This window comes from Thalassophryne amazonica, chromosome 20 (assembly GCF_902500255.1).
Source record: "Thalassophryne amazonica chromosome 20, fThaAma1.1, whole genome shotgun sequence".
Classification (NCBI taxonomy): Eukaryota; Metazoa; Chordata; class Actinopteri; order Batrachoidiformes; family Batrachoididae; genus Thalassophryne; species Thalassophryne amazonica.
In genome coordinates, this window is record NC_047122.1 from 59,767,871 (window position 1) to 59,912,049 (window position 144,179).

Below are 144,179 nucleotides of genomic sequence, written 5' to 3' on the forward strand. Positions count from 1 at the left end.
CCCCAATATGACTTGTGGCCCCTGACCTCAAGCCGGGGAAAACCCAAGTATTAATCCGCCTATGTCTGAGGCATGGTGAGCGCAAATGAGATTTTGGTGAAATCTGTATGATTTTCAAAACAAAACAGTCTTCACCACTAGAGGGCCACACTGTCCTGCTTCATGTGTTTGTTCCTATTCACCTCATTTTGTCTAAAAACAGCCTCTGCCTTTGGCCTTTTTAGTGAATTCCCCAACTTGTATCAACAAAATGAATACATTTAGTATTAATACCGCCGTAGTAACACTGAAGTTGGTGTTTTTTCTTTAAACTGGACATATGGAAAGGACACAGGACAAGGTTTGAACCGTTTTCTGTGCTCATATCCTCAAGTATGACACAATTATTTACTTGAAGAACCACTTCAGTGTTAGTATGACCCTTTTAATAAATTTATGTGCAGTACAGGCGATAAATAAAATGGTAACATCCCGAAGAGACTGTGATTCACAGTTTCCATGTAGAGGCCGTGTCCCCAGTGTCCACAAGATGTAATGTTTGTTGAATTCGCTCTTGTTGACGGCTGCGACTGTGTTTTAGTAAGTCTGGGCTTCGGAACAGAGACAGTAATTTACATGACGTTATGTCCAGGGATTAGCTGTTTCAACACGCTGCTGTGAGATGTTGTCCTGGTTTCCACCCATATGTCTACTGGGATCTGGAGACAAACTTGGACAGTCTTGTTCATTTTTGTGTGTATGTGTGTGTGGTTTTCTTCATAGGGGATGTGGACATGCTGAGTGTGTGGGGGTAGAGGACAAGAGAACAAAATATTTAAGGGGGTGTTGTGGTTGGAGAGGAAATGTCCAACTGAGACAGGCCATATGGTGGACATTCAATTGGACGAGTGTGTTCCTGGCTGTTCCAAAGTACATCACGGTCCAATTTAACACATGCATTCTGTCGGTGTGTCCTCGTTTTCCTCCTGCTGCTTCTCTTTGACTCAGTAATGAGTCTCGACCCAAAGAAAAGTTCCATTCACGTTTGAAGGCTTTTCTTTGTAGTTACTACTGAGAATGGGGGACATGTGAGGTACTACTTGTCAACTATGTGTTAAAAATAACTTCAACGTACATGTTTTTAGTTCAACTTTCACCTTTGAGTTGAAAACTAATGGGTCATGCTAGTTTTTTTTTTTTTAATAAGAGTTATTATATACTCCTTGTGATTGAAGTAATTAATTAAATAGATTCTAATTATTTAGCAAAATATTTTATTTTGTTGAATGTTTTGCTAAATATTTGTTCACTAAGTATTTAGTGAACATTTAGCTAAATATTTCACTAAATGTTTAGCTAATCATTTCACTAAGTATTTAGCGAACATTTAGCTAAATATTTCAATGAATAATTAGCTAAGTATTTCACTAAATATTTAGCAAACATTTAGCTAAATAGTTCACAGAATAATTTATTAGTTCACTAAGTATTTAGCTCAATAAGCTAAACATTTAGTCTGTACCTACTGAAATATTTAGCTTATTTTTAATTTAAGAAAAGTCATTGCATGCTGCTTTAGTTGACAAGAATTAAGTAAATGCTAATTAAATATTTAGCTGATTGTCAAATATTTCAGTAAGTGCTACATATTTGGTGAAATATTGTAATACATAAAGTCACATCTGGGAGTCAAGTCTATTCCCATGTTTTAAAATAACCATCTATCTGCTGCAGCCAGGTAAAATGTGGGAAATACATCAAGTTAAATATTTAAGAAAATGTGTAATTACTTATTTTGCAAAGCATCTTCAGCTGATTTTTATTTTAAGCAAAGTCACTGCATAATACTTGGGTTTACAAGAAATAAGCAGGTATTGTGCTCGATGAAATATTTAGCTAAATGTTTTCTAAATACTTAGTGAAATGATTAGCTACACATTTACTGAAATATTTAGCTAAATGTTTGCTAAATACTTAGTGAACTAATTAATTATTTTGTGAACTATTTAGCTAAATGTTTACTAAATAGTTAGTGAAATGATTAGCTACACATTTACTGAAATATTTAGCTAAATGTTCGCTAAATACTTAGTGAACTAATTAATTATTCCGTGAACTATTTAGCTAAATGTTTGCTAAATACTTGGTGAAATGATTAGCTACACATTTACTGAAATATTTAGCTAAATGTTCACTAAATACTTAGTGAATTTGTCAATCAGTCTATTAGTCTATTACAGCTGTGGTGACTCTTACTGAACTAATTAACTAATTATTTAGTGAAATATTTAGCTAAATGTTTGCTAAATCCTTTGTGAAATAATTAGATAAATATTTAGCTAAATGTTCAGGTGGTGGCCTTGTGGTTACTGTGCTGGTTTCCAGGATGGAAAGTACCCAGTTTAAACCCTACTCCTGCCCATTCTTCGTGTAATGTGGAGCTGTATCACGAAAAGAATCCAGCGTAAAACTTGTGCCAAATCAACATGTACATCTACCATGGATTTGCTGTGGTGACCCAGATGAAAACAAAGGTATTTCCGTTTTTTTATTGAGCTAAATGTTCAGCCAACTATGTAACAATGTTAAATACTTCCATACGTGAACGTTAAAGTAAAAATTTAGAGGACTATGCAACTAAGTAGGGCAGCACGGTGGTTTAGTGCTTAGTACTGTCGCTTCACATCGAGAAGGTCCCGGGTTCGCTTCCAACCTGATATGCAGGTCTGGTGAATTGATGACTCTAAATTGACTGTAAGCGCGAGTGAGTTTGTCTGTCTATATTTGTCAGCCTGTCCAGGATGGACACCACCTCTCGCCCAGTGACAGCCGGGATGGGGTCCAGCCCCTGTGACCCTGGAATACGCCGTGTTAAAAAAAAATGAGTGGCTGTAACTATTTAGTGAGTTGCTACCTAAATATTTAGCAAATTTTTAATATAAGAAAAGTCTTTGTATACTAGTCATGTGTAGGTTTTCCAGTTGACCCACTGCTATATTTTGCTGTTGTTCCTCGTCATGCTGTGGAAAAATACATGCATCATCCTCTCAGAGCAGTGAAGTGGATTTTAACAACGATTATCTCGTGGTGTTTGTTTTAAAGCAAGTGCCTCGGCTGCACAGTTGTCAGCCGCCGTCTTTTTACCGTCATCAGACACCCGGTGTTTGTATCCTTTGGCTTTTTGTGTTATTAAAAGTTCACTTAATTTAACCATTAAGATGCATCAAGTCCTCCTGCAGTGTTTTTCCACCGTCCTGGATTAACTGTGCTTCCACCTTTTGAAGATTACCGAACTACTTACACTGAAAAGACAAAGACATGCAACTTTTTGTCTCAGCAAATATGCTTCACATTCAAAAATATTTTATTTTTGTATGGGTTTTCGACTGAAATTGGAGCAACTTTAACTTTTGACCCCTGTACAAACTGAAACTGACAGTCACTATTTGTGTTGTTTTTACCCCATAACTCCAGAACATTCAGTCACAGATAGTCCAAACTATACCTTTTTGGAATTTTTATGATCAGACAAATAATGTGTAGTTTTCAATGTGATTGGAGCATTTTTACATTTTGACCTCTGTGTAATTCTTCATTGACCCCTACCTGCTATAACTACCACACTGGGACGGTTATCATATGTTTTTATGTAGGCCATAGTACACTGAGGCTGGATTCTAAGTGTCGTTTTGTCACCTTAAGTGGAACCAAAAACCTGCTTGGCCCATGGACTATTACCATAAATATTGTGATGTCCACTCTCCATAATGTACTTTTTTTTTTTTTTTTTCAAAAGTTAACAAATATGTTCTTGCATGGTCACTGATGGTTAGAGGTGGGCGATACTGAGAATTTTGGTATTGATCTGATACCAAGTAAATACAGGCCCAGTATCGCCGATATCAATACTGATACCGATACTTTTTCATATTTAAGCTTCATAGATCCAAAGGATCCAAAAAACCTAGGATAGAATTTCGCCAAACATTGTACGTGACAATAAAATACTTTATCACAATCAACATTTTTGTTTAAAAAAATCACTCAACACAACTTAAAACAAAATCTCCTGAGGTAGAGGGCTGACAAACCACGCATACAAGGGTGCGCTGCTCCGTGTTGTGTGAAACAGCGCAGTGCTGCTCTTACAGACAGAGAGTAGACTTTGATGAATCTGCGTGCACAGCAGTCAGTGCGGGCGGGAGAGGAAAAAAAGCTTGAGTATCGATCTTTTTACACGAGGATCGTTCAATATCAATACCAGCGTTGGTATTGATATTACACTCTTAGAAATGAAACATACACTCAGGCATAAAATGTTGAATTTAATTGATAAAGTTAAGATAACTTTTCCACATAACATTGTTAATTAAGTGCAAAACAACATTGTCATTGACATTAATTAAATCAAATTAAACATTATTACTTAAATCCCAATATTGTGTTGAACATAACTAACAAAGTTATGTGGAAAAAGTTACCTTAACTTTATCTATTAAATTCTACATTTTATTTCTTAGAGTGTAGGATCGATCCGCCCACCTCTACTGATGGCGTTAATCTGCTCTTAATCCTGGGAGATTTCAGACATTAATTAGTTGTCTTTCCACACCGCAATCGTTTCATTATTCAGCAGAGGTCACGTCAGGCTCCTGAATGTGATGTCAGCGCCTGATTTAAGTGACCCCTGAGAGAGTGGAAACTACCAGAGTTCATCTGCAAATGGAGAGAGTGAGAGACAAAAACAAAAAGAAAGAAAGAAAGAAAGAGAGGGATGGATGGAAAGCTGTGGCCTGTTTTTGTCCAGTCCCAAACTCCCCGGCAGCAACCGCACCCTCTCAGGAATTCCTGCTGCAAAAAAATATACTTATGTCATGTTGCTAAAGGAGGATTTAAGTAAAACTGTCATGACTTTTTCTTCACCTAAAACGTCTCCGCGTTGTATAACGAGAGATGCATCTTTATATTCTGCAGCGTCATTATCTGTACAGTTGTGTGTGTGTGTGTGTGTGTGTGTGTGTGTGTGTGTGTGTGTGTGTGTGTGTGTGTGTGTGTGTGTGTGTGTGTGTGTGTGTGTGTGTGTGTGTGTGTGTGTGTGTGTGTGTGTGTCGGGGGGGGGGGGTGTATATGCAAATTATGTCAGAATGAAATAATGATATTTATTGTGTTATTAATCTCATATAGAGCGCTGACATACAGCTATGCTACCGCTATGTTTATAACGGCCAAGCTAATGACGCTAATAACAAAAGATCACATATGCAACTTTACTACAAGTATAAAGGCAGTAATACCCCCAAAGAAAAGAACGTAGTCGAAGAAAAAGCTGCTCTTAAAGTTTTCTCAGCTCAAACCATCTGTTTTTATTTGAGCATGTTCTGTGTGTGTAATGATTGTGAGCCAAACGTTTCTGCACAGAACCGCTGTGTATTTGGGCTCAGACTGCATTCTGGGAAGTGCTTTATTGTCCACCGTGAACACAGATACACAGAAGGCTTTGTATGTTTCCTTCAGCCAGTGTAACTGATTATTGACTGTTCCTATTGTTTTTGTGACTTCCTTTAGCACATGGTTCGAATTATAGGGGGTACTGTTGGGGTCTGACCCCCCCCCACACCCACCCACCAAATAAGACTTGTACATGCCCCCCGCCGCCTCGAAAAGGAGGTAAAAACAACAGTTATACATAGAGTGTCTGAAATTTCCAGATACAAGCATTATTAAGTCAATAGCACTGAGGTCAAATACGCCACAACTAAACATCTGAACAACCTATGAAGGATCATGACTGACTGCAGGTGGTAGCATCTCTGTACCAAAAACAAAGGTGTGTTTGACTACACTCATTGGATCATCCAGCAATTAGCACAATGGAAAAGTCCAAGGAGCTCAGTACAGATCTGAGAAAGAGGATTGTAGTCCAGAATGTCTTTTGGAGCCATATTGGGTGGTTTATTTGAAGGCTCTCAGTTGTCCAGGTGGTTTCCATAGTAGAGAAGCTTGAATATTCAACTGGACTGGGTTGCTTGACGCGAGGACGTTTCACTTCAACTCACAGAAGCTTCTTGCTCTGGTCAGAGCAAAAATTTTAGCTGAGGAAGCGAAACGTCCTTGCGTCAAGCAACCCAGTCCAGTCGAGCATTCAGTCTTCTCTACCATATTGGGTGGTGTAGTCATTTGGCCAAATTCTGGAGGAAGACCCAGACCGTCAAGTTTGGGTCAAGAAAGAAAAACCCTGCTCTAAAACAGCACCTTCCACCTTGACTAACGTTTGGCCAAAATAACCCCAGGTATGTTAGGAGGTGTAACGATGGCGCATTCAATCCCAAGAACTCTGTTGAGCATGGTGGTGGTGGTGGCCTCATGCTTTAGAGTTGCTTTACTGTCAGTAGAACGAATGTATTGGTGGGGAAAAAAGGGGGAATGGGATAATGAAGATGGCCAACATCATATTTCTTCAATAAAACATCATAAACACAGACGCAGTAAGATATTCCAACAGGGTCAATGACCCCAAACATATGTACAACAAAGCTGGTTGTGGATTGGATCAAGCGGGCCATACTAAAATATGAAATGAAGGGAAATGGGGACTGATAATCACAAAATGGGGGTAAAATGTAATGAAATGGAGCAGAGTGAACCAGACTGACTCCAAATAATTACTTTTATTTAATTCTTTGGCTTTTGTTTTTTGTGAGACGTGCTCAGTGCATGTAGTAGGGGCAGGTGCGCCTTCTGGTGATCAAGAGATGAAACTTCAGTCAATGGGTCAGTCTGCTCCATTTCGTTACATTTTACCCTAATTTTGTTATTATCAGTCCCCAATTCATCCCATTTCGCTAAAAAAATTTAATGAAAGTACTTAATTGAATCATATTTGGAGACAGTCTGCTCCATTTCACTACATTTAACCCCCATTTCGTTATCAGTCCCAATTTCGCTCCATTTCACTTAAAAATAATTAAAAGTAATTAATTGAATCATTTTTAATCATATTTGGAGTCAGTCTGCTCCATTTCTTTATTTTTTACTCCCATTTTGTGATTGTTAGGCTTCATTTCGCTCCATTTCATATTTTAGTATAGCAAGGATCAAGCAGTGTAATAGTACATTTTGGGAATGAGCTTCCAAAACTTGTAATCTCAACCCTATCAAAGGAATGAACAGCAACGTCAAAGACTTACTCTATTCTAAAGCTAGACTGACCTTAAAAGTCAGGTCTGGACCACAAAACACATTTATTTTACTGAACTTGGCCAGTTCTGCCAAGATGAGTAATCAAATATCCAATTGGAATTCTGATGATTGATGGTGACCACAAGTTTCTTGTCAAGGTGACACTAAAATTCGTTGAACCACATATTCGTTGTGCTTTATGTACAATTTTGCCACCATGGTCATTTCCGAAAAACCGAAACACATTGTTTTTGCTCCCATTTTTCATGACTTGCAATTAAAAAAATCTGAGACTTCTTCTATGTGCAAAGAAAAAAAAGTTTATTTTCCTCTAATTTTTGTTGACAAGTTTGATAAGATCCACATCATCTAAGACACGCCTGTGCAGTAATAATGCTGCTGGTGCCAAGTGGATTATTTGATATCTTGATGCACATATTTCAACATATCTGCAAACAAATTTTGAGAATAATGTCTTTTGTGTGTAGGCAGAATCTTAGATCATCATGAAAAATAGGAACAGAAACAAAACTCTTGCATAGATATTTTTGTGTTTTATAAGTTAAAACGTGCGTGGTCTTGTGATATATGTTGGGAAGAAAGAAAGAAAGAAATGATTGAACGTGTGATACGGTCATCACGTTCACGCCGCGATGAGTGTATGTAAACCTCTGATCAGTGGCAGTCCTAGAGTGATTTACTCCCCGGGCGAAACCCCCTGCGTGCCCCCCCGCGCACACTAACGTGGCCACCACCTCCACCCCACCACACTCACAACAGCTATTTTCAAGAACAAATTTCCGGTTTTAATGTCTACTGCAATAACAAACACAAAGATAAACAATAATTACTTCAATAAAGTTTTTGAACATAAAAAAAACAAAAGACTCAGTGACTTCACATTACAACTATGTACAGTACAGGTATTTAAGAAAGCACAACTGCACTACAGCACCACCCGATGGTCAAAATATTGCACAAGTCATTCAGTTTTACCAACAGAGTGCACTTTGCATTATCATAGAGTACCATTCACCATAATGAACAAGACTTAAACCGCCATTAAAGTCGCACCATATAAATAACAAAAGAAGTTAAACAATCTGTATATTACAGAATACCATGAAGTGACAAAAAAATGTACAAAAAAGCCCCTATTCATTAAAGTGTCAAAAATGGTAAAGTGCAATCATGTATCATAAATAAATGAACTAACGACAGAGGTAAATTCTATACCCATTACTTTACACATAAGAAGAAATAACAAACACTATTGTGTATCATAAGTAACAGGAAGCAACAAGTGAAGAAGTTAACACTCTTTAAAGGCAAAAATGGCAAACCACAATAATTTGTCATAAATAACAAGAAGTGCAAAAGAAGTAAGAGGAAAACAGTCTATATACAAAAGTTTGCAGGAGGGCATCATAATTGTTTGCCACAGTGCTCACTATCCGTGATGTGAAATTCCATCCAGTGGGAGCATTTCTGGGCAACCTTGAGCAGCCTGCAGACTCAAGAAAAGACATCCTCTTTGTGGATTTAGAGAAAAAAATGTGGCAAATCCAGAGAGTGATGCAAAAAAAATATTCTGCACTCAGATAAGCATTTAGCCCCCTGAGACAGAACCAGATTCAGTCTGTGTGCAGAGCAATGCACAAACATTGACCTGGGGGCTGTTGCTTTAACTTTGGCCTGCAAACCATTGAGAGCTGAAGCCATGACAGCAGCCACGGCTTCTTCGTAAGGAAGAATATCAAATGGCTTCGTCAAAATCCGGTCCACAACATTTAAATTGTCTGCCATTATGTGCAGCTTGCTACCTAGCTAGCTCGCTAGCTGGGACTGGCGCGAGGCTCGTGTGAAGTGTGTCCGCCTGTGAGTGCTTTGTGACGGTGGAGGAGCTCAGCAGCACCCGCTGCTCGGTAGGAACAGAAACTGCGATAGAAGTCAGAAAGAGTGATAGAAGTCAGTCTCCAAACACAAGCAACTACAAAAAAACACACCAGAAATAGAAGCTCAATTTGTCGTTTTTAACAAAGAAAATGCCGCTAAGAGGATTAGGAAAGTCTCCGGTTCAACTCGGAACAGAATGAAAATTAAAAAATGCTCCCACGGATGTTTACACCAAAAGATCGCTGATTCGCTCATTTCGCTGTCAATCAAAAAGGGATTCAGCCTCAGACAGATCATCCAATCATCATGCAGAAGCTGAGCGTCCGGGCCGGCCGAGGCCAGCCCACTGCCCCATAGACCCCCAGAGACGCTGAGCGTCCGATGGGCGGGACAAAGCCCAGTATTTATCCAATGACTCGTCTCGTTTCGCTGCAGTCTTTGCTTCGCTATGCACACTGTTTAAAGCACTGTGAAGCTGCGGGAATACGTAAATCAATACATACCTTTTTCCTTTGCTCGTTTCTCCTTTTCTTCTTTCTTTTTCTTTCGAAATTGGGCACCCGATGGCTTTGATCGTTTCCTATCCATGATTATGTCTTACTCCGTTTCAACCACCTCCTCGTCCAAACATTGAATGATTCCCCCCTCCCCCTGCACAAACTGCACTGTGCAGCGTTGCTCACCTAACGCGAGAGGTGAGATGGGGGGAGGCGCTCTGCCGTAACGTAACCACGAACTCCCCCGTCAGGACAACTCCCCCCCCCCCACCCCGTTTTTTTTTTTTTTTTTTTTTACCCCATGCTCGTGCCCCCCCCCACCCCGTTTTTTTTTTTTTTTTTTTTTTACCCCATGCTCGTGCCCCCCCCACCCCGTTTTTTTTTTTGTTTTTTTTTACCCCATGCTCGTGCCCCCCCACCCCGTTTTTTTTTTTGTTTTTTTTTACCCCATGCTCGTCCCCCCCACCCCGTTTTTTTTTTGTTTTTTGTTTTTTTTTACCCCATGCTCGTCCCCCCCCACCCCGTTTTTTTTTTTTTTTTTTACCCCATGCTCGTGCCCCCCCACCCCGTTTTTTTTTTTTTTTTTACCCCATGCTCGTGCCCCCCCACCCCGTTTTTTTTTTTTTTTTTTTTTTTTACCCCATGCTCGTGCCCCCCCCACCCCGTTTTTTTTTTTTTTTTTTTTTTTTTTTAACCCCATGCTCGTCCCCCCCCCCCCGTTTTTTTTTTTTTTTTTTTTTTTAACCCCATGCTCGTCCCCCCCACCCCGTTTTTTTTTTTTTTTTTTTTTTTTTAACCCCATGCTCGTCCCCCCCCACCCCGTTTTTTTTTTTTTTTTTTTTTTTTAACCCCATGCTCGTCCCCCCCCCCCCCCGTTTTTTTTTTTTTTTTTTTTACCCCATGCTCGTGCCCCCCCACCCCCGTTTTTTTTTTTTTTTTTTTTTTTTTTTACCCCATGCTCGTGCCCCCCCCCCCCGTTTTTTTTTTTTTTTTTTTTTTTTTTAACCCCATGCTCGTCCCCCCCACCCCGTTTTTTTTTTTTTTTTTTTTTTTTAACCCCATGCTCGTCCCCCCCACCCCGTTTTTTTTTTTTTTTTTTTTTTTTTTTTTTTTTTACCCCATGCTCGTGCCCCCCCCCCCGCGATGCCGCCCCGGGCGCCCAGTCGGCCCGCCTCCAGGACCGACCTGCCTCTGATCGTAACTATACATGTTGTGAATTCACTCAGTAAAACACAGACAGAACTTAAGACAAGCTGTTTGTTTAAACACACATTTTCCTGTTCTGCTTCTCTTTCTTGGAACGTTTGCCTGCTGTCTTCACGGTTCTCAGTTTCACTAGGTTCTGGTTCATGGATGAAGTTGATATGTGAAGGAAATGACCCATTTTTAATTATGCTTGTATGCCAGAGCAAACGGAATAATGAAAACTATGTGTTATATAAGTGACTTAAACCCGAATCACGTGATCTTCGTGCACAAGCTTCATCTCATCAGTGCTGTGGAAAAGTGGGGGTTAATGTAGGATAAATGCAGGATTTACATCAAAGTCCTGGCCAACCCATGAATGGGTAAAGAGGTGAAGACCTGGGCAGGACGAATGAATCCCGAACACGTCCCCATCTCAGAGTTACCAAACAAGCAAAAGCTAACATGCTAACCTTGGTTCAGGACTTTTATTAACGCATGTTGTCGTAAACTGGGGGCTGTTTTCATAACGAGTGGATTTGGTGTGGGCATTAAAAATTATGATCGGCTTATTGTCTCAGTAATCATGGAGTAACAGTGGAATGGACATCACAAAACTGCTGATAGCTGCTAAAAATGCTATAGGTGCTAACATACTGTAGCAAGATGAAGTCCGATTGAAAAGATGTTCCTGCTTGCTTGGTTAGCGGGGAATTCCCCTTTGGTTGACCTGGTAGAGTTTTGGTCTTCAGTTCGAGCAGTCCGGTGTTCGAATCCCATCGCCGTCCCGGCCACAAAGATAGGTCCTCCGGTCACAATACAAATTAAATAGCACAAAAAAACTGAAATACTGGTGCACCGACTTTTCAGGTGGTACGTTTGTGCATTTAACCACATAACAAGCCATATTAACGCAGATATTTGCAGTGAAATACTCAGGACAGAAAATGTTGGTCCACAACAGCTAGCAGCCACTGTTAGCGGCAACCACTTTTTCATAACTTTTGGCTTAAAATATTTTTAACTGATGGGTTATTTAAAAAAAAAATCACCCAGCATGCAGTTGTCATGAAGGAGGAAACTACCTATAGAGACCAAAAACTATTTTTCATTCCAGGCTGTAAACATTTATTTCAGCTAGAACATTGTACATTTTAACATGGGCATCTATGAGCAGGGACTCCCATTTGGAGCCAGTCAAGAAATGGCAAGTTTTGCCATTTCCACATTTACTTTGGTTTTTTTGTACCTGCGGGTGGGACCAACCCCCCCCCCCCCCCCTTCCCGAGCTGTTTATAACGAGCACGTAACTTTGTTAACTCCTTTTCCTTTGCTCCTGATTTTCAGCCAAACCTCACTGTCAGCAGAGATTCAAACATCTGTTCTCGGTGATGATGCAGATCTGTCTCTGCGGTTTGGAGGAATCCCCCGTGTGTTTCACAGCTGAATGTTAAACCGGATTCTCTCTTGTGATGACTGTGCGTGCATCACTCTTTCTCTCTCATCACAATTTCCATTCATCCCATCCTCTCGGTTGTCCTGTCTTACACACAGTGACCTATGGAGCTTTTTGCTGCACGTGTCACTTTGAAGGAAACATGCTTGTAGAAGACTGCAGAAGATGCAACATGGCAGAAAAAAGCATGAATCAGATTCAGATGCAGATTCGGTTTGACTGATGTGTTCGCTTGTTGGGGAAGAAGTCAGAGCAGAAAGAATGTGTCTGTGGCAGGACAAAGGCAGGCCAGGAATGATAATGCTGGTCCTAGAGAGTTGGGCTTATCCGAGCCGGCAGAGTGGATTTCCTGCTTGCAGCCTTGTTTCGGTCACACAAACACATACACACACACACACACATACACACACACCATACTGTTGTTGGGATCGGAAGATGGCACTGTGCAAGTCAGGTCAAGGCCTTCAAGCCAAACTGCTCCAGTGAAAGTTTTTTTTTTTTTTTTTCTGGAATAATCAGTTGTATTCCTATAATTTGGCAAAAGCCTCAGTATGTATCCTGTAAAATACAGTGAGTGGCACGAGTCCATCCCCTGTTGTCTATTACTGTAAAATAATAACTCAATAACAGTCATATCTGGTAAATTTCTACATTATTAATCATGAGTATAAACTGATTAAAAATTACTTAACTTTGATGCACAAATTGAATTTTTAAAAAAGCAGGTTTGTGTTGCTTATATTATATATGGTCCCTTCAATTTGTCATCAGAGTTTGAAATTTCCCAGTTACGCTCCCTCGGAACGTCACCTCAAGTCAGAATTCCAACTCGCCAACTTATAAAAACCCCAAGTACCCCACACTCTATATGTGTGTGTTTATATATATATATATATATATATATATATATATATATACTCCAAAATCTTGGAGGTGTCCAGCGTATTTTGCGAATTGTGGTTGTGACATCATTCCCAGTTCCGAATTCTGACTTGTGAGGTAAAACACAATACACCATATGTCTTCCTGCCTGCCCCCTGCTGGACACATCTGGACTTGCTGCAGGGAATAATCTCATCATCACATACATGATGTAAATTAGGAGCAGGTGTAGTTGAATTTGCACACATCTTGAAACAAACTTGTTTGTCAGTTTATTACATTTTTAGACGCCGAGCTCTGGTGGCCACCAAGGCTGCCGCTGCTTGACGATGTTTTTCTGCACTTTTTGACCGCTTATCATATTCTCCAGAAGACTTACACACACACACACACACACACAAAGGTTCCTTAATAAACAGAGATTCTGTTTTTGTTCATTCTAATCTTCTGTTGTGGGTTTGAATGACCTTGCTGCACAGTTCGGTTAGAAATGAAGAGCTGGAGAGAGAAGAAAGCGGTGTAGGGGGGCGCTGGTGATACATTCCCCAGCAAGCTCACACAGTTCTGGTGGTTAATGAATTTTTGCGCCTTTTACGGCATGTGCACACAAACTCACACAGACTCTATGCAGCAACTTCACCGACGCCCCGCTGTTTTCTGCTGTGATGTCATGGAAACGTTCAAACACTACAGTCTGTTGAGCACGAGTGAACTAAACGATGACTCATTTGAAGGAACCCCTCCCAACACACACATCAGGATCAGACCTAAGAGGATGTGCACACTGTCCACGTGCACACACGCCAGTCTACATGAAACATTGTCCACACTCACGCAGAAGGGAAAGTGAATGGAGTCAAAAGATTGCACTCACATTTTTGGGGGGGGGATTACAGCATGAATTCTTACACTTTTTTTGCCAAATTTTTCTTCTATCAAATTAGGCCACTTGCATGTGGACCTTGGTGTAATTTGAGTCTGATTTCTGGCAGTTATCAAGTCAGATTCAGGTCTCATGCAAACATAAATTAAAAAAAATTAAGGTCAATTCAGCCCAAAGTGTGAACAGAATCAGTGCAGTGGCTGATCTGTGTTCAATTCATATTTTTAACAAAATCACTTTAAATCACTCAAAAGTAAAGCACAATTTTTTAGCCTCCCCAGCATTTTCATAAATGTAATCATTTGATTTTTATCAGAAGTGTCCATAAATTCTTTTCAAAAATTGAAAGAAATTAAATTTTTGTTTTGGATTTTTTTTTATCCATGGCCGCTGTGGCAGATTTTTTTTTTAAGAAAAAAAATCCCAACAGAGTTGTTGTTGCTTCATCTTTTGAGACCCACAGCGACCTGACAGACCTGACAGTGTAGATGGGTGATTCTTAGACTACAGGCACTTATTATGTCCTTTGATCATATTGTATGAAAAACAGAAAAATGGGGAAATTTCACACTTTTATAGTTATCTTTACAATGAAAGTGTGTTAAGAAATTTGTTCTAGTAGTCTATGATGACTTTTTCACCTTTTTTCAGCATCATTATATGCAAATATTGCCGTTTTGTGCTTGTCCCACACCCAGACTTTTGATCTTCAATGATAAAAATGAATGGTAAAAAAACGTTTTTTCTAATGTTTTAAAATATCTCTGAATAAAATATCAGTAAAATAATCAAAACATAATTGGGGTATTCAATGTCATACAACTGTTGTGATTTTTTTAAACAAAATGTAGTTGTCCCACACTATAGCTGTAATTTCCACCACGACACTGTAATGTCCCTTTAAACAGTTTGTATGAAAGATTGTTTGGGTAGTTTCTATGGAGATAAACACTGACATCAGAGCACATGTATATAGCGCCAAATCACAACAAACAGTTGCCCCAAGGCGCTTTATATTATAAGGCAATGGTGTGGTGGAAATTACATTTACAAGACCAATAGTGCCCGTAGTTAAAGAATCACCCACATACACAGAAAGACACTTATGCAAACGTCTGGAGTTACAAGGAGCAAACATTGAGAAACGAACATCAGATGGCACCTTTAGGTGTCGCGTACGAGTAGTCACTACCTAAATTCTACAAACACTGAATCTAGAACATTCTCTCAATTTTAATTTATTACATGTATATAGCGCCAAATCACAACAAAGTTCCCTCAAGGCGCTTCACACAAGTGAGGTCTAACCTAAACCTAACCAACCCCCAGGGCAAACACACAGGCTTTTTTATTTAACAACTAGGTCATACTGTCCGTGACCATCAAGGCCTCTAGCGGATCTCGCCAGGATAATTAAATTCTGGACGTCAATCTTCATCCACACACCAAGTTGTGTGGAAATTGGTCATTGGACCTGGGAGGAGTTAAAGAATTAGACAATCCGGTTTACAAGACTTACACCAGTTAAAGTCACAAGGCTCCTCGTGTTCCAGCCGGAATCAGCACGAAGGAAGAATATGTACGTCACTGCGTTCATCCAACATGTCAGGGTGACTGAATGTGAAGACGAGCTCGAATGCACCAGAGCTGCTTCACTTTTCACAATATCAAATGAAAATTGTGTTGTTGTTGTTGTAATAGTTGCAGGTGTGTGTTATTCTGTTTCCTTCAAATCTGTGACTCCTCCTTCACCTCCCGTCCTTCTGCTTCTACTTACTCGCTACATCACAGGACCTTCACATTCAAACCAGATGAGTCAGTCGTGCACACACACACACACACACACACACACACACTGATGTCAGCTTGTCTCCACCCGACCACAGTGTAATATGAAACATACTTCATACTTCACTGATTTGTAGACTTAAGGGTCGCTCATCTTTTGTGTCTGATTGTGCAGATGTTTTTGTGTCATCTTTAACTAAAGTGCAATCAGAGAGTGACTCCAGTTAAAGATGGCAGCACTGAGCTTTGTCCTTCCCTGATTACAGGTCTTTGATCTTCATCATTCATCTTTGATCTTGCTCTGTGGGCCTTGTTCAGATTTCATGTGGGCTCTAGACTTAGACAAAAATATGGCTTGAAACAGAACCATAACCTGTTGATCATATGTAACAACGTGCTTTAACACACAAAACCATTATTAACACAAATCACTAACTCCAACCTTAACACAATGCAAAACCTCGCTTCATCCACACTAGGCTGCAAAAACTCTAGCAAGAACACATACCAGCAAAAGCCCAGCTCAAGACAAACTAAACAGTTTGTAACTTACCAAAAATAACTACTGCATGCAATGGGACACCTGCAGCAACACACTTTAATTCATTCAGGAGGATGTGTGTGAAGTCTATATCAAAATCTGAAAAAGCAACATACATGCACAGCCATGCACGGTGGTCTGTGACCCTCTTTACACACAGTGGATGTACTGTAACAGGTTCTAAAGCATGCAATAGCCACATACCTGTTAACCCAGTTGTCATAGCAACTTTTAGATCCTATCACACCGCACACTTATGTTTGCTTAATACTGCATCACTGTGCCCCTGGTGCACTTTGGTTTACATGGAATTACAGCTGACACTCTGATTGGTTGAATTTGCCCACAACACACCCATGACTAATAAAGGCAATAAATACGATGCCTTTGCACTCAGTTTATGCCCCCTGTAGACAGCAGTGTGGACTTTGACATGCCCCCAGAATTACCTGTTCTGCACGTTATGCACCAAGCGTGACTGCAGGAGGAGAATCCAGCAGTCACATGAAGGTCTCCATCCTGAGGTCAAAGTGCTCAAATCTCTAATGTTTGGAAGGTGAAGAGTGGAGCTGGAAGAATGGAGTGACACCGAGTGCTCACATCGGTGTGTGAGGAGGGAGGAGAGGCTGGGCTCTGACAGAGGGAGGGACTGACGGTTCAGAGAGCATGGAGCTCCATTCACACATGCTGTTCTCAGACAGAAAACAGGAGAGCTGAGGAGAGGACGGCGTGCTGCCCGAGTAAGTTCTCCACAGTTTTTGTCTGAAACTTTTTACCTGCATGCAGAGGCTTTTCCCCAACTATTCTGTTTTCTACAACTTATTTCTTCCTGCTGATGGTGAAGCACACGTCTCACACACACATATTTTGGCCATCGTCGCTGCAGACATCCAGCCCACGTCCCTGGGGGCTTCTTCTCTGCATACACAAAAAGGAGAGAATAGAAGAAGGGAGAGCAAGGCGGGGGCAGACAACAGGAGGGAAAACTTTTTTTCTGTGGGAGTGCTCTCGAAGCTTTGAGCCACTTTTCTGCTGTAATCCTCTAAGAGTTTCTTTATTGAGTTTGTCTTCTGTCTGTCCTCCTCTTTCATACTCATCCTATTCTGTTTTCTTTCCATCACATGATACTGATTTCATCGTTGTCCCAGCTGGTGACAGAGCAGGAAAAATAAAGGCTCTGAGTCGGACGCAGCGATTCATTGTCCCTGAAGGGGCGCGGACACTTTGGACACACTCTTCTCGGTGGAAACTCAAGGTTTGAGATTCCAGGATGTCCCGGAGGAGGTCCACAGGTGACCTGGTACCCAGGGACATCACTGAGATCTTGGCACGGGAAGCTAGGGCTCACCGAGGGCAAAGGAAGATGAGCGGATCCCTGGGTCAGGCCTTCAGCTGGTTAAAGGGCAGCCGGAGGAAAAAAACAGCCAGCAATGGACTCAATCGTGCTGGTGTGGGTACGACAGACACCAAACTGGGGTTCCAGAACATTGACTCCGCCAAAGGTGAGTTTGCGCCACCCGTTAACACGTTTAAATTTGAGGGCTTTTGCTGAAGATGCTGTCCAGGCTTCCTAGATACCAACTGTCACATTCATGTTTACTAGCGGTGTGCAGATCTCCCGTATGAAGCAATCCAGTTCCAATCTAGATTCACGGGTTACAACAGAATTCAGGATCAGTACTGTGACCACTGACAGATGGTTATCTCATTACAATGGCACCTCAATGTTGATGTGTTGGAAACAGGAAAAATGGTGACACACAAAGATTTGAGTGGCCTTGACAAGCGCCAAAGTGTGCAGCTGGACAACTGGGCCAGAGCATCTCTAAATTTGCAGTTCCCATGTGATGTTCCCAGGCTGTAGTGGACAGTACCTACAAACAGTGGGCCAAGGAACTAAAAGTGATGAAGTGTTGACAGGGTCATGGGTGGCCAAGGCTCTTTGATGTGCGTGGGAAGTGCAGGGTGGCTAGTGTGGTCCGAGCCATTAGAATGATCTGCTGCTTACGTCTTGGTGCCAGATACCACAGCACACCTTCAGAGGTCTCATGGAGTTTAAGCCTTGATGCGTCAGGGCTGTTTTGGCAGGTGGTCAGAAAGTTACGGCTGATCAGTGCACATATTTAGTGAAAAACCAGGGACATTCTTTGGGTTTTTGCTACTGTGATGCAGCACATTGGCAATGCATCTGCTCACCTTATGTTCACCACCAAGTAACTTTGAAAAGTTACTTTATACAGTTACATTTTACAGCATCTGCAGACAACCTGCCGGCAGCTGCTGAATGTAATTTATAAAGTAACTCATAATCTAACTTGGTTATTTTTAATATTTAGTACCCAGAAAAGTTACTTTACTGATTAGTTACTTTGCTGATCGGTCAATCTTAGAATCAAGTTAGATTACTAGTTACCTTATTAGTTACATTACTTATTAGTTGCAAGTTTTTGGCAGATTCTAATAAATTAATTGCATAAAGCTGATAATGAAGTAACTGCATAAAATAACTGTACGAGGTCTGTTAGAAAAGTATCTGACCTTTTTATTTTTTGCAAAAACCATATGGATTTGAATCACGTGTGATTGCATCGGCCAAGCTTGAACCTTCGTGCGCATGCGTGAGTTTTTTCACGCCTGTCGGTTGCATCATTCGCCTGTGAGCAGACTTTGTGTGAGCAGTGGTCCACCCCTCTCGTCGGATTTTTATTGCAAATAAATGTCTGAACGATTTGGAGCTTTGCTGCATCAATTTTTTCCAGAAACTGTGAGAGACCTCCAGGTGGACACCATTCGGAAAATTCAGATGGCTTTCAGGGACGATTTTATGGGGATTACACAGATTAAGGAGTGCTCCAGCCGGTTTAAAGACCGCCCACAGCTGCTGAGAGCGCGGCGCGCTCCGAGCGCCGATCGACAGGCTGAATCAACCAGATCATTTCCAACGTGAAGGCTTTTTTGATCCGGAACGTCGTCTGACTTCCACAAAAACGGCAGGAGACGTGGCCATCAGTACTTTTCGGCACATTCCACTGTTACAGGAGTTTTTTTCATGGAAAGAAAAGCGGAGGGACGCGCCATGGAGCCGTTCATGGCGCGGCACAAAACCACCTCCGTGTTGGTCTCACAGGACGGCCTTGAGATGGCTTTCAGACGGCTTTCGGTGACGACGCGCGGAATTCCTCCGGTCCTCTTTCCATGACAAAAACTCCTGTAACAGTGGAATGTGCTGTTCATTTCCACACTGGACGCTGTGTTTTATCCAGGACGTCGTCTGACTAGCACAGGAATGCAGAAGACGTGGACGTCAGCGCTTTTTCGGCACATTGAGACAGACGTGCGGTGCCGCATGGCGCAAAGCAACGCCGTGATGAAGCCTCACAGGACATGTTCTGGCATGTCCAGCTCATCCACAATTTCTCGGATAGTCACACGACTGAAAAACCACCGAAAGCCGTCTGAAAGCCATCTGAAAGCCATCCTGTGAGACCAACACGGAGGTGGTTTTGTGCCGCGCCATGAGCGGCACGGTGGCGCATCCCTCCACTTCTCTTTCCATGAAAAAACCTCCTGTAACAGTGGAATGTGCCGAAAAAGTACTGATGTCCACGCCTTCTGCCTTTTTTTGTGGAAGTCAGATGACGCCCAGGATCAACAGAGCCTTCACGTTGGAAATGATCTGGTTGATTCAGCCTGTCGATCGGCGCTCTGAGCGCGCCGCGCTCTCAGCAGATGTGGGCGGTCTTTAAACCGGCTGGAGCACTCCTTAATCTGTGTGATCCCCATAAAATCGTCCCTGAAGCCATCTGAATTTTCCGAATGGTGTCCACCTGGAGGTCTCTCACAGTTTCTGGAAAAAATTGATGCAGCAAAGCTCCAAATCGTTCAGACATTTATTCGCAGTAAAAATCCGACGAGAGGGGTGGACCACTGCTCACACAAAGCCTGCTCACAGGCGAATGACGCAACTGACAGGCGTGAAAAAACTCATGCATGCGCACGAAGGTTCAAGTTTGGCCGATGCAATCACACGTGATTCAAATCCATATGGTTTTTGAAAAAAATAAAAAGGTTGGATACTTTTCTAACAGAACTCGTACAAAGCAGCTAAAAAAGTAACTTGTCAAAGTTACTTTCACAACACTGTTCACCACTGGGGGCAGCACCACATACAGTAGCAGAAACCATAATATCGAAGAAGCCCCGAAGAAGAAGCAAGCTGTTGTTAGCATAGCATAATTAGCATAGCATAAATTTCCCGTTCTAAACCCGTATGACAGGATTAACAAATTGTGAACCGAATGTAAAGTTCAAATGAGTAAAATTATCCACTGTACCACCTACCAGTATCAGACATCTTGATTTTGTTTTTAAGCCTCCATTGGGCGCATAAACAGAATCAAGTTGTTATATGATCTTGAAGTGGGCAAGTGCTGCTTTATGTCATATCCAAAATAGAACTGTAATCTGTGACATAATTAAGACAACCACTAAAGATATGTCGGAAACATAAAATACATAATTACATTGTAATCCTTGCTATTTATAAACCAGGATATTCATTTGAAGGCTGTTAAAACTGCCAGCGCTTCACTGTCGAATACATTTCAGAAGGACCACCCGATAGGAATCCGGATGTAATCACTGAGTTTTACGTCTTCACAGCCGCTACATCTGGAAGTTGTTTCAGGAGGGGTTTTACTTTTGTAGGTTAGTTGTTGCACATCTTTTCATGCTTTGGAGCGCACAAACAGATTCTGTTAATGTACGTTTATAATCAGGCAGCAGTGGCGTGCCCATACACAAACTGGACCGCACACAGGGGTCTAATCCCCTTTGTTCTGCTGACTGCTGTATTTGTGTTTGGCAGTGTAGAGATTAGTTCCTGTTTTTTGTTCCACCTCTAAAGCCACCTCTTTCTCTTCTCTCTGTGCTGCTATAACGACTGTCCAGCAGTTCTTGGGAATCCAGATCCACAATCTGGTTAGACCTATTGGGTTTGGATTTATGAAGGTTTTTGTACTTGATCCACATGGTTAAGGACTTTCATAATCCCTTATTATGTCTTGGATTGTGGCTTTTTCGATGCTCTATAGAGAAATGTGAATACTGAAAGTTTAACAGACAGTGACTCCATTTGAAACCAAAGATTAACCCGTAGCAGGGCTAATAATTCCCCAACAGAGGATGTGGTCAAGCGTGATAGCAAGGATGTGTGGGAACTAGCCTTTCTAAATAAGTCCAATATTTTGATTTCAAGACTGCAGAAACCTTATTAAACCATAGGGTGCATGCATCCCTTTATGACTTCATACCCAAGATGTTAACCAATGATTGTGTCCTAGTTGTGTCGCTTCCACAGCTGTTATCCACTAATAGCTACCATTATGTTGACCTGGGTGTTTTCCCAGTTACCCTCCCTGTTTACAGCCTTAAACAAGACTGTTCATCAGTATTGTCCCAGTCCATCCAGCTGTTAAGTGGGTACTGCCATTGGCTAGGGAAGTAACCTGTGATGGACTGGCGTTCCATCTATTGGGAGTCATAGATCTCAATCCACTTCAAGCTACAGAATCCAAGGATAATCACCAGCACCAATGAGCCTCTGGGCCTATACTTAGTTACTTACTTACTTTTGTGGATACTCATCAAACACAACAGTGGATATTAACAAGGATTCTTTGGCGCCAATACTGATTTTCCAAAAGTGTTCGACTCTGTTAATTCATCTGTTTTGTCGGTCATCCTCAGACTTTGTGGGATTCACACTAAGTGCTGTACATGATTGTGACCCTGAGTAGATGGAGAGTCTCTCACATCTTCCTAATGAATTCTGGGGTTAATCAGGGTTGTGTTTGGACCCTAATCTCTCCAGGGCTTCCATGGACTTAGTGTTGGGAGAGATTGCAAAGTCTTTATCATGAAGTAAACATTCTCTGACCTTGACTTTGAATAGTTGAAAAGAAAAGTGGTCCTTGGAATAAATGGTGTGTCCTAATATCAGCACTTGAAAATCTGAGTGAGGAGTCAGAGTGTCTGGTTTTGTGACTAGAAATCCAGGCTTTCCGTGACTTCCTGGATTTAGCTGCTGAAAGTGTGTCTGTACGTAGTGAAAGTGTGGAACTTGAGAGATTTACTGACCACTGCAATGACAGTCTTGGTTCAGGGAACTTGCCTTTTGTAGGAAGGGCTTGTAGAGATGTGAGATCATTGGATAGAGCTGTAAGACAATGTTGATGTCTTTCCAGGATGATGAAAGTCCAAATCTTCAGGGTCCTAGAGTTTTCCGTGTACTGCAATGAACCAAATGAACTAATTCCACTTTACACCAGACTCAGACCTCTCACAACTCTCACACGTCTTGGCTGGTATCCGTTGTGATCTGTCATTTGCATTTACACCAAGTTGGCATTCAATTCAATTTATTTTCATTTATATAGCGCCAAATCACAACAAAGCTGCCTTAAAGTGCTTCACACAAATAAGGTCTAACCTTACTGACCCCTAGAGCAAGCACACAGGCAACAGTGGTGAGAAAAAACTCCCTTTGATGATTTGAGGAAGAAACCTCGAGCAGACCAGACTCAAAGGGGTGACCCTCTGCTTGGGCCATGCTACAGACACAACTGACAATACAAATATACAGGAAATTTTTGGGAGTCCATGCTGGTGCACAGGATGGGAGGCCTGCAGAAGAAGACATCCACTCCCATCTCTGGATGGAGCCGCACCTCAAACGGAGAAAAAAAAACAGAATCAGGCGGCAGAAAGACAACAAATACAGTATAATTTGTCAGCATTAAGCAAAAAGAAAAACAGAAGAAATACTAAGGTAGTACTAATATACTAATGGCATTGCGACTGAATTGTGCAAGTGAAGAATGTATTAACATCCGCGATGCAACCCCATGCAGAGTCAATTGAGAGTCTATTACAACCCATAGGATCAAGTTGAGAGTGAGTTGAGACATCTGAGAGTTTGTCAAGACTGATTATGAGATGCATGTGTCTTTTAACGGGCCGCACAACTTGTATACACTTGCACACCTGTTGGAGATTGATTGGAAGTGATGCGACCAAGAGGGATCAAGAGCCTGCAACCCAAGTGGGAGTCAAAGAGAGTGACGACGAGCAGAGGCCATTTTTTGATCGCAACTCAGTCGTGGACTTGGTGTAAACGGGGGTGTAAGACTACAACTAGTGGTCATTGTTATCTCTGGAGAATCCTTGGCAACCAAAGGAATGGCTTTGTGTCAAACAGTTAGGTAGAGAGACTCAGTTACGGCACTTTTTTTTGGGGGGGGGGGGGGGGGGTGTCCACTATTGTTTGCTTTGGCTCGTTGCCTCTTGCAGAGAACATGATCGGTCTGTTGTTGCCTTATTGGTGAAAACTGTGACTTTAACCTGAAACACTAACCTGCGTTTCATACAATACAAATAATATTGATATGAATAACAACAGATCTCCATCATAAAACATCAAAGCACAACAGTAAAATGATAAAAGTTTAAACATGGATGAGATCAAATTAAAACACAAACACGGTGGCAGCAGAGAGGAGAACACTGGACAAACTGTTGGACATTATGGACGATGCCAGTCCTCCTCCGTACACCGTCATCAGCAACCAGAGGAGCCTCTTCAGCCACAGACTGCTCCTTCCCAAGTACAGGACCAACAGACTGAGAAACTCCTTTGTCCCTCAGATCATCAGACTGTACAACTCCTCACTCAGGGGGAGGAGGAGTAACAGGAAGACAGGGGACGGGAATGAGAGGAACAGTAGTAGCCAGTAAACCAGTAGTGAGCAGTATTTCTGGTATTTATATTTGCTTTTTTTTTTTTTACTTGTACTTTTGATACTCTGTGTGCTTCTTACCCTGTGTGCTGTTATACAATACTGGTAGAACCTCAGTTTGCATGAGGGAGTTTTTTCCCAAGGGATCAATAAAGTTCTGTCTAATCTTATGTAATCTAGTCTGATCTAATCAAACATATTATATTATTGCTATTATCATTACTAGCAACATGTGCTAGCGCACATGCGCGCTCTGTAGCCTTTAAATAAGACGTTTCTCAACAGTGACGTCCTAGTTCGGTCACTTTTATTCTGTTTCAACACCGATACCAGAATTGTCACTCCGTTTTTAACCTGAGGACAAAATACATGTATGGCCATCGGGTATTGCGAAGACTTTGCATACGTCCATCTGCCTGTCTGCCTGTCTGTCTGTCTGTCTGTCTTGTGCTCAGCATAATTCCATTTCTATTATTGCCAGGGTCTTCAAATTCACAGGGAACATTCTTGGGACACAGACCTTGGACAAGTTCAAAGATGGCTAACCTTGACCTATTTTAAGCGGTCAAGAGGTCACATTCTGTTTCCTATATTTATGCTCAAGTGTACTTTAGCATTGCTTTATTTTTTAACTGTCTCCACAAGACAATTTTTTTTAAAAAAACACATAGACTGTTTATGTCAATGAAGTCCAAAACATATTCTGTGACTCATATAAGTCTTTCCCAGGAATCAAAGCATAAAATATAATAAACTCCAATAACAAAAGTACACTACAACACTGCACAAAAATCCCAATTTAAAGAGCTGATGATACAGAAAAAAAGGTGCACCTCATATGTCTTTCTTGGTGTATTTACACCAACTTTGGCTCGTACGTTTGTGGCTTCTGAATCCAGAATTTGCTAACTGTCAGGTTTTATTTTATCCAGACTCCTCTATTGTTTTTTTTTGTTTGTTTTTTTTGAAGAACTCCCTCTGAGTGTTGAATTCCTCGGAGCGGTTTTTTGTGTGCACTGCAGTCTGGTTTGCCAGATTGGACCAACACCTATGTGATGGAAAGGAGAGATTACAATGAATCACAACGCTCCATTCAGCCTTGAGAGGACTCTAACCGTGCACTCTCCCGTGCACTCCCTCAGTGCTTTTCTTTGTTTTTTTATTACAACTTTTCAACACACACAAATCTGTGTGTGTGTGTGTGTCTGTGTTTTTTGCTCACTCATTACTGCACATTATTCTGTTTTAGAATTGCTTCTCACCCTGCACCGTGCCGTCGACTCAGCAACGCTGTGTGTTTGTGTGTATGTGTGTGTGTGTTGTTTTTGCTTATTATTGTGCAATCAGTGTAATATTGCAGTTTGCGGCCCTGTTTCAGACACTGTGTGTGTGTTTGTGTGTGTTAGCAGCATATTGCTGAGCTTTGGGTGGCGCCAACCCAGTGCCAGCACTCATGACATCACCTCCCGCCATCACACACAAACACAGAAGTGCACAAATCCCTGCAACTACCTGCTTTGTCCACTATAACCCACCGTCATGCTTCATGTTTGGGCAGTGAAGTCATTTTTGCACAATCCCTGGGATTTTCACGTGTGGGCCGTTCCAGCCGTTACCCGTTTTATTAACGTGGGTCATGTGACTGTAATGCACGGCTGAAAATGCAATGTTTACTTCAGGATTTTAGCTTTTGTTTTATGCTTTTATGGAAAGCAACTTGCAACAATTTTAATGCGAGGAGCCTCCAAACCAAACGTCAACCTGCACACCTGGAAGCAATCTGGGATTCTTTGAAGTACAAACTGGATTAACAGGGATTTAATCCAATGACTCTTTTGGTGAAGGGACAATCCTGCTCAGATAGTCTCTTTGTTTTGTTTTTTTACATGTGTCCCTACATTCACAAAAGGTCAGTGTGTGGATGTCCAAACCTGAGCACTTATCAGGGATCACTGCCCAAAAGACACTTGGAACCACATTTGGCACTATATAAATAAATCAATTAGAAAATAATGAAATTTAAATTCAAAATAATTTAGATTTTAAAGCCTACATTTTGGCATTCAAAGTCATAATTACAAAATACTAAATTAAAATTTCTATGTCATAATTATGGTGTTAAATTGAAGTTCTAAGATATTTATGACATTAAAAAGTCAAAATTTTGACTTATGTCTCAAATTTTCAATGCTCCCCCCCCCCCCCCCATATCATTACATAAGTGTCGTCGCCCCAATGCAGATTTTATAAAACATGTTTTTTCCTGTTTGTGCATGTGCATTTGCATGCATGCATGCATGCGTGTGTGTGTGCCACATCAAAACCAGATTCATGTTTTGTAGATCAGAAGCTGTTATGAAAATTACAGATCTGGTGCCATAATAAGCATCAGTACCAACAAAGTAAACTCTCTCCACACAGGACGCCGGCTGCAGCCTTGTGCTTTATTACAAGCTACAAATCAGCTTCTTTAATACAGTTTGACAGGATGAAGGGAGTGAGGTCAATTTAAAAGAAAAGTGTGTGTGTTTGTGTGTGTATGTGGTGAAGAAGAAGGAAGAGTGTGAAAGTTTAATGCCACCACGTACAGTAATGTTCCCAGCTGGCACGGCTTGCATGCTTTAATAAGCCGTGTAATTATACCTGGGTAAGCAGATCCACCACTCATCTGTCACTAGTGACCCAAAGCCACGCTGGTGAGGTGAACGTCTCCCGGCGACAGCATTGTGAGGTGCACGTTGCTGTGGCAATGTGTCGTGAGGTAACAAAAGGGTCCAACTGTAAGGCCAGAGAAGTCTGAAACTTTAATAATCTTTTAGGTCATGAGGATATACTGTTGTGTCATCCAGAAAGAGTGCAAGAGAACGATTTGTGTGGTGTTCACGTTCTTATTTTATGTTAAGGCAAGTATATGTATTTTTTGCAAATAGGATTATGTGTCGTCTAAATCACTGCATACCTCTGAGATTCCAAGAAAAAGTCACTCATTCAATGTCTATGCCAAGCATTTTTGGTTTGGGTTGGAGTGAACAGTTTTTACCTTACTTTTAAAAGTGCTGCATGTGACTTGTTCTTCATGTGGAATCTCCTTCTATTCATCCAGGAAATTACATGTGATATCCCTCTCTTCCATGCATGGAATGGAGAGTGAAGACATTCCTCACAGTGGTGGGCACAGCTATCCAAAAAGTTAGCTTCAATAAACATTAATCCAGTAACTGAAAAGTTATCTTTTATGACGCTAAACCGTTAAACTGCTAAAAAAAAAAATTATCTTTATTCCAGATAACCAATAACTTTTAGTACTGATTCAGATGCGGCCACATCAGATTACACTGTCGGATAAACACTTCTGATAAACCAGTTTCACTTTCACTTTGCGCTGCTGGGTAAATTCAAGGCTCACAAACACATAAGAACGCACGAAAAATTAATGAATAAAAAAATAAAACCCCAAACACAGTCATCATCTTTCAAAAGCAGTAAAACATTAGAAATCACAGTTTATCTTGGTATTATATACACCATCATTTACAAACTAAAAAGCTGCTGCTTAATGCTGCACGCTTTGAGCTCTGCAGCTTAAACAACCGAAATACGTCCGTTAATGCACTGATTTGCAGAGTAAAATACACGTAGTAAATATAAATTCTTACCTGTTAGTTTCAGTGGGATTCATCTGAATTAATAATCCACATAAAGTGTCCTTTTTTTAAAATCCAAAACAGTGTCTAAAGGTGAAGAAAAGTCCCTCTATCCACACGGCTGTGCCATGAGAGCTCCTCACCCCCACCGAGTCCTGGCGATTAAATTACAGCCACAAAGAAATAAAATAAAATAATGTTAAAATTAGTCAGTTTTGCTTTTGTGTCAAGCGGACTCACTCACTGTAACTTCCAAAGTGAACCTGAACTACAGTACCCACAATGCTCCCTGCGTCCACCGGCCAATCACATTTTGCGCCTAATGATGACATCATCAGCAAGCGACAGGCAGCCAGTCTGCTACAAACACACGACAGACAGATTAAAATGTTTGATTTTAAGGTTTACAAACGTTTTGGACCATAAAACTTTGCTCACTTTACCAGCAAAAAAAAATGTTATCAGACTGAAAGTTATCAGAACTAAATTTATTGGAAGATAAATGGTCTGATGATGGTTTTAAAACTTATCTGAAAAGCTACCAAAAACATTAGCGTCGATAATTATCTATTATTGGATTAGCTAAACTGTGCCCACCACTGATTCCTCATGATTTAATTTTCACACATACAATAGCAGCGGTAATCCGATCTTGGGCTCTAGCATTTTATGGTGCTTCTGACAGTTTTGTGTTGTCTGTGTCTCCTTTACCTGCTGTGTTTTTCCTCTCTGGAAAACCTCTCACTTCTGAGTTCAAGCTGTGACTAACAATTGTCCAGTGCTTGGCGCACTTCGCTTCTTAAAGGCAACACCAGATGACGCTCTGACTGGTTGATTTTATGCTACAAGGTCTATTCGAAAAGTATCCGACCTTTGGCTGGGGGAAAAAAACTGGCTTACCTGGAGGGTTGGAAACCTAATCAGCCTCGAAGTACACTCCTTGGGACTCCACACACTTCTCCCAGTGGTGTCGCCATTGTTGGAAGCATTCCAAAAACGCCTCTTTCGGGATGGCACGCAGCTCCGCCGTTGTTGCAGCCATGATGTCCTCCCTTGTCTCAAAATGCGTTCCTTTTAATGGTCTTTTAATTTTTGGGAACAGCCAGAAGTCGCAAGGGGCCATGTCAGGAGAGTATGGAGCCTGTGGAACCACAGGAGTTTGGTTTTTAGACAAATAAGTCCGAATCAAGTTGGAGGAATGAGCTGGAGCATTGTCGTGGTGGAGGCGCCAATTTCCTGTGGCCCACAACTCCGATCTCTTGCGCCGTACAGCTTCACGGAGGCGACGGAGGACATCCCTGTAATACTCCTTCGTTACTGTGACCCTGTGGTGCGTACTCATGGTGTAACACACCGCAGGAGTCAAAGAAAACAGTCAGCATTACCTTCACATTGCTGCGCACTTGGCGCGCCTTCTTCGGTCGTGGCAACGTGGAATGCTTCCACTGTGACGACTGGAATTTCGTTTCCGGGTCGTACCCGTACACCCAGGACTCATCGCCGGTGATAATAGTGTCCATAAAGCTGGGATCACTTTGTGTGAAGTCCAGCATGTCCTGTGAGACTTCCACACGGAGGTGCTTTTGCTCCGCCGTCAGCAACCTCGGCACGAACTTTGCAGCCACTCGCTTCATGCCCAAATCTTCTGTAACAATGGAATGTGCCGAAAAAGTACTGATGTCCACTTCGTCCGCAATTTCTTGGATGGTCACTTGACGGTCCCGCATCACCACAGCGTTCACTTTGGAAATGATCTCATCATTTCGGCACGTCGATGGTCAGCCGGAGCGCGGCACACTCTCCACCGTTACGCGTCTGTCTTTAAACCGGTTGTACCACTCCTTAATCTGTGTGGTGCTCATAGCTTCATCCCCGAAAGCCGTCTTTATTTTTCGAATGGTTTCCACTTGGCTGTCGCCACGTTTCTGGCAAAATTTGATGCAATAGCACTGCTCCAATCGTTCCGCCATTTTCCTTGCAAGAAAAATCCGCCGAGCGCACAGGACCACTCTCCACACAAAGGCTGCTCACAGGTGAATGACGCAGCCGACAGGCGGGACAAAACTCACGCATCCGCACTAAGGTTCAAGGTAGGCTGATCTCACGTGACTCAGATCCATAAAGTTTTTTAAAAAAATAAAAAGGTCATTTTTCTTTCTAATAGACCTCGTATACGCGAAACACGCACATGATGAATTAGATGCATGAATCCAACCCCTTTGCATCTTGCGCCCTAGTTTACACTCAGTTTTTTTCACTGTGTAAATAATAAAAATGAGTTGGCCACACCTCTGATCAAACCCATGCCTCAGATAATCAAAATAGGGCCCTCCGTGTTTGTGAAAATCAAGCCTACACAGTAATGTCTTAACAATACAGTCTGAAGTGCATCATGCAAGTGCCTTTTGAAGTACACTCAACAAAAATATAAACGCAACACTTTTGGTTTTGCTCCCATTTTGTATGAGATGAACTCAAAGATCTAAAACTTTTTCCACATACACAATATCACCATTTCCCTCAAATATTGTTCACAAACCAGTTTAAATCTGTGATAGTGAGCACTTCTCCTTTGCTGAGATAATCCATCCCACCTCACAGGTGTGCCATATCAAGATGCTGATTAGACACCATGATTAGTGCACAGGTGTGCCTTAGACTGCCCACAATAAAAGGCCACTCTGAAAGGTGCAGTTTTATCACATAGCACAATGCCACAGATGTCGCAAGATTTCAGAGAGCGTGCAATTGGCATGCTGACAGCAGGAATGTCAACCAGAGCTGTTGCTCATGTATTGAATGTTCATTTCTCTACCATAAGCTGTCTCCAAAGGCGTTTCAGAGAATTTGGCAGTACATCCAACCAGCCTCACAACCGCAGACCACGTGTAACCACACCAGCCCAGGACCTCCACATCCAGCATGTTCACCTCCAAGATCATCTGAGACCAGCCACTCGGACAGCTGCTGAAACAATCGGTTTGCATAACCAAAGAATTTCTGCACAAACTGTCAGAAACCGTCGTCCTCATCGGGGTCTCGACCTGACTCCAGTTCGTCGTCGTCACCGACTTGAGTGGGCAAATGCTCACATTCGCTGGCGTTTGGCACATTGGAGAGGTGTTCTCTTCATGGATGAATCCCAGTTCACACTGTTCAGGGCAGATGGCAGACAGCGTGTGTGGCGTCGTGTGGGTGAGCGGTTTTCTGATGTCAGTGTTGTGGATCGAGTGGCCCATGGTGGCGGTGGGGTTATGGTATGGGCAGGCGTCTGTTATGGGCGAAGAACACAGGTGCATTTTATTGATGGCATTTTGAATGCACAGAGATACCATGATGAGATCATGAGGCCCATTGTTGTGCCATACATCCAAGAACATCACCTCATGTTGCAGCAGGATAATGCACGGCCCCATGTTGCAAGGATCTGTACACAATTCTTGGAAGCTGAAAATGTCCCAGTTCTTGCATGGCCGGCATACTCACCGGACATGTCACCCATTGAGCATGTTTGGGATGCTCTGGACCGGCGTATACGACAGCGTGTACCAGTTCCTGCCAATATCCAGCAACTTCGCACAGCCATTGAAGAGGAGTGGACCAACATTCCACAGGCCACAACTGACAACCTGATCAACTCTATGTGAAGGAGATGTGTTGCACTGCATGAGGCAAATGGTGGTCACACCAGATACTGACTGGTATCCCCCCCCAATAAAACAAAACTGCACCTTTCAGAGTGGCCTTTTATTGTGGACAGTCTAAGGCACACCAGTGCACTAATCATGGTGTCTAATCAGCATCTTGGTATGGCACACCTGTGAGGTGGGATGGATTATCTCAGCAAAGGAGAAGTGCTCACTATCACAGATTTAGACTGGTTTGTGAACAATATTTGAGGGAAATGGTGATATTGTGTATGTGGAAAAAGTTTCAGATCTTTGAGTTCATCTCATACAAAATGGGAGCAAAACCAAAAGTGTTGCGTTTATATTTTTGTTGAGTATATATCCAACTTCACTATTTACATGCCATTTAATCTGAGCACAAAATAAGTCTCAGGGCACAAAGCAGTTGTAGTGAATCTTTTAATTAACCATGGGTGTGTTTTGGGCGGAATATGAATATATGTACCATGCAATGATCTAGCCATTTATTATTGAACATTCATTGTTTGTGTATGTGCGTGCATGAGTGCATGTGCAATTTTTCACATATTTGCAATGAATCAATACCAATGTTAGCTTTCAGAAGAAAGAAGGGTTTTCACAATACAACACATGACATTCTATGAGGTCATCATCTTCAGAAGTATCGCAAAAAGTGTGTGTGTGTGATGTTGCACATTATTATATATGTTGTACATGCACAATGTATATGTTGTACATTCTACACTACATAGTCCACTGTATTGTATTGTATTGTATCCCTAAAATCACTCATAATTAGTATTAAAGATTTTTTTTTTCTGCTGGGGTGTTGTTTATAGAGTTGGAGCTAATGGGCTGTTTTATGGAACTTGGAATTCACTTGATGTGGCTCAGAACCAGCTGGAAGACATCAGTGTGGGACTGTGCGAGTGGGCGTCTGTATACAAAGAAATATACAACTGACTTAACCTCAAGACTCTACGTGTGCGTCGCCTGTTGCGTAATGTGTCTTAATGACACACCTGTTGAACACTGTTTATCTGCTGCGGCTTCACAGTCTCTTTTCCCCACGTAGAGCGGACCGGACCACACAAACGACAAAGTGACTGAGCTTAGCTGTGACATTTCCAACCTTATATGTCTTGATGACTAGTAAGTCCCTTCGGCTGCTCCCTTGTTTGCACTCGGGGTCGCCACAGCAAATTTGGCACAGGTTTTACGCCGGATGCCCTTCCTGACGCAACTCCACATTACATGGAGAAATGTGGCAGGGGTGGGATTTGAACCCAGAACCCAGAACCTTCCGAACTGAAACCAAGCGCATTAACCACTTGGCCACCACCCCTGCATATGTCTTGATGACTGATTGTGGTTATTTCTGAGCATTTTTGTCAGTGTTGCTGTTGTTTAAATGCAAAGCCCATCATGGAAGAGTGTATTAACTCACTCACAATGTCATGCACATTTAAAGGGGAACTGCCAGATATGGCAATCTAGGCTCTTTTTTTATGTTTTGGTGGTCATCTTGAAATTAATTGGCATAGTATTGCTTTAGAATGCAAACAGCATCACAAGCTAGCCAGCTAATTAATGTAATCGTATGGGGAAAGTGAAAAACATGCACAGTCAACCGCTTCTTGTCACTACTAAGCAAGCAAAAATGTCATTAAAAATGCTTGGTAGCATCGAGAGGACGCTTGTGGAGTTATGCATGCACATCTACCTCCTTACGTGGAAAGAAATGTATTAAAATGGGCAATTATATAGTTAGCCACTTACCTTAACCTAGCCATCCTCCCCTAGTGTTGCTTTCCTCTGAGTGATTACAAGCTGACTGCTGATGAGTAGCTTCTTATGTAAGACTCAGCAATTTTATTTTTTAAGTTTTACAGAAGATATATATGAAGACTCTGGTTTTTGCTTCAATTTCATTTGTTTGCATGTTACATTAATGGTTGTGAACAAGACGTTGCAAAGAATTTCCAACCAGTTTCAACAGGGTGGCTACTGAGGTTTGGAGAGGCCCCAGTAAAAAAAAGAAAAACCTGAATCCCTACACTTGATATTTTTTCCTTGCTCTTATTTGTGTGCACATGTGTCTGTGTGTACGGGTGTCCATGTGGTCAACGTGCATGAGATATCTTCACAAAGTCTTTGTGTATCAATGTGAAACTTGATGTGCATGATCACCTCACCAAGACCTCCGACAAGTTCAACAGTGGGTGCATTTCGAGTCTAATTGTGGCCACCAGGGGTCCGAGTCTCAGAAAACTTGCGTATGCTATATTTTGACAAAAACTTTAATTTATCAAGGTGAAAGCTGGTATGCAAGTTCACGTCATAAAGAATCCAGACAATCCCTATGTTGAGCGCATTTCAGTTCTAACAATAACCATCAGGGGCAGAAGTGTCTGAAGCTTTGCATTGCTCAGATCGAGGCTGAGCTTGGCGAAGCAGAGCAGTAATTGTTTCTTTGCATATCTGCATCTGCAGGTCCAACCTGCTGCCAGATTCTATTATAATAATTTTATTGCCGATGCCATCAAATATGGCTATCGGGTATTGCAAAGGCTTTGCGTCTGTCTGTCCGTCTGTCCATCTGTCTGTGCTCAGTATAAATCCAGTCCTATTACTGTCAGTCTTTTTTGAGTGGCAGGAGTGACAGCCAATCAGAGTAGAGCGGCACTGTGACGTCAGTGGCTTGTCTCTCCAAAACCTCTTCATTTTATGTTTATATGCATGTTTCTCATATATTATGTGAAAGCTAGCGAGAAATAAGCACTTCTAAAACTGAAAATACTGTCTTTGAAACCCACGGACACCTCTGAACTTATTTACAAGACATTTCATGGATATTAGCATGGTGACGTCACAGGCTGGTAGCTAGCTGCAAAACTCTGTTTCGTTTGTGGGTAAATATAACCTCTTTGTCATATATTATGTAAAAGCTAGTGAGAAATAAACACTTCCAAAACTAAAAACACTGTCTTTGAAACCCACTGACACCTCTGAACTTATTTAAAAGACATTTCATGGATATTAGCATGGTGACGTCACAGGCTGGTAGCTAGCTGCATAACTCTGTTTCGTTTGTGGGTAAATATAACCTCTTTGTCATATATTATGTAAAAACTAGTGAGAAATAAACACTTCCAAAACTAAAAACACTGTTTTTGGAACCTGATAACACCTCTGCAGTCATTTACAAGACATTTTGCTGATGTTAGCATGCATGCTAACTTCAGCTAATTCAAAGCTAACTTCCTATGGAGTTAAATTTGTCTCATTAATACCTGCAAACGCACAGGGGGTGCTCTACAAATATTCCTTGATTTTGCACAACATGAACAAATGATGATTTGAACATGTAGAAATTGTACGTAAGACAATAGAATCTTAAAGTAGACCTGCATTGAAATAAATGTGGTCAAATTTCAGAAAGAAATAGCTGATATGTATTTATAAGACCCTTGTGAATGCAGTAAAGTAAATCTGTAAGCCCAAATTTGTAATTCAGCAGAGAAATCTTTGTTTAAAAATGACAAATTTGCAGCTAAAATTTAGCCTTCCGTGAAAACAGTTTGTACATCCGTATCATTTCCATGACGTCAGGGACAAGACGACGCGTTCCCGCCTTCAGTCTGATCCCGCATTGAAATTGATTTTATCTGTTAGTAATGTTACTGTTATACACATCCTGGTTTCAACATCCAAAAGTAAGTTGCAATGAATGTGAGATACAGCTCTGCATGTCCGGTCTGCATGCTCAGATCAACAGCGAGCAACATCGACAGCGGGCGCCGTTCTTCCCCGACGCCTCGCTTTCACTGCCCCTGATGCGCTTACCGAGTGCATGCGCTCGTTAAATTCCGCCGCAGGCCACTCACACCCCCATGTCTGCTGTGCAGCTGCAGACACATCCCTGTCTACTGAATGGAGGTACAGCCAACTTGGCACAAGTCCAGAGACTACGCTCACCGTTTTAATACGAAGCGGCCGGTGACACCTGTTGCCCGCAAGGACAGACTTCTTGCGGCAAAATCCGCAGCGCTGCACGTCTCGGTAATCGGAGCTGCATTTTTTTGTTCAAAAAATCTGACTGCATTTTTTTCAATGCAGGTCTCCTTTAATAATTAATTAAATTAAATTAAACAACTGCTAATTATAAAGAACACAATGCTCATACAGCCGAGGGTATTTTAGCATTGCGTTATATTTTTATTTTGTCGTTATTGTTAGGAGCTTGGCACTGACTGAATCTGCTTTTAGTTGGTAATGTGTGTGTGTGTGTGTGTGTGTGTGTGTGTGTGTGTGTGTGTGTGTGTGTGTGTGTGTGTGTGTGTGTGTGTGTGTGTGTGTGTGTGTGTGTGTGTGTGTGTGTGTGTGTGTCATGTCTAGCCACAAGATGGGGGTGTAGGGCTGATGTTGACAATTAATTAAATGTGAGTGGAAATGTGTCTAAAACAAAATGTGTTCACCCTCAAGTAGGTCAACCAGGAATGATAATAATTCCTTCTTTGTGTCTTTTTTTTCTAAATCTCAGGCTCACACACACAAAGTCACACAACATGAACACACACATAAAGGTACGTATATTCCCCGATTGATGCCCCGGTGATGGTCGTCACCCTGACAACCGCTTCCCCTAACGACTGCATTCCTCTGCTCTACTTTTTATGTTGCACGTGCACGTTTAACGCGTGCCCTTACACCGATTGATCCTCCTCGCGTTCCTTTGAACTCCACACTTCTGTCGAATCCTCTTCGCCACAATGCACACTTTGATGGGTGTCATCTTTAGGTGTACCTGGGAGGGACATGTTGTGCACGTTGTTTTGCGGCACAGCAGAGGTGAAGCCAGCAGAGCTCACTGAGTGCACTCTGGCAGATGCACGACAGATGAGATAGCGACTGCTCCTGCAGCACAAATGTACTGGGTGTGGTTCTGGTGAAGCTGCATTAAGAGGAAACATCTTCCGATTCATTGCAGATCATTTTACACTCTGCAATGGGAAGCTTGGATGATGTCATGCTTGCAGCTTCCTCTCGAACGGATACATTTCTGCATGTGTACTGTTCTTCTTTTCGAGAGAGACGAGAGGTTGTTCTCCTCATCTTTCCCCTGTAAATCTGAAGCCTTTTTAATCTTCACACATCAGAGGGGTAGGGGACGGGGAGGGCGGGGCTATTGGTCGGAAATGTGATCATTGCAACCACCATGAGTTTTTCCTGTTGCTCCTCTTCTCAGTTTCATGTCACTATGCTCCAAGTCTTTGTGTCGCTTCTTGTCCTCCAGGTCTCCGACCTCATCCTGGGATGACGGGCATCGATGCGCTGGAAGCTGCATCCGCAGCATTGAGTGTCAGAAACAGTATCGGACTCATTGTGGAAGCACATTCCGATTAGTCAGGGTGACTGAGCCAAAATATTAGATACGCCTAGTGGTTGTAGTATGAGGAGGTGGAGAAGCGAACACAACATGGGGAAGGAGGAGGAGTAGGATAAGAGGCAACAAATATTTGGGTGGGATGGGGGGGCGCGGGAAGGAGGCGTTAGAGAAATTGGGTCATTAGATACTTTGCATATTCTTTTACATAACTGAATAATGTGGTGCACATATTCTCTGTCTTCTTCTCGTGAAACTGATACATCTGGATCTGCATTCTCTCCGAGTGCACCCGGAATGTTCTCGAGTGGAAACGGGCTTTGATCTGTTTGACTGCCGTGCCTGGCGTATATATCCTGCTCTTTTTCTCTGTGCGATCAGACAGTATGTGGCTCCAAGAATTTTAAAAAGTCACCAGACAGAAGAATCGCACCTGTGAAGACGAGTTAAATTACTGATTTTTTTCCTCTTCCAAGTAGGGATGTGACGATACACTCAACTCACGATTCGATACGATTCCCGATAGGATTTTCTTACAATTTTTATAACAGAATGAGCTGCAAATTATGACCGGAAAATATTGCTTTATTTCTATAAACTGTCCAAAACAACACATCATCTTCTTTAATGTGCAACTAAAATTATACTTTATTTTAATTAACAAAAATTTTGATTGGATTTTTTTTTTTTTTTGTAAGCAAACAAAAAAAAAAATCCCACATTTACATAACTAAATAAGTATATCCTGCCATGATGCTGACTTAAGAAATAAAAATGAACAAATGTCCATCATAATTACTCATTCTACATAATTTTTAAATTTCTGATGTTTCAACCTTTATTCTTAATCTTTACAAAGAGTCATCAAAGACCTATAATATCCACCACAGATTACGCCTCCCCAAGTGTAGGACCAACAGACTGAAAAACTCCTTTGTCCCTCAGTCCATCAGACTGTACAACTCCTCATTCAGGAGGAAGAGGAGTAATAGGAAGACAGGGGATGGGAATGAGAGGAACAGTAGTAGCTAGTAAGCAGTGTTTATATTTGTATTTACATTTTGCAAATTGTTTTTTACTTCTACTTTTGATACTCTGTGTGCTTCTTACCCTGTGTGCTGCTATACATTGCTGCTGGAACCTCAATTTCTCGATCCGGAAACCCTATTGTTATTTTTTTTTTTCCCAGTTTTTATCTAATTTGCAATGTATCATTACATCCTTAATTCCAAAGTTTTGGAAAACAGGCACACACCCTGTAGGATGCAGTGAGTGAGTTCGCACAAGAACTCAAAAACAATAAATGCAAACATCTCGTCGTAGCTCACCATAGTAAAACGGGTAGATAATAAGGACAAATGGATTAGTTTGTTAGTTAACTTTGCTGCACTGGGTCAATCTAAAAAGCAACTTTTTTGTTTTTGTAATATCCTACAGACTTGTCTTCCGCCTGCTACATGCTGCCATCTGCTGGACATGTCTGGGATTGTTGCAGCGAATAATCTTATCACATGCACGATGGAATTTCGGAGCAGGTGCTGTTGAAGTTAAATGTCGCTTTAAATGAGCTTGTTTGCCCGTTTGACTCGGAGCCACCGAGGTCACCGCTGCTTCTGAAATTTTCCGTGAAGAAAACTTATTTCTGCATCCTTCAGGATGAGTTAGTGAATCACTGAAAGCGTTGTGGAGGTTTTGAAGGAAACAGTGTGTTTTTGCTGTGTAGATTGTGTGAGCTTGAGGAGCTCAGTGATCACTGAAAGTGGGAGGGGCACTCAGTGATCTCACACACACTCCCTCTGTAGGGAGCTCTTAGTGTTGGATGCTGCCGTTGCTTCAGCAGCTGGATGTGCAGCAGTGACATGTGTGTGTGTGTGTGTGTGTGTGTGTGTGTGTGTGTGTGTGTGTGTGTGTGTGTGTGTGTGTGTGTGTGTGTGTGTGTGTGTGTGTGTGTGTGTGTGTGTGTGTGTGTGTGTGTGTGTGTGTGTGTGTGCATGCTGACGTTTTACACACTGGATCGTATTAGAGCATGTTTTGCGGCTGGGATGTGTGTGTCGCTGTCAACGGGACTGAATCTGTAAAGGTAATTTGACTACAGGGATTCAGAGAGGCGCGGTTGACTTTCAGTCAGAGTGTGTGTGTGTGTGGGTGTGTGGGTGTGTGTGTTCATCCTACAGCGTGAAGGATTGTAGGAAGATGTTATAAGAAGGAAAAGGCTTTCGGATGTTGCGTTGCAGGACTATGGGATGGTAAACCCCCTCCTGGGGCTTCAGGATTATCCATAATGGGGAACAACATCCACAAGAAGAAGGCCCAAATAGAGAAGAACTTCTCCTCACTGCCATCAGTGAGTCCAAAACCAAAAGCCTTCTGGCTGTTTGGACAATCAAATAAGGTGAAAACAGGTAAGAACAGGATATAAAGCCATTATTAAATTTATTATTATGTTTATTTTTGAATGCATTTATTTTGATACCTAATTTATCAAGCTGCAAAGATTATTTTTATAATTGATTATTCTGATAATCATTTTTTGCTATTAATTGATTAAAATGTCAGAAAACAAGTTTGTGTGTGTGTGTGTGTGTGTGTGTGTGTGTGTGTGTGTGTGTGTGTGTGTGTGTGTGTGTGTGTGTGTGTGTGTGTGTGTGTGTGTGTGTGTGTGTGTGTGTGTGTGTAATGTACAGTTTTTCAAAATGTGAGGAGTCATCCTCAGGTCACTTGTTGTGACTCAGTTGCTGACTTGGCTTTTTGAAAACCAGTCCAAACCAGTTTCTCACATGTGTCTATTTTAAATCCAGTTTAACTCCAGAAGATGATTTAAAACACTTGAGTCAAGTCTGTGCTTTGTGTAAAACAGTCTGTAACCAGTGTGAAATATCAAGCTACTTTACACCCTTTAAATATTATTCCCAATAAGTTAGCAGCTAACCAGTTTACATCCAGTTCAAGACATTAAAAAAAATGAATTAAAAAGCACTTCAGTCAAGTTGGTGCTTTGTGGAGAACAATAACTGTCTCTAATTTTAACAGATTTTATGGTCTTAACTCCAAATACGTTTATAACTAGATTCAAAGAGTTTAAAACCAACTTTGAGAACATTTTAAAATGGCTTAAAAACATTTTAGTCAAATTGATGTTTATTTTAGAACCACTTTCACAGAGATTATCTGTGATTCCAACAGATTATGAATAATGCAAAAATTCCAAATATGTTAACTAGATTAACCAGTTTAAAAGTTATTTAAACTGTCATAAACTAGGTTTTCATGAGTGAATAACCATTAAAAAAGGTGTTTCTGTCAATTTATTAACTTTACACCCTTCAAAATGATTCCCAGTAAGTTAGTAACCATCTTGCATCCAGTTCAAGACATTTTTTAAGCAAAAAATGGCTTTAAAAGCATTTCAGGCAAGTTGGTGCTTTGTGGAGAACAATAACTGTCTGTAATTTTAACAGATTTTATGATATTTAAAACAACTCCAAATAAGTTTAGAACTAGATTCAAAGCATTTAAAACAAACTTTAAGAACACTTTAAAAATAATGCAAGAATTCCAATTATGTTAACTAGATATAACCCATTTAAAAGTAGTTTAAACTGTTGTAAATTAGCTTTTCACAAGTGAATAACCATTTAAAAAGGTGTTTCTGTCCATTTATTAACTTTACACCCTTTAAAATGATTGCTATTAAGTTAGCAACTAACCAGTTTACATCCAGTTCAAGACATTTAAAAAATTTGTTTAAAAAGCACTTCAGTCAAGTTGGTGCTTTGTGGAGAAATTTTAACAGATTTTATGGTCTTTAAACTCCAAATAAGTTTAGAACTAGATTCAAAGAGTTTAAAACCAAGTTTAAGAACATTTTAAAATGTCTTAATAAGCACTTTAGTCAAATTGGTGCTTTAACATTTTAAAACACAAGAATTCAAAATATGTTAACTAGATATAACCAATTTAAAAATAGTTTAAACTGTAGTAAACTAGCTTTTCATGAGTGAATAAACATTTAAAAAGGTGTTTCTGTCAATTTATTAACATTACACCCTTTAAAATGATTGCTAATAAGATAGTAACTATCTTACATCCAGTTCAAGACATTAAAAATTGTCTTAAAGGCACTTCAGTCAATTTGGTGCTTTGTGGAGAAATTTTAACAAATTTTATGGTCTTTTAAACAGTTCCAAATAATCTTAGAACTAGATTCAAAGAGTTTAAAACCAAGTTTAAGAACATTTTAAATTGTCTTAAAAAGCACTTTAGTCAAATTGCTGTAACATTTGAAAACGCAACAATTCCAAATATGTTAACTAGATATAACCCATTTAAAAGTAGTTTAAACTGTGAATAACTATTTTAAAAGGTATGTCTGTCGAAAATTTGAATTTATTTTCTAGATCTTTATGATGTGATTGGTTGTAAAAGTAGTTGATTCTTTTGGTGTCAGTGGACTAATTGCTTCAGCTCAACTGATTCCTGTTGTGTCTGTGTTGACTGGTTGATGATTTATTTACTGTAAGCCTTTTTCGTGCACAGTGACAATATTCCCCATGCTGACTACAACTGAGTCAGCTTTAAGGTTTCCTGTGTATTGCACAAGTCTGCAGAAGAGTGTGTGCATGTGCATGTGCATGCGCATACGTGCATGCATGTGTGAGCCTGGGCGCTGCTCTAGCTGCAGCGTGCTCCGCAGAGGGAAACAGGACCACGTGTGACCTCCACCGCTTATTGTCTGTGTTAACAATCCCTGAAGCAACAAAAACAGGTTGAACAGCCCGTCAGTCAGATCGCCTGATGATAACGTGGCCGCATCTCAGATTGGTCTGTTTGTTCACATTTTTACATGTTCACAAAATTGTCTCATTGTTGACAAACAGTTACGCTTGTGTGCACAGCGGTGGCGCATACAGCTGTATCGTTTTCAGGTCCCTGTCCTGGTAATCTGAAGCACATGGTCTTTATCTGAGTGACCATGCATGAAGGAGACTAGTGAGTGAAGCCACCCATGACAACTCTGAAGGAGTTACAGGCTCGTGTGGCCGTAACTGCACAAACTGTGCACAGGGGCGCCACCAGGGATTTTAGGCCCCATGAAAACAAGTCTTACTGGGCCACCCCCCATATTATTTTGTCAGTATTATAATTGTATTAGGGCCTCTCTCAGCGCCTGTCAATCATGGGCCCCTAGAATCCTTATTCTCCCCTTTTTGGCACCCTGACGGTGCATAGTGCAACATTTATCTGTTGCACAGCTTCATGGTGGAATGGAACCCAGAACAGATCCAACAAGCCATCGTTGGATCTGTTCCTAAATCGGAGTCCGTCCCGCGTCCACCACAGAAATCATCCAGTCTAGCACGTGTATCCAGCCGCATCTTAGACAGAGAGAAAACGAAAACCGAATCAGTTGGCCACAAAAACTACACATAAGATATAATTCATTAGCATTAAGCAACAGGAAAGCAGAAAAAATACTAAGGTGATCACCAAGCCCCAAGCTTCACTAACAGACCCAGACTTTAGATAAAGTTAGATATCCAGTGTGTCAGATCATGCTACACAATTCTCAAGTAGGAGTTCACATAATTGTGATCAGTCCTACAAATTCTGTCCTGCCGCCACGAAATCATCATGCCCTCCACTCATCCCCCACCAAAAAAAAAAAAAAAAAGCTCTCGAGCCGCCGCTGTAGCTGACTTGTTTTTGTTGTACTACTTCACTTCAGCCTTCAGAGAAAATCTGGTTTTACCACCATGGTTGAAATAATTTGTTCCTGATGCAGCTGGTTTTGCTAAATCCTGTTTGTTAATGGTATGGAGCAATGCGTCGGCTGTCAGACTGGACCAACCAGTGGAAAGAATCTTTCTTGTCAAAGCATCGGCGCAGTAAAGTGAAGGAGATGGACTGTGGTCGTGCAAAAACATATTTCATTTAATGCATTTTCTGCCCCGGTGGTCGACGTCTGTGCAGGCGGGATTATAGTCTTCTGTGCACTTACCACCTTATTTATGGTGAGTTTATTCAAATCACAGCCAGTTCCCGCCGAGCAGATGCTGGAACCCAAACACAAATGTTTTCAGAACTTATGTTGAAATGAGCTTCACTTCCTGTTATTTGTGGCGATTGTATCTGCTTATTGTTACGCAGCAATTCAAAATAACAGCCGACTGAGCAGCATGAGAGTTAAAGAGGTCATATTTTTTGTGGAAAGAACTACACAGTCTATGGGAAAGAGCAACACTGTGCACACATGTTTAGGTGGATTGCAGCCGTGTCTGTGCATTACTTATCCACGTTATCTCCTCCATGACTTTATTTATATACGAGCTAATGGACTGAAGACACAGTAAAGTCCACCAATGGGGAGTCAGTGGTGCAGAACTACAGCCTTTAGGAAGACCAGAGCAAATATTTATTAAATAAAATGTAATAAAATGTACATTTCCTTTTTTTTTTTTCTTCAAAATTTACAAAATTGTCTTATTTCTGATATATGTCATTAAATTTGTGGTATTTATTTGGGTGGGGGTCACGGCAAATATCATGACTTCACTCCGTGACATCTTGAAGGCGACACGAAGGAGAAGCAAGCCCCAACTTCCGGTTGTGCTAAATGAAGCAAATGTGGAAGTGGCAAACCATGCAGTTCCTTGAATGGCCAATTGAAGCTGATGCCAAAGTGATTCATTCTCCGTAGATATCCATGTTAAAATGTCCAAATTTAGAGCAGAGGTAAACGTGTTTACAGCTCGTTTAAAGCTTATTTATAGCTCATTCCTCCTTCCATAGCAATCATACGGGAGCTGATTTTTACCCGACGCCATCTAATATGTCCATCGGGTATCGCAAAGGCTTTTCATCCTTCTGTCTGTCTGTGCTTATCATAAACTCAGTCCTAGAGTCTTCAAATTGACAGGGAACATTCTTTGGACACAGACCTTGGACAAGTTCAAAGGTGGCTAACCTTGACATATTTTAAGAGGCATTTTAAGAGGTTAAAAAGTCACATTCTGTTCCTATTTTTATGGTATGATCTTGCTGACCTTAACGTGGTGATGTCACTTCCTGGTGTCGCTAGCCGCTACCTTCGCTTCATTTCCTTTCTTATATGTTATGTAAAAGCTAGTGAGAAATAAACACTTCTAAAATGAAAACGTCAAACACTCTGAGGCTTGATTGCTGAGAGTGTTTGCATATAATGTCATTTAAGAGACAGCAAGCCATAAGAGGACAGTCAAAGCTGAAAGAAGAAGGTGACATTGTGTTACAGGACGATGTGTAACTGGAGAACTTCAGATATTCTATTATCCTGCTGGCGAAGCCTTTTGATTTCTGCACGCAAAGCTAAGACACACACGCTCGTCATCCTTTGAAGATCTGCTTTTCTGCAGTGCGTCTCTCAAACTGCTGGACCCCCTGCAGAGAGCAGAGGCTGCTGGGATGAAGGATGAAGTGACCATCATTTTCATTCCTACGCCTCAACCCTTCATCTGATCTTTTTCCCGCTCTTGCTGTTTCTGCCCCTCCCTGTTTTTCCACCAGCAGATTTTCACTCCTGTTCCCCGTCTTTAGCGCCACCCAAACTCAAATCTGTGCTTTTAACACAAAGTACACAGCTCCGTCGCACCTGTTTCCTGTGACGTTCGGTTCTCACGGCCTCCGCAGCAGCACCGCCTCTTTGGGTTTTGCCTGTTTTCACTGTCGCCGCAAATTTTCCTCCCGGAACTGTTCCAGCAAAGTAACGCTGAAGAGACGCATTGACCTTCTTCTATCCTGTAGTTTCTTGTTGCCTTTTTGAATCTTCTGGCCTTAAATGTTTCTAAATCAGGACCATTCCATTCAGTTGACCAACAAACCATAAACAAATGTCAAAAATAACTTTTCATAAAAGTGCTATAATGTGCTGGATGTGTACGCTGGATACGCCGTGACTCATATCTAAATGAATATGTTCCTGGGAAAGAATTCCGGTCCTGGTTCTGACTAGTGTGGGACTCAATTTTTCTTTGAAACAGAGTGGTTTGAGATTTTAGTTCTGATGACAACATAAAATGTTTGTCGCATCTGAAAACACGTATTTCTACCACCAACACCACCGTAAATCCTTCAGAAAGATTAATCCAGATTATTTCATCTAAATTTATTGACATTTTTTTTAATTTTCTCATAGCTCTGGTGGTAAACTGGGTTGTCTGTTAACCTGAACAGTTGATAGGTTTGACCCCTTATTGGAGCACCAAAATGTCCAATACACAACCTAAACTACATAACCTTGTGGCACATCGACTTTACGTTAAGGTGAGGAAAAAAAATACAAAATAATGTCGAAAATTACTGCATCTCTAATGGTTAACAAGTCATTATCCGAGGCCAAAATATGGCCATCGGGTATTGCGTAGGCCTTGCGTCCGTCTGTCCGTCTGTCTGTGCTCAGCATAACTCCAGTTCTATCACTGCCACAGTCTTTAAATTCACAGGGAACATTCTTGGGACACAAACCTTGATCAAGTTCAAAGATATCTAACCTTGACCTATTTTAAGAGGTATTTTAAGAGGTTAAAAAGTCATATTCTGCTTCAGTCTGTTCTGTTTAGCTTTTGAGTGGCGAGGGTGGCAGCCAATCAGAGTAGAGCTGCACTGTGACATCAGTGGCTGTTCTCTCTAAAACTGCTTTGTTTTGTGTGTTTGTATGCATGTCTCTCATATATTATGTAAAAGCTGGCGAGAAATAAATACTTCTAAAAACACCATTTTTGGAACCTAATAACACCTCTGAACTTATTTACAAGACATTTCACAGACGTTAGCATGGTGACATCACAGGCTGGCAGCTAGCTGCAAAACTCTGTTTTGTTTGTGTGTAAATATAACATTTTTGTCATATATTATGTAAAAGCTAACAAGAAATAAACACTTCTAAAACTGAAAATGCAGTTTTTGGAACCTAATAACACCTCTGAACTTATTTAGAGGCAACGTCACAGGCTGGTAGCTGGATGCAAACTTTGTTTTGTTTGTGTGTAAATGTAACCTCTTTGTCATATAAAAGCTGGCGAGAAATAAACACTTCTAAAACTGAAAACGCCATTTTTTGGAACCTAATAACAACTTATTTACAAGACATTTCGCAGATGTTAGCATGGTGACATCACAGACTGGTAGCTGGCTGCAAAACTCTGTTTTGTTTGTGTGTAAATATAACATTTTTGTCATATATTATGTAAAAGCTAACAAGAAATAAACACTTCTAAAACTGAAAATGCCGTTTTTGTAACCTGATAACACCTCTGGAGTCATTTACAAGACACTGTGCGGTGTTAGCGTGCACGCTAACTTCTCTGGAGTAACTTCCAAATTTAAAAGCTAACTTCCAAATTTAACTTCCTATGGAGTTAAATTTGTCAGCAAATGCCAGAGGGTGATCTACAAATATTCCTTGATTTGCACAATGTCTGGTCTTGTCAAAAGCTCATGTACACGCACATGCAAGGCCTCCTGCAGACGCCATTAAGCCGTAAATATTGTTTTTGACTGACTGATTGATTGATTGATTGATTGATAGAGGGGCTTTATTAAACATGCACAAATTGTAAGACAGTAGGATGTTAATAATTAATTAAACAACTGGAAATTATAAAGAACAGTGCTCATAAGGCCAAGGGTATTAGCATTGTGTTATAGTTTTATGCTACAGCACTGTTGTAGTCAAATATACTCGAGCCATGAGGGAATGACCGCAATTTATGTATTTCTTTCTCTTTATGGCCACTCTGGAGTGCCATACATCAGAATTATTGCTTTCATCAAAGAAGCAGTATTTTGACCGGCATTTGTCTATTAGCAAGATAACTCAAGTAATAAACAGATTTCAATTAAATTTATTGAGTAGATAGATAAATGATGCTCAACAAATGTGATTCTGTTTTTGGAGATAATAACATATTCTGGAACTGGGATCCAGAAGAAGGTTTGGCACATAGCAACATTTAACTCAAAAAGCTGTGAGAGGATGTTGATGAGATTTGCTGAGCAGATGGATGATTTTATTTTATTTGGGGGGGGGGGGGGGGGGATCCAGGATCCAGAAGACATTGGCAGAGTTATGCGCTTGCTCTGTGCCTTATAGTTGTTTATCAGACAAAGCAACTTCTCATATTTCTAATGCCTATTTCGTCCATCGTTTTTCCTTGTCCACGTTTAGTTATCTCAGTTTCTCTTGCATGTTCAGAGCACTGTATGCATGTGCGCTCTTATTTTTCTGCTTCTGTTATCTTCCATATTAATAAGCTGTAGCTATTAAATAATCTGCTCATTTGCTAATGAGCCTTCACGTTAATTACATAGAGAAGATGCTGGTAAACATCCACTTTCCTTCACGTCTGCTTTTGTCAGAGTGTAAGCGGCGCTGCTGAGGGATTCCTCTGTGTCCTGCCTCAAAGGACACAATGTTTGACTCGCTCTGTGTCGGGACTCGGCGCACTGACATCCTTACAAACCAAACTGAATTAACTCGTCAGTCCAACAGTGTGAACATGGACAGATGGACCTGTGTGTAACCTTCCTGTGCAAAGGTCAATATCTGAACTTTTGACTCAGGTGGTCTTTGTCTGGACTTGCTTACTATATAGGCACACGCCTAATGTAACTGAACCATAGAAATGCTTCAAAAAGCAAGTTTTGTTGAAGTTTGATCAAGTTGTTTGGCTGCATGCTGCTAACCACACGCTTCTTATTTTGAATTCAGCCTGTGAGACAAACTTCAATTCAAAGCTTTGATTCAAAGCTTCAAACACACCAGAGTGCTTTGGCTGCAATCTTTGCTTCAAATTATGTGTTGTCGTGTGACGTTACCTTGACATCCAATATTAGCAATCCATGACTCGATATTGTAACAGAGTTAGTCCACAGTTGGCTCGGCTTTTTGTTTTGAATTTATTTTGCAAAAACCTTTGATTCAAAGCTTCGGCACCCACTTTAAGATTCCAAAGAGTGCTTCAGTTTTATCTTTGCTTCTAATTATGTGACCTCATGTATCGGTCACAAAAGCACACAGCAGAAATAAGACAAAAGTAGCTGAGTGTGAGTGATTTATCCACTGACCAATAAAATTACATTATAAAAACATGAGGGACAGTAAAATTAGACTATTATTAGCAGCGATCAGAGAAGAACCTCCTCCAGACATCAAAGTCTCCTTCTTCAGCCTTTCAACAAGTTCATCGCTTTGCAGATTCTTTAACGCAGACAGCAGTTATCACTAACCACGATAGTTATGTCTCATCATACTCGTGCGGGAGAACTTTTTTACCGGCGTTTCAAAACCATTTCAGTCGTGCACATGCACAATTGGAGTTTTCGCTCTCTCCATGTCTGCTGCCCACAAACAGCTACTTATTGCCATTATATCGCCAGTGACCAAATTAACATGCGCATTTATGGGCATGCGAGCATGTGTTTGTATGACAGGCTGCGTCTGTTCCAGTCTGATGTGTTCCATGTGCTTCTGATGACATGGTCACATGAACGAAACACTGCAGATCTGCTCCCTCGTAGCTCAGCACATAGGACATCAGGAATGTTTCGGTGCAGATCGAAGACACACAAGCTGCGCTTCATCTTGAACGCACAGTGTTGTACATCCTGTTGTGTGACGACGTCTATACGCACTCTCACATGACATTAATCTGCTGCAAGAGAGACACAAACCATGTGCGGGAATAGACAAAGGATGATTGTCTGGGAATGACGTTTTTAGTGAAATGGAAAGTCAAAAGCAGAAACAAACAAGTGCGACGAACAGGCAGCAAAATGTTAAATTTTTTTTACAAACTGAGAAAGTTAAGAAAATTTAGAGGTTATTTCTCTTTTATGCCAAAAGAATGCCCTCATGGTCTCATGACCTAAAGGGTAAGGTCGTGTAATATGAAGTGGATGCCTCAGAGTCAGCTGTGGGTGGTGTAACTCAAGTCACATGCACTGTATGACACAAAATACCATTCTGTGACCAAATTAATGTGCCAATCAGGTTACTGTTGCTATGGTGATCATTCTCACAACTTGGACTATTGTTGGCCCGAGGGCTTTGGAGATATGGTGGGAAATGTTCGGATGGACAGTTTTCTCAACTGTATGCTTCAATTTAATTTCTTTCATTTATATATCACCAAATCACAACAAAGTAAGACAAAAGTAAGATCTAACCTTACCAACCCCTAGAGCAAGCACACAGGTGACAGTGGTACGGAAAAACTCCTGATGATTTCAGGAAGAAACCTCCAACAGACCAGACTCAAAGGGGTAACCCTCTGCTTGGGCCATGCTAACAACACAGGTGACAATACAGATATACAGGAAATTTTGGGAGTCCATGCTGGTGTCCAGGACGGGAGGCTTGCAGGAGAAGATATCCACTCCCACTTCCAGATGGAGCCACACCTTAAACAGAGAGAAAAAACAGAATCAGGCGGCCGAAAGACAACAAATAAGATAGAATTTGTCAGCATTAAGCAACAAGAAAAACAGAAGAAATACTAAGGTGATTGCCGGCCACTAAAATATCGGCTGATATTTTGTTCGGGGATGTGGAGGATAATAACACGATGAATAAAATATTGCAAATTTTTGGTGGAAGATACGAGAAGTATTATAAGAATATGACTGTTTGGTGTCAAACACAGGGACAGCCACAGTCCTGGGTTGTATTCGTAAGGCATAATGCAGTTGGGTATAAGTTGTTCTTATGCCATGAGGTTTTGGACCTGACGTTCAACAGCTTACAGAAGGGAGCAGGTCCAGGATGGAAGGTCAGATTTGGTCAGATGCACCGTCACATACATCCCACCACAAAACCACTCTGGGTTCAGGAGGTGGGAATGGAGTGGAGGAGCGTCAGATTTAATGCTTCTTGCCCGCCTTTTAGTCCTGTAGGGATGGCAGATTGTAGATATTTTTACCCTTTCAGCAAAGTGAATGACACTCTTTAATCTGCAGTTATCTTTAACAGAAGGAGCTGTGCAGCAGTGATGAAGGAGGTGAAGATGGACTCAATGATAGCAGAGTAGAAGTGCACCATTATTAGCAGTAGGAGGCTAAACTTCTTTAGGTGCCTCAAGAAGGACATCTTCTGTAGTTCCTTCTTGAGCTGGTGTTCAGCTCCCACTTTAGGTATTGGATGATGATGGAAGGACTCCATAGTGTCAACTGGAGAGTCAGGCGAGGTGGTGTGGCAGGTGGTGTTGCGCTCTTTCTATGGTCCACAACCATCTTCACTGTCTTTAGAATGTTGATCTCGAAGATATTTCAGCCACACCAGGACACCAGACGGTCAGTCTCCAGCCTAAGTGACATTAGTTCAGTATAGCAGAAAATAGCCAAAACCTCAGACTTTATCGAATGTGGACTTTAGGTTGGACAGAGTGCGTCGGGTTTGTCTTGTCTTGTTCCAAGATGGTGCACGCTCCTGACTTGTGTGGAAAGCGGAATTCTCCCATTAAATCATCAATCATAGTCAGTGAGTCCATTAAGGAGACACGGACCGGCCTCAAATAACCTCTCTGTCTCTACAACAAAGCCTTTTATTAAATAATAGATTATATTTTCTATACTGAGTTTCAAACTGGATAATAAGTGGTGGTCAGTACTCAGAAGGTTCATGATTCCAAACCACCCCTGCCAGTTCACCCAGAGGGTGGTGAAAAAAAGAAGCTTAAGGGAATTGCCTACAATTATCTAATAATTGTCAGGACGGGTGGGAGGCCATCACCAGGAGCGGCTGGACCCGCAATGCAAACCCCCAGAGAAGGCTTTGGTGTGGGAGAAATCATGGTCTTTATTCCAGGCTTGGTTTCGGTACACATGTAATCAGTCAGTGTGGCAGAGGTACAAGCCGGATCAGGCTGAGACGCAGTCACAAACGAGCAGGGTTCAGAGGCACGAGCAAACTCAGACATCCGGGATGAAGCGAAAGGCATGGTCGAGGTACAGAGCAAAGTTCAGAACACGGCAAGACAAAAACAGGACTGTGAAGGGCGCTGGAAAGAGTACAAAGACTACAATCTGGCGAAGAAGTGAAGGACTGTGGAGTTTAAATACTTGTGGACTAATTAGGGAGAAGTGAGGGACAGATGGTGTAAACGAGGTGCACGTGAGGAACAATCTAGAAGGGGTGTGGCTTCTGGCTAAAGAGTAAGACAGGGCAAAAGTGTGAGGAAGGGAGTGAGCATAGTGGCGTGACGTAATAGACAAAGACACGGGAGCAGGTGCAAGAGTGTGAGTGAACAGAAACAAAACAGACTGCATCAAAGTGAGCGAAAAAACATAATGTCAGGTGCAGGGCGTGGAAACAAACAGCAAAAGCAGAACAGAGTAAAACAGAAATCAGGGTCAGAATGTAAAACAACAACAGGAACCAAAATCAAACCTGAGCATAAATACAAGAGCAACTAGAACTGATCAGAAAATCAATACAAAAGCAGAATTAAACAGGAACAGACTAATCAACAGAAATCAAAACCCGATATAAAAGTATAACAGAAAACATATACAGATGAAAGCTAAATGAAAAACAATGAAAACACAAACTGGCTGAACAAAACTAGAACAGAACTTGACAATGGCTAAAGTATGGAAAGTAACAAAGTGACAGTGTTGGGAAGGTGTCGTAACACGGACCCACAACAGGGGGCGCTAATGAACGGACAATGGATAAGGGAAGGAGTAACAATTTAATGTTGCACAAGAACACAACGTAAAATAAACAAAGGTACTGCCAATCACACACAAGAGGATTGCGGGCAGGCTCGAAGATAGGAGACCTCAGATGAACGAAGAGCCGGGACCCACACCGCTTCTACCACCAACGGCCTGAAGAACACTGAAGCCGCCAAGCCCCGAGTCCCCAGGTGGTCTCTGTCCTCCGTTGTCGGCCCTAGTACTGCTGGCAGAAAAAACAGAAGGTAGTGAGTGTGAATCCTCACACCCAGCAACCTTGATTATTGATTCTTGTGGAGGGAGAGCCTCCACCTCCAATCATACACACGTGCAGCTCCGAAAATCCAGTCAAGGAAATACCACCAGGAAAAAACAGCTGCAAAACAGATCAGATTATTATTTGACGTATAAGTCAGCAGAGAGATTACCTTGTATCGTAGGAGATTTCTCGGCGAGGAGGTGGAGTCGCCACCCGGCCTTTATGGTGATGGTGATGATGAGATGATGAGTGACAGCTGGTGTTGAGGATGATTGACGGCTGTCACTCCCAGTGGTTCTGGCGCCCTCTTGTGCTTGAAGCCCGCACTCCAAGCAGGGCGCCATCCGGTGGTGGTGAGCCAGCAGTACCTCCTCTTCAGCGGCCCACACAACAGGACCCCCCCTCAACGGGCGCCTCCTGGCGCCCGAGCAGGCTTGTCTGGGTGTCGGTGGTAGAAATCGACCAAAAGGGCCGGGTCCAGGATGAAGCTCCTCTTCACCCAGGAGCGTTCCTCGGGTCCGTAACCCTCCCAGTCCACCAGGTACTGAAAGCCCCGACCCATCCGACGGACGTCCAGGAGCCGACGAACGGTCCATGCCGGCTCCCCGTCGATGATCCGGGCAGGAGGTGGGTCGGGTCCGGGGGAGCAGAGCGGTGAGGTGTGGTATGGCTTGAGTTTGGAAACGTGAAAAACCGGATGGATCCGCAGTGAAGCCGGGAGAGTTAGCTTCACTGCGGCCGGACTGAGGATCTTGGCGATGGGGAACGGCCCGATGAAGCGGTCCTTGAGTTTGTGGGAGGTCACCTGGAGCGGGATATCTTTGGTGGATAGCCACACCTCCTGCCCTGGTTGGTATGTAGGGGCCGGGGAACGCCGGCGGTCTGCATGGGCCTTGGCCCTCGTCCGGGCCTGCAACAGGGCAGAGCGGGCGGCCCGCCACACCCGGCGGCACCTCCGCAGGTGGGCCTGGACCGAGGGTACCCCGACCTCTCCCTCCACCAGTGGGAACAACGGGGGCTGGTAGCCCAGACACGCTTCAAAGGGGGAGAGGCCGGTGGCAGAGGATACTTGGCTGTTGTGAGCGTACTCGATCCAGGCCAGATGGTTACTCCAGGCCGCCGGGTGAGCGGAGGTGACACAACGAAGAGCCTGTTCAAGTTCCTGGTTCGCCCGCTCTGCCTGGCCGTTCGTCTGTGGGTGGTACCCGGACGAGAGACGCACGGTGGCCCCCAGTTCCTTACAAAAACTCCTCCAGACCTGCGAGGAAAACTGGGGACCACGATCCGAGACGATGTCCGACGGTATCCCATGCAGACGCACGACGTGGTGAACCAGGAGGTCTGCCGTCTCCTGGGCCGTTGGGAGCTTCGGGAGGGCCACGAAGTGGGCCGCCTTGGAGAACCGGTCCACTATCGTCAGTATGGTGGTGTTGCCCTGGGACGGCGGGAGGCCCGTGACGAAGTCCAGACCGATGTGGGACCAGGGGCGATGAGGCACAGGCAGGGGTTGGAGGAGACCCCTGGTCTTGCGATGGTCCGCCTTGCCCCTGGCACAGGTGGTGCAGGCCTGGACGTAGTCCCGGACGTCGGCTTCCAGTGACGCCCACCAGAAGCGCTGCTGGACTACTGCCACGGTCCTACGCACTCCAGGATGACAGGAGAGCTTGGATCCGTGGCAGAAGTCCAAGACGGCAGCCCTAGCCTCTGGTGGAACGTAGAGTCTATTCTTCGGACCGTTTCCCGGGTCCGGGTTCTTAGTCTGGGCCTCCCGGACGATCTCCTCCACGTCCCAGGTGAGGGTAGCCACGACAGTGGACTCGGGAAGGATGGTGTCGATGGGGTCCGACAACCCGACCTTGGCTTCCTCTTCGTGCACCCGGGACAATGCATCAGATCGTTGATTTTTGGTCCCGGGGCGGTAGGTGATCCGGAAGTCAAAGCGTGCGAAGAACAGGGACCAGCGGGCTTGCCTGGGGTTCAGCCGCTTGGCGGTCCGGATGTACTCCAGGTTCCGGTGGTCCGTAAAAACCGTGAAAGGCCCCGTAGCCCCCTCCAACAGGTGTCTCCACTCTTCTAGAGCCTCCTTCACCGCGAGGAGTTCTCGATTGCCCACGTCATAGTTCCGTTCAGCGGGGGTCAACCTGCGGGAAAAGTAGGCACAAGGATGGAGAACCTTATCGGACTCCCCGCTCTGGGACAGCACGGCTCCTATTCCTGAGTCTGAGGCGTCCACCTCTACTACAAACTGGCGAGTAGGATCAGGCTGCACCAGAACTGGAGCAGATGAAAACCGGCGTTTCAACTCCCTAAACGCGGCCTCGCACCGGTCCGACCAGGTGAAGGGGACTTTGGTGGAGGTCAGGGCGGTCAGGGGGCTAACGACCTGACTGTAACCCTTAATGAACCTCCTGTAGAAGTTTGCGAAGCCGAGGAACTGTTGCAGCTTCCTACGGCTCGTTGGTTGGGGCCAATCCCTCACCGCCGCAACCTTGGCCGGATCCGGGGCGATGGAGTTGGAGGAGATGATAAACCCCAAGAAGGACAGAGACGTGCGGTGAAACTCACACTTCTCGCCCTTCACAAACAGCCGGTTTTCTAACAACCGCTGTAGGACCTGACGTACATGCCGGACATGGGTCTCAGGATCCGGGGAAAAGATGAGTATATCATCCAGATACACGAAGACAAACCGGTGCAGGAAGTCCCGCAGGACGTCATTAACCAAGGCTTGGAACGTCGCGGGGGCGTTAGTGAGACCGAACGGCATGACCAGGTACTCAAAATGACCCAACGGGGTGTTAAATGCCGTCTTCCATTCATCTCCCTTCCGGATCCGAACTAGATGGTACGCATTCCTAAGCTCGAGTTTGGTGAATATTTTGGCTCCATGCAGGGGTGTGAACACCGAATCCAATAGGGGCAATGGGTATCGATTGCGAACCGTGATCTCGTTCAATCCCCTGTAATCGATGCATGGACGAAGTCCGCCGTCTTTCTTGCCCACAAAAAAGAAACCAGCACCCATCGGGGAGGTGGAGTTCCGGATCAACCCGGCGGCCAAGGAGTCCCGGATGTAGGTTTCCATTGATTCGCGTTCCGGACGTGAGAGATTGTACAGCCTACTGGACGGGAACTCACTGCCCGGAACCAAATCGATGGCACAATCGTACGGTCGGTGTGGTGGAAGGGCGAGCGCCAGATCTTTGCTGAAGACGTCAGCCAGATCATGGTACTCCCCTGGCACCGCCGTCAGATTGGGAGGGGTTTTAACCTCCTCCTTAGCCGTCATTCCGGGGGGAACCGAGGATCCTAAACACTCCCGGTGGCAGGTTTCGCTCCACTGCACCACGACCCCAGACGGCCAATCGATCCGGGGATTGTGCTTCACCATCCAAGGAAAACCCAAAATCACTCGGGAGGTAGAAGATGTCACGTAAAACACTATCTCCTCCCGGTGATTCCCAGACACAACCAGGGTCACAGGCTGGGTCCGGTGTGTGATTAGCGGGAGTAGAGTGCCATCTAGTGCCCGTACCTTCAAGGGCGAAGGCAGAGCCACTAGGGGGAGCCCCACTTCCTTTGCCCATCTGCTATCCAACAGATTCCCTTCGGACCCCGTGTCCACCAGTGCTGGGGCGTGAAGGGTTAAATCCCCACTCAGGATTACCACTGGGATTCGTGCTGATTTGCGGGAACTTCCCGTGCACATGTTATGGCCCACCCTTAGCCCAGTGTCTAAGGACGGGCGTTGGTGTTTGACCGTTTGGGGCAGTCTTTTAACAGGTGCTCACATGAGCCACAGTAAAAACATTCCCCGCGGGCCAGTCTCCTTTGTTTAATATCTGATCTCACTTTAGCCCTGCTCGTGTCCATAGCTTCGTCAGCAGGGGGAGCTGTTGCCACACGGAGCCCACCGGCAATGGAGCGTGAGGACGACGTCACCCCGTCAGACCCGGAAGAGAGAGGGACGGCTTGTGCCCGGCCACGCCCCCCGGCCTGCTCCCGACGGTGTTCATTCAAACGGTTGTCTAAGCGTATAACCAGAGTGACAAGCCCGTCGAAAGTCTGCGGTTCGTCCTTAGCCAGTAAATGCTCCTTCAGTACTGGAGACAGTCCGCTTATGAAGGCGGCGCGGAGCGCGACGTCATTCCAACCCGACCTCGCAGCCGCGATGCGGAAGTCGACAGCGTAATCGGCCGCGCTCCGACGCCCCTGTCTCAGTGACAGCAGCACGGTCGAGGCGGTCTCGCCTCTGTTGGGATGATCAAACACCTGTTTGAATTCCCGTATAAACCCAGCGTATGACGTCAGAAGCCATGACTGCTGTTCCCAGAGCGCTGTAGCCCAAGCGCGTGCCTCGCCTCGAAGCAGATTAATTACATAAGCCACCCGGGTGGCGTCTGCCGCGTACATGACTGGACGCTGTGCAAAAACGAGCGAACACTGCATCAAGAAGTCTGCGCACGTCTCCACACAGCCTCCGTACGGTTCAGGAGGACTTATGTAAGCTTCAGGGGACGGTGGGGGGGGTAGTTGAACGGCCAGTGGAACATCTACATTAGGCCCCGGACCAGCAGGAGGAGACACTGCAGCGACGCTTGACTCGCGTGCTTCCACTCTGGCGGTGAGAGCCTCCATCCTCTGATTGAGGCTTGCATTTTGCTCAGTTACCAGCTGTAACTGAGCAGTGAAAGCGGTAAGGATTTGCTGCAGATCACTTACCACGCCTCCTGCTGACGCCTGCGCTCCCTGTTCTCCCATTGGCTGTTCAAGCTGTGGTTGACGCCCCTCGGGATCCATGACGAATGGCCGAGAAATCCTGTTGGGAAGGTGTCGTAACACGGACCCACAACAGGGGGCGCTAATGAACGGACAATGGATAAGGGAAGGAGTAACAATTTAATGTTGCACAAGAACACAACGTAAAATAAACAAAGGTACTGCCAATCACACACAAGAGGATTGCGGGCAGGCTCGAAGATAGGAGACCTCAGATGAACGAAGAGCCGGGACCCACACCGCTTCTACCACCAACGGCCTGAAGAACACTGAAGCCGCCAAGCCCCGAGTCCCCAGGTGGTCTCTGTCCTCCGTTGTCGGCCCTGGTACTGCTGGCAGAAAAAACAGAAGGTAGTGAGTGTGAATCCTCACACCCAGCAACCTTGATTATTGATTCTTGTGGAGGGAGAGCCTCCACCTCCAATCATACACACGTGCAGCTCCGAAAATCCAGTCAAGGAAATACCACCAGGAAAAAACAGCTGCAAAACAGATCAGATTATTATTTGACGTATAAGTCAGCAGAGAGATTACCTTGTATCGTAGGAGATTTCTCGGCGAGGAGGTGGAGTCGCCACCTGGCCTTTATGGTGATGGTGATGATGAGATGATGAGTGACAGCTGGTGTTGAGGATGATTGACGGCTGTCACTCCCAGTGGTTCTGGCGCCCTCTTGTGCTTGAAGCCCGCACTCCAAGCAGGGCGCCATCCGGTGGTGGTGAGCCAGCAGTACCTCCTCTTCAGCGGCCCACACAACAGACAGGAAAAACATAACAGAATAACTCATGATGAAAATCATTACTGATAAACAGAAATTGCAATACATAACAAATGGAACATAATCAGATAAAAAACACTGACGATAAATAATAACAAAACCCTGTGACTAAAGCATAATATAATAAATGTGATAAACAATGAAACTAAGACTAAAGTAACTAAGGGACCAAGAGTGAAAGCAAATAATAAACAATAAAGCAAAACAAAATATGTGGCAAAGAAAAGATACACAGAGAATAAATGAAACAAAAGCAAACATAACATGAACATGACAATGATCATAAGACATGGCATAGAGGCTCAGAACATGGAAAAAAGGTCCAAAGTCATAACAGCTGGCCCCAAGAGGGCCAGACCATGACAATAATAAGTATTAACTTCTTTTTATGCTTCTATGGATTTGAGTTATGAATATAATTGTACCAGGATGGTGCATTTTATTAAAAAAAAGAGTAAATATCTTAAAATGTAGAGTTGTTGTTTGTTTGTTTGCATGTTTTGTTTTTAGGCTGTACACTCATATGTCTGTTTTTTCTTATTATCTAGAAATTATCCAGCTTCATGGTGAAGTGGAACAGAGAAGGAATTTCTGAAAAACAAATTCAGTTTCAGCTACAGTTTGCCAGAAGGCACATGGGAGACTCAGACATAGATCTGATCTGTTTTCTTGTGTGACAGTTCTCCTCTGCGACACCATACCTTGAAAGTAATTAATTCATTCATTGTTAAGAATTAATTACATGTTAATAACTTAATGAATTAAATAAATAATTAATGTGCATGAAGTCATATTCAGTGCCTTGGCAATGCTCATGCTCTCACTTGCCTAAGAAAACTGGCTGTAAAAGTGATGATTTCATCCTCATATAGAATTATGCGCTTTTTTCCCTCCACTTACTTGTGGCCTCTGCAAACAGAGTTTCCATGCATAAAAATGTTTGTAATTCCTAAATGGTTAACGCGAGCTTCATGTTTAACTGGTTGCTTTGAAACTGAAAGTCTGCACTACATCTGGACTGTTTCATTTAATGAACAATAACTGTCTCCAGTCAGAGCCACTGAAGCTCTTAATTCTTTCAGAGCGAGTGTGGAGATTCTTCTGGATTCCGGCCTCGTTGGATACCTCATGTGACAACATACAGTTTTCATTTTTTTCCAACTCTAGACCTTTTTTCTAGTTATATACAAAAGAAAGAATCAGGAAATCATGTATACTTGGCTGACAAACAACTCAACCAATGGCCCATTGACCTTTGGTCCAGCAACATGATAGATAGATAGATAGATAGATAGATAGATAGATAGATAGATAGATAGATAGATAGATAGATAGATAGATAGATAGATAGATAGATAGATAGATAGATAGATAGATAGATAGATAGATAGATAGATAGATAGATAGATAGATAGATAGATAGATAGATAGATAGATAGATAGATAGATAGATAAGAACTTTAGGGACTATGTGCAAATAAATAAATAAATGTCTGCACCATGTACACTAGATGTTGTAGTAATTATTATTTTGTTGGCCATAAAGTAACACTTGGGTGACATCTGTTTGCTGAGTCTCTTAGAAAATGTCCAGTCATTGATTTGAAGTGTGGTGCACTCCAGCCTGAAATATGTTCCTACACGCTGTTTTTTGGGGGGTTTCCCATTCCCATAGGTCTCAGAAGCTAAACGTCTGGGCTAGAGTTCAAGTCCAACCAGAAACCACAAAATATTCTCTCACTTACATTTGTCCTTTCTGATAAGTTGCAATTATAAATGAAGGTCCGTAATACCCAAATGCACTTATGTCCAGATCAATATGTAGTCAGGAGATATGCAGAAAAGTGCATTCCTGACTGAAATATGTTCATTCTAGCTTGGCTAGTGCAAATCCCCCTTTGGCTGACCTGGTAGAGTATCGGTCTCATAAACTAAGGATTTGTAGTTCACAAGCCATAAAATATTCTCTTGGTTACAGTCAGAGTTGCTGACAGGAAGTGGCAGTTGGCCATGTAGTCCCAGGTGCAGACGAATGTTCTTACTGTTTTTAGCATCTGTGACCTTGGTTAGCGTGGATTCCCCTTGGCTGACCTGGTGGAGTACATCTCATAACTTAAAGGTCTAGAGTTTGAGTCCCACCAGAAGCCACAATATGTTCTCACAGTTACACATCAGCAGAAAGAGGGCAGTCATTTCCAAATTTACATTAGTGACATATTTCTTTGCAAAAGTGACATTTGTGTAGAAGCATTCAGTGTTCAACAATAACTACCCTTCACAGGGTGGACCTTAAAATGTACTGGTTAATTTAATAAGTAGGGAAAATGTATTATTTTCCTCCGGATGTGGTCGCTAAAATTAGCTATCAAGCTAGCTAGTTATCACACTAGCTATTCATGCGACAAAGGAGCTACCAATCAAGTGTACTAGCTATCTGTTGCACACACTATCTATCTAATGAGCTATTTAAACTCCCTAACGATACGCTGGAAGAGAGAGTGTTTAAAAAGTGACCAGCAGTAAGTTACTACTCATCCTCACACACCGTCACAGCAATGTTTTTATTCAGCAGGTAGTTATTTTCCTGATGTGTATTTTATGACTGTGTGTTGCGCTTTAGCCACGAGCTAACATACAATCAGTGGTGTTATATTAAAGAGTGAGAGCACATGCAAACGTACCTCCGCTCTAATCTTGACTGTTTTGTTTTTGCTTGTACTATTACCATGAATCCTGTGTTCAGACAGCCGACTGTTACTGAAACCTGACGTGAAATGTCGCGTTACTTTATTTCACTTATACTGCAAAGTGGACAACTGAAGGAGAAAGTGGAGCGAAGCAAGGTGGGGGCTGTGAGCGAAACTTTTTAGCTAGCTTGCAAATTGACCAAAAAAAAAATTAACAATTATATTATGTCAACAGGCTAATTTTCCAGAATATATATATTACACTGGAGTATTAGTTGCATTCAAAAATGGATCATGAAGAGGAAAAACAGAAAAGAAAATTAATGTTGTCAGCACATTGTTAATAATGCAAACACTGCTTTAGCAAGCAGAAGCTAATGACTTAACTAATGTCATTGTATGAGACACAAAGAACTCAAAATAAACTGCTTCCTGAGCAGACGAAAATGTCATTAGAGGTGCCCGGAGCTAAACCTGTGTGCATTTACCTCACTAAATGTAATTAAACTTTTTTAAAACTGCCAATTATACATTTAGGTTTACATTAGCCTAGCCATCCTCCACTGCTGTTATGGCTGTCCCACAAAGTGCATTCAGATCATCATCATCTTCTTCTTGTTCCTACTTCTTCTTCCTTATTCTTTATACAAACCATCATTTTTACAGCCAGTTTTCTTTAGGCAAGTTGGGGGATGGATGCATGAATATTTCCAAGTCACAATTGATAATCTTTAAATACACCTTGCAGTTTAGAAGAAAAAGAAATAGAAGAAGACATAAGTCCTACAGTATATCAGCCCTGAGGACCATTCATATTGGTCCTTTTTCCCAGATTCTGTAGTGTAAATCAGATGAGAGTCTGCAACTCCACTTGGATGCAACGCCATTCCAGCACAGGTTACTTCCCCAGCAAAGGCAGATACCCACTTACAACTGGGTAGACCAAGATAATTCAGAACAACATGGTCAGTATAGAAGCTGCTCTCTATTAGGTGGCGCTATTCTACTTCACTCTTTCTGATTGTTGGACTCTTGTCTTCCTCTTTCCTCAGCATGCTCTTCTTCCTTGGCAGAGTTTGATAAAGAAATAATTCATTTATAATTATGCGATTAGACCAAAGCAATCAGATTAATGGGGGGAAAAGATCAGCTTGTGTTATCATTATGTGAGTATTGTGATCAGATCAGTCACTGTGGAACCTGACGGTGTTGCAGGACCGGATCGTTCAGAGAATGTGACAAACCAAGGCTTCAAACACAGGATTTTGAATGACAGGGTGTTGAAAACGTCATAGGATGCCAATAATAATAATAATAATGGATCTGTCTGTTTGAACTATGTTCATTTTTTGACCTCCTTTGAGAAGCTGCCCACTCCCTGTTGGGTTTGTGCACATGTACCATATTTAACCCATTTTACTGGTTTCTTGTGTATATCTTTCCCTGGCGTAATACCACGTCCATGCCATTGTCTCTTCGACTGCCTTTCTTTCTTTTTTTAATGCACCCTTACAGGTCATGTGTGCACGACATCACACAAACACACACAATGGCCATTTTGGTGGCTACCCGGGCATGACATGGAAAAACTGTTACTTCCAACGCTCCAGTGGTTTGCACCTTCACTTGATACACTGCAGGAAACAGCCGTCACTTTGTCTCTCTGCTGTTTTTACCTCCTTTGTATTGCAAATGACAGGGTGATGTAAGGGCGCTATAATGAGCTGATGACCATGGAATCGTTTTCCACGTTGAGCATGAATTTTCTTAGTTACACAAGAATGGGTGTGAGTAGGATCTGTGCGCGAGCTGACAGGAATTGTGTTTTATGCCTTGGTTCCCTTCGTGGCCTCTGGATCTCCAGTAAACATCATCAGATTACCTGATTCTGCAGTCTCACGCTGGCTGTGCAGACAATCAGAGGTCACAGAGCACGAGCTAGTGGAGGAAGATATTACAGTGTCTTGCAAAAGTATTCGGCTTCTTAAGTATTTCACACATTTTAATTTGTTTATGCCAGTTCAAATACAAAAGGTAAACCAGGCTTCTCGGTATAAAAATTTCTAAAAGTATCATCTTCAAGTTCAAACTCAAAGTAAATCTCTACAACTTGATATAAATTAATTAAAAATATAAAAGCCAAGATGATGGGTTGCATAGGTAACCACCCCCTTTGGTATAATACCTGTAAATAATCAGTATTATTGCCAGGATTCTTCAGACAAGTCAGGGGATGGATACATGAACATTCCCAAGTCACTGAATATGTCTTGGGCTTTATTTACATCAGTTATGAAGAAATATAAACAGTATGGCACTCTATGGTAAATCTGTGTGGAGTGGACAGTTCTCAAAAACTGAGTGACTGTGCAAGAAGGAGAAGAGTGAGGAAAGCCACCAAGACAACCCAGAAGAAGTTACAGGCTTCTGTGGCTGTGATTGGAGAAATTGTGCATAGTGCACATTTTGCATTTTGTATGTCCGGTTATACAGCTTCACGATGAGGTGGTACAGAGGGTTTTCTTAAAAAGAAGACCTGAAAGTTCAGCTACAATTTGCCAGAAGGTACATCTGAGATGCAAGCCTAGATCTGATGTTTTGCTGAAAGAAAATGCAAAACTAGTAGGATTACAAAAATGCATTTGAATTTGATTAAATATTAAGATTTCACAGAAATGCAAACTCTGCCACTGTTAATTCATTCCAGCTTTTAGTTTGTGTGTCGTAAAGAAAGAAACACCAATTCTGTCTGTTACAGGAGTTACATAGAGATATCTAGAATCGCATTTGTCAAAACGTTGTGTTCAGAGGAATATTAATCCATCAATGTGTACAGCTGAGCTGACAATAGTTTAATAGTGCATATTTAATAATGAGAATTCTGGCTACAACATTCTGGCAGAGTCAGTGAGTCTGTTGGGGTCTCTGTGGTTGCCATACTGAAAAAGCTGTTTCAGACACGCAGAAAGAGGAGTCAAAACTGATGTTGACTGGATGTTTAAAGGTATAGTGCCACTGGGTTTTTTTTTTAAGCTTTAAGTCATGAAAAGAATTTTCTTTGGTCCCACTATAATTTTATTCATCAGCATTTACATAAGATATTCATAATACAATATTGCTAATATGATCATAATTCATGCTGTCTGGAAACAATTTAGAATTTCAACCCCTGAGGGGGAGAAATTCAAGAGATTAGGTACTATGACCAACATTTGGTAGATTTGGAAGTGACTTACAAGAAATCTTACGGACATTAACGTATACGGATGTTAACATAAGGTGGGTCATGGATAATCTCAAAACATCACACATATGCACACATGCTTCCTCCTGCAGTTAGTCTGCATGATGGCAATGAAGGAAAACACAATATTCATGATGGAATTTCCCCCCCCGATAAATATGTCCTCTTCATTGAAATGAGCTGTAATTTTGCAACATGTTACAAAAATAAGCCTACATTATAATGCTTGCATTTCAATAAGAACTGAATTTTCACAGTTTTGTGAAATTTGAAAGGCCTTATAGCTTTAAGGGAAACCCACATTATTGTTAAATTGATGCTAGTCAGTGTTTCTCTTTTGTATTGTAATACTGTTGCTGTGCTCATGGGTTTTATTTTCAAAGGAGTGCTTTAGTCTCCTACATGCCTGGTGGTTGCACAAATGAATATGATTAGGATTTAATGAGTATTAATTATTCCCAGAGTGATGTCATCCAGAGGACACTGTTAGCAAGAACAGTCAAGTCGGTTTTAAGGGGGATGAAAAATAATATCATAGCATTAATAAGAAATGATGGTGAAATAAGCAAGTATGGAGGAGGTGTTGTAAGAATGGAGTACCAAGTGAGGAGAAGGATGTCTTAATTCACTGGCAGCGTTAATCTTCTGGCAAGGTTCCCGTGTTAAAGCTCCTGTCCTGAAGATCTCGGCTTATCTGGGCTCCTTGAGCTGCCGGCAGCACCTGGGGCCGAGTGGTCGGACCTAGGACGCTAGGCTTTTCACCGTGTCGTGTGGTACGACCATGTTGGCTGCATGGATGAAGGTGACAGGATTGGCACCGCTTCCCTCCAGCTGGTTGTGATGTATGACCCGGCTGCAGCCCACCGACATGTGAATTAACTGAGACTAGACACTCGTTCATTGGGCAAATGGATTAACGTTCTGTGGCAGAATAATCTTTGATAAGTGGTCGACCTATGTGCACATATGAGATGAACTCAGGCTTTTTATTGCATTATTTTCATAGCTGCATTGGGTTTCATCTGTTCTGCAGTTCATCAGGAAACACTAGACATTAGAGCGGAGCCAAGTCAGGCAATGTCACCTATTTATAACTCAAATTAGACCTCTCTGTCTGTAAGGCTAAGGGCGAGAGACGGACACAGAGAGAGAGAGAGATTCCGTTACCCTCTAAATTGTGCATTTGGAAGTAATGAATTGAAACAAAATAGCCAATCGAAACACGTGTATTTTGAAAAAAACAAAAACAAATATTGCACAACAGTTTTTCCACTCACAAGGTGATTTCTCTGCCTTATTTGACCAAACTGTAATGGTAACACTTTTTCCACAATTATAGATCACATTTTGTACAGAAAGAGTCACTTGACATTCTAAAATACATGAATATGAAGAGTTGGAGAGTTCGTTAAACCTTCTAAGCCATAACGTTGCAGCAATATTGTTTATTTTTTTTAAAAACATGGCAATATTGAGCTGGACTGGAATGAACATTCTTAAAATATCACTTAACCTTTGCACCAGTCCCAGCTCGTGAAGTACCCATACAGTGGCACTGGCCTGTAATCAAACGTCTCACTGGTAGGACACAACGTCTGCACTTGAACATCACCTCAGAGAAGAGATGCTTGACACTGAAGATTAAAATATGCCTTTAAAATGCAGTCAGGTCCATATATATTTGGATATTGGCCACATTTTTGGTTAGTGCCCACCTGTAGAACCAATACCTTCTGGTATTTCAGAGCGGAGAGGCTGAAAACATTAAGACAAGGCCATTGGACCACAATTTTGGATCTCCACAAGTCAGGTTCCTTCTGTGAGGTCCATCTCAAAAAGATTTATGATATTGTGAGCAACTGTGCAATTTATTCAAAAAATATATGAAGATTGGGATCATACAGATACTTCTGAACATCTGTTCTATAAGTCCACCAGACTCTGAGGATCATATCTAAGGGAGGATTTGGAAGCATCAGACAGAAATGTGACATCATCCAAGAGAGTACTCTGTCACTTTGACCTAAAAGGCTGTTGACCAAGAAGCAAACTATCTACCCAATATTGACATTTTAAAAAGTGTTGGCCTTTGTCCCTGTCTTGAATTGTAAACTTTTGTCTATATTTTCATGTTCATTTTGAGTCTTATTTGGTTGCATACCTCCACCAATATTCACCACCGCCAAAACAGCCACTTTCACTCAATCATCATTTCGTCAGAATTGATCTATATGCTCAGAAAATACAATCAAGTTCCATTCATAACTTTCTGAGTTCACTGTTTCTATATATCTAACATTCTAACATTCGTCTGAAGCCCAGATCTAGAATATGTTCAGGATCTACTCGAAAATGGCATAAATTGTTTCCTATGGCATCATTCATCTGCTCACAAAATGTTATCAAAGTTGATTATTATTATTATTATTATTATTAAATTAAATATTCCTGAATGCTTAAAACTTCTTCTGGATCCTGGATCCACAACATGTTCTGAATGAAATCTGAAATAAAATCCATCATTTTCTCTGACATTATCCATCTTCTCACCAAATTTCATTAGCATCCTTTCACAACTTTGACTTAAACATTGCTGTGTGCCAAATATCCTTCTGGATCTCAATTCCAGAATATATTACAGATCACCTGACATCCAGTGTGAAATTTGGGCCAAGTCGACATGCAGATCCACCTCAGATCTGATGTGGTGACCCCAAAAATTAGATTAGACAGAACCTTATTGATCCCTTGGGAATACTCCCTCAGAGAAACTGATGTTCCAGCGCCATTGTATAGTGGCACACAGGGTAAGAAGCACACAGAGTGTCAAAAGTGAAAAAAAGAAAAACAGTTTGCAAATATAAATACACAATATAAATACCAGACATACTGATCAGTACTGGTTCACTGGCTACTACTGCTCCTCTCCTTCCCGTCCTCTGTCTTCCTGTTACTCCTCCTCCCCCTGAGTGAGGAGTTGTCCAGTCTGATGGCCTGAGGGACAAAGTAGTTTTTCAGTCTGTTGGTCCTGCACTTGGGAAGGAGCAGTCTGTGGCTGAAGAGGCTCCTCTGGTTGCTGATGACGGTGTGCAGACGGTGACTGGCATCGTCCATAACGTCCAGCAGTTTGCTTTAATCCAGATCACTTCCAGAAGTGGACTAATTTCCCGGAACATTCTCTATCTGCTCACCAAATTTAATTAAAATTCATGCATTGCATTTTGAGTTATGCTGCTAACAAACACCAATGAAAACATTATCTACGACAAATACTGCCCATCTCTTATTACAGAACACAATTTGCACAATTTGTGTGTCTGCATGTTTGTGTGTGTGTGTGTGTGTGTGTGTGTGTGTGTGTGTGTGTGTGTGTGTGTGTGTGTGTGTGTGTGTGTGTGTGTGTGTGTGCGTGCCTGAAAGCCAGAGTTTGACAGCTCTTTTGCAGAGGGGAGGGGGAAAGGTGATGACAAGAGATGGAGGGAGCCACAGAGCAAAAGAGAGAGAGAGAGAGAGATTGGAGTGGAGGAGGAGGGTAACGGAATCTGGGATAATGCAGCTGGAACAAGCTGCTCGACTGGCAGGAGGTCTTATTGTCTCCTTGTCCTTCCTAAGTCTGATAAAAGGCCTGTTGAAAACGTTTTCATTTTTCTGTCCTTGTAGTTCAGTTTGTCCGCATCTTGTTGGTGAAGCAGATTCTTATGGTGTCAAACCGGCCTCATTAGTTATAATTAAGTCTGAATTTTTTTTACGGTGCTGGTGTAGACATGGTGGTCTACTTCAGGAAGAGCATCAGCTCTCTGCTGTCCGCCTTCAAGAAGAAGGGTGAGTCCAGACCCACTTTGTTGGCCTGTTTTTTACTTTTTTTGTATTTCAGAGCTGATTTTAACTCTTAAAGTGTTAACACTCTTGGTGTTAAACTGTGCACAGTACTGGACTGCTGTTTCTGAACTGAAACATATATCAGTGAGTATCCAACTCTCTCCAAGTGTAATAGAAATCTTTGGAGGATAACCAGGAGGTTGTGGGTTCAAATCCAATCTGATCACTTTGTCTGGTGTTAATATAACCAATGCCCAAGCAAATAATTTTAAATCTGAACTGTGTTAAATTATTCTCTGTAGTGTTAAAAATACATTTATCATGCACGTTTTAGAAAGTTAACACCTTTAAAGTTGTAATATTTTAACAATATGAAAATGTTACTTTAACTCAGAATTGTTGCGCAAATGAGGGAATATTGTTAATTTTATGGGTGTGTGAAATGAACTGAGGTTTTGTTGTTGTTGTTTTGTTTTTTTTTTTGCTTTTGTTTTTTTGCTGTGTGGTTGCTTTTATAATTCATGTAAAGTACAAATTTCAAGTCCCAGTATTGATGACATCCAAGTATTAGTATTTAGCAAAATTTGGGGGTTCTGTCTAATGAGATAAACATCTTTGTTTAATCACCCCCAAAGCCCTAAACCTTCTGCAGGAGGTTTGTTGGTAAACTCTGGGTGGGCTGCTTGTCTTGTTAACCACCACTTAATATATGATAATCGTAATAATTTTTATTTCTTGATTCCTTTCAGGCAGCAAAATTTCAAATTGCGCTACATAATAAAGGATCAAAACACAAGAGTTACATAAAAAACATCAGGAACAAGACATTAGAATTAAAACACACAGACACACAAATGGCTAAAATAATTGAAACTGTATCCTTATTGTAAACAATAGAAAAGAAACATGTTGTAAGTTTGGACAGAACTGGACCTTCTAACATCCACCACCACAAAATAGGAGCACTGATGTCTAATTAAACCCTCAGGACACAATGAAAGCCTGCAGAGTGTTTGCACACTGATAGTATGGTGTTAATCACAAAAATAACATTCATGGGCGGCCATAATTGCGACTTTGCCAACATGTGCATTTTTGTAATTTTTGGCCTTGAGAGATATTGGGGGGGAAATCCCATTTTAATCCGCCATTTATTAAAAATTCTATATGGCTGCTGTGGTGGCTTCCACGAAAATTGACTCTGCCATTTTGTTTGTTTGTTTTTTGTTTCTTTTTTGGGGGGGGGGGGGGGGGGTATTGTTTGTACTCTTCAAAAATGTGTAGTTTTGCAATTCTCCACAAAAGTCCAATAAAAAGTAGTCTATAAACACAGTGAATCTGACTACATTACCTATATAAACAGAATACCTGCAAGTCGTCAGCATAGCAGTGAACATCAACCATATGAGTGGATAGGTGTTTGTTCTGGGTTATCTTCTCAGGGACTACAGCCAGTTTGAAGAGAGAGAGAGAGATCATTACAATTCCCATGCAGAAGGTCCAACAGCAGGAGGTCCAGGGACATCTTAATTTACAGAATATCCAGATTATGTAACCCCCCAGGGACTCGCAAACGGCGATACTTCAAGAGATTAGCCGGCAATGTCTGGACATCTGCCCAATGACCTGCTCGGCTGTAGAGAATGAAGCAGTGTTGTGCATCAACAAAACAGGAAATTAACACACTCACGCCTGATAGAAGTGCCCGGGAATCTGTGCAAATTTTGGCAAATTGGTGTGTGTTGATCCTGTGTGCATGTATCTTTATTGTGCTACGCCAACTTTGGGGAGATGGTAAATCTGATGACCTTGGAGTTGCTTCTTGTTCCATCAGCATGACTGTGCAGATGATAACTGACTGACGTTTGGAGGAATTTTATTACGTCCGCCAAGGACATAATAAAATCATCAGCATTTATTTATTTATTTGTCTGTATGTCTGCCTTTTAGCAGGATTACGTCAAAACTACTGCACAGATTTTGATGAAATTTTCACCACACAGACATTTGGCCATGGAAGAACCCATTAAACTTTGGAGGTGATCCGGATCTGGATCCGGATTCTGGATTAAGTTTCACTTTATATAGGCTTTGAAGGATTACTGTTAGCAAGATTACGTCAAAACTACTGCACGGATTTTGACTAAATTTTCAACACAGATACATAGTAGGCCATGGAAGACTCCATTAAATTTTGGAGGTGATCTGGATTCTGATCCAGATTCTGGTTCAAGAATCACTTTATAAAGGCTTTGAAGGATTACGTCAAAACTACTTCAGATTCTCACCAAATTTTCACCACAGACAGATCTTAGGCCATGGAAGACTCCATTAAATTTTGGAGATGATCTGGATCTGAATCCGGATTCTGGATCAAGATTTCATTTAATATACTGTTTGAAGGATTACGTCAAAACTACTTCACAAATTCTCATCAGATTTTCACCACAGATAGATCTTAGGCCATGGAAGACTCCATTAAATTTTGGAAATGATCTGGATCTGAATCCAGATTCTGGATCAAGATTTCACTTTATATACGCTTTGAAGGATTACATCAAAACTACTTCACGGATTCTCATCAAATTCGCACCACAGATAGATATTGGGGCATGGAAGACTCCATTAAATTTTTAAGGTGTTCCAGATCCAGATCTGGATTCTGGATCAACATTTCTCTTTATATAGGCTTCGAAGGATTACTTCAAAACTACTTCACAGATTCTCACCAAATTTGCACCACAGATAGATATTTGGGTATAGAAGACTCCATTGAATTTTGGATCTGAGCCGGATCCGGATTTGCGGAAGTCAGAAATCTCTGATTGCTCTTGTTCAATTCTGCCAACTCAGCAAAAACTGAAAACCTCAGAGTTAAATCTAACCTTTAAGGTCTTTTTTTTATAACATTATCTGTGTTAAATTTTGCACAGCGTTTGAGTTGTTGCCCCGAGTTAATGATGTTGTAAAAATATATCTTGTCTTGGAGTTTATTGACATCAGTTGTGAAGAAATGGAAACAGTCTGCTGCTGTGAGGTAAATCTGTCTAGAATAGGCAGTTCTCGAAATCTGATTGATAACCAAAGAACCACACCTATTTCTCTTCTTCACCCCCCCATTGGGATCTCACTCCTGAATACCAAAAGTTGGTCCCAAGGGTGACGAAGACCAGAAGAAGCTGTCGGTCCACTTCACAACCGTGCAGCACTACCAGGAGAACGTCTTCATTGAGGGCAACAGGCCACAGTACCTGGAGGATCTGCACACTGAGGCTCAGGAAGGACTGAAGATACAGCAACGGGAAGGTGAGACACAGTCACTTAGGAAAATACCTCCACTGACCTTTGTGGGTTTGCGTTTAGTTTTTATCGTTGTGTTTACACAGAACACAAGAACGGAGTGAACGCTCCAGATGATGGAAATATTGCTGTAAGTGAAGCAAATCTTTCAGTGCATCATCTGCTTCCTGCATGCTCACAACGCCAGTGATACTAAATGCATCTCGATATCCGCTGTAGTCCACAGATACGGTGCGTCCGGAGCAGGATGTTGGTTCGAGGGATGGAGGTGACGCTCCAGGATTGAAATCCACTGGTGGAAATGCTGATGCCACGATAACCTGTGCCGTTTCCACTCGGCCTGCGCTCTCCCACCAAAGTAAATACCAACAATCTTTTTAACCTGCCATGTGAGGTCAAGCAAAACATAACCCAATAACACACTGACCATGATGTCTCTGCTGTCATTGTGCATCGTCTACGTTGTGTATCACAAAGAAGTGAAAATACGGGGTCATACAGAGTATAAATAAATAAATACTTTACTCAAGTAAGGTGTGGTCCCGTCAAGTTCACTGTGGGTGTGTCTCAATTCAGGGGCTGCATCCTTCTAAGGCTGCGTTCTACAAAGATCTGGTCTTCTGAGACTATGTAGGCCGAACCAACTGAACCAATTTTGTGATTGCATCACTGACTAAATCCCAGCCCTACCCCTTGTTACCAAGCAACCTTGACAGTAGTACGCTACAAGCTAGTGTAGCGGGTGTAACCCATAGCTTAGTCGTCATTTTTTAATGGTTATTTATACTTTACTTACATTTGAAGCCTGAAAGTGTCATTATTATTATTTTTTTTATTATTTATGAAGCTTTTTTATCTTGTGCAATGACTCTTGGGATTGTGTGGGCCGTGAAGGATACACCTGTTGTAGCCTTCATTTTTGGAGGAAAGAAGGCTGCATTTGTGGACCGCATCCGTCATAGTTGCACGAACTTTGTGACTTTATCATGAAATCACTGATACACAATGAACATAAACAATACACACTGATAGTGTATATGGCCTATCCGTGCAGCTATGACTGATGCGGTCAACGAATGCAGCCTTCTTTCCCCCAAAAATGAAGGCTACAAAGGGCATATCCTTCATGGCCCTAACAATCTCAAGAGTCATTTTGTGTTTCACAGTTGTGAATCTCGGTTCCAGTTCAGGGCACAATGTAAACAAACGTCGTGAAGTATGGACAATAAGACAACCATGAAGCACGGCAGAAGTTCATCACAGGTGCTACACCACCTCGAGAGAACCCTCTCAACTTGGGAGAACTTATCATAATCGCCCATGAATTCGCTAGATCAACTCCATCCATATCCCCGTTAGTCATTGTTTACATGCGCTGTGAGATGTCAGAACTCTGCTGGCACTGCAGTGCATTCTGGGAAGCCCAGGGGGCCGCCAGGGGGATTATGGGAAATGTTAAGGTACCAAATTGTGCAAGTTTTTTTTTTTTTTTTTAAGACAAAATGGTCCGTAAATTTTACAAAAATATTAAGGACAGTGTGGTCGACGAATGCAGCCTTTGAAGGATGCAGCCCCTGCACTGAGACACAGCCTGCATGTATCCAATATTCATGATATAACCTTCGATCTCACTGTGCACAACGTGCAGCCTCCTGATGCGTTTCACTGCATGTGTCCTTTAAATTGGTAATATTTGCGAGTTGTTTGCCTCTGAATGCAGTCTGAGCTTTTTCTTGACGTTACTGCAAGCCACAGACGTGCACATATTTAACATGCTGGTCTCATTCACAGCAGCGCGGCACCTCTGCGGCGACGGTGTCAAATCAAACGTAAAGGAATCTGACACTCACACGTGGAAAAAAACACACACACACATACTAGTTTATTTCTCTTTGTCAAAGTATCTGAAAACAACCCTGTCACTGTGTATCATGTCTGAAAGCCAAAACTTTCTGTGTGTGTGTGTGTGTGTGTGTGTGTGTGTGTGTGTGTGTGTGTGTGTGTGTGTGTGTGTGTGTGTGTGTGTGTGTGTGTGTGTGTGTGTGTGTGTGTGTGTGTGGTTGACAGCCTGATGCATATTTTTGAACTCTCATGAAATGCCACTTTGGCATGAGCGTGAGCTTCAGTCTGCAATGTTCTTGTTATATTTTGGTGTTGCTTCTATTCTTGGAAGAAAGAAAAAAATTCATCGTCCTCAAATTCCGTCTGTTAGGTTCGACATTCAAGCCCCTGAATCCTGTGAAAAGCTTCGATAAGGGCAGGAAGAGATGCAGGAGGACTACCATCATGGGTATCCCCAACCAGGTGCAGAAGGAGCTCGGTATGTTCACAGCAGACCTCGTCCCACCGGGGTGGAGCAGCAGGCATGATTAGTGGTGAACATGTTCTCTGGTTTGATTCCAGCACTGCACAAAAGCTCCACCTTCCAGCAGACTGTGTCATCCCAGGTCCGTAACCATGACGACCAGGTCAATGACAGGCAGTCAGGTTCTGCTATCATTCCTACGCTCGATGGAGGAAGTCCTGAAGCGAATAAGGAGGGGATGAGGGTGCACCTGTCAGAGCTGGAGGTGAAGTTCTTAAGAAAGGATTCATTCAACCTGAATTGTTTTAATCTGCTTCTTTAACCGTGGAGGTGACTTATCCTTAAACAGGCATCCAGAGATGTTCAGACAGCACACCAGGAGAAACACTTCAACCATCAGCGCTCTGGAAACCTTTGCCCTACCTTTGTCCTCAGACCAAAGTCTGTTGCTGTACCTGGCGCCGACACTGTGCCCTCTTCTGCACCTTCAGCAATGTTAAGTTTCCTCCAGGAGCTCCAGGTCAGAACAGTTTGTGAGGTTGCCTTACACTTCACACGTTGGTTCTTCTGGAGTTTTGTTCTCACTAAGATTTTGTTCAGACTGCCAGGAAAAATCCAAATGATGCACGTGTCTGATTTGAATCTGATTCCATGTTGCAAGTCTGAACACAGACTTGCTGTTAAGGAACTAATCAAAAATCAAACCTCAATATGCAGGACAGCAAGGACACAAAAGGTAAATCCAAAAATAGTGTTTTATTAACAAAGCACTCCATCCAGAGGTGAGGAGGTCTGAACAAAAACAGTCAATATTCATTGAAGTGAAGGTTACCTCAAAAAATACAAAAAGGGGAGGACTGGAGTTCAACAAAAATACAAACTCAACCCAGAAAGGGCAAGGGAAATCTGGGACATGAAGAAGTGAGGAAAAACTCTAAGACAACCAACAACAAAGGGGAATGCAAAAATCCAGAACTCAGTCAGTACAAAAAGGGAGTGCAAAAAATCCAAAACTTACTACTCACTGAGACAGGAGCACTGGAAGACACAGAAGACCAAGACTGCTCAACATCCATGACAATAGACCTCCAAAGACCAACCCCAAACTGTGACCTTAAATAACCAGCTGCACTGATTGAGCGCAGTTCCACATGCACTGGTGTGCAAACCAGAGGTGAGACAGACATGACACAAGGACTCACAGAAAGACATAAGTGATGAGGGAACAGGACATCAAATCAGAGACATAAGACATGGACAACTAAAAAAAACCCTAGCCACAGACCAAACCCCAACAATTGCATTTTTGAAATGCAATTCAAATCACATTTTTGCAAGCCGGTTTTGGTCTGAATGCTCAGATCTGATTCCAGGTGTGTTTTGTTACATCGGAGACTTTTGACACCATGTAAAGTTCAGCACGGGGGGGCTGTGCTCTCGCTCCCCATTCTGGTCCATTTTCACCCCATTCCAATAAAATGGGTCACTGTTCGGTGGTCACTGGTCGTTTGAGATGACGTGTGCACATGCAGTCAGATTCAAAAACACACACAAACACAAGAGCCCAAACCAAACAGTGAAATGACGTCCAAGGTAATGCTCCAGGTTTTTTCTTCATTACTAAGATGGAAAAGGAGGATTGCCACTCAGATGCACAGATCGGATCTGGTCACTTTCTATATACAGTCAATCACTGAGCTCACATTTGCATCAGATATGCAATACATCCAGTTTGAACTGGCAGCCTGGACAAAGTACAAGTGGTTTCATATTGATTTTAAAAATGGTCAGAGAAAGATCAAGTCAGCTGGTATCACTGATTAAAAGCACTTTTCATGAAGGGGATGAGATCATCCATAAAATCACCTACTGATTTGATCACAGGAATGAAAACCTGCCTCTCCTGCCATTAAAGGAATGGGTTTTGACATGTATTTATAACTTGAGCAGGAATATATTGACACTTTTTTTAACTGTTCACACAAATACCTGTAAAATTCTGCTTTCTGCTTCTAGGGCCCAGTGATGTCCATCTCTCCTCAGGCCACCTACTTGTCTACAATAATCCCAAATGCTGTCTTGCCAGCCTCTATTGATGTCATTGAGATCGACCGCAGCATTAGTCGACCGTGTGGCAGCAATACTAACCAAGCCGGGAGTGTTCGGACTGTCAGCAAAAGCAGCCTGGGATCCGGAGACTCGGGTAGTCCTGTGTTGTCAAGAAGAGCAGATGGAGATGGTTTCCACATTGACAATTCCTTTAAATCTACAACCATCCCTGCATCAGATTCCAGATTAGACTGGAACCAGTTACAGCCTTCAAGGGACAGTACTCAACACTCCTCACCCATCTTGTCGAAGGAGACCAGAGCCAGTGATAACACTCAGAGCACGACTCTCAGCAGGCAAGAAAGTCAGCAGGAACAGCCTAGTTTAAACCAAAATCTTCTCAGTGTCCATGACTCAGTTACCATGATTAGTAACTCCAGCTGTAAAAGTGAAAATCTTGTTACATACTCCAACTCTGACTCTGCTGTGTCCGGGCCAGCGGCTGCAGGGGAGGAAAAACAGAACAAACAGACCTGCAGTCGTAGTCTGTCTGTTGTCAAGCCAAAGCTACCCCCACCACCTCCACAAAGAACCAACTCTCTGCATAGTAATAAGACCAGGAGCAATATCAGAGTTCTGGTGGACAGCAAAGATCCCAAACTCTCTGCGTATGGTTATGTGGAAGCTGCAACAGAAAGTATTTTATCAAGTGATGAGATTACCTCAGTCACCTCAGGTACTGGTAAGATCCACACTAATGCAACTAGGTGTGCAGCGTCCAGCTCTTCAGATGATTCCAGATCTTCAGCCTCAAGCACATTTATTCCCATAAAGTACTCCTCTGGTGAAGCTGGAGGATCAGCAGAGCCACAAACAGAATCCAGTAGCTCTTCCGCACAGAAAACACTTTTGGAAGGGGCTAAATTTGAAAGAACCATGTCTCCATCCAGTGGCTACTCGAGTCAAAGTGGTACTCCAACACTTTCCCCAAAAGGGATCTCACCGACTTCCCCAGACAAACAAAAGAGGAAGCCTGTTAAACCGGAGAGGTCTGTCTCACGAGCCTCTTCAGCAGCTTCTCCTTCAAGTTCTCTTACCTCTCTATCATGTAGTACATCAGAACCAGTCAGTCAAGATGTTTCAACGTCTAGCCCAAAAGAATCTCCGCCTGATGTTGCTGTGAAAACATTGATCACAAATCACAATTCTTCAAATATGCCACTAGAAATGAGAGAACTCTTGAAGATTCCACCCCCTCCGAAAGTCAGAGCGCCATGTGCTCCTCCTCCAGAGACATGGATCCACAACAAACACACCTTTGACCTGCTGTGTGGGTCTTACCCTAATCTGAGTACACCAAGCCACAAACCAGGACAGACAGAAGACAATACAGTTAAACAGGCAGAAACCCAGACTGAAACCGGGGACTTTCACATTTTACCTAAAAAAAAGACGACTGCAGAGAAACCTCTCGGACAGTTGACGGATAAAACAGGTTCCTTACTTACTGAAAGTGTACACATAGAACTACAGGGTAAAAAAGGCTCAGCTGATCAGAAGATGTCCATCCAGGAGGTGAGAGAAAGTGTCGGCATTCAAAGACAAGACAAGGACATGAAGAGCCAAGAAACAAGTCCAAAGAAATGTCCCCCTCCTGTTATGAAGAAGCCCACAGTGGTATTGCACAAGGAGGAAGTAGGGTTGACAGAGAAGAGTGTAGAGAGACAGCAAAAGGAAGTGTGTGGTAGTATCTTAATAGAACTTCATTTAGCTGATGAGAACCACATAACCTCTTCACAGAACTGTAATGATGTTTTGGGAAAAGGTGAAATACAGATGGACGGACATGAAGTTACATCCATGCAGACACTTTCGGTGGAGATCCCAAAAGTTCCAAAGGTATCGCCACCACCTACCCCTCCGCCTGCCTACCACCCAACACCTCCTCCTTCAAGAAAGTCACCTCCCTCATCAGTATCAACAATACCATCTGAAATTCAGAGGGTACAAGAGGACATCCATGGCACAGAATCCTGCTGGCCACCTCCTCCACCTCCTTTGGAAGGGGACTCTGTTTTTGATGGAGGGGATGAAATTGACTTTCCCCCTCCTCCTCCATTTATATCAGAGAGTCTTCTAGACATAGTGGACAGTTATATCGCAGGTTTCGATGTCACAAACAAGCCCACTGTGGCTGTAGATGTTCAAGAGATAATTCAGGATTCCAGTGAAGCCAATGAAGTTGTTAATGAACAAAATACAGACTCTTGTAGTTCACAAACAGCAGTAAATGACATCAAACCTGATGGTGTCATGAAAGTTTCACAACCTAACTGTGCTGATGACGTTTCTCAAACAGAACTGCAAAATGCTTTGTCTTTTTTAGATGCTGTCCCAAATCCACCAGCAGAGACTACTTCTTCACCATCTCCACCTGCTGTAAGGGCAGAGGAGCCGTCTTCACCTTCTGCCTTAGATACCCCCAGTTGTTTCTTGAAACCATACAGTATAAAAACTGAAGAGTCCTCTCAGCAACCTGGTATTGAACAGTTTCCATCTCCCATTTGTGACCCAGTACCACCTACTCAACTATTACAGAACGCAACCCCTGGGGTTAACTTCAGAAGGCACCCAAGTGTAGCAACTCGTGACTCCAGCAGCAAGGAACTCCATTTTCGTCACAAAAGTATACCAGTTTCTAAAGAGGATGCCAACATACCTCTTGTAACCCCCTCACTGCTTCAAATGGTTCGCCTCAGAACAGTCAACATGACTGAAGATCAAGTGAACACCCCCTCCACGGAGGAGTCCACAAATAAGGAAGCTCCAATTCAAGAGACTTGCCCAGTATCAAGCCCAGCATCTCAAAACATTCCCCAAAAGCCCATTCGCAAGTCTCTGTCTCTAAAATCTTCACCCCAAGCAGGGAAAACATCTTCTGTGATGTTAAACATGCCTTCCATGCGATTACAGGAAGCCATACGCATGAAAACAGCAGCTATGTCTTCAAGAGACTGTGTTCCACCACGACTGGGACTGAGATCATCCAGCTGCATGAGTGAACCAGGAACTCCATTCTTGAAATCATCTGAAGGATATGACTTACCAAAGTCCCCAGCCTCAACTGCCAGCTTTATTTTCTCCAAGAGCATAAAAAAAGTTGTGATAGAGACTGTCGCTGACCCGTCACCTGACGCTCAAGCAAGTCTGAAGCAAAGCTTGGTGGCTGAGCTCATGCAGGTGGCTGGTCAATCAAAGACTAAAGTTTACGCCAATGGTGGGGTGAACTCTGACAAGGTTCCTCCACCAGTAGCCAAGAAACCAACCCACGTCAGTGGTATAAGTAATGTGGCTACTTGTTCATCAAAAACAGACAACAGTACTGAAGGAAATGGAGATCAGCATGTAACACAACTCAAGGAGACAAGTAAGAGAACTAATATTACTTGTAATGTAGAAAGTCCCAAGCAAACTGTATCAGTTCTAACTATCATACAAAACACATGACATGATATAAATCGGGATCTCTGAGCCCAAAAGCTAATAATTGGGACATTACAATTTATAAAAATACTGGGGACTGCCACTGCTACCCCTTAGCCTCCACAGCAGTGAAATCCCTGGGTGGTAAAATTCCTGTGGTGTTGGCAAGTCCTTTTTTCCCATCCATTTTTTAACTTGATCAAGGTCTTGACCTGATTCCTGTAAGTTTGGCAACCCTAGGCGTCTCCATTCCAGAGCAGTTGTGCTAAAAAAAGCCAATTGTTGATGCTGCCCAACGCCCAGTTGCCAAGCCGTTGGGGTGACAATACCTCTTCATCTTATTGTAGGCTGAGGGGTTACAATGACTGTCTTTCTGTGTAGAATTAATTATTTGTTTAAATCATTTTAATCTAGTATTTTACACTTTACATTGAAATCTTTGAAGGATTGCGGTGTAACTCATGCAGTTTCAAAATTCTGATTTACCAAACTTGCAGATTTACTAAAGGCAATCAGTTCTACACCCTTGAACATCCAAGTGTTGCATTGCTGTGTATGTTTCTGGTTTATGTTGTGCTGCCTCAAGAGGAGCTAAGACTCATGGAGAATAACCTTCAAATGATCTTACAATAATAAATATAACATTTAGCATTTATATATCAGAAAAATGAAATCAGCACCCTTTATCATTCCACTTAATTTCAATTTGAGCTTCTACACCTCTGAATTACGGTTCCATCCTGAAAGGCCTATGCCTTCATCTTAAGTTGGTATAAAAATTTGAAGATACAGTAATTCTTTGTTAGCCATTACAATAAAGTTTGCAGTCAACATTTCAGAAGAGAAGAAATTTACATACATATCATCACAACGTAGAAGAATGTTAAATGTTGAGGCAGTACTTTCTTTATATCAATGGAACGACAAAAAACAAAACAAAAAAAAAACAGCAAAAACCAAGATGAAGGACTAACTGATGGACAGTCTGCGGCATTAGCCCTCACGTACTAACCCTATGTCTTGGTTTTCTTTAATACTGACAAAAAGGTTTTGTCAGTAAAACTGCAAATTGATGCTAGCTAACATCAAGCTAGGCTGTCATTGACAAAAGTGGTTACTTAACCTCAAAGCTGATGCATAAAGCATAAAACCTTAACATAAAACCATTTGCTAGAGAAGATGGGCAACATTGTATCTAAAGTTCTGTGGCCATCATTGTATTTATTTTTGAAAGACCTTGAAGGTATCATGAAATATTAGCGTGACTGTGATGAAGTTAGCAAGCTACTTTCATGAGTAGAGCTTGTTTTCCAAAAGATCAACAGCTAACTTGCAACAACAATCTTATCAAGCAAAATCAAAGTGCAGATTGTAGCACGACCATGATCGTGAACCCAAAAGAAATATAATACTCATTATATTTGTGATGCCATGACAGCTAACCTCCGCTTTTCTGTCCCCTCTAGCTACCAGAGTGACAGCGGACACAATTGAAACACTGTTTTGAAACACAATTGCAGTGACTATCTGAGGACCGACGCGTGCCAGACGAACAAGCAAATGCTACAAGCAAGTAAACAGAGTATGCATAGCAAGAACCGGCATTACTGAGAGAGATTCAACTCAACGGTCTGTTGAGTATTAATTCATCTCTAGAAGCCTTAGCCTAAAATGGCCTTCCTTCGTATTTATGCAAAAAAAAAAAAAAAAGAAAAAAAGAAAAGGTATTACCATTTTCCTATGATAGCTTTATTATGGAGTATATTTTCTAAGATTAAACTTTCTTGGTATTTATGCCCTTCAGGATGTGTACAATGGCAACTGTAATAATGTGGTTTGAGTCAGAGTGCCACCCAAAGGTTACACTGAGGAATGGCGACTGATACTCCAAAAAGACTGATTTGTAATACTAAACAAGAAAATAAGGGATGTTGTATCTGGGAGGAAAGCAGGGAAATTTTGAGAAAATAGGCACTTTTCTAAAGCATTGAAGAAACTTAGCGTAAATAACTGCAGAGTGGTTTCCTGAGCTCCCCGTCCCCTTTTAGAAAAACAACATTACATATATTTATGTGATTTTCGACCATGAGCACGGTCACTCTGTTTTCTGACCAAATATTGAGTATTTAAGAGACTATTGCATCTAAAAACCACTTTAAGGGCTGTGAGTATGAAAGTAGCCCTGGATGACAGATACACTGGATGAACCTAGTGTGACATTGTTTGTTTGTTTGTTTAAATAAATGTGAATTTACCTTTGTCTCCTTATCTTTAAAATTTTGGCCCAAGCCACTTTTGCTAAAAAAATAAAAAATAATAATAAAAAAATGCAGCTTGTCTTTGCACAAATCCTTCCCACCAAAAACAGCAATTGGTCAGTGAGTTATACTGACTCCTCCTCCTAGAATGGTATGAAAATTGTACATTTTAAGGATTTAAAGAATTATGTACAGTTAATACTCATATCAATAAAATATAAATGTATGTAAAAAGTCCTGATTGTTGTATTTTTTTTTTATCTATAACTATTTGCTTTAACCAGACACCAGGAGGGCGGAGTTTATGCGATCACTTCCTGTGTGTTTGGGTGTAGATGTTAAAATTTAGAGTGATTTTGCAGATTACATAGACGTTTTGTGGAGAAAAAAAAGACCTTATCTAATTTTGGTGCTGACCTGTTCTTAATCTGTTTCAAATTATTTTATTTTGCCCTTTTTTTCACTTGTTCCTTTATTCATGTCATTCTTAAATATTGTCATCTTATGACGTTTGGAAGTGGTGGCCTACAGGTCAGAGAAGTAACTTCATGGCAACAGTTGTAGGATCAACCAGGTCAAACCTGTCTCACCATTATTACCACTAGGAGCAGCCCTTGAGCGAGCTCCTTCATCCCCATATTACTGGCATGCCATACCTTTGTGACATCATGAGGAGTCATGTACAGTAGTGTTCAGAATAAAAGTAGTGCTATTTGACTAAAAAGATTAATCCAGGTTTTGAGTATATTTCTTATTGTTACATGGGAAACAAGGTACCAGTAGATTCAGTAGATTCTCACAAATCCAACAAGACCAAGCATTCATGATATGCACACTCTTAAGGCTATGAAATTGGGCTATTAGTAAAAAAAAAAGTAGAAAAGGGGGTGTTCACAATAATAGTAGCATCTGCTGTTGACGCTACAAACTCAAAACTATTACCAAGATTCTGCTGGTTTACTAGTGTGCTTGGGGTCATTGTCTTGTTGAAACACCCATTTCAAGGGCATGTCCTCTTCAGCATAAGGCAACATGACCTCTTCAAGTATTTTGACATATCCAAACTGATCCATGATACCTGGTATGTGATATATAGGCCCAACACCATAGTAGGAGAAACATGCCCATATCATGATGCTTGCACCACCATGCTTCAGTGTCTTCACTGTGAACTGTGGCTTGAATTCAGAGTTTGGGGGTCGTCTCACAAACTGTCTGCGGCTCTTGGACCCAAAAAGAACAATTTTACTCTCATCAGTCCATAAAATATTCCTCCATTTCTCTTTAGGCCAGTTGATGTGTTCTTTGGCAAATTGTAACCTCTTCTGCACGTCTTTTATTTAACAGTGGGACTTTGCGGGGGATTCTTGCAAATAAATTAGCTTCACACAGGCGTCTTCTAACTGTCACAGCACTTACAGGTAACTCCAGACTGTCTTTGATCATCCTGGAGCTGATCAGTGGGTGAGCCTTTGCCATTCTGGTTATTCTTCTATCCATTTTGATGGTTGTTTTCCATTTTCTTCCATGCGTCTCTGGTTTTTTGTCCATTTTAAAGCATTGGAGATCATTGTAGATAAACAGCCTGTAATTTTTTGCACCTGCGTATAAGTTTTCCCCTCTCCAATCAACTTTTTAATCAAACTACGCTGTTCTTCTGAACAATGTCTTGAATGTTCCATTTTCCTCAGGCTTTCAAAGAGAAAAACATGTTCAACAGGTGATGGCTTCATCCTTAAATAGGGGACACCTGATTCATACCTGTTTGTTCCACAAAATTGACAAACTCACTGACTGAATGTCACACTACTATTATTATGAACACCCCCTTTTTTTATTTTTTTTGTTTTTACTAATAGCCCAATTTCATAGCCTTAAGAGTGTGCATATCATGAATGCTTGGTCTTGTTGGATTTGTGAGAATCTACTGAATCTACTGGTACCTTGTTTCCCATGTAGCAATAAGAAATATTCTCAAAACCTGGATTAATCTTTTTAGTCACATAGCACTACTATTATTCTGAACAATACTGTACAAACAGTCATCCAAACCTGTTTTCAGTAAGTCATTAGCAACTGCAGTTTAAAAATCCCACATAACTTTAGAGCTGCAACAATTAACTAGTAATTGACTAGTAACCCACTAGTAAATTATCAGCTATTCTGATAATTTATTAAAATATCCAAATACAACTGAAATGTGAATATTTTCTGTATTATTTTACTAGTTTCTTTACACTTCTCTGGCAGTGAACTGGAGGAAATCTTGAGAAATACCCTTTAGGATCACTGCTCCCAGACAAAACACAGAGTACACGAAGAGATCAACAAGGCAGCCAAGTGTATCAGATTGTTTTTTTTTTTATAAGCAGAGGCTTTTCTTACAACTATCAAAACATGATTCATTTAAGATTTGTAACACGAGGTTCAATAGTGGCATCTGCTGGACAAAAGGAAGACACGCATCAGTTACTCCCCCATAATCACTGGTTCATTCAAGTATTTGGAAAACTTGGGTTTTTAATTCAGAATGTACGACTGATTCCTCATCACACCAAAAAATCACTAAGGCGCATAGAGCAAAGTACATGATGCCCAAGTGGTATGAGGTTAAGCGGCTTGCAATGCATCAGTGTGACATTTGAGAATGATAGATTAGATAGAACTTTATTAATCCCTTGGGAAAGACTCCCTCAGGGAAATTGAGGTTCCAGCAGCATTGTATAGCAGCACACAGGGTAAGAAGCACACATAGTATCAAAAGTGAAAAACAATTTGCAAATATAAATACATAAATACCAGAAATACTGCTTGCTACTGGTTTACTGGTTCCTCTCCTTCCCGTTCTCTGTCTTCCTGTCCCCCCCCCCCCCCCCGTGGAACTGGGTCTCAGGACAATGCCACACAATGTTAAAAAGTTGTGTTTGTTAAAAGAAACTGCATGACACAATTGCACTAATCATCATCTATATATATATCTATATATCTATATATAAAATTTACATGTTTCATATGTTCACTTTACCTGCATAGAGAATAAATGTATATTTAAAAATGTTTGCAATGTGCCCTGCAGGTCTAACCCTAATTATGTTGTTTGAGGTAAAGTAATTTCCATATGGGACACTTTAGCGCTCATTTTACATATCAAGGGAATGTTCAATGTGCACAGATCACAAGATACATTTATGTTTTTATTAGACATAATGCATTGTTTGAAATACAGACAGAAAGCAGAGATCTCCACCAGGTACCGTTACCACCGGCAACCACCCAAAAGGACAGTCAGAATTCTTTTATCTCCATCAGATCATTGTAACATCAATAGGCCAGTGTTCAAGAGGAAAAATTCAAAATTATCAAGCAGATTTGGATCAAAACTTAAATGTAACTATCTCCCAACATTTCATTAAAAAACACTTTCTGCTCTTTGAGATATTGTTCATGCAGACAATCTTATCTCCATCCTGTCTCAGAGGTAAATCTAGATTCCTTTAACTATTCTGTTCCAAAAACAAAAGGAATTCTGCAGAAACACATAAAATCATTTTTTGTTCAATTTGGCTGATTGATCAGTGTTCCAACTTTTACCACAAAATATTTTTAAAATAGCATACAAATAATGAACGTTTTGAGTGCAATGGTGAGAATGCTTCCATGAGTCCAGAAATAAAGATATTTCTATTGCACAAATGGAAAACATTCATTATTTGTTTTATATGACACCTAAATATATCTGCATCATTTTATTTATGTTGTCAGCTTTTTACTTATATTTAGAGAGGTGTTTCTTCTTGGAGAAGGAATCAGAGGGCAGCAGGATAGAGCAGAGCACTCCGGGCGGTAGACAGCTCAGCTGACACACTGCTGAACATACAATGAAATTACAAGAATCTATTTAGGCGTCATAATAAATACCCTCTTTCTGGTCACATGAAATATTTCTTTCCAGACACAGTAATCAGTCCTTAATGCAAAAAGCACCCAATTTTTATTATTATTCTTCTTCACGCTAAATCTGTCACATTGTATTTGGGGATTTAAGTGCAGCTCCAACACTGTAAAATTACTGACAAAAGGAAGCAGCATTAGGTGGAGAGCAGCAGTAATGAATCACAGTGGATCACGTGACATTCTAATCAGAGTTTAACGAGTTCCAGACTTTTTGTTATCAGTTCATCTTATAATTAATGAATGTTATACATTTCCATGACAGGCCAAGCAATGTAGGATGATTTGTATAAACCAGTTCAAACCATCAGAGATGTTTGGCACTGATGTCCACTCAGGAAACTGCTTAACTTTGACCTTTCTTCTCATGGCAAGTGATGATGAATATATGGTCTTTGCCGGCAAGCTGTTTGTGATGCGACTGTATTTTGTGTATCTAACTGATGTTGCCGCCTTTTAGTGTTTTACATGTGATCTGTCCAAGTTTGGTCATCAAATGATTGTCTTTCCACTGAGCGACGCACTCGTCTGATATCTTCAGGTCGACCTTTAAGGAGACAGAAGACTCATTAAATCATCATATGCAGTTTATATCGTGCAGGTTTAATAAATACCAGCCTGTTGTCTGTGGGAATCTACAGGGTCGAGAGGTGGTTGGTGTGTCCAATGGGGAAGCTACGACATGCTGTTCTGGTCACACTGGAGCAGAATTCTGGGATCACATGACATGCTAGGAACTGTTTGTCCGTGCGTTAGTGTATGAACGTGATGAAATGTTTTATTTAGCGCAGGCATCACAGACTTTCCCCAAAGAGGCAAAACTCCATTGCTGAAAAGTGAAGTGCCAAAGAGGCCACTTGAGGCAGAAGCAAATCAATTCCCAAAGAAGCCCATGTTAAAATCTCCAATTTCACAGCAGACATAAACATGATTGCAGCCGGGTACAAAAATTGGTTTTGGTCTCTCTTGCGAGTTTCCTCATCCATGACAACTGTACAGGGTGTAAAGTTTCATCTAACTCATTAATTTGAGCCATTTTAAACCATAAATTTATGAATAATTAGGGGTGTGGTCATTTTGAGTGACAGCTAGTGTGCTGTGGACTCGACCGTGTTTGTCCTTTCTGAGCATTTTATTACAAATATCAGCAATAATATGGCTTTCTGCGTGGGTTATTCGTACAAATGGACCATCTAAAAGTCTGTGCTGCAGTATTTTCGCTGAATGAAATTTTAGTATCATTTCATTAAGTTAGCATTGTTAGCACTAATCAGCATTATTAATAGCTTAGTGACGTTAGCTACAGTGACTTAAAAAAAATTCCCAGATTAGGACTGCACTATGAATTACTTTTCAATAAAATCCATTGTGTCTTTCAATAATAATAAATATAATAAATAAACAAAGTGTGCCATGGTAAAATGCTATTTTTTTCTGCATGTTAAACATGTAACATATAAAATATTACTGTTTATGCTTCACAGGTCTCAGGATTTTCTTAAAATATATTGTGCAAAACAAAGCTTGGTAGTTATTACAATTTCTTAACAGCGTCATGATGAGATGCCACGAAAACATACCTGTAGTTTCTCCCACACCTTCTTCTTTGGGTTCAGTTTCTCATCTGGTTTGCCTGTCTCATATCCCGCAACAAAAACCCGGTCCCCAGGTGAGGATCCCTCTGGAGGGTCTAAAGGCTCCACCCTTCTGGGATCTCCTTCACTGTGAATTAGAAAGGCGGCGTTAAGCTGAGATATGTTAACTCGTACTTTATACAAAACAGAAGTCACACTCACATGGATGCACACAGCAGCATGGCTTGAGACTCAATTCCTCGCATCTTCTGGGGTTTGAGATTGCACAGCAACAACACCATTCTGTCCTGCAAGTCCTCCTGGGAAACATAAGCCACTAGCCCGCTAACGACTGTCCGTGGCTCCGCCTCTCCCACATCAATCTTCTCCAGGTACAGTGAATCAGCATCTGGATGCTTATGGATGTGCAGGAAAATAATTACATTAGCATGGAAATAAATCATAAAAAAAGGACAGGACAGATAATAATAATAATAATAATAATAATAATAATAATATGATGTCACCTCTGTAACTGTGGAGTCCAACTGATTGACTCAACTGATGATGGAAACATGCTCATCATTTACCAGCAAATGGACAAAGTGTGAAAATTAAAAACAAGGATTCTAAAATTTTATGCCGACTTTGTGCAAGCAGTGGAAGAATGAGGTTAGTCCTTTACATGTGCAAGGTAGGGAATTCTGTGGTAGAGTGAAAGTATTTTTTTTTCTCCCCAAAACAGAAAAAGCAGTGTTAGATGTGACTGAATGAATAGATGGGATCAGAGAGGATCGGTGACGTTTTGCAAAACTGACATTAAAATAGTGCATTTTGGTGAATTCTGAGATGTAATTACTAACCATTTTGTTTGGTATTAAAAAGTCATTTTCTGGCTATTCAAATCAGTATTCTTTAATGGAAGATCCAAATGTTAACGTGCAATATGACAGGATGATTAAGAAATGTTGCCTCATTCCAGGTAACAGACACAATGAAATATCAAAGTTCACTGCAATTAATTTATTTTCTCTACATACACACTGTACAGCCAGTGTCACTGTTAATGGTACAAGATTATAAATGTAATTTTTTTCTTGCCTGAGGACCACAAATTAAAGATGTTTTAAGGTTCCTTATCGTTTGATCCGTGGCAATTTATGTTTCATCGATATTTCATGTACCTGTTAACTTTTGTCGCCAACTCAAATGCGTCATCCATCCAACACAGATATGGATTGTTCTTTAATGTTATCATTTGTCATCAATTAGAGTCCAGCTGGTCAAAGAACGACATCAGCCTCCTCTGGCTTTCAATGGAAGCTTGTGTTATATTTTTGAAGCATTTTATTGTGAACCAGTGTACACATCTAAAAATAACATATTTGCATATTGGTAGCTCAGAATACTAAGAAAAGGTAAACTTGACAAAACATTCTATAACTCGAAACCTGTGGTCTGAGTTCACAACATTTCCATCATGTGTCTATATCAACACCCCATACAGATGGAAATCATGGGACCAAAGTAGAAGAAACACTGACGCCTACAGTCACGCATTGTGATGGTGGCGCGTTGGTCCACAAATACTTTGCTTCTTCGGAACGCGGGAAACTTTAAAGCTCAAGACTGAAAGTCAAAATCATAACAGGAACTTCTCAAGAGGAACCTGATGATGTGACTGGTCTCTTTTCCGTAATCTGTTGGCACCATGACCCATACCCAGATAAACGTTAGAGAACAGATGGACAGACTGTTTGCCCTGAAGTTCTTTTAGAGTGAAGCGGGGAACAAAAAGAGACAAACAAAGCCCCCAGCTACAGTGGACACGTGCGTACTTTACTGACTTCCTACCTTGTCCACGCTGATGACCTTGCCCACTCTGAGGTCCAGTCTGGAAGGAACCAGCTGATCGTTGTCTCCTCCACCAGTGCCCCCTCCTCCTGCCTTGGCTCCCTTTCCTGCTGCTTCTGATCATTTGTACAAAACAAATAATGTTAACAGTTAACTCACACACCAGATCTCCAGCTTTGTTTCACTGCATTGTATTTGTGTCGAAAACACTCAAGCAGATGTGAGAATCTCAGAACACAGCAAGTACTGACTGGTCTTTGTGGGGTCAGGGTAGGCGGAGTTAGTCAGTTTACGGAGCACAGGAGACTCAAACTTCTTTCTGATTGGCTCCATCAGTTTGTTTAGTGCTGCTTCCACCGACGCTTTCAGGTCTCCTGGGTGGATCATCTAAAACACGAGAGCAACGAGATTAAAGGTCACCTGGATTAAGTTTGGTGACAATCGACCAATCAATCAATCAATTTTATTTATATAGCGCCAAATCACAACAAACAGTTGCCCCAAGGCACTTTATATTGTAAGGCAAGGCCATACAATAATTACGTAAAAACCCCAACGGTCAAAACGACCCCCTGTGAGCAAGCACTTGGCGACAGTGGGAAGGAAAAACTCCCTTTTAACAAGAAGAAACCTCCAGCAGAACCAGGCTCAGGGAGGGGCAGTCTTCTGCTGGGACTGGTTGGGGCTGAGGGGAGAGAATCAGGAAAAAGACATGCTGTGGAGGGGAGCAGAGATCAATCACTAATGATTAAATGCAGAGTGGTGCATACAGAGCAAAAAGAGAAAGAAACACTCAGTGCATCATGGGAACCCCCCAGCAGTCTAAGTCTATAGCAGCATAACTAAGGGATGGTTCAGGGTCACCTGATCCAGCCCTAACTATAAGCTTTAGCAAAAAGGAAAGTTTTAAGCCTAATCTTAAAAGTAGAGAGGGTGTCTGTCTCCCTGATCTGAATTGGGAGCTGGTTCCACAGGAGAGGAACCTGAAAGCTGAAGGCTCTGCCTCCCATTCTACTCTTACAAACCCTAGGAACTACAAGTAAGCCTGCAGTCTGAGAGCGAAGCGCTCTATTGGAGTGATATGGTACTATGAGGGCCCTAAGATAAGATGGGACCTGATTATTCAAAACCTTATAAGTAAGAAGAAGAATTTTAAATTCTATTCTAGAATTAACAGGAAGCCAATGAAGAGAGGCCAACACGGGTGAGATATGCTCTCTCCTTCTAGTCCCCGTTAGTACTCTAGCTGCAGCATTTTGAATTAACTGAAGGCTTTTCAGGGAACTTTTAGGACAACCTGATAATAATGAATTACAATAGTCCAGCCTAGAGGAAATAAATGCATGAATTAGTTTTTCAGCATCACTCTGAGACAAGACCTTTCTAATTTTAGAGATATTGCTTAAATGCAAAAAAGCAGTCCTACATATTTGTTTAATATGCGCTTTGAATGACATATCCTGATCAAAAATGACTCCAAGATTTCTCACAGTATTAGTAGAGGTCAGGGTAATGCCATCCAGAGTAAGGATCTGGTTAGACACCATGTTTCTAATATTTGTGGGGCCAAGTACAATAACTTCAGTTTTATCTGAGTTTAAAAGCAGGAAATTAGAGGTCATCCATGTCTTTATGTCTGTAAGACAATCCTGCAGTTTAGCTAATTGGTGTGTGTCCTCTGGCTTCATGGATAGATAAAGCTGGGTATCATCTGCGTAACAATTAAAATTTAAGCAATGCCGTCTAATAATACTGCCTAAGGGAAGCATGTATAAAGTGAATAAAATTGGTCCTAGCACAGAACCTTGTGGAACTCCATAATTAACCTTAGTCTGTGAAGAAGATTCCCCATTTACATGAACAAATTGTAATCTATTAGATAAATATGATTCAAACCACCACAGCGCAGTGCCTTTAATACCTATGGCATGCTCTAATCTCTGTAATAAAATTTTATGGTCAACAGTATCAAAAGCAGCACTGAGGTCTAACAGAACAAGCACAGAGATGAGTCCACTGTCTGAGGCCATAAGAAGATCATTTGTAACCTTCACTAATGCTGTTTCTGTACTATGATGAATTCTAAACCCTGACTGAAACTCTTCAAATAGACCATTCCTCTGCAGATGATCAGTTAGCTGTTTTACAACTACCCTTTCAAGAATTTTTGAGAGAAAAGGAAGGTTGGAGATTGGCCTATAATTAGCTAAGATAGCTGGGTCAAGTGATGGCTTTTTAAGTAATGGTTTAATTACTGCCACCTTAAAAGCCTGTGGTACATAGCCAACTAATAAAGATAGATTGATCATATTTAAGATCGGGGAAAAACGGTTAGAAATGTGAACGGGTTGGCGGTGTACACAGGGCTTCTGTTTAGAACTACGCTTCCTCCTCACAGTCACCCAGTCGGCCTGCTTTCCCGGCTGCTCGGGATCTGCCAGAGGGAAACTAACGGCGGCTAGCTACCTTGGTCCACACCGACTACAGGGGCCTTGGCTAGCTGTAGAATTTTCCACGGTGCGGAGCCGAGTCTCCAATTCGCCCAGCCTGGCCTCCAAAGCTACGAATAAGCTACACTTATTACAAGTACCATTACTGCTAAAGGAGGCCGAGGAATAACTAAACATTTCAAACCCAGAGCAGAAAAGTGCAGGAGAGACAGGAGAAGCCGCCATGCTAAACCGGCTAAGAGCTAGTAGCTGCGCTAAGCTAGCGGATTCCTAAAGACACACAAAGAGAATAATGTGTAAATAATTTAGAGGTGATTCAGCAGAGGGAGTGCTTTAGTTAAGGCACGTGAAGATAACACTGTGAAACAAATCGTTATCTAGGTAACTAGATCAATCTAACTGCGCAGATTAAACAGCTAACAGATACAGCAAAACACCGCTGTGCTCCGGAACAGGAAGTGATACAATACCGCAGTGAGAGCCAACCACCAGTGGGTTCACAATATTTTTACAAAGTACGCTCCAGTAAACTTGACCTTTTGATCCTATAATCAATAAACAACAAATTAAGCAGTGTGGGTTAAATGTACCTCATCAGAAAAGTCCTTCTCCACCTCTTCATATGTAGTGTAGACCTTATCTCCACCCCAATTGGGGTCTCTTTTGATGCAGAAACCTGAAAACCAATAATTCCAAACATCACCTTGATCAGTCAGCACTTTACAAGGACAGACTGACAGGAATGAAATTTAAGAGACTTTACCTCCATGTAAAGGAAAGAGCACAAATTTGACAAAAGAGAGGACGCCATTGTTCTCCACGTTGCCCGGCTCACAGAAAGCCTTCTTTAGCTTCTTCTTCACATCTTCTCTGGAGTCCAATAAATCAATTTTTGACTCCTGCAGACACAAAAGTGTAATAACTAATACAGTCAACATTTTCACATTTTTTAAAGGCATACTACCACAAAATGTTTCAACAAAATAACACCTGTGTATCCTCACTTCTTCTGAAGAGCTCATCTTGGTCCCTGTCAGTCCTGGTACCATGGGGTTCATGAGGTGGGCTCGCTTGGAATATCCAAGAGTCGGCAAGTACTGATGAAACATGTAAGGCCACAGTTACAGTTTGATATATCATCATTAATCACAACATTATAGGAAATAATTTTTTTTAAGGGGTGGGTGGAACCTGTGCCAGCAGCCACTGGGAAAGAGGCGGAGCACACCCTGGACAGGACACCAGTCTATCACAGAGTCACATACAGAAACTCACTCACTCACACCTACAGTCAATTTAAAGTTTCCAATTCACTTAACCTGCATGTCTAAGTGGGAAGAACACACGCAAACACGGGGAGAGCATGCACAATCCACACAAAAAAGGACTAAGTGAGATGCAATCCAACAACCTTCTTGCTGTGAGGCAACACTGGCAACCATTAAACCACCGTGCTGCCCTGAATCTATGTATATGGTTTGAATGTACAAGAAGTTAACCATTTCAACTCTAGGAAGAGACCCGATCAAACTCTGATAGACCAGAATTCTTCATTAGTTTGAAGATGATGATATTAAAAAAAATAATAATTTAAATTCTCACAAATTAGGTACACATTAATAACATAAAATATTCTCTCAAACAAGCGGGTAGAAAGTCTGAACTTGATGATACCTTCTCTGCCAGAGTGAAAATCTTCCTTTGGTCAACTCCTCCAAACTGGGCATCCACTTTGAGGTACTCCTCATCCAGAGCCTGAACACAGCGTGAAACCACGTTTACTGCTGCCATCACTTAGAATCAAGAAAAATAAAAACCTATGAAGAACTCAAGAAAAGTACACCAGGTCTGGATCACATCCAAATGATGTTCTCATAGTTTTCATTTGGAGTTATTTATTAAAGATCGGTCAGCACTGTTTTGGATGAGGCATACACTTCTTCATTCTCCTTCTCACCATGTGTGTGGATTTGCAGTTACACAAAGGTTGAAATGAGCTTGTTGTTTTCTTTTATTGTTTAAATGAACTTCTGAGGAAAAAAAAAAAAAAATCAGTCTCTGTTCCTGTTTAATTAAGATAATCACTTTCTTGTTCCCTATCATTTTTAATGAGTTAATTGATTTAAAAAAGCAAATGTGTCTCTTTTGTCTATAGGTTTATTATCATGCTATTTCTGAGGCCTATGTCTTAAATGACTGCCTTAAAAAAATTATAAAAACAAAACAAAAAATTAAAATTGCCAGAACTTCCAATAATGAAGACATTAATATTTAGTTTGTTTAAAAACCTATTTTTTTCCTTGGCTTTCAGCCACAGTGAACTTAATTTTAAATTGTTTTTCTTAAACATTTATTTGAATGTATGTTTTTATGTACAGCACTTTGTGTCAGCAGTGGTTGTGTTAAAATGCTTTACAAATAAAGTTGATATGGCATGGTACAGTGTGACTTACTACATAACTGTAGCTGCAGGGGTACACAATGGTACTAACTGACCTTAAAATGCATCTTAGCAGCAGTTTCAGAGGTTCTGGTATATAACTTGCAGTTGTAGTTGATAAAGTCTGTGAACTGGGACATTGTTTCTACCTGTAGTCCCGGGTAGAGCAGACCACTCAGCAGAGGATGCTCCACCTGTTTGACAACCTCAGCTCCAGCCTTCTTAGCATCGTGCTCCGTCATCACAGAGGACATCCGGTACACATCCAGAGTATACTCTCTAATACAGAATTATTAAAACAAAAGGTCTGAAACATTAGCTCAAAAATGTAAACACACATGCTGTTTTTTTTTGTTTTTTTTTGAAGCATATAATATAATTAGCGTATTGTACAAAATGGATATTTGACCTGCTGAGCTGGTAGTCTGTTCCTTTGACAAACTTGAGTTTGTCCAGAGGCACACCAATGCTTTCCAACATGGCTTTAATGATGTTCTCATAGTACTGAACCCTGAGCTCCAGCAGCTCCCAGGGGGCCTTCATGTTGTCTAAGTAGGCATGCAAGTCTGCAAACAGAATAGTGACCTAGAAAAAAACATTGATAAGCTACTGGTGTGCAGAATTACTGTTTAGTAGAACATCCAGATTAAATGATGTGTCAAAGAAATTAAATGAAAAGCGCATGCACACACACACAAGCAGAGGAATAACCTCACCTCACATCCAGCCTTGAGGAAGTCTGCTATCTTGGACATGGGGACAAAGTATGCAACGTGAGGTTTTCCCGTGGTGGCTGTTCCCCAGTACACCCTCAGGGCTCTCTCCTGAAGAACTTGTTTCACCTTTTCTTCTCCCAGAACCTCCTACAAACACATGAAAATATATAAACAACATGAGATTCATAGGCAGGAACCACTGGATCTTTAACTCAGTGCGAGTTTCTGCAACTGACCTGGAGGTTTCTAGTGATGAGGCCAAACTTCTCATCCGGGCTCAGCTGATCTGCCATGGTGAGTCTCCTGACTAGATGAAGTAAAAGCGCAAAACCTCTTATGAATAAATCACAGCAGCTCTGTTGCATTCAGTTTTTCTAAGAAGGAAATCTGAGTGTGAAGCTAAAAAGATCAGTTTAAAAAAAATGGCCGATTTCTCAATCTGAAAAAGAAAAAAAAACTGTTTCAACTCCATCAACTGTTTTGATAACGGTTATATTATATTTTACATTATATATCCTTTATTTGGTAAACTTCATACATTCCATAGATTCATATTATGAACTGTGAGCAGTTGCTGCTTTTCTGTATTTTAATATGGCTAAAAACCTGACAGCAGCGCTGTGGATTAGTGAGAAAGTGCCAGGTCCCAAGAATAAATGTGTACTGGGAGTCCCAGAAACTGTCCGGCTCTGGACCACCGTTTGCACACTTTGGTGGATCCTAAAACCTGAAAACCTTCGAAGACGTCTCCAAAACATTACTTATTATGCAGGTTAATGCATTTTATGATATTTCTGTCTGTAATTTAAAAATAATATCATAGAAGATGTTTGAAATGGGGTAACGTAGTGCAGTGATTTAGTGCTGTTTTAAGAATGATTCAGTCATTTTTCTTGTTTCTAACCACAACCCAGTCGTACACAAAACGATTTCTCTGTAAATCATTCTAAAAACTGCACTAAATTACCCCATTTAACAGATCTTCTGTAATATTACTTTTAATAATAGACAGGCATATCATAAAATGGGGGAGGTGTTGGGCTTGAGTCCAGAAGATCATGGGTTCAAATCCTCGCCTGACTGGAAAATCACTAAGGGCCTTTGGGCAAGGCCTTTAATCCCCTATTGCTCCCGGTGTGTAGCGAGCGCCTTGTATGGCAGCACCCTGACATCAGGGTGAATGTGAGGCATAATTGTAAAGCGCTTTGAGTGTCTGATGCAGATGGAAAAGCGCTATATAAATGCAGTCCATTTACCATTCATCTGCATAATAAGTAATATTTCAGTCTCCCAAGATGCCTCTGAGATGTCTCCAAATATTTTCGGGTCGCCGACCGAGCGGTCCACCCTAAAAATCGGTCCGTGGTGCCCTGAATCTATATTTGAATACTTGAATACTTTCTGCTTTACTTTAGCTACTTCTATCTGGCAATAAACTGTATTCAGCTGTTACCAAAACAAGATTTGTGAAATTCGGCTCTGGATAACAGTGATCAACCTTTTTCACCATTTTATCAACCAAACCACTAATCAATTAATCGATTATGAAAATAACCATTCTTTACACCTCAGTGTGTCTAATGCCGCGTTCACACCGGGCGCGATCAGACGCTACAAATTCGCAGGGGTCGCGTGGTGTGTCCCTCTGCTTTTGCTGCGAAAATTCGACCCGGTGCGTCATCAAATAGGAGGAGCTTCCATTCCGCTCGCCGGCTCTGGTTGTCAGTCAAGTTAACATGATGGACTTTGATCACACGGAGCGAGTTGTGGAAAGCTCCCAATACAGGGAGTATCATCATTTGCTGCAGGAGCTGCGTCTGGATGACGGCCGCGTTCAGCGGTCCTTCCACCTCTGCGGGACCCGGTTTGAGGACCTCCTGTCCCGTTCATGCGCGCACATGTAAAAAAAAAAAAAGAGAAACTCCGCTGCTTGCTGCAGCTCGCTCTTCCCCCAAAAAACTCTGTCATAATTGTGTTTAGAAACCAGTCATTTGTTTTATTATACATCTGTGTAGTTAATAAGTAAAATATTCTCCACAGACGATTCGCTCGCACGTGCACGTAAAATAAAAAGAAAAAGAAGCTCCTCTCCCGCTGCTGCGGGGCTACTGCTCACTCCAAAAACTCTTGTCATAATTGTGAAATAAAGGACAAAAGAGACATAAGTCCTGCTCACAGGCTGCTACCAGATACAGGACATGTTCACATCTTCAGTCACACTCCAGACATCTCCACGTCACTACATATTCAGTCCCTGATTGGTCATCACGGCGCGACAAGACGAAAAAGTTCAGATTTTTCAACTAGTGCAGCGGATAACTGAAAAAAATGCTTCAAGTGGTGATGCAAGCACAAATTTGGCACACATACTCCTTAGACATTACTCTTTTAAAAATGCCAGGTACCCACGTGAACTTTCAATAAGCGGCCAAGAAGGGGTCAATTGAAGTATTACACAGGGGTCAAAATTTAAAAATGCTCCAATCATATTGAAAGGTATTCCATATTATTTGTCTGATCATAAAGATTCCAAAAACATATCGTTTGGACTATCTGTGAATGAATGGTCTGGAGTTATGGGGTAAAAACAGTAAGAACAGTGACAAAGGTCAATTTCAGTTTGTACAGGGGTCAAAGGTTAAAGTTGCGCCAATTTTGGTAAAAAGTGGTGCAAATTACTGGTTGAGCTAATAGGATTAATAAATGAAATAGTTTTGACTGTGTTGTGTGCTTGGTTTGCAAAGTAAAGGTTAAACAATATCAGCATCCATTGGATTCTATATGTGACATATGCTACCCTGTAACATGATAACTAAGCATGATACATGATGCAAACTATTCCTTTTTAAAACCGTATTCACCCAACTAATTATTTGCATCACTTTTTACCAAAATTGGAGCAACTTAAACTTTTGACCCCTGTACAAATTGTAATTGACCTTTGTCACTGTTCTTGCTGTTTTTACCCCACAACTCCGGAACATTCACTCACAGATAGTCCAAACTATACCTTTTTGGAATCTTTAAGATCAGACAAATAATATGAAATACCTTTCAATATGATTGGAGCATTTTTAAGTTTTGACCCCTGTGTAATACTTTAATTGACCCCTTCTTGGCCGCCTATTGAAAGTTCACATGGGTACCCGGCATTTTTAAAAGAGTAGTGTCTAAGGGCATTTTGGGCTACAAACGCATATATATAATTTTTACAGATTTTAGGATTATCACCAAAAGAGTAGGCTAGATCTCATTTAATGTTATCCCAAAATGTTAACATTTCTATCTAGGCTGCTTTTACATTTTATGATAAATAACAGTATTTGACAAATTTCTTGTGGAATTCACCCCAAATAATAAGTATTAAAATCATTTGCACGTCGCTGCTAAGCTAACTGGCTAGCGGCACACTAGCTTTAAACCCATGTGCACCAAACGTTACACAACCTCCACTGACACTGCTATTTATTTTTAGTTCAAAACTTGCTTTATTATTCGCCAACAATTTCATAAAATCTCCAAAGCGCCCTAAAAATCCTAAAACTTCACCTGAAAACTGACTCCTGAAAGAGAAGCAGGTTGGTGAGCGTAAAGCAGAAAGCCGGTAGTGTCAGAATGTTGCGTCAGCTGCTGTCTTCAGGCAAAAGCAATCGAGTGAAGAGATGGGAACTTCCCATCGATGTATATTTAAGCCACTAGATGGCGGATGCAGCCCACTGTGGACAATAGTTTTGAAGCAAACCGGCCGCCATATTACCACTCGCATGTCCTGCTCCTGAATGCTCTTTTCTATTGATCTTTAATGAGGCGCACAGAACTTTATTCTTTGTGATTTTGTTAAAAAAAAAAAAAAAAAACCTTCATGTGCAGCTATAAACTGCGCAAATCGCCAATTCAAAGGCTGTGGACGGACATTTCACATGTGAGTGTGATTGAAATGGAAAGTATTGAACAATAATTTGAAGAGTTCTAGCCCTTATTCCAGCATATACGTAGGCATAGATAATAGGTAGTGGATATTTTGCCGGATACGGCAAACACGCACCTAGCGCTATTTGACCGAATCTCCTCGCTGATTGGCTAGTTCCAATGATGTCATCATAGAGTTTATTTCAACATGGCGGCGCCCTCGGCAAAGTTGAACTGGACGATATTTCGCCCTATGCGGCACCGGCAAAATGGCGGGTTGCACCGTTTTGCCGGCTGTCTAAATTTATTCACGACGGACGGAACCGAAAGGCCGCGGTCGGGTGGGAATTTAAAGGCAATCGGATTTTAAGATCTCCTTATTTCACCTACATGATAGTAGCTCGATATTGGTGATTTTCATTATTGAAAATTGGCATATTTTACCATTCACTATTTTCAGGGGTGGACTGATCGAAGGTTTTGCAGACACGACACTGACAGAGAAAAAACAGGATAAACACACAAGCCGACGTGGACTTCTGTATTTTCGTTTTTATTCTGTCTTGAATTTGCAGGTTTTGTTTATCATCTCCGTCCTACACAGAAAATTACCAAGACTGCAAAAATTATTTCCACTGTGCCCAAAATTATTTCCATCGCATGGCAAAAAGCATCGGTGGACATAATTTTGCATTGGACGAACTATTTTAAAACATTTATTAGGTCTACATGTGCATAGTTTTGGAGTTTTAGGCGTTGTTGCTATGAGCTGTATTACTAATATCAGGCTGAAGCTCATAGAGCTTCTGTGTAAAAAAATATTGTCATTGCAAAGGGAAAACCACCTCTCCTGTAGCTAGTTAAGTGGTGTTTTATTCTTTCAGTGCATCTATTAAAAAATCCACTATTGCTATATTATTTTTCATGACTTTTATTATCCATCCACTTTTGTTCATGATATGGTACCAATACATACATATATAGATAAGCTTGCTGATGATTACACAAAACTTGTATAAACTTTGATTAAAGAATCATAATTTTTAGAATGGACTATTTGCCCCAGTGAGATCTGAGTAATTGAGAATAGAAGGGGAGAATGTGTCAAAGTACTAAAAGAAAGAAAGAAAATAAATCAAATAGTCAATCATGGCAGACATAGATTACGAGGGATGAAGGTCACATTATCTGGAGAACAAAAATAAGAAAATGGGAGAATCAACTCAGTTATTAGTCTAAATTGTTGATGTTCTAATAAGGGCCACATAACTTGTGAGTGGTAAGATGGCCGCCAGTTTGCTTCAACAGTTTGTATGGCGTGTGTGGGCCAATGAGCTATCCAATGTTACATTCAGATCAGATTTGTTACAAAAAGTGTGACAATTTAAGAAAATAAAACATTCAATTATGATGAATTAGCACTATTTGTTGATTTTCAATTCAACAGATTTGTAGACAACAGTACAATTAAAGGTGATTAATGCTGTATGTCAACAGAATCATGTTTTATTTTTGTAAATTTAAAAAAATCTGGTTTGTTAGCTATTTGAAAGTATTATATTTAAAATCAGTTTGGGTTTGTAATATACACCATCAAATAACATAAAGAGGTTAGGATCAGTGGGCCCTAGGACTAGTGAACCTAGATTGAAGTGCTATTTCATAACGTTTAGCTAACTTTGAACAACATTTTTACTTATTCACTGTTTTGCATAATCCTAATAACTGTGTCACTGTATGTGGGCAAATACAGAATAAACTATACAAAAGAATAGGAAAGTAAAACCAAAAGTAAAGAATGGATAGGACATGTGGTGGGGGATATCAGCAAATCTTTTTTTCTGTACTGCAGATTAGTGATAGCAAACTCAAAACACTACTTAGAAATGTTTCAAAATAGTTTACAGTCAACTCATATCACCTAACAACTTGTAGCACCTGTTTTTTTTTTATATATATATATATATATATATATATATATATATATATATATATATATATATATATATATATATATATATATATATATATATATATATATATATATTTGTTTGTTTTAATTTTAGTCTTAGTCTTGTGTCAAATGGCCTTATTTGTTTTAGTTATTCACATGCCATTTTTATTTAGTCAGGTTTTAGTCAAGTAAAACTCTGGTTATTTTAGTCTAGTTTTAGCCAAAAGGGGAACTGAATGTCTTGTTTTAGTCTTGTTTCAGTTGAGACATTTTAAAATAATCAGATTATTTCTGATTACCATTTCAGTCAATATAGTGTTTCACACATATAAAAATACCAAACGTTATCATTACCTGGCTAAATACACTTGCTGAATGATTAAAGGTGTGCAGTGTTTTTCCGTGATATTTTAATTTTACAAGGCTTCCCATCAGATACAATTAGACATTTGGTTTTCTTGTCAGTCTCATGATATTTAAAATGGGACCAGATATCAAGCCTTTTTCTTCCTCTCTGGCCCGTCTGTCAGGGCACTAACCCGCTTGATCAACTCGTAGCACGCTGTGCTAAGAGTTAGCTGGCAGCTCTGCTAAATGTAAATAAAAGTGAATAAACTGCTGTACATGTCTGCGGCAGTCCTTGTTTGCACAGATGTGGAATACGTTGTGTTGATAAGACATTTGTGATTTACTGCTTCTTACTCAATCAGCAAGTGCAACGAAAATAATGTTTGCCGCACAAGATAATGCCACGCTAAACAAGCATTAGCCTGCTATTACACTAGCTGACTTTACAAAGGGACTACAGATGTAAATTAGCTTCACGCTAACTCTGGTACAATGCATCAAATGGAAACTGTTTTTTATTGTACATGTCCCTTTACAAATAAATGAATAAAAGAAAAGCTTACCTGTAAAAATCAAAGTCAATTGAACAAATAAAAGCTAGTCACTGTTACACACTGAGTCAGCTTGCCGATTTGAAAAATGCTACACTTTGACCAAGCATGTAACTGCGAGTTGGTAGGTGATAAAAGTTGATCTGATACTTTCAAAACCTGTTTGGGAGCATTTTTCTTGAGTCCTTATCAAAGGGAAGATGTGGTGAAGCGATGTTTACTGCACAGTTTCCGAATGTGCATTCCGAAAGGCTACAGTCAGTACAGGGTGTGTACGTGGACTAGCATGCATGTTGTTGCTTGTGCACTTATGGGATTAGGGGAAAAAAAAGTTAAAACTATTGTAGAAGTTGTTATTATTATACAAGAATTAAAATGCATATCATAAAAATCTGTTTTTCTCTTGCATCTGGAACTAAGTCCCTTTGGCTTCTCCCTTGAATCTTCTGCATGTTCTACACCAGATGCTCTTCCTGACGCAACTATTACATGGAGAAATGTGACAGTGGTGGGGTTTGAACAGAGAACCTGCACTGAAACCACCACTCCTATTCATAATGTTCATATGTACAGTAAATTTCACTGTTAATCTCAGGAAAAAACACTCTGTAGTAAAATGCCCCCCCCCCCCCCCCCCCCCAACACACACAATTCTGGATACGCCCCTGTGCACATACATTTTTACATAACTTGGTCAATTACGTCTGAACCAGAAAATAAGTTACATTTTGGAGTCATTTTGTGTCCAACTTTCTGACTGGTAGTGTATTTAATCTGAAAAAAAAAAAAAATTAATAATAATTCTCCATGGTTGACAGCTGTCTTGCATCTTTGTTTCTTCTGTTTTTCTTGTTGCTTAATGCTGAGAAATTATACTGTATTTGTTGTCTTTCCTCTCCATTTGAGGTGCGGCTCCATCCAGAGATGGGTGTGGTGTCTCCTTATGCAATCCTCCTGTCCTGTGCACCAGCAAAATTTCCTGTATATTCGTTTTGTAAATTGTCTCACTAGCATGGCCCAAGCAGAGGGTCACCCCTTTGAGTCTGGTCTGCTTGAGGTTTCTTCATCAAATCATCAGAGTGATTTTTTTCCCCATTACTACTGTCATCTGTGTGCTTGTTCTGGGGGTTGTTAAGGTCAGACCTTACTTGTGTGAAGCACCTTGAGGTAACTTTGTTGTGATTTGGCACTATATTCATGAAAAAAGAGATTAAAGTGAAAATTGAAAAAAGTGTAGTAGGTACACTGAACACTAGATGGCAGTAGCGTGTTTGTATATAGAGCCAATGTGTGCTGTAATTTCTCCATGCGCTAATGAATATTTTTATCTCAATTATCCTACATAGAATTAACCATTTTTCTCCTTTTACTTACTCATTAAACATTACATTGTGAAGAAAACTGAAGTGTTTGCAAAAGGTTTTCAGTCATTTTTCCATATATGTCCGAATATTCACACAATGCAGACGTTGCATATTAAAACAGCATTAAAATAGCCTTTTGTATTCAATGTAAATTTTTCCAAATAAATTATGGCAACTCATTCACTGTCCACAAAGGTTTATTAACAATATCTTCTCAACATCTTTCATTTAAATACCTACAGTCCACCATACACAAGCTCATTTCACTTGTTACACAAAGATATTTACAGGATTACATACAGTATGTACATATGCACAGGAGGTGTGTGCAGTAAAGCTCACGCGTTTGGCTACAAGCCTCAAGAGTCATAAGGGAAGTTTACCGATAAGTCCATAAAAGAAAAGCACCAAAAAAAAAAAAAAAAAAAAAAACAGAAACACCAAAAAAAAAAATCTTTTTTTTCTTTAACAGGGCGTATTTGGTGAGAAATGGCACAGTGTTGGTACTGTATGTAGAAAATCCTGTCTTGAAAAGGATGTAACGGACTACTAGAGAAGTGGGTGAAACAAAAATTTCACATTGGCAACCTAGTTGTCAAAATTCATGTTCAAGATGTAATAGTATGTATAACATATGACAACAGTATGTACACATTTCCATATCAATGGATATGAAATATGACAATCCTCATTTTCATGACATGGATTGAAACAATCAAAAACACCCAAGTAGTTCCCTCAAATCAACACCCATACCCACACAGGACATGACAGCAAATTCACTTCCCCATCTTCCAGTTAAAATTTTTCCACTTATGTGCTTCCCTTTATAACAAAATAATTAAAGGTCTCGGTGGGAATTTTGTTCTGGAATAGATCTGCATCCACTCATGAAAGCTTCTGAAACTCCTAAAACCGTTTTGCATTATAATCTTCCGCTTTGTGTTCTTTGTCACAACATAATCTGAGGATCCGTTCAAACTTTGCTGTCACCATTTGTGCAGATTTGCACGTTTCAACTCCAGTCAATCTCTACTGAGTGTTGCAAGGCAAGAGTGGAAACAATGCGCGGACAGTACTAGATATCACTTGTGGAAAGGTTTTGCGAGAGGATGCAAAGGAGAAGAAAAAAAAAAATCCCACTGTGACCTTTCAGAGGCTCTGCATCTCTTTTAATGCAGATAAAGATAATGAGAAAAGTTGGTGGCAACATGTTTTAAAAGGTCTATACGTTTTAAAACTTAACTCTTCAAGTTGGGAGGGCCAGATGTTTTGTTCTACATTTTTTTCCCAAAACTATTCATATGGAACAATGATACAGGCCTTAAACACACTAAATACTGAAAAAAGCATGACTCTCCAGCAAACATGTATTCAAAAAAGCAAATAAAAACTAATAAATATTTAAATAATATCACTAAATTAGTACCAGTTGTCACCAGTAGATAAGAATAAAGAATCATCTTCTGACTTCAGTAGCTATGCTATAAATAATGTTATTGCTGGATTAATTTAGATCAATTCTGCCCAAATTAACCACTTTGCCACTGGCAGGGTTTCAGCACCAAGTTGGAGAGACTAAAACATGCTTTTTAAGAGTACAAATTTTACAATGGGGCCACTGTAGCGCCAATCTCACAGTCCTGCCTTTCAAGAAAAACTAGAATGGGAATGAGGTGGAAATAATCCGCTAAGCTTCAATGCACCATATTTGACCAGCAAGTGATGGAAAAACAAGAGAAACTACAAAAAGTTTGAACATGTTCAAAACTTGCACCAAGTTTGTGACGTGGTGCGAGCGAGAGACCGACAACCGAAACATTAGTCTGGTTTTAGAAAAGTTCTGAAAGCCCCCCCAAAAAGTTGCTGAAGTTAAGGCGTTATGACCATTTGTTCAAGTTGTCCCCGTAGCGCTTCACTGGTCAGTTGTTTTCGAGCAGTGCTCCAGGTCGTGTGTATTCATGTTTGCTTCATGTTGTGTGTTCCAGCAAGTAGCACCAATTAACGTCAACACAGTGGACATTGTTCATCACATTTCAAAAATATTATACATGAAGCAAAAATAAAACCAACTCTTCCCAGGTTATTCTTGTAGTATGCTGTAAAAAACGAGGCAAACGAAACAAAATGAATTCTGTGCTGGAAACAAAGTAAAAAATAAAGAATGTAGGTTATTGGGTTTTCAGCAAAGCTTTGGCGCTACTGAAACTATGACACTTTTTAAGTCAATCAAGTATTCAATAAGACTTTGAGCAGCAGCAGTGTGTTTGGACGAGTCTGTGTGACCCGACAGGCCGAGGTCCGTTGGTCCCACTCAGTGCAAAATACCAGTCGATCACCAGATTGGTCCGTGGGTTTGTAAAACGGCCTACACCATGTTGGCCAGTTCTGCCGAGTCTGTTTCAGAGTCTGCCTCATTCTCCCTGCAAGAAACAAAGAAGTTCTTCATTTGGTTTTAAAGTCCGGCACACAGAAGACAGTAAAGCACTTCACCGAAACAGATCGTACGCTTACCGCTGCTCCTGGAGCAGTTTGCGGTTGCCTTGTCTTCTCTCTTCATTGATTGGATAAGTGTAGAGGATGCTCAGGCCGATTATGATTAGAACAATGGGCGCGCCCGAAACCAGCACTTTCAGGGTTATATCCACCTCCTGTGGCTGAGAGCAGCCTCGAGTGACATAACCTGCAAAACTGAAAAGGAAGAAACACACTCATACGATGCATTTTATAATTAATTAAGTGAAGAAACGTTCGCCACAAAGGATGCATTTGTATTACAGTGAAGCCGAGTTCCCACGGAACACCCAATCAAAAAAGCCCAACATTTTATTTGGACTCATGAAGTCATGTGAAGCAAGTATGCAAAAGTGACACACACACACAGAGCAGTTTTACTGTATTAAAATCGAATGAGTGCCTTGATTTAGCTTTGATGTAGGATTTGGGCGCTGGGAGATCTGGCTCAGCCTCATTCTTGCTTTTTATTTTATGTGTGCAAGCGCACGTTGAGCAAGTTTACAGAAAACACCCAACCTCAAACACATTTCCTACAATAAACTGTTTATACAAATACTTACTCTAAACTAAGAGTAGAGACACCCAGAGAGACCCCAGAGGCAAATTTGGTGAAGAAGACATAGAAAGAATAGAACAGGGCCTCGTGACCGGTGGAGTCGGGGTTCTGAATCTTGAAATCGTCAACAACGTCGGGCAGCATTGACCTGAAAGACAAAACAAAGTATGACCGAGTTAGATCCTTACCACACACTTGGATTAAGGCCAATATGGAGACACTGTCATGGTCTTACCAGGGTAAGAGGAACGCTGCAGCAACTCCGACCCCAGCAGCAAACGAGCAAATGTAGGTGATAACCAGGTTACACTTCACACACACCACCAGGATCATGAAGGGGATCACAGACTGGGAAGAATGAAAAAAGATCTTTTTCAGTGGCACAAAGGACACAGTTTTTCCTACAACAGAACACTGGTGGGGAAGGTGGTGGTGGTGTTGGGAGGTCCTACACCTTGGATAACATTTAGTTTACAATTTAAAAAAAAGTCATACTAAATTAATTTTTTTTCTACATTTTGTATTTAGTTTGTGGTTTGGACTCGTCTGTACCCTGGTATTATTAGCTTGAAAAGTCTCCTGATAAATCATGGAAGTCGATACCTAAAATCCTTTGCCGTCTATGAAACACACCTGCTGAGCTCCCACCAGTCTGCGGGAGACAGACACTGTTCAGCTTTTACTCCCACGAAGGACACTTACTCAGAAACTCACAGCAGTCAGTGTAAATGTAGCTGCCATCAGCGACGGGCACAGCCAAGCTAAACATTAGCTTTGATAACTTTGATTCTCGCACACTGTAATAACACAAAGCCAATAAACCACTAAAACAAACAAAAAAAAATAGCTGAAACCACACTAACTTTTATCATATGAATTTAGCATTGGCTTGGGATTTTTTTAATTTGTTTTTGGCTCCCTCAATCCCTGAAGCTGAAATTTTAATGGTTTAGTGTGCAAAGATCAGATGGTACATCCATAATTACCTCAAGGTGATGCTTGTTGCCTTCACGTGGTGTCAATTTCGCTTATTGGATTCGTGTTTAAGATCCAACAAACATGATTTTAAGGCTTACAGACATTTTTGACTGTTAGCAAAGTTAGCTGACAAAATTTAGTAGAAGCTAACCGGTCAGGTGTTGGTTTTCAGAGTTAGTTGACAAGTTAAAACAGTTAAAAGCTTTGCTAATTAGCCGCTTGTGGGTAAAACAAATTTTTCATAATCCGTGTACCTGCCATCTATTTTAGCATTTAAAACTAATGCTAATAATGATAGCAGTATTAGCCTGGCAGAAACAAAGGATCTTAAATTAACCACATTTCTGTTATGTTATAGCAGATTAATGGGAAGCTTGACTGCAGCAACTTGTTTGCCATTTTGCCATAAATAGCAGAGGCTTTGTGGTTACATTTGCACATGCTCTACACTCAAAGACTTGTTTGTTATAAGACAGTTAAGTTATCCACCACAGCTAAGTGCGGGACACTGACGCAGCATTCAGATAATCTGTGGGAGCCATAGTCTACTTTTGGTGTCCTATTCCAGTTCCTGTCAGAGATGAGGTGTGGCAGGCAGCACAGGTTGTGTTTCAGATCCAAGTCAAGTCTAAAGAGCATGTGAAGGCACTGCACCCACCACACCACAGAGCTGCCCTGGCACTTGGACGGCAGCCATCCATGTTGACAACTGGCCCATCCCCACCTTTACAAAGTAGCCATCTATCTGCCACAGCCAGTTGAACTGTGGGTGTACACTTGGCCTTCTTCAGCCGCTGGAGTTCACAACACTGAAACGCCTACATACTTGATTATGCAGAGAAAATGTGCCACATGGCCTAAACGCTGTAGCTGGTGCACCTTCACAATACAAGTGATATTTCTCATCCGAGTCACTGTTAAGTAACCACTCATTTGACACAAAGTCATTCAGCAGTACCCAAGTACCCTCAAAAGAGACCTAGTACCAAATTCATCCAAGGGCACAGATAAGCATCCAGTTCTCACAGCCACACTGCAAGACAGTGTGCTTCTGGACACAATAACTACAGGGTAACACTGGCTACAGTTGTCAATATCTGCTATATTAGCATGTTAAAAAGGTGTATAATGTAACACTTTTCAATGCTTAACACCTAATGTCATACAGTTCAGGACTTACCAAGGTGCCAACATAAACTGCTGTCTTTTTCCCAAAAGAAGTCAGAAACCACTGCCAGAAGGGGGTGGTCAGTGTAGCAGAGAGCTAGAAGGAAAAACATTGAAAGTTTGCTTAACCAAATACTTCGCCAATAAATGCATGTGCAGAGTTCTGGGAAACACAATTTAAAAGGTTTCTATAATAATAAACATGTTGATGTTGTCTTATCTAGAAAGAATAGAATCTTAGTACTTAGTACTGTACACAGTACTTAGTACTGTGGTGTTTTCGAAGTAGATTTCAGCTCCGATCATAACAACAAGCACGATATATAATACAGCACCTACAGCTGCTCCCAAAACAAACCCGAGCCGAATATGACGCAAACGTCCACTGGACAACAGAGTTCAGGTCACGGCAACGTGCTCAGTGTTTGAACAACAATGCAAACCTGAAGTGCAGCAGTATTTTTCCACAGTGGTGGAACAAATTACCGCTGACCCTTAAAGACCGCACTCCTCTCCACGCATGCAGACCGTAGATTAAAACGCAAAGTTTCCATAATAGTTTAAACTACAGATTTATAATCACGGTGATTTGTTTTTAAAGTAATAACTGTGTGAATCTTGATGCAGAGAAATCAAAATGGGAGCAGAGAAAAAGCAGTTGCTCATTCACGTGCCACCTTGGGGTCCGCGCGACGCAGCCTGGTTGGACCTCGGCGGACTTCGGGGTCGACACACAGAAATAATTACTCTGAAATATCAGCAACTGAGGGAGGAAGGAAGGTATGCTCTGATATGACTGAGGTCATTTGAATCGGTGAGTGTACACCTCACCAGGCTGTCACTCCCCCTCCAGTTTTTGGCCAATCTAGGAAAAAGAATTTAAAAAAACGTTTTGTGATCTGCTGCACCCCTATTTTGTAATAAATAAGGTATAAACAAATAAAAAACACCTACATGTCACCGAGTGTGATCGACCTGTTCTGCCGTGGAAAACAGTTTTCTTTTATTGTTGTTTATACACCAAATTATATTCCTTGTATGTGAGAACTTACTTGGCAGTAACTTTGATTCTGATTCTTATTATGAAGTGTGAAGTCCCCAGCTCCCCCCCCCCCCCCCCCCCCCCCCCCCGCCCTTTGTATTTGCATGTGTAATATTTTTAATACCCCTTGGCACTGACGCCTTCATCAACCTTATCAGCCTCGTCCTCTGTAATCAAACACCATTATCAGGTAATGTTGCTTTATCTACTAAATAGATGTTATAAAACGTGCACAGTATATAACTGAATCCACTGTAAGGAGATGGTTGCCGTTTTTTCATAGAAGCTCTGTCCGTGTGACACCAACATTTAATTTGTTGTGCAGAACGTGATTAAAAAAACAAAAAAAACAAACGTATTTTGCATTGTGTACCTTCTAAACTTCTCACGGCTCTCAGATGATCTTTTGTTTCGTTTCACCTTTTCAACTTAACTGCAAACCCCCTTACATCACTGCACACACCACCTGCTGGTTTCGCTCGGCAACATTAACGGTATTAAAGCAGAATTTGAAGGTCCCATAAAGTGAAATCGCTTTAAAACGATGACAATTAGCGTCAATTTGCACCATTCTGTAACTTTTCATAATGTCAGCATGGCAGACATGCCAGTTTCATGAAATAAGTCAAAAAAAGATCACTGCATTTGAATTCTTAAGCCTTAGCATAAAGTAAGGATCAAAAGAATGTAATCCTTTCAACCTCACTAAGCCGCAGGTTCTCATTCTGTAAAGTTCACTACGTTCTACAGTAGGCACTTCTACAAATGACTTTAAATTCAAGATGGGGGGAGGGATTCTTTTATTTGAAAAGAGACGAAGGAGCGTGTGAATGAAACGTAGCTCAGCATTATGTGGCTCCTTTGCCATCTGTGGGAACAGGATGACTTTCAGTCTGTCTAGTCAAAGTGGTCACATATCAGGAAGCGGGCAGTGAGGGCAGACCACTTTCCAACGGAGCGCAGAATGACCTCATAAATTAAAATGATTTACTCGCTCAGCTTGGGAAAGGCTTCTGTCCGCACTCTGATGCTAATAATTTAGTGTACAGACAAGGGCAGTTTGACGCTCAGTACTATTGGAACAATGCGACTTTCTGTCTGAAAATGCCACCTTAGTCTGTGTGTGTGTGTGTGTGTGTGTGCCGCACTCACCATGATAACCAGTAAGATATTCTGGAAGTCGTTTCTGAAGCCCAGTGTGTAGCTGCAGAATAGAGCAAAGTTTCCCTCCACGAGCTGTAGAGAAAGACAAAAGACACATTTTACAGGTCACATAAGATGCCTCTGTACCGCCTTACCGGCACCAAGTAACCTCAAGCTGAGTACAATCTATTTGAGAAACACCCAACTTGGAACATTCAAAGGCACTTAAAAACGACTGAGAATATCTGACTGTGGCCATAGTAACATTATATGCATTTTATTTGATGACTCACGTCTTGGTGCATCTTCATACTTACCATGAAAGCTAGTGAGGTAAAGAGGAAGACCATAACTAGTTTGGCATAGGGTCCAAACCCCATCACCAGTTTAATCCCCTCCAAGAAGGACATAGGCTCTGACCTTAAGCGACAAGACTCTGGAAAGAGGAACAAAGACACAATGTTACAAACATTTGAATTATATAAGAATATTGCTTTATTTTTTGCAGATGGTGGGCACAGTTCAGCTAACAGCTAATGAAGCCAACTTCTTCGCTTGCAAATTAGCTTTTCATCCAAATTTGAAAATCAATAGCAGATCAGCTAGCGTCCACTAAATTTAATTCTGCTAACTTTTTTAAATAAACTGTAATGGGCAAAAACATTTGTAAACCCGAAAATTAAACGTGTTCATGTTTATACACTAATTCAATAAGCAGAGTAAAAGCATTAATTAGATAATTAACATAGTTTTCCATGTGCATTTTTTGTTAATATTTCTTTAATACTTTCTGCACTGGGAATAAACTGTTGAATGGAAAATACTGTTTAATTTAATTATTTATACATATCTTGCTCTTCAGCTCTTGGCATGCTAAACCTTTTTGTGAATCTCCATGTTTACACTTCAATATATTACAATTTCAGCTCCTGAGGCCTGTTTTTCAGGCTTTTAGACAGGAGAAAAAGAAGAAGAAAAAAAAAAATCAAGCTAAAGCTAAATTCATATAATAAAGGTTAGCGGTTAGCAGTCGCATCAGCTAAATATGTTTGACGTCAGCTTTTCAGTGAGCGGATTAGCAATTATCAAAGCTAACGTTTAGGTTAGCTGTGTTCACCACTGATTTTTTCTAACATGGCCACTTGTTTTACACGAGGAGGTTCCTCTCGTGGTGGATCTGGACACAGACCGATATTCATGAGATTCAAACTCCCAAAATCTCTGCGTTCTCAAACTTTTGTCACTGGGAGCGACTATAACGGTGTCCCACTGGTCAACAGTAGAAGTGTGACTAAAAGCTTTACGTCTCACATGAAAGTCAAATGTATTTTTGCATCCAAAGAGCAGCAGATTTTTAAGGCATTTAATTGAATCCAAATCTAGAAGTTAAGTAGTAGCAGTAGAAGTTTGGGTTAAAGCACATTTAAATGGCCATCCTATTACAAAGATGTTTATTATGTACCTCCCCTTTTGTATAACACATGTGCATTGTAAAAAGCTGGGACTGTTTTAGGAAGTGCTCACCTTTTTGTTCCCTCACGCCAAAGAACAGAACAATAGCACAGAGGATATAGATTAAGCAGATGACGCCAGAGGCAATCATGTAGGCTGATCTCTGTCAAGGCAGAAATGAACACTCGTTAACAAAAAATACACATTTCTTTGTCCAAATGTTGCTTTGGCCTCTGTAATTGGGTGCTCGTTGACTAAACAGCCTTCAGTGTGAAAAATAATGACGTACTGTGTGATCCAGGGAAATGGCAGGCCGGCTGTTATTGATCCAGACAGATTTAGACGAGTTGCTCACATCTTCCATGATGTAGCCGGGTACTGGCAGGCAGGGTGACTTGGCCATGCCCACAATCTGGCCCTGGATTGCCGTACCAAGCACAGTGCCCAGAACCTCCACCGTCATCCCTAAAGAAAAAAGAACAGATTGTAGAATTGTAATCATTTAGCACAAGTTACATTTGTGCAAACATTTACGAGGTCTATTAGAAAAGTATCCAACCTTTTTATTTTTTTCAAAAACTATATGGATTTGATTCATATGTTTTTACGGCCACCAAGCTTGAACATTCATGCGCATGCGTGAGTTTTTCCATGCCTGTCGGTTGCGTCATTCGCCTGTGAGCAGGCTTTGAGTGAGGAATGGTCCAGCCCCTCGGCGGATTTTCATTGTCAGGAAACGACGGAATGATTTGGGCTTTTTTTCCCCCATCAGAATTTTTTTCAGAAACTGTTAGAGACAAGCAGCTGGAAACCATTCGAAAAATTTATCTGGCTTTCGGTGAAAATTTTACGGGCTTCACAGAGAATAAGGAGTGTTACTACAGCTTTAAGAACGCCCCACAATGGCGCACGGTGCACCGCGCTCCGAGCCGCCATCTAGAGGCAGAAAACACCACATCATTTCTAAACAGATTGCTGTGTGGAGCCGGGACCTTCGTGAGCAATTTCTCTGGTTATCACAAGAGCTGGACATCAGCCATTTTCCGGCAGATTTCACTTTTAACAAGAGATTTTGTCATGGAAAGCCGCGCGGAGGCTTCGCGCATCAGGACCGATTCGCTGATCGAGCGAGACAAAGGAACACCTCCGTTTCGGAGTGCCAGGGGACAAGTTGGGACATGTCTATCTCGGCTTTCAATGCTTACCAGCCCAGTGAGTATAAGAGAAATTGTGGAGAGCTGGGCATGTCCCAACTTGTCCTCTAACACTCCGAAACGGAGGTGTTCCTTTGTCTCGCTCGATCAGCGAATCGGTCCTGACGCGCGAAGCCTCCGCGCGGCTTTCCATGACAAAATCTCGTTAAAAGTGAAATCTGCCGGAAAATGGCTGATGTCCAGCTCTTGTGATAACCAGAGAAATTGCTCATGACGGTCCCAGCTCCACACAGCCATCCGTTTAGAAATGATGTGGTGTTTTCTGCCTTTCGATGGCGGCTCGGAGTGCGGCACGCCGTGCGCCATTGTGGGGTGTCCTTAAAGCTGTAGTAACAGTCCTTATTCTCTGTGAAGCCCGTAAAATTTTCACCGAAAGCCAGATAAATTTTTCGAATGGTTTCCAGCTGCTTGTCTCTAACAGTTTCTGAAAAAATTCTGATGGAAAAAAAAGCCCAAATCATTCCGGCATTTCCTTGCAATGAAACAACGACGAGAGGGGTGGACCACTCCTCCCACAAGGCGTGCTCACAGGTGAATGACACAACCGACAGGCGTGGAAAAACTCACGCATGTGCATGAAGGTTCAAGCCTGGCTGACGTAAAAACATATGAATCAAATCCATATGGCTTTTGAAAAAATATGGTCGGATACTTTTCTAATAGACCTCGTACTTTCTCTGTGATTAAAAGAGCAGAACATGATACTGACTGTATGCAGTGGCCGAGTCTCTCTCTTTCTGCTCCGAGCTGATAAACATTGTGAGGGCAGAGTATGGCACGTGGAAACACTGGCGGCAAAGAAAGACGGCAATTGAGTAATGGGGAAGAAAGAAAAAAAAAAAAAGTCAAGCAATGCAGCTTGTCGTTAAAGAGGGAACATTTGTTAGTACATATTACTGTAGGAATAAATTCTGCAAAAAACATAACCATTTGCTAAGCTAGCGCTGCCAATTAGCCATGTAGCCAAATGCTATGTGGCTGTTTTTAGCCACACTGAGTAAGAACCTTTTTCACAGTCCTACATAATTGGTACCGATTAACTACTACTACTAACTACTAGTGCAGTGCCTGTAGGAAATTTGTATTGCTATAGAAAATTGGGAGCTTAAGTAGATTTCCCATAGATGGTCGTATGAGGAGGCTGTATTTAAAGGTGGGATGTAGAAAGAGGTGTACTTATGTTATATTATCATTATTATTTGAAGATACTATTTCATATTGCTTTTTTTTTTAAATCAGTTTTATTATCAATTATATTAAAATACTCGTAAAAGGATTCCTAATAAATAGCTTAATAGAAGAGTCAGACAAAATTAAACAGAACATTTAGAATATTTGAAACAGCAAATCAGTACCCCACCTCCTGAATACAGTTTATTTAAACTTGAACTCACAGCAAATATAAGATTTAATTCAGCTTACATACTTAATGAAACATACAAATAGTGGGAAATTTGTTGGTGTTACAAAAAAAAAAAAAAAAGATTTTAGCCAACACATCCTCAGTGTTGTCAAGTTAAACTCAGTCGCAAGAAACACTGATAGCATGAATTTCACAGTAAAGGTATTTGCTGGGATGCTTTATTGTGAAACGGTGCGAGCAGTAGGAGCTATCTAATATTGTTTAACTTTACTACCAGTAACATCAGCGAGCCATGCCATCTTGGAAGTACGAATGTTACAACGTTAACCAAAATAAAGGTTTTGAAAATTAATTCCCAAAATTTTCATAATAAAGGATGCATATCATCGTGCCATGCACAAGCCATATCTGAAAGCCGAGGTCAATCTGACAAACAGAACTATGAGAGCCACATACCACCACCACATACAATCATCACTAATTGAAGAAAATAAGAACAACCCCAGGTTTCTTTTCAGCACTGTAGCCAGGCTGACAAAGAGTCAGAGCTCTATTGAGCTGAGTATTCCATTAACTTTAACTAGTAATGACTTCATGACTTTCTTTGCTAACAAAATTTTAACTATTAGAGAAAAAATTACTCATAACCATCCCAAAGACGTATCGTTATCTTTGGCTGCTTTCAGTGATGCCGGTATTTGGTTAGACTCTTTCTCTCCGATTGTTCTGAGTTATTCTCATTAGTTACTTCATCCAAACCATCAACATGTTTATTAGACCCCATTCCTACCAGGCTGCTCAAGGAAGCCCTACCATTATTTAATGCTTCGATCTTAAATATGATCAATCTATCTTTGTTAGTTGGCTATGTACCACAGGCTTTTAAGGTGGCAGTAATTAAACCATTACTTAAAAAGCCATCACTTGACCCAGCTATCTTAGCTAATTATAGGCCAATCTCCAACCTTCCTTTTCTCTCAAAAATTCTTGAAAGGGTAGTTGTAAAACAGCTAACTGATCATCTGCAGAGGAATGGTCTATTTGAAGAGTTTCAGTCAGGTTTTAGAATTCATCATAGTACAGAAACAGCATTAGTGAAGGTTACAAATGATCTTCTTATGGCCTCGGACAGTGGACTCATCTCTGTGCTTGTTCTGTTAGACCTCAGTGCTGCTTTTGATACTGTTGACCATAAAATTTTATTACAGAGATTAGAGCATGCCATAGGTATTAAAGGCACTGCGCTGCGGTGGTTTGAATCATATTTGTCTAATAGATTACAATTTGTTCATGTAAATGGGGAATCTTCTTCACAGACTAAAGTTAATTATGGAGTTCCACAAGGTTCTGTGCTAGGACCAATTTTATTTACTTTATACATGCTTCCCTTAGGCAGTATTATTAGACGGTATTGCTTAAATTTTCATTGTTACGCAGATGATACCCAGCTTTATCTATCCATGAAGCCAGAGGACACACACCAATTAGCTAAACTGCAGGATTGTCTTACAGACATAAAGACATGGATGACCTCTAATTTCCTGCTTTTAAACTCAGATAAAACTGAAGTTATTGTACTTGGCCCCACAAATCTTAGAAACATGGTGTCTAACCAGATCCTTACTCTGGAAGGCATTACCCTGACCTCTAGTAATACTGTGAGAAATCTTGGAGTCATTTTTGATCAGGATATGTCATTCAAAGCGCATATTAAACAAATATGTAGGACTGCTTTTTTGCATTTACGCAATATCTCTAAAATCAGAAAGGTCTTGTCTCAGAGTGATGCTGAAAAACTAATTCATGCATTTATTTCCTCTAGGCTGGACTATTGTAATTCATTATTATCAGGTTGTCCTAAAAGTTCCCTAAAAAGCCTTCAGTTAATTCAAAATGCTGCAGCTAGAGTACTGACGGGGACTAGAAGGAGAGAGCATATCTCACCCATATTGGCCTCTCTTCATTGGCTTCCTGTTAATTCTAGAATAGAATTTAAAATTCTTCTTCTTACTTATAAGGTTTTGAATAATCAGGTCCCATCTTATCTTAGGGACCTCGTAGTACCATATCACCCCAAAAGAGCGCTTCGCTCTCAGACTGCAGGCTTACTTGTAGTTCCTAGGGTTTGTAAGAGTAGAATGGGAGGCAGAGCCTTCAGCTTTCAGGCTCCTCTCCTGTGGAACCAGCTCCCAATTCAGATCAGGGAGACAGACACCCTCTCTACTTTTAAGATTAGGCTTAAAACTTTCCTTTTTGCTAAAGCTTATAGTTAGGGCTGGATCAGGTGACCCTGAACCATCCCTTAGTTATGCTGCTATAGACGTAGACTGCTGGGGGGTTCCCATGATGCACTGTTTCTTTCTCTTTTTGCTCTGTATGCACCACTCTGCATTTAATCATTAGTGATCGATCTCTGCTCCCCTCCACAGCATGTCTTTTTCTTGGTTCTCTCCCTCAGCCCCAACCAGTCCCAGCAGAAGACTGCCCCTCCCTGAGCTTGGTTCTGCTGGAGGTTTCTTCCTGTTAAAAGGGAGTTTTTCCTTCCCACTGTAGCCAAGTGCTTGCTCACAGGGGGTCGTTTTGACCGTTGGGGTTTTACATAATTATTGTATGGCCTTGCCTTACAATATAAAGCGCCTTGGGGCAACTGTTTGTTGTGATTTGGCGCTATATAAAAAAAAATTGATTGATTGATTGATTGATTGACATACCCACACACAGACGTTTCTTGCTTTATGTGCAATTAAATTACTGGAGTAACTATAGCTAGTCAGATATCTTTGATGAAGCCTTCATTATATAAATCTGGCTGCTAATGCAGTTGATATCTTTCATGGATATACTGTGTGGCTCAATGACACTCATTTTGGCTCAAGAGAAAACATACCATTTAGCCACACTGGCTAAGCATTAAAATATAGCTCTAGCTCAGATGTGTAAAGTTTTCTACACAATGATCACATCATTTTTATTTTATTTTTTTTTTTTTAAGTTTGCACATATGGATGTGCAAACTTTTGTTCGCTTTTTGCCAAACATTAACCCAAAAGTCAGGTCAGATCACGTCCAACTCGTTCTGTTGGTTCAGCTCTTTACATCTGCGTGTCAATATGTTGAACCGACTCCAACAACTCAATATTAACTTTGGTCATGTGCTCTGTAATAAAAGTCACATGATAAAACATTTGGAAATGTTGGACTCATCTGGATCAGATGCATTACTCCACCGTAACACGCTTCTTATTGGGCGCTGTAAGCCCCACGCTCACTTTGTGACCTACCTGCCTACCTGGTTTCCGACAAGTGCAACAGCATTTCTCCGGCTTGCCAGCGAGTCACACGTGGGATGGGTCAAATTATGGACACATGAATACCTCTACTTCATAGTAACCTGATAGCATTCTTTACTCATTAAGGAGCACTCACTGATTACGTGATGGAGTGTTACTTTTTATCCGGTGAATGTAGGAAGAATCTAAATCAGACTTTGACAACACCTGCAATGCATATGTGGGAAAAGTGAATATTCATCAGGAGTGTGTGTGTCATACTCACAGTTTGAAGGGTCTGGAAGAGGCAGTAGAAGAAGAGGTACCACACCACTTTGCCATTCTCAAAGGGAGGAACGTACCAAATGAGGAAGTAGGAGAGCACAGCCAGAGGTGTAGAAAACAGGATCCTGTACACAGACAGGACAAATGGACAGAGGAGAGAGAGAAGACGCAACAGAGGATGAACATGTGATTCATCCATGAAATATAACAGTCATCACTCTGGTGTCGATTTTGAAATGCAAAATATTTGCTTACCCACTATGCGCCAACGGTTTTAACAACAATGTTCGGGCATTTTACGCAAATACCTTACAAGTTTTTAAATCAGCATTTTCATACACAAATGGCTGCTGGATAAAAGTGTTTAATGATGTGACTGCAAAGGCTGGCTGAATGTTTGCACAAGAGCAGGTTTATCCTGCGTTAGAGCCATTCACACAGTGAATATCCTGTACTCCTGCTGACGTCTCGCAAAATGAGATCATAAGAGTAGAGAGCCGGCAGGAACACTCAGCAATGGAGGATGAACATAATCCATTAGCTCCGCCCTCTTCCCCCCGCATCGTAAGATCAGCATCCTCCAATAACATGGAGAGTGAAACTATTTGAACCACGCCTCTGCTTCCTCAGCAGCAAAAGGAAGCAGAGTGAGACGGACTTATCAATCGGACCTATACTGGAAAAACTGGTCACCTAACAGGATATTTACTTATGAGTCACAACATACCACAAATAAAAGTGTACCATAATCATCAACAGCTGCGTGACATGTTCTTGTGCAGAACTGCTGAACAGATTCATTCCAGTAAAACAAGTAGCTTCCTTAATGGAGGACTACACCAATCAATCAAGCATTCTGCCAAATATCAACATTCTAACATCTCTCGTCAGTATTCCTCCTCCTGATTTCTCACCAGTATTATTTAGTTTACACATTATTAAAGAAGGTATGTGCAGAAGTATGATGAAAGCTTTGGTGATCTGAATTTGCTCTCCTGGATACCAATTTCCTCTGTGCCATAATGTATGTCAAGAGGAAATTAAAAAAAAAAAAAAAAAAAAAGAGGGCAGGGATGGGTATCATGAATGGTTCCAATTGAGGATCTGTTCCAAATTTTTGTCAATCCATCAGAATCCTGTGTGTCAGACATGATCAATTCCCCTTTCAAACACTGGAAAGTTTTACCTGACAAATCTACATTGCAAGCTCAGGTGTCATGATGTCAGATGTAACATCATGACATCAAACTGTGCCTAGCAACCATGCAAATAGCTGCACTGATAAAGGAAACCGCTGCAGGCCACCAGTTATGCTGTGGATACACATCGACACGATGTGTTGCAAATGTCATATTTCCGTCATTCCTGGCACATTCATGACACATCTGAATAAGGTTCTTAACAGTGTGTGTCGGTTCATAACATTCATGAAGCATGTTTTTGGCTGCCAAAAAAAAACAAACCAAAAAAAACTTACACAATTCACCCTTGTTTCGTGGTCATGGATTTCGAAACTGAGCGTTTCGATACGTGGTGATTCGTAGTGTATTCTTGATGGATCTTTCAAATCAATTTTATTTATATAGCGCCAAATCAAACAGTTGCCCCAAGGCGCTTTATATTGTAACGCAAAAGCCATACAATAATTACAGAAAAACCCCAACGGTCAAAACGACCCCCTGTGAGCAAGCACTTGGCGACAGTGGGAAGGAAAAACTCCCTTTTAACAGGAAGAAACCTCCAGCAGAACCAGGCTCACGGAGGGCCAGTCTTCTGCTGGGACTGGTTGGGGCTGAGGGGAGAGAATCAGGAAAAAGACATGCTGTGGAAGAGAGCAGAGATCAATCACTAATGATTAAATGCAGAGTGGTGCATACAGAGCAAAAAGAGAAAGAAACACTCAGTGCATCATGGGAACCTCCCAGCAGTCTAAGTCTATAGCAGCATAACTAAGGAATGGTTCAGGGTCACCTGATCCACCCCTAACTATAAGCTTTAGCAAAAAGGAAAGTTTTAAGCCTAATCCAGGGCTGTGAAATGAAAATTATGAAATCTGAGGAAAATTTGCAGGGGGTAGATTGTAGAATATATATATATATATATATATATATATATATATATATATATATATATATATATAAAAATCAGGGTAAAATATCAATAACATACCTAATAATAAAAAGCCACACATTCTTGTGTAAATTCCTGTAAATCCACTCAAAGCCACAATGTCTTTTTTCCCATGAAAAAAGTCTACATTAATAAAAACTAATTTACATTGTTGTGTAAATTCATGTAGCCTATATTCATTCAAAGCCACAATGTCTTTTATTCAATCAAAGAAAGTCTAGATTAATGAAAGAAAAAAGGCACATAATCTTTTCTGAAATCCTGTTTGAACAGCACAATGTTTATTTGCCAGAGAGTGAAAAGAATTCTTACCAGTTCGCTTTTCCCGTTTATCTTTCAGGTGTGTTGATGAAGCCAGCAACAATTCCACGGATTCTTGTCCTTATCACACGTTTTCAAACGTCTTTCTCGCCATCTTCGCTCTGTCTGATGTCGCTCCGTGACACAGACATGCTGCAAAATTCTTCTTTTAAAAACTTGAAAGTTCTAAAAGTTTGCGATGTCCACATGCTACGTTCAGCTAGCTTCGCACAGGAGCCATACAGCGTCACCGCAGCAACCAACCAGTCCCGCTTTACGACAACTGACGTAACAGCCAGGCTTTGAGTGGCATTTATTTTCCTCGAAACTCGGCGGATCCGAGGAAAATGATTTGTATCTGTAACATACAGATCAGTGTCCACGGACTTATAAAACTTGCATGATGTCATAAAAAAAGAGAATGCTTTGCGATAAACATTTTAAAAACTCAGTAACGATCACAATTAAAGAGTACAACACTGACACTCCCGCACCCTTCCCATGATGAAATCCGCGGAATTCCACGGATCCGTGGAGTTTTCACAGCCCTGGCCTAATCTTAAAAGTAGAGAGGGTGTCTGTCTCCCTGATCCAAATTGGGAGCTGGTTCCACAGGAGAGGAGCCTGAAAGCTGAAGGCTCTGCCTCCCATTCTACTCTTACAAACCCTAGGAACTACAAGTAAGCCTGCAGTCTGAGAGCGAAGCGCTCTATTGGGGTGATATGGTACTATGAGGTCCCTAAGATAAGATGGGACCTGATTATTCAAAACCTTATAAGTAAGAAGAAGAATTTTAAATTCTATTCTAGAATTAACAGGAAGCCAATGAAGAGAGGCCAATATGGGTGACATATGCTCTCTCCTAGTCCCCGTCAGTACTCTAGCTGCAGCATTTTGAATTAACTGAAGGTTTTTCAGGGAACTTTTAGGACAACCTGATAATGAATTACAATAGTCCAGCCTAGAGGAAATAAAGGTCTTTGAGCACAAACTGTCACGAAAGCTGTCCAGAACTGACATGAATTGTCACGCACTTTCACATGATGAATCACAATGGCATGCAACAATATTCGTGATTTTCTGACAGCGTTTCATGCCATTAATCATAACGTGTGGTAACAGGTCGTGGTGTTGCGTGAAGCCTCTGCCCCGAATCATGATCCTCAGTCCCGAATTTAGATTCGTGGCATTCATGACTTGCCGTCGTTATGTGTAAATGCAGAATTACCGCCGAACACACACAGAAAACATGATGAATGAATTACAAAGAAAATCAAAAAAAGAATCAGGTCGATTGGCAGAACTGAAAAGATTTCACATACAAGTTTCCTTCACCAGGCAGCACGGTGTCTAGGTGGTTAGCACTGTTGTCTCACAGCAAGGTGGTCATGGGATCGATTCCCACATGTGGCCTTTCTGTGTGGAGTTTGCATGTTCTCCCCATGTCTGCGTGGGTTCCCTCCAGGTGCTCTGACCTCCTCCCAACATCCAAAGTCATGCAGGTTAAATGGATTGAAAACATTAGATTGTCCGTATAGGAGTGCACGCGGGTGTGTTTGTCTGTCCATATGTGGCCCTGCGACAGACTAGTGCCCTGTCCAGGGTGTACCCAGCCTCACGCCCTATGACTGCTGGGGTGTGCAGACAAAAGCTCACAAGACAAAAACTCACACCGTTGCTGAAAAAAAAAAAAAGAGAAAAAAAAGAATGTGTACATTGAGGAGAAAAACTGTTAAAATATTTGGTTGTGATCTTTTGTATAATAACTTTTTTTTAAAATGTGCGCTTTTGCCTTTTTTGTCATTAAGGGTGTGAGCTTGTCTTGTGAACTGACTGCTGAGGCAGGTTCCAGCCCACCGTCACCTTTGATTGGAGAAAGCGGTTGAAAATGAGCGAGTTTCCTTCGCCTTTTAAAATGAACGTCTGAGTAAATTGATTCCAGTGTATTCTATTCCGAGTGTTTGCCAGCCTGAGCTAAGCCAAAATGTGCGTGGATACAGTAGACCTTATAAGTACGAGGAAAGAGCTTGAAGCTTACTTCCTGGACTCTAAATTAAACACGCTCCAAAATAGCCATGTGGCGTTAGTAAGTTAATGAAGTGAACGCATGCAGTTGGAATTGAGAGAACAATCACACACAAAGAAACGACTGCCAGTTCACAAGGTATACACATGGGCTAGTATCAGGGCGTAAATAGTTTCTTTTGTCACTCATCTTTTGGGTGTGGACAAGTCAAATAAAAGATCAAGACCGGGTTTATTGGTTTTAGAGCTCTAGCGGGTTTATTGGTTTTAGAGCTCTAGCTTCAACAATAAATTTAAGAAAACGCAACCTTCAGGAATCAGACCAAGATTAGGATAAACTTTATATTCATATTAGGAAAACCAAGAAGAATATTTCATAAATTATAAATGTGTGAATATCAAAGTGTTTAGGTTTTAAGTATTTATATTGGTCTGGATATTGCTAGAAACCTGCACGTTGTCACTTGTGTGTGCAGCAACAGTAGAACTCTTTCTGCAGTTGCTCTTTGAACGATAATAACCCCCTGAATTCCTCAGCCATGCTTAAAAGTCACGGTGGCTGACAGCTGGCTCGCCATTGGCTCAGGCGGGTGGTGTGTTGTAGGTTGGACCAATGAGACTGTCGTCTGATAGCATTCACCCCTCCCCCTCCTCTTCCTGAACACTACACGCAGCATCAGCTGCGTCCACGTAACTCCCTGGTCACAGACAAGAGCAGACACGCACAAAAAAGTAATTGTTGCATCTTTAGGACAGAACATACCGTGATGCGATTGATTCTTTGAATGACTCATGTATTGCTCAGCTTCAAGAACACCGTGACGTGTTCCTGCAGGGATCATCCAATGTGACGGAGACCCAGCCACACCTCTCTAAAGGTGGACTTTTAAATTAAACTTGTGCATGATTTACTGGAACAAAAAACATTTATACATTTACACTGGGACAAATCTGTTCAGAAACTAGACTAGATTAAGGGGATGCCAGATGTCACCTGGGTGCAGCAGATAGATGGCGATCTCCAGAGGCAGATGGACAGCAGGTCTGTCTGAGCTGCCCCATAGAGTGTTGAAAGCAGCAAGCACGTGCACATGGTTCTAGACCTGGCATTCATGACACTAGCGCAGTGCTCGTAGGAAGTATGTATTCCAACAGAAAAGTGGGAGCTTTGTTGATGATCTTTGTCGAAGCTGGCGTGAGAGAACGTTCCACCTTGTGATAATAAAGCAAGAAGCGTCTGTGGCTCGCATATCTCTCAGAGTATTTGTGTATTATTTATATCTTCTGTGTGTCCCCCATGAATGTGTTAAGAGATAGGCATCAGTTTAAAGCAGATAGGGACACCTTTTTGGCAACAATCTGTCAGAGCTGGCGCGTGAGAACGTTCCGCCTTGTGCCAATAATGTTTATGGACTTCAAAATAAAGTTTTTGTAAATTAATACCCAAAAGTTTCATAATAAACGATGCACATTATGCCATGCGCAAGCCATATCCGACAGCTGAGGCCGATCTGATAAACAGAGAGATATGTGAGCTACACCCACATCTTGCTTTATAGATAGATGTGGAGTTGCGTCAGGAAGGGCATCTGGCATAAAACTGCCAATTCAACATGCACATCCACCTTGGATTTGCTATGGCGAGTGCAAACAAGGGAGCAGCCGAAGGGACTTAGGAGATAGATGTTCTCGGGAGCTGCCCCAAACCACAAAGCCGAACAGTGATTTCCTTTAAGTTCTAAATTAATTAGGCAGGTGTTTTCATTACAAGCGCACCAGGGAAAGCACTAAGAGGTACCTGAGAAGGCATCCAGCTGAGACCTTCCTCGCAGAATTCCCCACCAGGCACATATTTCAACATCTTTAATTAGGCACAGGGGCCCAAATAAACTGTCCAGTGTAACTGTTAATTATACTTGCCCAGAAGCTTTGGGATGTCAAAAAGAAGGTGAAGCGCCACATTTCTCCGTCACCTCACCCTCACTCGATACTTCATGTGGCCATCTACTGAAGCATGCAGTAGAGCGCTGATAAATCTGTGTCAAAAGGTAACTGGCAGCTACTTCCATCAAGAGTCGCCAATACAGACACCCAATACTATATTCTGACTGCTCAGTGTGACTGTATCCCACAGGCACGGGCCAGACTTTCAAAGAGCGCCATACGTATGAGGGCCAAGGGTCATGCAGTATTTCTGGTAGACCTATAACGGACATGAACCCAGTCACCACCAAGACAAAGATCTAAGACGGAGATGGATACATGCAGCATAGAGGATAACCCATAAGCAGGCTTTTACTCAAATAATTTCATCTGCTGGCTTTTATTAATTAGCACTCCTTCAAATCAAGGGTTAAAAAATGTTCAGTAATATTACAATGTAGTAATGTTCGAAAGGTTCCTCTGTGGCAATCAGATCCTGTGTACATGACCCCAATGCTGCAAGTACAACGCAATCGAAGCCTTTGTGGCTTTTAATTCAAAATGCTACAGAAATGTGAATAATACAGCAACACTGTTAGCATACAGTTGTGTGTCAAGTATTGTATTTTTAACCTAATGCTATGTTAGAGATATTTAATTGTGAGTTTTCTAATACTACTCACAATGCTAAGGCAGTTACACAACTTGAATGAGAAACAGTAGGCTGTAAAAATAAAAATTAGGTGTGAATGCACGCAACCATTTAAGTGGCTGGAATACGAGTATAACATCTAATGACGAGATGTTCCCCAGTGTGTGCCAGCAGTTTCCTCAACTAGCTGAGAAGTCGAGCACCACCCCAAATCGGAAACAATGCCTCTAGGAAACACAATGTCACAATTCACTGGAAAAGTGGACAACTTAAGTTTATGGCTGCACCGCTCGCAAACATCGCCGGGCTTCAATTAATTGCATATTTTTATTCAGGACTTTTCATTTATTGTAGTATCACAGTTACAGAAAGAACTTGCGTAAAACTGTCCTTTACGTGTTGGTCACCAAATTTAGGGGTTTGATGGCCATGGGGCCAATGCAAAAAAAACAAACAAACGCAATAATCCATCTTTGATCCAAGGTTAAAAAAAAGAAAAAAAAAAGACCATTTTAATCAAAGTTTCATTCAAATCAACATCTGAGGCTCATTTTGCTAAAATGCCAGTATAATCATGTATAAACTCTATTCACAATAGAGACTCCACTCTCTCAGTCCTTTACAGAAACAATTTTGGATAAACATACAGAGGACTCTTAGCGCTGTGTGTTCGCAATAAAAAAAAAGAAACCAGACTTTGCATTACAGCCTGAAATGATCACACGTGTAACAACAGCGAGGGGTTCATGGTACGCTGTGTGAGCGTGGGAGAGTAAGTGGGAGGGGGAAATCAGCTGGAATGCACTTCTACATGTGTAGCGAGTGAGAAAGCAGCACAGCAGAAATTACATCAACAGGAACATCAGTGACCCCCCCTTGTAGATGACGCTGGCACTTCTAACACTGTCACGCCATCAGGTTCCACCCCCAAACAATGATGTATCAACATAACAGAAACTTTCTCCTGCTCTGACTCATCAAGCACAAGACCCCCGTTTCCATCAGGCATTTCCAAAATAAGCATGTCATCTCCCCACCATCGACATACTTCCTTAACTGACAAGATAATGAACTGAACAGTCAAACAGAAAACATGACAACTAGAGGAATGACCACACAACTGACAGATTTTATGTATATGTGATTGTTTTTCTAAATGCAAACCAAACACAGAGAAGAGCACAGTATCATCTCATCAAAATCATGCTCATGTCAGGGCACCTTACAGGAGCATGCCTTTGCTTCACTACACATCACGACCTGTCGTGATGTGTCCTGCTGGAGAGTAAACTTGTCTAACAGGTGCAGACTGGACGCCACAGGGGCACCAGTGCGTACTACTGCGCACAGAGAATTTTGAAATGTTCAAAAAAATCTTTCACGCACAAATGTCGTGTTATGTGGCGCGATCTAATCTTCAGCATGACGTGCAGCTCGTCGTGGAGTAAACAAGCAGTGAACAGGGCAAGTGGTGACGTCAGCAGATCGCGTCAGAGCGCAGCTCGTCTGAACGATTATAACAAGAAGTTAAATCTGTTAGAAACATACTTTAACAGCTGCACACAAGAAGCAAAGAACACGCAACTGTTTTATCAAGCCATGACAATGTAAACAAGGCAAATAATTACCATTTTAGACAGCTCAAAATGCTTTGTGAAGCTTGCTAGGCGGGCACGTGCGCACGAACGGCTCCGGCTGCAGCCTCCTGTGCGATTCGAGCCGCTTTCAATGGCCAATTTGCAAAAAAAAAAAAAAAAGATTAACCCACCACAAAATAATGATTTTATATACTTAGCGTCCAACGCAGAGCGAACAAAGAACAGCATCTAGCTGTGAACACAGCGGGTGGGATCGTCACGACACAGTTCGTGCTATTGCGCGAAACAAAGGCATGCTTGTGTAAATGAGGCTTTAGAGTCAAACATACCAGGGCAACATACGCCCGATGCGTGTCCATGGGCTCCGAGAGACCAGGAAACCCACTGTTGGATCCGTTATGGCATCCCACGCTCGGCCCACGAACAGAATGATGGACGCATAGAAGGGATCCAGCTGCAAAGAATAAAACAAAAGCTCATCAACCACAGCCAACAAAACAACACACCCACATCTATACTAGTACACTTTCATTTCTAGCACAATTAAAAGGATCATGTTGCTTGAAAATCAGTTTTAACCAACATCTATAACTGGAGTTTAATTTTAAATACCCTGGAAATCTCACAATTCTATGACTGCGGATGTAGAAATAATGCAGTTATAAGCTAACTTTAGGCCTAAAACAGCTTGTTTTAGACATTTGTGAAATACTGTCAAACAGGTGATTCCTCAGAGAACTGAAAATGTTCTTTAAGGATGTTCTACACTGTCTGTTTTTAAGATAGTAAGGCTGTGCTTCTTTCCATCCTGTGTTGATTCAGATGACCATGCTGCTCTCTGGGACATCCTGAAAATTTGTAGGATCCCCTACAAGTTGGTGGACATCATAGTTGGTCTATACATGGGTATTATGTTTTCTTTCCAGTGAATTTGGGCGTTTGTCAAGGTTCAGGTTCCTACACTGTTCGAAGCTTGCATGAATTAAATGTTGACATGAGTGCCTAAGGTGCCCTTTGTTGGTAAGGAAAGGTTCACTCGCATCAACTTCAGGGACAATACTCTGAACTTTGTATGATCAGTGGACGTCTCGAGTGCAGCACTTGAGAAGCTGAGTGAGGAGCCCTGTACAAAAATTAGCTTATCTCTGCAATGATGTTCACATCCCTGGGTCCTCAGCCTCTAAGGTCATGAGGCTGCTAGACAGAGATGTTTTCCAATGCCAATACCTTTTCAGGAGAACAAAGGTCCAACTCTTTATGGTCCTGGTGCTTTCCATCTTACTGTACAATTGTGAGCCTTGGCTGCTAACCAGTGACCTAAGGTGACAAATGGATGTCTCTGGTGCTTCTAAGGTTCCTTGGGTACCGCTGCAGTGACTGTGTCAAACAAACTGTTACTTAGGGAGACTAACATGAGGAGTACCACTTGCATCTACCGGATTTTGCCCATGTGGTTCCTTTCTCTGGGCATGATCCAACACACCGGCACCTCATTGTTGAGGATCCCAGCAACTGGAAAAGGCCAGTGGTGCTCCCACTTTTCAGCTGGCAGCAGATTAATGGCTACTTTCAAGAAGATGGGATGAGCAAAGTGCCTGTCTACTGGTTGCCATCCAAGACCCAAGGCAGCTCCGTAGTGTGGTAGCTACAGTGATGCACCACACCAGCACACACCCCCCAAACCTGAACTCAAAACACCTGGTGATCTGTGCTCGTTAGGTGCAGAGGTGTATATTAAGACCTTTTTAAATGCCCAAAGGAAGCCAACAGTGTGACCAGCCTTTGGTTGCAGAGCTCAACCACTAACTTAACCGTTAATGCTATGTAGCATTCAAACACAACTGTGTTGTGTGTTGCAAGGCAGCATTTACCAAAACTGAAGTCAAATACAGATCAACTTGTCTTGGAATTATTCAGCATTGTGTGGAGACGTCTGGAAGTCAGGCAGGATGAACGTTGGGCTCCTGAACGTACAATCTATGCTGTCATCCAATATACCGTTAATCACCAATCTTTGTGGCCGGACAAAGCTTAACCCTGGGAAGCTGCTGACTTTCCATGCTGCTTTATTGTCAAAGCACATTAAAGCGAGATCACAATAATCACGCCAGCTTCCACCAAAGTCAGAGTAAGCCTTTTAAAGTTACAGTGGAGCCACCTCAGGGAGGCAACTGTGGAAACGTTTTTCCACCTCTTCATTTTTCCTGGACCACTGCACCTTTGTTGGTGAGCTTTAGCTGACACAATATCCTGGATGTGTCCTTGTCAAAGAGGTACTCTGAGGGCGTGGAATGGGTTGTGGACAAGTCCCTAAATGTCAGTTCACATGCTGTGTTGGGGACGGAAATGCATGCACAGTTCCCAGTAAGGTGGACAGCAGAGTGGCTATATTTAGAGCTAGGTCGTGATAACGGCACACATTTTCTGGACAGGTGTGGTCATGCTGTCTCACCTGAGCCACATCCAGTAGATAGATCTGCAGAAAGAAACCCAGGGCACAACCCGTCATCTGGTATGGCGCTCCACCGATGGCATAACACAGCTTGCTGCAGATGGACAACCTGTCCCTGTGGTCATGCTGGGGAAAAGAAGAGGGAAAAAAGTCTATAGCGTGTAAAGATAAAACAGAACTGAATGTTGATTAGACACGTATGTTTATAACAAGTCTTCTTAAGTCTATAAGACTTTTTCTAGCTTCAATAGGACATAGGCCTTGAAAAATAAAGGTTGGGTCGATGATAACGGCTTGATCTTTAAGGAGGTTTAACTGCACTACAGCATCATATAATTATATTGCTATGGCTCATAAATATCATACATTTTGCCCCCCATAGAGCTGCTGATTCTTCTACCTTCCCTTCAGTCTCCAGTTTAAATATTTCAAGCCTAACTAATCAGACAATCAGTACCTCAAAAAGCCAGAAAAATTGTTGGCCAAAAACAATCATAAAATCAAAACTGTGGTATTGGGATATGTAACACCTGATTTTTAAATGTTTTTGTGATTATTTCTTGTAGGTGCTAATGGCCAAACCGCTCATAGGTAATTAATTGCAGAGTACTACAACTTGATGGAGCCAGAAAAATAAATAAATAAAATACCGTAAGTAAATTCCAGGGTGACAAGCATCTTGGCAGTAATATTTATTGGGATTAATGCCTCCAAGAACACCTGCCAATGTGACCAGTGCTCCGATCATATGGGCACTGTGGTCAACAGTCAGTCACGGGAGACAAAACACACCCTCCTCCCCATTCCAACCAATCAGACATTTGTGTTTACATCATCCGTTTCCCATTGCTTTTGTTGACCGAGGGAAACCCTGGTGGTGGGAGCTCGGGCAAACAATAAAGGCTGCCTCGAGATAAAATGCTCAAGGTCTCAAGAAACAGCCTTGAACTGGTGATATTCGCAGCATTCCTCACTTTAACAGTACTGACATGCACGTGGCCAACACTGCCTCATCTTGGATAATGTGAGGACACCAAACAGCACTGTAACTGAATGAAATCAGCTGGTCTTGTTTGCATACAAACCCGGTCTTTGTTGAGGGGCAAACATCATATGAATGAGCCGACATGCTAAACGCTGCTAGATAATTATTTCAACTTCAGCAGGCAAACACAAAGGTCGGTACATGCAATACTTCAACTACCTGGTGATCAAGGTCATGTTTCCTTAGTGGTCAGCACAGCCCAAGTGACCAGAGTTACACATTCCAAACAAAAAATAGGTGAGGCAGCGATTGCTCAGTAATGTCAAGACACCATATTTTAAAGTTTTGAAATAATTAAGTGATTAGTGCAACTACTGTAACACACCAAATCCAGGAATGCTTTTGTGTTGCCAACTTTACACACCCTTCTTTCAGCAGCTGTAGAGCTGCACAGTCTGAACTGAGAACAACCACATTTAACAAAAAGAAGAATGGAAAAAAAAAAAAAACATCTCAGTGTTCATCGGTGGCTCTAGCTGATCTAAAATCTCCAGAATGCCTAATCTGATTTTGACCAAACTTGGCATGTACATTGGGCATATGGATGGGACAAATAGAGCAGGTTTGAGTTAGGATTGGTCAACAGCCAACATCGGAAGTCAAAGTCAAATTTGTGGCACCATGCTAATATAGAGACGATTGGCTAATTTAATGAAATGGGTTCAGGTATTTCATTGATGGTGAAATTGAGTAATTAACAGCTCTTGTAACATTTTCTAGAAGTGTGTGATATTTTGAAATGTGGGTGTGGCTCTCGTTTTTAAGCAATTTGCTTTTTTTGTATAGTACAGAAAAAAATTAACATACATGCATGTAGTAAGCACTTAAAAATTTACTTCAAGATACATCATTAAAACAAGAAAAAAAATTCTGGTGCTGCCACTGCTTGCTTTTTTAATGTCCACATATGACCTACTAAAAATAAAAATCCTACCCCACATACAAATATCCTCCTGCTGCTATCATTAGCACAACTATTTCTCCTATCATTACTACTTATGTTATCAAGTGCTCAGCTGCCTGAACCATGTTTTTTTTTTCTCCATAGCTATTAAAGTCGTTCAGTTTAATGCTACAGTTCTAAATATTGCACACTCTGAAGAGCTCAAGATGGAAAATTCGCAAATCTAAAATAAAGCACAATAATCCAGAGAGGAATTTTATCAGCTGCACGTGCCTTCCAATGTGACACGTTGGTGCTTCCTGCTGCGTTCACAAGCATCGGAAATACGGAAATCCTCCCCAACGTGAGCCTGAAAGACCCACAAAAAATCTTTCTTTGACAAATGAGTTACAGACGATGGGATTTGGGGGAATATGGGGGGGGAAAAAAAGGTGCACATTACAAACGAAATACCAAAAAGCGAAAAGCGACTGCGTTCTTTTGGATTTCTAAGACTGATGAATCAATGAATGGACGTTCTAGTCTTGCATAACATTTCCCTCCTGATTTTGCTTCTACAACACAAATTAAAACCCATTCTCAGTTCACTTAGGAGTCAGTTCGTTTTAAGAAGTATTTAATTCACTTAATTCCGTTGTCTAACATAGAGCACTGCATGCAGCAGGAAAGTACAGACTTGGCAGCTGATATGAATGGATCAGCCTGTATTTTTATCATGATATTAATAAACGGCAACATATGTCCAAAAGCAGCCTGTGAGACAGATTTATCAGGGGTTACTGCAAATATACCACCAATTAACCTAATTATCTTTAATTGAACACCTTTTAATTTTTAGCAGATTTAACTAAACGTTGCCACAAACATTTCGCGAAAAGAATAGCCTTTAAAAAAAAAAAAAAAAAAAAAAAAAAAAAACAGGCAGGAAATACAACCAACAAACCGAAATGATTTTTTTTTAACTATATGATTTTTTTTTCGGTTTCTAAGCTATGGGGGGAATTTGAGAAATGTGCTTTTTACAAGTTCACATACGCGACTAAAAACATTTTTTGCTTGTAAAAACATTCTTTTGCGTGTAATCATCGATAACTAAACATAATATGAATATAACTGGTAAACGCTGATGAGCATACCGCTTTAATCTGGTTTAAAAAAAAAAAAACATTTAACCGTGCGAGCGCGCGCCCACAGGAATCACACCCATCGTCCTTAATTCGTTAAAATTCAACGAAACATTCCAAATGAAGGTGGTATTTTTCTGTCTTCCCCACTCATTTAAACGTTGTGTTTTTTGTTTGTTTTTCTCCCCCATCCTTGCTGGAGCGACTCAGGTAGGAAACATTTGATAAAGCAGAATATGAATGAACTCACCTTCCTGAGCTTGATGTCATCCGAGCTCACCGGTTTATTCAATAAACTGGCATTCGAATACTGTTCTGCTCCTTCTCCTTTTGCCATAGCAGGACGTACTCGTTAAAAAGAAATCGATAATATCCCCAATAAGGTTGAGGAAAAATACCAGTAAGACAGTGGGACTCTACCGTCGTGTTTGAAAATTGAAAAACTAATAAGATGGGGTGTAGTAAGAGCTCCCCGCCCCTTTCACAACGTGCCATCTTTTCGCCCCGCCCATTTCCAGTGGCGTGTCCGAGTGAGCAAATCGAGCAGTCCCCGAGAAACCCCACGTCATCTAGCCGAGTGGACAGGAAATTAAATGGATCCGTTGTTAGAAAATGTGCTGTTCGTGGGCTAAAAGTATGTCCACACTAGTATGTATGTGGGAGAAATATTGGATTAATGTAATGTGCATTTTTAATGCGTTGATCTGAAGACATATTTTCATAGACGATTTCAGGGTCCCATGATGCTTTGCACGCATGGAGTGGTTCCGGATAGCGATGTGCGGCTCAATACAGAAATATTGATCTTTATGCTCTAAAATCGATTCTCAAATCAAAATATCGATACTTTTCACACTTCATTCATTTGAGGTAATGTATATCATTAGGCAAAGGCTATTCGCCCAATCGTTGGGCAGATAAGTTGGCAGATGGGCAGATTCACTTTATACATGCTTCCTTTAGGTAGTATTATTAGAAAGCATTGCTTAAATTTTCATTGTTACGCAGATGATACCCAGCTTTATCTATCCATGAAGCCAGAGGACACACACCAATTAGTTAAACTGCAGGATTGTCTTACAGACATAAAGACATGGATGACCTCTAATTTCCTGCTTTTAAATTCAGATGAAACTGAAGTTATTGTACTTGGCCCCACAAATCTTAGAAACATGGTGTCTAACCAGATCCTTACTCTGGATGGCATTACTCTGACCTCTAGTAATACTGTGAGAAATCTTGGAGTCATTTTTGATCAGGATATGTCCTTCAATGTGCATATTAAGCAAATATGTAGGACTGCTTTTTTGCATTTGCGCAGTATGTCTAAAATTAGAAAGGTCTTGTCTCAGAGTGATGCTGAAAAACTAATTCATGCATTTATTTCCTCTCGGCTGGACTATTGTAATTCATTATTATTAGGTTGTCCTAAAGGTTCCCTGAAAAGCCTTAAGTTAATTCAAAATGCTGCAGCTAGAGTACTGACGGGGACTAGAAGGAGAGAGCATATTTCACCCATATTGGCCTCTCTTCATTGGATTCCTGTTAATTCTAGAATAAAATTTAAAATTCTTCTTCTTACTTGTAAGGTTTTGAATAATCAGGTCCCATCTTATCTTAGGGACCTCATAGTACCATATCACCCCAATAGAGCGCTTCGCTCTCAGACTGCAGGCTTACTTGTAGTTCCTAGGGTTTTTAAGAGTAGAATGGGAGGCAGAGCCTTAAGCTTTCAGGCTCCTCTCCTGTGGAACCAGCTCCCAATTTGGATCAGGGAGACAGACACCCTCTCTACTTTTAAGATTAGGCTTAAAACTTTCCTTTTTGTTAAAGCTTATAGTTGGGCTGGATCAGGTGACCCTGAACCATTCCTTAGTTATGCTGCTATAGACTTAGACTGCTGGGGGTTTCCCATGATGCACTGAGTGTTTCTTTCTATTTTTGCTCTGTATGCACCACCCTGCATTTAATCATTAGTGATTGATCTCTGCTGTCTTTCACAGCATGTCTTTTTCCTGATTCTCTCCCCTCAGCCCCAACCAGTCCCAGCAGAAGACTGCCCCTCCCTGAGCCTGGTTCTGCTGGAGGTTTCTTCCTGTTAAAAGGGAGTTTTTCCTTCCCACTGTCGCCAAGTGCTTGCTCACAGGGTGTCGTTTTGACCGTTGTGGTTTTTCTGTAATTAATGTATGGCTTTTGCCTTACAATATAAAGTGCCTTGGGGCAACTGTTTGTGATTTGGCGCTATATAAATAAAAATGATTTGATTTGATTTGATAAGTCATACATTGAACATTACATGCCCAACCGTTAGGCAGATACGAGGGTAGGCTGAAAAGTTCTAAGGCTCACCAAGAAGGAGAAATGCCATTTCAATAAAACTTGGCATGCATTAAGTTCAACTCTTCTGATGACTAACTGTGTTATTTTCTTCCAGGTTGTGAGGTAGTTTGTGGTTCATAGCCAAGTTTGAAAGTTCGTGGTAGAGAGAAACGGCTTGGTTGCTACATTAGGGGATGAAGCTCCCTCCATAGCTACAGTGCAGAAGTGGGCAGCTGAATTTAAGATGGGCAGAGAGAGCCTTGAAGACGACCCAAGGTCTGGGTGGCCTGCAACAGCCACAATCCAGCAAAACATTGACCTTGTTCATGAAATGGTGATGGACGACAGACGATCGATGATTAATCAGCTATCAGATGCTGTGGGAATATCCCGTGAGAGAATTGAACACATTCTTCATGAAGAACTTGGAATGTCAAAGGTGTCAGCTCGGTGGGTACCACGTCTTCTGACGCCTGATCAGAAACGCACCAGGCTAGTCATGTTGAAGGCAAACTTGGCGCAATTTGAAGAGGATCCAATTACATGGAACGTTTTCTTACCCAGGATGAGTGTTGGGTTCACCACTTTGAACCAGAGACAAAAAAACAATCAATGCAGTGGAAACAACCAAGGTCACCACCTCCAAAGAAGGCCAAGGTCGTTTCGTCTGCGGGGAAGGTCTTGGATTCAGTTTTCTGGGATGCCAAGGGCATTGTGTTTGTGGACTATCTTGAAAAGGGACAAACCATAAATGGACAGTACTATTCTAACCTACTGAGACAGTTACGCAAGGCTATCAAAAAGAAGCGACCAGGAAAGCTGACGAAAGGGGTGCTGTTCCATCAAGACAATGCCCCAGCTCACAAGTCAACAGTGGCCATGGCCACTATCCACGAGTGTGGATTCGAACTGGTAGATCACCCACCATACTCCCCTGACTTGGCACCCTCGGACTTTCATCTGTTCCCAAACCTGAAAAAAACTTGGCTGGGAAGCACTATCGGAGCAATGATGAGGTGATGGCTGAGGACTATTTTGACTCTCAAGATGAAAGCTTCTATGCCAAGGGAATCGAAGCACTCAAGCACCGCTGGAAGAAGTGTGTGGAGTTACAGGGAAACTATGTAGAAAAATAACCCTGAATTTGTTCAATTCGACAACTGCATCATAGTCAGCCTTAGAACTTTTCAGCCTACCCTTGTAAATATAATGTCTTACCTTATTCGCCCAACCGTGATTGTGTATTTGACACGTTTTGTGCATCTCAACTACGTTTTTTACACACTTTTTTAAGGCTCTATTGCATCGTGAAAATCAGCATATGTTTAACACATTTAACAGCACCGTCTTTAATTTCTGCAAAAAAAAAAAACAAAAAAAAAAACGCAATGGATGAAAGCAGACAAACTTTAGCATTAAGTATTTTGAACTGTTAACAACGACGAAACAGTTTTTATGAACAAAATGCTGATTGTTGCCTGTAAGATGGTGTTAGTTTGACACAGTTCCCTGGGTGTGACCATGGGCGCAATTTGGTGAGGGATAGGGGGGACATGCCCCTCCCACCTTTTCAAACAGGGGAACAGAATATGGTATGTCTCCCCCACCTTCTGACATATATGTGTGTACTTGAAACATGCTATGCCAGTCTTATGTGCAAACCATGTCAGAATATTATCTTTGTTTCTGCAAGTTTGTATTTTTAGCAGCATTGACTTGTTTACAACACCTGTTTCTTGTTTGTCACATTCGGAATTTTCTGGGACTGCATTTGCCCAGATTTGAAACCAAAAATTGTTGCCTCTAGGGACTAGTGTCTACACATAAGTATCAATGGACCATATGCTAATTTACTAAATTCTGAAAATTAGAAAAGGAAATCAGAAAAGCTATCTGGGACCTCAGAAAGCACAACTGCAATTATTGCTTGATCTCCAAAATCAGTCTATGCAAGCGAAATTATGTTCAGTATGAGTGTTGTCATTAGTGCCACTTTGAAAATGAAATTCATGATAAGTAATTTATCCTAAACTTATGATCTGTTGTTTTTTCAAACTTATGCAAAAACAAATCTTGAGAAAAAAAAATACAGTATGCGATAGTTAATAATTATTAAGAGCCTGTTCTTTCATATTTATGAATACATTTTACCACATTGCAGTTGTTTTTTTTTTTTTGTTTTTTTTATGAAAAGGCAACCTATCATTGTTATTGAGTTCTACACATGTGGTGATACCTTATTTACACCAGGATGTTAATAAAATCAATGCTGGCTATTACTTGGAATTCCAACATGAAGGCTTTGTTGATCCGGGACGTCATCTGACTTATATCCACAGTTTCAAGTTGCATAAGTCAAATGGTGTCCACTTTATGGTCTTCTCAAAACATTAAAATTACTGTTCTGGATGCTCAGAATGCATCTGAGCTTATCTAGAAACCGTTGGCTTCTCTTTCCATGACAAAATCCTGTAACAGTGGAATGTGCCGTTAATTTCCAAACTGGACGCTGTGTTTTATCCAGGACGTCCTCTGACTAGCACAGGAATTGCGGAAGACGTGGACATCAGCACTTTTTCGGCACATTGAGACAGACGTGCGGAGGAATTCCGTGTGTCGCTGTGGAGCCGCATGGCGTAAAGCAACGCCGTGATAAAGCCTCACAGGACATGTTCTGGCATGTCCAGGCTCATCCACAATTTCTCGGTTAGTCACACGACTGAAAACCCACCGACAGCCGTCTGAAAGCCATCTCAAAGCCGTCCTGTGAGACCAACACAGGTGGTTTTGTGCCGCGCCATGAGCGGCACGGTGGCGCATCCATCCGTTTTTCTTTCCATGAAAAAAACTCCTGTAACAGTGGAATGTGCCAAAAAAGTACTGATGTCCACGTCTCCTGCCATTTTTGTGTAAATCAGACGACGTCCCGGATCAACAAAGCCTTCATGTTGGAAATGATCTGGTTGTTTCAGCGGGGTTTCAGCCTGTCGATCGGCGCTCGGGACCGCGGCGCGCTCTCAGCAGCTGTGGGTGGTCTTTAAACCGGCTGGAGCACTCCTTAATCTGTGTAATCCCCATAAAATCATCCCTCAAAGCCATTTGAATTTTTCGAATGGTGTCCACCTGGAGGTCTCTCAGAGTTTCTGGAAAAAATTGATGCAGCAAAGCTCCAAATCGTTCAGACATTTTATTCGCAATAAAAATCTGACGAGAGGAGTGGACCACTGCTCACACAAAGCCTGCTCACAGGCGAATGCCGCAACCGACAGGCGTGAAAAAACTCACGCATGCGCACGAAGGTTCAAGCTTGGCTGATGCAATCACACGTGATTCAAATCCATATGGTTTTTGAAAAAAATAGAAAGGTTGGATACTTTTCTAACAGACCTCGTAAGTACTCTAGATCAACTCGTGGACGTCAGCAAATGCTTTTCATTTACCAGGCATCTAGTGCAGCCCCCATCAGTTACTGCTGGTTTATGGATCTTTCTGCCTACAATTTTGTCTTCAGTGAATGAAACGCATGACACTGATGGGTTGGGGTCAGGTGACTGACTGAGTTGGAGATTGTAGAATATCACATTTTTGTACCATGAGAAGCTCTTGGGTTCCTTTGGCGGTGTGTTTGGACTCATACTCATCTGCCCACTGAAGCTTTGGCAGCATTTTGGTGAATCTGAGTAGATAGTGCCAACTTGTACATTTTAAGAATTCATCATGTCACTTCCATCAGCAGTCACATTATCAGATCATTTTCATACAGGCTCACACCATAACATAATGTAGCTGTTCCTTTTGTTCTCTTTTTTATTGATTTATTTACATATTTACATATAATTTATTTACATATTTACATATAATTTATATGGTCTTGTCCTCATAAAAATGTGCTGCAAAAAACCCCAGCATTTTTTCATGAAACAAATTGAAGACTACCTCTATAGTGCATCATAATTTTTACAATTTTTTTTATTATTAATCTGTGCATGTAGATGTTATGGTTTTTAGCTGTGCACACGCACCATGAAGCCTGCACATGCAGTGAAACTCCACCAGTGTGAATATTCCTCTTTATGTCACTTGTAGAAGCCAGTCCGGTTATGCAGATATTCAAGATTCAAGGATTCAAAGAAATTTATTGTCATATGCACAATATAGAACATGAACATGTTCCCTGCACAATGAAATGTGTCTACTGCATTTAACCCAATCCTAATTGCCAGTAGGAGCAGAAGTCGCCATTAGGCGCCCGGGGACCAGCTCCAGATGTACATCCCTGCCTTGGTCAACAGCAGGGCTGAGCAAACCAACACCGACCCATAACAAACAACACACACACAACACACAACACATAGGCCGGCCCGGTACATAAAACATATATATGAAAGCAAAACACGAGGGAAAAGGAGAAAAAAAAAACCCTCATAGCTGCTGCATTACACAGCAGCAATGAGGAAAAAAAAAATCCCCATCAGCACAGAAAAACAATAATCACAGAGACAAAAACAAGGACACAGGACGACAACCGAGATTTGAAAGGACCAGTTTATCAGAACACTCCGGAGGCAGCCTGTTTGGCGCCGTCAACGGCCTTGTCCGACAATCCTGGAGGGTGAGGGAGCAGCCCTGCGCAGTCTGAGCAGTCCTGAACAGTTCTAACAGAGCTGGAGAAGCTGAGGGGAAGGGGGAAGACCAGGGAGCGAGGCTTAAGTGTTGATCTTCTGAGGAGGTTTTAGCACAGCGACCTTGAAGTGCAGCTGTATTTGGGGAAGCCAAATGAATAGCCAGATTAGCAGACGCCTGAAAGATTCCACAGTTCTGAGAACAGAGTGGCTCTCAATGCATCTGAATGTAGAATGTGGTCTTCACAGACGGTCATAGCGGGTTTCCAGGGCCGCAATCCTGCTCGAGATGTTTTCCAACGCGCGGTTAACCCCCGCCGACTGCGCAGCCACTGCCTTCCCAATCGAATCAATCATGTAGGGCAGCCTGGAAGGACCAATCAAAGCTGCTTCCACTTTCTTGATTTTCCGGTAAACCAGCAAAGTGCCCGCTCCACACATCAGAAAGCCGGTCACCACCAAGCCGAATATGTACACATCTTCGACGTCCTCCACAGAAAGCATGTAAAGGCAGATGACCTGCCATCTCCTCCACGAGTCCATCACGTAACCCATCACATGCGTCCCGGCAGGACAGGTCGGGTCCTCCGCCCCCGAATGTCTTGTAGAAAAAATAGTGTCAATTGCGTTCAGAGACCACTTTAACAGATCCATTTTTGTCGTTTTCCAGAAGAGCAAAGCTGCAGCCTCACAGACAACATGCCACAGAAGCAGGAGAGATAAAAAAAAAATAAAAAATATGTGCACAGTTGCAGTATTTAACGATGGCCATGCACGCACTCGCGTCCCACATTCACATCCAGTATCACACAGGTATAAACGTGTACACACTCCCCACCTCCCATTGCTCAAACAGTTATTTTTTATTTACCATGCATGCACGCACACACACACCTCTCTGTGAAGGAAGCTCATACCGCCACTTTATTGATCTTCTGATAGTTGAACCATGATTTCACCAACTGTACAAGTCAAGTTCAGACTGCGCACGTGTGTAATGCTTCAGGACAAATCAACGAGTACACCGTACACAGTAGATAAGATTAAAGGTTTTTTGGGCAGCTGAAGTTGTGTTGGTAAACTGAAGTTACAGCAACACAGTGGTGTACAAATATAGACCAAAGTTGACTGATCAAGCCCAGGCCTGCAATACACACAAAAAAGAAAAAGAAAAAGTAAGCTAAAAATTTTTTTAGATACCCAAAGGTTAGATTTGAGAAAGTTGTTTTTTTGTATTTTCTTCAAGTTTTCATTTCTAAAGTTAATGATACCACTAATGTAGGTGTTGCAGTTGCACTGTGAGATCACTAATGTCACAGCACACTGGCTACTGCATTCATTAGCTGACATATAACATGCAATTATTTTCATTCAGGGGTACAGTAACCACCGCCCAAACCTCCTCCTTATGTGTGTTGCAGCTTTCCTTGTTACTGTTTGCAAAGATTGGATGTTTGTGTATGTTTTAGTGGCCTACAGCCATGGGGCTCGGTCAGGCTCAGCCCCAAGAAACAAGAACAAGGTGTCGTCTCTATGTGCGCTCACCACCCAGAAGGAGAGAATAAAGGGTCTGGTGCCCTGTTCTATGGGCAGTCGACAGCCGCAAAAACACATGAACTGACACTTGGTTTTGCTACTTGACTGTTGGAATGTGGAACGTCATTTCTCCAGTGGGTAAGGAACCTGAGCTGGTGCAGGAGGCTGAGTGATATTAACTAGAGATGGGTTGGCGACATGCACAGCATGGGGTCAGGAACCAAACTCCTGTAGAGGGGCTGGACTCTGTTACTCTGGAGTTGTCACAGAGGTACTGGGTGGGTATGAGGACACTCACAAGTCTCTGGCTGAGTGCCATTTTTTTCTGAGTGTTCTGCTGCAGACGTATGGGGCAACAGGTCCGCTGCAACCCCTGATCGGTCTCTGTATGACCAAAGTAGGTGCTGTGTCTGCATTCTCTGCATCGCATTAGACCTGTTCCCAGTGGGCCTTGGACTTCACCAGGACTGCCCATTGTCACCAATTCTGTTGGTGATTTTCACAGACAGGATTTCAAGGCACACTCAGGGATTAGAGGGTGTTCAGATTGACAGAGTTGCATTCCTGCTTTTTGTGGATGTGGTTCTGTTGGCTTCATCAGACAGTGACCTCTGAACTGCACTGGGCAGGTTTGAGGCTGAGTGTGAATCCTACAAATCTGGGACCATGATCCTCTGTCAGAAAAAGGGTGGATTATTCCCTCTGGGTCAGGGGACAGTTATGGAGGAGTTCAAGTATCTTGAGGACTTGTTCACGTGTGGAGGTAAATTGTAGCGAGAGATCGATAGACAGATTGTGATGGTGTCTGATGTTTTACAGATGCTGTACCGGCCAGTTGTATTGAAGAAAGAGCTGAGCCAGTCAATTTACAGTCCTGTGTTCACCTACCATCATGACCTTTGAATGATGACCAAAAGAACAAGGTTACAAGGGTATCTTGGCTTATGATCGGGGACGGTGAAAAGCTGAAGTATCCAGACTCAGAGTAGAGCCGCTACTCCTTGGCATTGAAAGGAGCCAGCTGAGGGGGTTAATGCATCTGGTGAGGATGCCTCTGGTCTTCTGCCAAGTGAGGTCTTTGAATACATCCAGCTAGGAGGAGGATGGCGAGTTAGAGGACTTAACCGAGGATAGGGAAGTGTGAAATGAGCTGCTTAGTCTGCTGCTGTGTGAACGTGGACCTGGAAAGGTGACACAAAATGAATTAATTAATTAATTCATATACATGTTTGTTCCTGTTGGAGCTCATACACTAATGCAATAAGAGGAATTGACATTGCACGAAGACAATGAGCATCACCTTAAGGAGATAGAAGAACTGGAGTTCAATCCTGGGTAAATGCATTAATTAGATTATTAAAATCATACATAGAGCTAGAGACAAGATCACTGAATACCTCTGTCCACCCTCAATAGATCAAAATACCTCAAACCTTATGTTACAGTAGGTAACAACTAGTCAGTAAGACTGGAATTTTCTTTGCCATGTGGGACACTGATGCAAGTGGATGGCAGCCTTCATCCAACCAGTGGCAAAAGCAGTGTGACCCATCCACTGGAAGGTCTTGTCCACAATGACAGTGTTGAGACCTCTTTTGAGGAGTACTCCATGGCTACCTTGGTAGTCAGTGGAATGGCTGTAGTCCAAGAGGTAATGGCTGTAAGGGAATTTCAAGACTGGCAAGGATCTCTCCAGAGCATATGTGAAGCTGACTGACACAAAAGCTCAAGGCTATGCTTCAGTTCAGGTTGTCTTTGACAACTACATCAAAGTCACTCCGCTGAGGGAAAGTACTCAAGAGTGACGACAAGGCAACCTGAAGGAAATAAGATCCTTCAAAGTTGAGGATTCAACCCAGATCAGGGACAAACCCATGTTCCTTGCAAGTAATGCCACAAAGGACTCCCTCACACGCTACCTGGCTCAGCATCTGATTGATAATAGTACGGTGAACATCGAAGCTGTCACACGCAAGAGTGTGATGGTGAACAATGACTACCAGGCTGCTACCAATGTGAGGACTCAAGAGAATGGTGATACACTCATGATTCTTCATGCTGTGGAAGTTGCAGCTTCTGGAGGCACTGTCCATAACTACACACAGGACACTGACGTTCTTCTGTTGACTCTCCATAGATTGCCACAACTTGTCAGAAATTCTGCACAGATCATGGGAACAGGAGAGCACTGTCGCAGTCCTGTTGGAACCCATATACAATTGGCACCAAGCAAGGCACCTGTATTGACAGGTTGTGATACCACAGGGCACATCAGAGGAAAGAGGAAGACAACATGCTTCAACACCTTCATAGCTTCAGGACACAGTGTGGTTTCTACCCTCCACTACCAGGGACTTGGCAATGAGCCATCAACAGAGGTTGCTGATTGTGAGGAAATTATTGTGTGCTCTCTTCTGTCCAAAGAAAGTGAAAATCCCACGTGCCAAACATCTGAGGGGGATTCTGTTCAAACAACTCAAACCTGACCAGGGTGTGCACAGGCTTCCACCAATCCCAGCAGGCATGGGCTGAACACATTCAATGAGCTCTTCTGCACACAAAACATTTAGTCCCACAGCATCATTCAGGAGGATCCAGTCATTCCTGATCCACTCAATCTAGGCTGGAAAAAATAAGATGGTAGACTGATGCCTGTGCTGTCCAGAGAGTCCCCAGCACCAGATTGTGTCCTAGAACTAGGGAAATGTGCTTTGGTGCAAACGGCCAATCGGTGATGACATGTACCACCAGATGGTGATCCTACAAGTGGAAAAAGAATACATCTTCCCTATAGCTCCAGAGGATGATGAGGAAGATTATGAAGATGAGAACAAATGCATAGGGTCAAAGGAGTTGTTAAGCCAAAAAACACTAACGGAAAAACGTAAAAAGGGTTTAATTAAAGAGCATCATTAAAGAATTTTGAATGTGTTACACTAGTGAATAACATAGGAACAACAGTTTTACCATCTGTGATATCCACACAAAATATATTCTAGTATTTTTAAAAACTCGTTCTCCAGGGTGAAATTAATTTGCTTTTCAAAAATACCCTAACTGTTGTGAAAGTGTAGGAACACGGACCCACAACAGGGGGCGCAAATGAACGGACAATGGAGGAATCAAATAACACTGTTTTTACTGTTGTGAAAAAGGCACAACAAATACAACCGATTACAATATGGAGATCGAGTCTAATTACAACGGTGTCGTGTGGGCAGGCTCGACGATAGGAGACGTCTGTCCAAGTCGAACCGGAACCAACCCGATTTCCTCTGACACCGAACCCCGGGAATACTGGAGCCGCCAAGTCCCGAATTCCCAGGTGGCCACTGCCTCCGCTCGTCGGATCCGGTACTGCTGGCAGGAAACAGAAACAGTCAGGTGTGGATGCGGCTGCACCCAGCAACACGGAGGGTGGAGAGTCCACCTCCACCTCTCGTCAACAACAATCAAGAAATGTAGGAAGGTGAGTACTTATCCAAACGCTGTCTGGTAGTCAGCTGTCCTACAGATAATCACAAGAACACAATTAAAGTCACACGTATGTGTAGGCTGAGTTTGTTACCTCTTTGGTAAGGCGATATCTCGGCAAATGAGGTGGAGATGCCGTCCTGCTGATATACCTCCTTATTGATTGGGATCAGCTGTCTCCAGTGATGGGTGACAGCTGTCATCCTGGCTGCTCCCGTAAGGCGGCAGCGCCCTCCAGTGCCTGGAGCCCGCACTCCAGGCAGGGCGCCCTCTAGTGGTGGTGGGCCAGCAGTACCTCCTCTTCAGCGGCCCACACAACAGGACCCCCCCCTCAACGGGCGCCTCCTGGCGCACGACCGGGTTTGTCAGGGTGGCGACGGTAGAAGTCGGCCAGGAGGGCCGGGTCCAGGATGAAGCCCTTCTTCACCCAGGAGCGTTCTTCGGGGCCGTACCCCTCCCAGTCCACCAGATACTGAAAACCCCGGCCCATCCGTCGGACGTCGAGGAGCCGGCGCACGGTCCAAGCCGGCTCTCCGTCGATGATCCGGGCAGGAGGTGGCGCCGGACCCGGAGTGCAGAGGGGTGAGGTGTGATGGGGTTTAATCCTGGAGACGTGGAATACTGGATGAATCCGCAGTGAGGCCGGAAGCTGGAGCCTCACTGCGGCGGGATTGATGACCTTGAGTATCTTGTACGGGCCGATGTATCGTTCTTGCAGTTTTGGGGAGTCCACTTGAAGGGGAATGTCCTTGGTGGACAACCACACTTCCTGCCCAGGACGATACGTGGGAGCCGGGGCCCGCCGCCGGTCTGCATGGTTCTTCGCCCTCGTCCGGGCCCTTAACAAAGCAGAACGGGCGGCACGCCACACCCGACGGCACTTCCGTAGGTGGGCCTGGACCGAGGGCACACCGACCTCCCCCTCAACCACCGGAAACAACGGGGGTTGATACCCCCAAGCACATCTCGAAAGGGGAGAGGCTGGTGGCTGATGACACTTGGCTGTTGTGGGCGTACTCGATCCAGGCCAGGTGGGTACTCCAGGCCGTCGGGTGCGCGGCTGTCACACAGCGTAGGGTCTGCTCCATCTCCTGGTTGGCCCGTTCTGCTTGTCCGTTGGTCTGGGGGTGATACCCGGACGAGAGACTGACCGTGGCCCCCAGTTCCCGGCAAAAGCTCCTCCAAACATGCGAGGAGAACTGGGGACCGCGATCGGAGACGATGTCTGATGGTATCTCATGCAGACGGACGACGTGGTGGACTAGGAGGTCCGCTGTCTCCTGGGCCGTTGGTAGCTTCGGGAGGGCCACGAAGTGGGCCGCCTTGGAGAATCGGTCCACTATCGTGAGGATGACGGTGTTTCCCTGGGACGGCGGGAGACCCGTGACAAAATCCAGGCCGATGTGAGACCAGGGGCGATGAGGCACGGGCAGCGGCTGTAGCAATCCTGATGTCTTGCGGTGGTCGGCCTTGCCCCTGGCGCAGGTGGTACAGGCCTGGATGTAACCCCGGACGTCGGCCTCCAGGGACGCCCACCAGAAGCGCT

At 41.8% G+C, this 144,179-nt stretch overlaps 3 protein-coding genes across 7 annotated transcripts; 1 reads left to right on the plus strand and 2 right to left on the minus strand.

Annotated features, from left to right (window-relative positions):
- The first annotated feature begins 17,405 nt into the window (after positions 1-17,405).
- kiaa1522 (KIAA1522 ortholog) lies at positions 17,406-80,669 on the plus strand. Of its 2 annotated transcripts, none has more exons than XM_034160249.1 (9): positions 17,406-17,788; positions 70,185-70,343; positions 70,424-70,467; positions 70,557-70,695; positions 72,550-72,657; positions 72,741-72,907; positions 72,992-73,162; positions 74,659-78,118; positions 79,641-80,669. In XM_034160249.1, the coding sequence occupies exons 1-9, from the start codon at positions 17,557-17,559 to the stop codon at positions 79,679-79,681; spliced, it is 4,521 nt and encodes a 1,506-aa protein (XP_034016140.1). In that variant the 5' UTR covers positions 17,406-17,556; the 3' UTR covers positions 79,682-80,669. The 2 variants fall into 2 exon arrangements, with proteins under 2 accessions (XP_034016140.1, XP_034016141.1); XM_034160250.1 differs by lacking the exon at positions 17,406-17,788 and adding an exon at positions 38,582-39,164.
- Positions 80,670-83,613: 2,944 nt separating this feature from the next.
- On the minus strand, positions 83,614-104,771 carry yars1 (tyrosyl-tRNA synthetase 1). Of its 4 annotated transcripts, none has more exons than XM_034160488.1 (14): positions 104,765-104,771; positions 93,654-93,724; positions 93,418-93,564; positions 93,111-93,286; positions 92,851-92,980; positions 91,936-92,016; positions 91,266-91,358; positions 91,025-91,160; positions 90,852-90,937; positions 88,063-88,198; positions 87,812-87,927; positions 86,180-86,373; positions 85,964-86,105; positions 83,614-84,930 (listed from the first exon to the last, which is right to left on the minus strand). In XM_034160488.1, the coding sequence occupies exons 2-14, from the start codon at positions 93,708-93,710 to the stop codon at positions 84,820-84,822; spliced, it is 1,605 nt and encodes a 534-aa protein (XP_034016379.1). In that variant the 5' UTR covers positions 93,711-93,724; positions 104,765-104,771; the 3' UTR covers positions 83,614-84,819. The 4 variants fall into 4 exon arrangements, with proteins under 4 accessions (XP_034016379.1, XP_034016376.1, XP_034016375.1 ...); XM_034160485.1 differs by lacking the exon at positions 104,765-104,771 and adding an exon at positions 100,192-100,322; XM_034160484.1 differs by lacking the exon at positions 104,765-104,771 and adding an exon at positions 96,981-97,068.
- On the minus strand, positions 101,726-131,131 carry mfsd2ab (major facilitator superfamily domain containing 2ab). Its single transcript, XM_034160489.1, has 14 exons — positions 130,933-131,131; positions 127,610-127,735; positions 125,487-125,611; positions 116,531-116,654; positions 112,322-112,400; positions 110,688-110,863; positions 110,471-110,561; positions 109,264-109,382; positions 108,956-109,039; positions 106,775-106,858; positions 104,852-104,964; positions 104,621-104,764; positions 104,058-104,234; positions 101,726-103,966 (listed from the first exon to the last, which is right to left on the minus strand). Exons 1-14 carry the CDS (start codon positions 131,017-131,019, stop codon positions 103,912-103,914), a joined length of 1,584 nt encoding a protein of 527 aa, XP_034016380.1. The 5' UTR covers positions 131,020-131,131; the 3' UTR covers positions 101,726-103,911.
- Positions 131,132-144,179: the final 13,048 nt, after the last annotated feature.

Excerpts from the sequence above, each read along its gene's own strand:
- kiaa1522 (XM_034160249.1), top strand. The coding sequence starts at position 17,557 with ATGTCCCGGAGGAGGTCCACAGGTGACCTGGTACCCAGGGACATCACT. Across the intron at positions 72,658-72,740 it reads CCAGGTGCAGAAGGAGCTCG|CACTGCACAAAAGCTCCACC; the intron begins GTATGTTCACAG and ends GTTTGATTCCAG. Across the intron at positions 72,908-72,991 it reads TGCACCTGTCAGAGCTGGAG|GCATCCAGAGATGTTCAGAC; the intron begins GTGAAGTTCTTA and ends ATCCTTAAACAG.
- yars1 (XM_034160488.1), bottom strand. The coding sequence starts at position 93,710 with ATGGCAGATCAGCTGAGCCCGGATGAGAAGTTTGGCCTCATCACTAGA. Across the intron at positions 90,938-91,024 it reads GCTCTTTCCTTTACATGGAG|GTTTCTGCATCAAAAGAGAC; the intron begins GTAAAGTCTCTT and ends ATTGGTTTTCAG. Across the intron at positions 86,374-87,811 it reads AGGTCATCAGCGTGGACAAG|CATCCAGATGCTGATTCACT; the intron begins GTAGGAAGTCAG and ends CACATCCATAAG.
- mfsd2ab (XM_034160489.1), bottom strand. The coding sequence starts at position 131,019 with ATGGCAAAAGGAGAAGGAGCAGAACAGTATTCGAATGCCAGTTTATTG. Across the intron at positions 110,562-110,687 it reads CCATTTCCCTGGATCACACA|AGATCAGCCTACATGATTGC; the intron begins GTACGTCATTAT and ends CTGCCTTGACAG. Across the intron at positions 106,859-108,955 it reads ATATCTTACTGGTTATCATG|CTCTCTGCTACACTGACCAC; the intron begins GTGAGTGCGGCA and ends TTTTCCTTCTAG.